The sequence below is a fragment of the Heteronotia binoei genome, chromosome 10 (assembly GCF_032191835.1).
Source record: "Heteronotia binoei isolate CCM8104 ecotype False Entrance Well chromosome 10, APGP_CSIRO_Hbin_v1, whole genome shotgun sequence".
NCBI lineage: Eukaryota > Metazoa > Chordata > Lepidosauria > Squamata > Gekkonidae > Heteronotia > Heteronotia binoei.
Genome location: NC_083232.1, coordinates 98,959,944 through 99,104,122, shown reverse-complemented (window position 1 = coordinate 99,104,122; position 144,179 = coordinate 98,959,944). Strand labels below are relative to the sequence as shown.

Genomic DNA, 144,179 nt, shown 5'->3' with positions numbered 1-144,179 from the left:
CACTCTGTCCTATGGCCCCATGAGATGCAATGGAGTCCCTTTCGCTTTCCCACTGCCTGCAAATGGAAGGGAGCAAAAGGAAGGCTTGCAATGGCTCCCTGCCTCTTACAGCCACCAGCAGAATGGGTCCTCCTGTCAGCTGCTCGAGGCTTCCTTTCACTCCCCCACCTGCAAGTGGGAGGGGGTGAAAGGGAGGCTTCTAACGGTTGCCTTCCTTCCTATCATTTTTCTGTCTTCCTTCTTCTCATTTTTCTTTCTCTCACTCCCTTCTCCTCCCCCCCCTTTTTAACCTCTCCCTTCTGTTCTTTCAATCTTTCTCTGTATCTCTGTCTTTATTTCATTGTCTACCTTCCTTCCTTTCATTTTTCTTTCTTGCACTCCTTTCTCCCCATCTTTTTCCTACTATTCTCGCTTGTTCTTTCTCTCTCTATTTCTTTCATTCTGATTGCCTTATCTTCCTTCCTTCCTGCCACCTACACATTCATCACCCTCCCCCCATATTTTTCTAGGGCTCATTGTATTTCTTTCTACAATTGGTTTTACTGCTAGTAGATATATGAATGCATTATTTCATGGAGAAAGGGATTAGAATTTTAGGAAGTTCGGGAGGAAAATTAAATCAATTTCAGTCAGATTAAAAGAAAATTCATCGGTATTTATATCAGTAACACTTCAGTATGAACACATTTTCTTCATGGTGTTAGCAATACCATGATGATACAGGTACACACTTCCATATTATGGTGGATTTAGAAAAAATAAATATTTTTTGAAGTTAACATACCAGATTAACAAATTTTGAAATTAAACTTAATACCTAATTGAAAACTCATGTTGTTAATAATGATTTATGCATCAACTTCTTACAACTTCTGTAATTTTTTTTTACTAGTAGTGAGACCCATCATATATTAACACTGGATATCCACAACAAAAATTACAGCTGATACATGGTGCAAGAGATTGTGGAACAGTGTTCCCTCTGAACCGAGTTAGTGTGAGATGGCTCACAGCTTTTTACCCTCCTGCTCACACATTTTTGTATCAGTTCAGGAAAAATGGCCCAGAGCAAACTAATTTATGCAGTAGCTGACAACTTCAATGCCAGTAGCTTACAAAGTAGAATTTTTGCTCACAGGACTCCACAGTTTAGAGGGAGTATTGTTGTGGAATACAATTTTGATGGAAAAAATTAAAATATCAGATTAGATTAGCAAAAAGAAATAAAAATAAAATCAAGTGCGAGTGAATATGTATTTATTTATTTATTTATTTATTTCCATTTATATCCCGCCCTCCCTGCCAAGGTGGGCTTAGAATATGTATTATGCTGTTTGGAATTCATTTGCCTCTTTTGCTAGCCTACATTCACCTCTTCATTCCATTTAAAACAAGGAATCTAGAGAAAGAAGTTGTTTAATAAATACTACAGGTATATACAATAAAGCTACAAAAACATCATATTAAAACTTAAAAACAAAATGTATAACAATAATTGTAAACACTCTTTTTCCCCCTTCTTATATTTGCATTTTGTTTTTTCCCATGATCATTATGGTTTAACAGATGGCTGTGGTATTATTGTGCAATAGTATTTTAATGCAAAAATAAACACATAGATACGTACTGCAAAAGTTGTTTTATGAGTCATTTACCTGTTAATCATCAAACTCCATATGGGCTCTAAAGGAATCATAAGATGCTAAATAATTTTTACAACTTTCCATTTACAACCCTGCATACAAACAAGAAGACTGCAGATTTATACCCCGCCCTTCTCTCTGAATCAGAGAATCAGAGCAGTTTACAATCTATATCTTCTCCCCCACAACAGACACCCTGTGAGGTGGGTGGGGCTGAGAGGACTCTCACAGCAGCTGCCCTTTCAAGGACAACTCCTGCGATAGCTATGGCTAACCCAAGGCCATTCCTGCAGCTGCATGTGGAGTAGTGGGGAATCAAACCCTGTTCTCCCAGATAAGAGTCCATGCACTTAACCACTACACCAAACTCATACTGGGTCATAGATCCAGGTGAGCCAATGTCTTAACACATAAAGAGAATGGGATACAGGAGTCTCAAGGTCTCAATATGCAGATGCTATTCTATTTCCACAAATATTCACTTGTTAAAATATTACAGAAATACTTAAATAAACTCTGCCTATAACTTCCATTGTAATGTATCTGAGGAAGTCTGTGAGCACACAAAAGCTTATACCTAGAGTAAAACTTTGTTGGTCTTAAAGGTTCCACTGGCTAAAACTTTGTTCTACTGCTTCAGATCAATATGGCTGCCCACCTGAAATACTTAAAATATTTTGTTATTAATATGTAGTTGTCAACTATTAGTTACTAACAAACAGAATAGTGGAAACCAAATTTCCCCTATCCCAAGAGCATATAACTACCCATTTTTCAATCAGATCATAAGCAGTTAATGTTCCATAGTAAGTATCCTACTCCAGGAAGAGTCTCACTGAACTTCAGGGTCACAAACAAAGGGAGTTTGTTTAGGTTCCAACTGCTAGTCTTAAAAGATCACCTAGTAACAGCTAGGTTCAGGTAGTCGGCTCAAGGATGACTCAGTCTTCCATCCTTCCAAGGTCGGTAATATGAGTACCCAGCCTGCTGGGGGTAAAGTGTGGATGACTGGGGAAGGCCATGGCAAACCGCCCCGTCAAAAGTCTGCCGTGAAAACGTTGTGATGCAATGTCACCCCAGAGTCAGAAATGACTGGTGCTTGCACAGGGGACTATCTCTACCTTTTTAGTAACAGCTAGTGATTGCTGCCATGAGGTTAAAAGGGCTCTTGCAATGAGCAGAGAAACATAATTGAGCAACTCCATGAAGACTGCTTTACTAATTGCTTGAATTACCCTGGGTTATGTCATCAAAAAGTCCAACCTGCAAAGACAAATCACTTCCTAATCAATTCTTATATGCTAGATTATAACTGGACAAAAAAATCATTATAAAGCTATCCAGTATTTTATAAGGCATATAATCCAATCTTTGAACTCCAATTTTTCTATCTTGCTGCTTTCAGACAAAAGTTAACTGATTTTCTCCCAGAAGATTCTTTAGTTAGCTCATTTAACAATGCAAACTGCAATAAAATTAGCTCTTAAATAATTTCCCTACCATCTACAAATCAGCAAACAACCCTGAAAAGGTAGAATAATCCACAATGTATTGCCAGGCAAAAGTTTTTTTTAATCACTTTACTACTTATAAATTTTCATTTATGTGCCACGTTTTTCCCAAATAGAGATCCAAAGCAGCACATAATTATTCTCCTCTCCATTTTATCCTAACAACTCTATGAGACAGGTTAGGCTGAGTGAGTGTGACTTGCCCAAGGTCATCCGAAAGTGCAAGATTCCATGGCAGAATGGCAGCTCAAACTGTGACCTCCCAGATCCTAGTCCAGTACTTGAACTCCACAGCAGCTCTACCACCATTCTTTGCCAACAGCACCTTAGTAAATATACACACAGAATTATGGTCATCCAAGAGGACCTATCACTAATACACTCAAGTTAGTTATACACAGCAGGAATTCATTCACATATTAGGCCACACCTCTGATGTCACCATTGTTTCCCACATGAACTCACTTGCATATTAGGCCACACTCCCATTTGGTGTAGTGGTTAAGTGTGCGGATTCTTATCTGGGAGAACTGGGTTTGATTCCCCACACCTCTACATGCACTTGCTGATGTGACCTTGGATCAACCACGAGTTCTCTCAAAACTGTTCTGTTCAAGAGCAGCTATGGGAGAGCTCTCAGTCCCATCAGGGTGTCTGTTGTGGGGAGGGGAAGGAAAAGGAGATTGTAAGCCGCTCTTCTGGTAGCGAAGGGTGGGGTATAAAACCAATCTCTTCTCTCTGACGCCAAGCCAGCTGGAACTGCATTCCTGTGCATTCCCACTAAAAAAAAAAAAGCCCTAGCTATGTACGTATTATAATTATGCATGTGCATGCCTTACAGACCTCAGCCACTTATAAATTATGCACAGCAGTGCTGAAAGCTATAAAAAATAACAGCAATGAATTTAAGACTTTATGGAGGGGCTGTGGCTCAGTGGTAGAGCATTTGCTTTGCATGCAGAAGGTCCCAGGTTCAACCACCAGCACCACCAGTTAAAAGGATCAAGTAGTAGGTGCAAACCTCTGCTTGAGAGCCACTGCCAGCCAGAGAAGGCAATACTGACCTTGATAGACCTACTGTGTCTGATTTGGTATAAAGCTGTTCTATGCGTTCTCCTTCATACTCCAGAAATTTCACAAAATTTTAGCACTGTTAGAATAAAAAACTATCTGAGGGTGGTGGCTATTTAGATAGGAAATGTGAAAGTCCAGGAAAAAGGATCCTCATAAAGAGCTTTTTCCAGTGGAAATCTGGACATTTCAGGGAACACAGAAAAGAAAATTCAAGAAGTCTCTTTTAGAATGGGTGCTTAACAGAAAACAAATGGCATTAGATAATGGTCATTTCCTGTATACAGATACACTTTCAACGATCTAAACATAACTAATTTTGTTGACAATCAATTAAAGTGTTAAATGTCTTCAACATTATAAATTTCAGCTTGATACCAAAACACACAGCCAGTCGTGTTGTGACTATGTAAAATGGTTTCTTTTTGGTTACAACAAGATTTGCGTCTTCTGTTTTCAACATATTGTTTCCTGCCTCTCAGATGGAAAAACTTAAGACATACTAAACTAGAACAAAGTGTAGTCGTTATCAGCATTCTATAATATTGGGTACAGTCACAGTTTTGCTTGCAGAAAACTAAGGCAACATCCAATGAACACTTCCCTAACTAAAACTGAACTTACGTTCGAGTAGGCCCTCTTAGAATCACACCCCAGCATAATTTTCCTAGGAGTAAGAAAACCCTACAGATAAAATGAGTAGCCTGCTCAGGATTGCTCCCCAGCAGTGCAGTTGTAAGGATACTTTCCTGCAAATATTCCCAAACTGAGTACCATGGGACTCTTGAGCAGACGTGCTTAGAAACACTTCCTAAGGCATTTATACTTTAAGACTGCCAAGTCCTATTACCAAAATTGCTGTATCCCAACATCTCCAGAATTGCTTTCTTCTGCCATGAGCAAAAGACATTATGTTGTGCTGCCACTGGAAAAACAATTACATGAAATGATATATATTTAACTAAATAACACAGTTTGCATAACTGTGCATTTAAAATTCGTACAGAGACCCAGCACACTTGAAAGGACAAGCTTTTCTGGGTCACCTTTTCACTGCCTCAAAAAATCATTCCGTACAGCAGTTGGTGTACAAGCAGCCTGCCTTTATCCAATGTTCTTGTGCCTTCTAGTTTCAAACACTGCCAAAAGTAATTAGACCCTACGAGCTGGAAAATTTGGCCACACTGAGACAACATCCTTTTTGAGAAAAGAAAAAATTCTGCATTCACAAAAAAACTCATGAACAACATCCGAAGAGGCTAGTGGAATTCATATGCAATTCAATGTGTGCAGGGACCTCTGTTAAAAGCAAAAACCTGTTCTTAAAGCCTTCTCCCAATTAACTTTATCCATATAAACAGACCTTATCAACTGCCCCAACACATGCATTCTCCACTATGGCTCCCACCTTGCGGAACAATTCTGCCTGAGGGGGTCAGGAAGCTTCCACACTTGCATCATTTGGCAAAATGTGCACAACAGAAATGCATTTTCATAAAGGGATCAGAATTGCAACACAACGGAAAAGCCCAGGAATGTGCTTTTACAAGGGTACAGCCTATCACAATGTTCACTGTTAAATTTCCTCTTGCTTCTACTGCACTGTCTTGCAACTTTGTACTCCACCTTCAACACTGTTTACTGTTGTAATACTTGACAGAGTTTTTGTTTGCACAGTTTCTTAAAATCTGTAATCCTAGTCCTATACTACGGTTGTCTTATGTTGTCTGATCAATGGCTATGTAATCAGTCAAAGCGATGGGTGTCACCCAGCACAATTATATGTTACATAAGAATAAAGTTAGATCAAGAGGTATCTATATATTACATGTTATTGTTGTTGCATATTAAACTGCCCAATGAAAACTTGAAACTTCCTTTCGAGAAAATACACACAGGATGCAACTTAGTTGGTCTATGTACTAGATACTTTCTTTATACCTGGCCTTTCTTCCCAAAGGCACACAACACAACTTCTCCTCTCTCTTACTCTCACCACAACAATCCTGTGAGGTAGGTTAGGCGGAGAGCAAGGGGAATGGCCTAAGGTCAACTAGCAACTTTCAATGGCTGGCTGGGGATTCAAACCGGTGTCTCCCAGTCTGACACTCTAAACACTACACTGCATTTTTCTGTCATCAACTTGCAGCCAACTTATGCAGAACACAGGGTTCCCACGGCAAGTGACATTCAGAGGTGGTTTGCCATGGCCAGCCTCTCAACTGCAACCTTCGTTTTCCTTGATGGTCTCCCATCCAAGTACTAACCAGGACCAACCCTGCTTAGCTCCTCAGGCCAGGCCAGCCTGGGCTATCCAGGTTATGTACCTACAGGAGCCAGTGTGGCTTAGCGGCTGCAATGCCTGAAACCCCTCTGGACCAGTCACACACTCTCAAGACATGCCTGCCTCCCAAAATCGCTGTTGTGAGGCTAAAATGGAGAAAAGGAAACCAACGTAAGCTGCCTTGGGTCCCCATTGAAGAGAAAGGCGGAATATAAAAGGAAGGGGGGGAAGGAAGGAAAAAGACCCATACAATAATCAAGAGAGAGAAAGAGCAAGAGAGCGAGTGAGAGCGAGAGAAGGAGAGAAAGAAAGGAAGAGAGAAAGGAAGAGAGAGAGAAAGAGAGAGAGAAAGAAGGGAAGGAAGGAGGGAGGGAGGGAGGGGAGAAAGAAAGGGAGAAAGAAAGGGAGAAAGAGAGAGAAAGAGAGAAAGAAAGAGAAAGACCCATGCAATAATCAAGAGAGAGAAAGAGCAAGAGAGCGAGAGAAGGAGAGAAAGAAAGGAAGAGAGGAAAAGAGAGAGAAAGAAAGGAAGGAAGGAGGGAGGGAAGGAGGGAGGGAGGGAAGGGAGAAAGAAAGGGAGAAAGAGAGAGAGAGAGAAAGAGAGAGAGAGAGAGAGAGAAAGAGAGAAAGAGAGAAAGAGAGAAAGAGAGGAAGAGAGAGAGAAAGAAGGAAAGAAGGAAAGAAAGAAGGAAAGAGAGAAAGAGAGAAAGGAGGAAAGAAAGGAGGAAAGAAAGAAAGAAAGAGAGAAAGGAGGAAAGAAAGGAGGAAAGAAAGGAGGAAAGAAAGGAGGAAAGAAAGAAAGAAAGAAAGAAAGAAAGGAGGAAAGAAAGAAAGAAAGAAAGAAAGAAAGAAAGAAAGAAAGAAAGAAAGAAAGAAAGAAAGAAAGAAAGAAAGAAAGAAAGAAAGAAAGCCCCATGCAATAATCCCTACCTTGGGTGGCCCAGGCCAGCCGGGTCTCATCAGCTTCTGCCAGCTAAGCAGGGTCAGCCCCGGTCAGCGCTCGGCGGGGAGAGCGGCAGGGAAGCCCAGGGCCGCTACTCGAAGGCGGGCGACCGCGAGCCTCCTCTGCGCAGCTTCTGCCTTGCCCCCCTCCCCCGGGGCACAGGGCGGTGCTCGGGGCCGGGCGAGCTGCGGGTTCCAATCCCGCCTGGCCCGCCGGGGAAGGACTCGCCGCTCCCCTCCGCGGGGCTCCTCCGGCTCCGGGTCCCCCTGGCGGCCGCCGAGGAGGAGGAGGAGGACGAGGCGGCGGGGCAGAGGAGGAAGCGCGGCCCAGGCAGGCGCCCGACAGCCAAGCCCGCTCCCTCCGGGGCCGCCCGTCACCGCCGCGGCCGAGCGGGGCTTCTTCGTCTCCCGCCCTGGCTGAGGCGCGCCCGAGCCGGACAACGGCGAGCGACGGACATGGGGAGGCCTCTCCCTCAGCCAGCAAGGCAGCCGTTAACGGTCCCCCAGCCCCTGCGCGCCCCCGCCAGCCCTCGCGCGCGCCGCCTGACTCCGCCCCCTCCCTCCCTCCCTCCCGCCCGCCGAGCCTGGCCCCGCCCACAGGTCCCCCGGATGTCGCAGTCACATGGGCGGGGCTCAGGTTGGCTGAAGCCGAGCCTGAGGGGAGGAAGGTGTGAAGGGGCGGGCCTGCCGCGACGTCACTCACGGGAGGCGTCCCGCGCCCGCTCCTCTCCCTTCGGCCTTCGCTTCTGCACAGAACAGCGCCGGGGTCGCCCCTGGGCTCCAGCTTCGCTCTGCTGCTTCGGACCAACATGGCCACCGGTCTTCCTTCTAAGCTGCAGAGCCTTGCGAGCAAAAACCCCACTTTGTGAGCTGCTGGCGTGAAAGTTGCGAGCTCCTGCACCAATGAGCTGGCTCTGCGGCCGTGCTGAGACGGAAAGGGCTGAGCTGGAGGCTAAAAATCTGAGCTAGCTGCCCCCTGAATCTGCCATTACAACATCGACCCTGCTGCAGGCTGCTGCTGCTTGTTCTTCAAACAGGAACATGTCCTCTGAACTCCCAACTGATTTTGTCATTCTTCAACGTTTACCGGCACATTGTCTTTCCATTTAGCATCCACAGATCAGAAGCCGTGAAGCAGAATGTATACATTAGTTCACAGGGTGAGAGAACCAGGAACAAAAAAATCTGTAGTAAGTGAATTGCCTGATGTCTGGCTGTTCCTGTTCTGCAGTGATAATGTCTGAGAGCCAGTCTGGTGAAGTGTGTGGACTCTTATCTGGGAGAACTGGGTTTGATTCCCCAACTCCGCCGCTTGCACCTGCTGGTGTGATCTTGGGTCAGTCACAAGTTCGGACAGTTGTTCCTCTCAAGAGCTCTCTCAGCCCCACCAGGGTGTCTGTTGTGGGAAGGGAAAGGAGATTGCAAGCTGCTCTGGCACTCCCTTCAGGTAGTGAAAGGCAAGGTGTAAATCCAGTCTGCTCTTCTCTTCTTCAGACGTTCAGCAGCACATTTTGTAAAACTCTGGTTTAGATCACTAAATGAGGCAAGACCTACGATCACAGACTTTTTGGGGGTCTCATTATAGCCTGTAAACTCCATTCAGGGTCTAACATGATTGAATTCATGGGGAGGGATGGTGGCTCAGTGGTAGAGCATCTGCTTGGGAAGCAGAAGGTCCCACATTCAATCCTTGGCATCTCCAAAAAAGGGTCTAGGCAAATAGGTGTGAAAAACCTCAGCTTGAGAACCTGGAGAGCCGCTGCCAGTCTAAGAAGACAATACTGACTTTGATGGACCAAAGGTCTGATTCAGTATAAGGCAGCTTCATATGTTCAATTCCCTGCAGGCTGCTGAGCATCCTTCAGTGTATCTTCATATCATGCCAGAGGGACGTTAGGCTGGATGATCAACCCCTTAAAAATTAAAATTTTTAAAATCTGTTTCATGTATTTTATGTACTTAATTTAAAAAAAAAAATTAACATGGTAAGCCACGGCAGGGAGGGAGGGAAAACAACATGATCTAGGCCAGGCTTCATCAGATTTCAGCAGCTGAGCAGGGCCAGTAGTTCCAGGGTTCCCTCTAAGCTGTGCACGTGAGCAGCTGCTCCTGAACACCAGAAGCCCTGCTTAGCAGCTGTCTGGAGCCACACAGGGTATTTCACTGCCTGTTGCCCATTTGAAGATGACAGTTCTGTTCTGCTCAGGATGTGATCTGCTCCTCTGGGGGGGGAATATTAGTTAGTACTTGGAAGGAAGACCCCCCCCCCCCAAGGAAGACTGCAGAGGAAGGCAGCAGCAAACCATCTCTGCTTCTCACTTGCCTGGAGACCCCCTTTGTAGGACCAGTTGCACAGGCTGCCTTGAGCTCTGCAAGAAGGAAAGGCAGCTAAGAAAGGTTTTTAATCAAATAGATAAACATGTTGCTGTCATAGCCGACTGGATTCTCTGTTGCGGCTGCCTGTAGCTGCATCCTGCAGGCCCCTTTCCTGTCCTGCTTTATCCAGCTGTTGGTGAAAAGAACAACCTCAAGCTCTGCCTGAGCCATGGGTCTAGGTGGGGCACTTCTTCAATCCCCCTGCCACCTACCTTCAAGTCCTTTTTTGCTTCCAGCACTCTGCAGGTTCCTTTCAGAGGCATCTCTCTGTATGCAGCTGGAGCCTCAGCTCTGACGTCTTCAGCTGTCATCCTCCTTCCAGCCTTCCCTCATTGTTCTTCAGCTACCAGCTTCTTAACTGTCTCTCCAGCTTCTCCTTCCTAAGACTCTTAAAAGGGTTTCCTCTGCCTGGACGCGGGGGGGGGGGGGGGGGGGAGAAGATCTGCTTAACTGACAGCCAAGCCCGCTCTTTTCTAACCAATGAACATCTGCTCTGCAGTTTCAAGTCACAGAACTGAGTGTGTAAACTCATACACACGCTGTGCAAAACACCTCCCCCAAAATTCATAGTATCTTCATCGCTATCAGATGGCCATCTAGCCTGTTTAAAAACCTCTAAGGAAAGAGAGCCCACCACTTCCTGAGGAAGCCTTTTCCACTGAGGAATAGCTCTAACGGTCAGGAAGTTCTTCCTAATGTTGAGCCAGAAACTCTTTTGATTTAATTTCAACCCATTGGTTCTGGTCCTACCTTCTGGGGCCCCGGAAAGAATTCCACACCATCCTCTAGATGACAGCCCTTCAAGTACTTGAAGATGGTGATCATATCACCTATCAGCTGCCTCCTCTCCAGGCTAAACATCCCCAGCTACTTCGACCTTTCCTCGTAGGACTTGGTCTCCAGACCCCTCACCATCTTCATTGCCCTCCTCTGGACTCGTTCCAGCTTATCTATATCCTTCTTAAAATGTGGTGCCCAAAACTGAACACAATACTCCAGGTGAGGTCTTACCAGAGCAAAGCGATACCATCACATCATGTGATCTGGACACTATACTTTTGTTGATACAGCCCAAAATTGCCTTTACCATTTTAGCCATCGCATCACACTGTTGACTCATGTTCAGCGTATGATCCACTAAGACCCCTAGATCCTTTTCGCACATACTACTGCTAAGACAAGTCTCCCCAGTCCTATAACCATGCATTGGATTTTTCCTACCAAAATACAGAACTTTACATTTATCCCTGTTAAAATTCATTTTATTGATTTTAGCCCAGTTTTCCAGCCTGTCAAGGTCATCCTGTATCCTGTTTCTGTCTTCATCTGTGTTTGCAACCCCTCCCAATTTAGTTTCATTGGCAAATTTAATAAGCATTCCCTCTATTTCTTCATTCAAATCATTGATAAAACAGGTCCCAGGACAGATCCTTGAAGCACTCCACTTGTCACTCCTCTCCAAGAGGATGAGGAACCATTCACAAGCACTCTTTGGGTGCGATCTGTCAACCAGTTACAGATCCACCTAACGTTAACAGAATTCAAACCACATTTTACCAACTTGTCAACAAGGATAGTATGTGGAACCTTATCAAAAGCCTTACTGAAATAAAGATAAACGATGTCTAGAGCATTCCTCTGATCCAGCAAGGTGGTCACTTGCTCAAAAAAAGAGATCAGGTTAGTCTGACATGACTTGTTCTTGAGAAAACCATGCTGGCTCTTAGTAATCACATCCATCCTTTCTAAATGTTCCAGGACCGACTGTTTGATGATTTGTTCTAAAACTTTTCCAGGTATAGACGTCAAGCTGACGGGTCGGTAGTAACCTGGGTCCTCTTTTTTCCCCTTCTTGAAGATGGGGACAACATTCGCCCACCTTCAATCTTCCGGCACCTCTCTTGTTCTCCAAGAATTCTCAAAAATAATAGCCAGAGGCTCTTTTAGAACCCTTGGATGCAATTCATCTGGCCCTGAGGACTTAGTTTCATTTAAAGAAACTAGGTGTTTATGTACTACCCCTATGCTGATCCTAGGTTGGAACTTCATACCCTCCTTATATGTTCTGTTTTTGCCATGCTGAACAACGTTTCCCTCAGAAGAGAAGACTGAGGAAAAGTAGGAATTGAGCAGTTCCGCCCCCTCTTCATTACCTGTTACAATTTCACTTTCTCGCGTTCACAATGGGCCTACCAGGTCGTTGCTCTTTTTCTTACTCTGAACATAATAAAAGAACCCTTTTTTGTTGTTTTTAGCATCTTTGGCCAGCCTAAGCTCATACTGAGCTTTAGCTTTCCTAACTTTTTCTCTACAAGCACTGGTGATTTGTTTATATTCATCCTTGGTTATAAGGCCAAGGAAGTTCCAATTCCTAAAGGAGTCTTTTTTATTTCTCAAGTCTTTAGAGAGCTGTTTATGGAGCCATTTCGGCTTCTTTAGGCTTTTTCCATTTTTTCTTCTCATAGGAATCGTCTGATTGCGCTTTCAGTATTTAGCTTTTTAGAAACTCCCTCCCCTCCTGAACCCCCTTTCTCCTAAGTATTTCTGACCATGGGATTTTACTCAGCATAGTTCTAAGTTTATCAAAGTTTGCCTTTCTGAAGTCCAACCTATAAGTTGGATGCACTCAGCCTAGGGGAAGTCGACAGAATTCTCTCTATTGTGCGCCCTACAACTTGTGATCTTGACCCATGCCCCTCCTGGTTAATTAAATCTTGCCAGAGGGAGCTTAGATATCCTGTATGGGATATCATAAATAGATCCCTCTTGGAAGGGCAATTTCCAACATCTCTGAAAGAGGCCATGGTCTGCCCTCTCTTGAAAAAAAGTACAGCAGGCCAGTCCGAACTGGCGAATTATCGACCGGTCTCGAACTTACCATTTTTAGGTAAAGTTATTGAGAGGGCAGTAGCGCTACAGTTACAGAGTTTTCTGGATGACACTTCCGCCTTAGATTCCCACCAGTCCGGCTTCCGTCCGGGCCATGGGATGGGGACAGTGCTGGTCGCCTTGGTGGATGACCTCCAGCGGCATCTGGATCGAGGCGGCATGGCGGTACTGATGCTGTTAGATCTGTCGGCTGCGTTCGACACAGTCGACCATCGGTTACTGGACCGCCGGCTCGCCGACACAGGGATTAGGGGGTCGGCCTTACAGCGGCTTTCCTCCTTCCTTGATGGACGGGGACAAAGGGTGGCAATTGGGGGAGAGCTGTCCCGGAGGCACCCGCTAGTGTGTGGTGTGCCACAAGTTGCAGTTCTCTCTCCGATGTTATTTAACATCTACAAGCACCCCCTTGCCCAGATTGCTTGGAGGTTTGGGCTTGGGTGCCATCAATATGCAGATGACACCCAGCTCTATCTACTAATGGACGGCCGACCTGACTGTGTCCCAGAAAACCTGGACCTAGCATTGCAGGCCGTGGCAGGTTGGCTCAGGCTGAGTGGGCTGAAGTTAAATCCAATGAAGACAGAGGTCCTTTGCTTGGGCCGCGGTGCCCTGGGAAGGGAAATCCCCCTTCCGGTTTTTGACGGTGTACTGCTGAAAGCGGCCCACAGGGTCAAGAGCTTGGGGGTTCTTCCGGAGCCTTCATTATCAATGGAGGCACAGATAGCGGCCACTGCCAAGTCTGCGTTCTTTCATCTTTGGCGGGCGAAGTAGTTGGCCCCCTTCCTGGAGCGCCGAGACCTAGCAACGGTGATCTATGCTACGGTCACCTCGAGTCTGGACTGCTGTAACGCCCTCTACATGGGGCTGCCCTTGTGCTGAACTCGGTGGCTGCAGCTGGTGCAGAACGCGGCGGCTACGCTGCTGTTGGGGCTCCCAAGATGGGAGCACATACGGCTGAGTCTACGCAGACTGCACTGGCTGCCAGTGGTGTACCGAGTCCATTACAAAGTGCTGGTTATTACCTTTAAAGCCCTATATGGCCGAGGACCTGCCTACTTGGGGGACCGTCTCTCCCCATATGAACCCCAGAGAGCGCTGAGGTCAGCTGGAAAGAACCAGCTGAATATCCCTGGGCCAAGGGAGGCCAGATTGAAGTCCACCCGGGATCGGGCCTTCTCCATTGCTGTGCCACTGCTGTGGAATCAACTCCCGGAGGAGGTATGGGCCCTGCAATGTTTAGACCAATTCCACAGGGCCTGTAAGACCTACCTCTTCAAAATAGCCTTCACCTAATGCTGAGTCAAGAAAGTTTCGCTGGACATGTTTTAATCACTGAATTTTACTAAAGACCTTATAGCACCACAATGTTAATTTTAATGTAAGTTGTTAATGATTTAATGTTGATTTTATAATTATAATTGTAATTACTATGTATGGTTTTATTGTATATTATATTTGTATGTTGTGAGCCGCCCTGAGCCTGCCTTGGTGAGGAGGGTGGGATACAAATAAAAAGTATTATTATTATTATTAGTCTGGCTACGTATAGCTTTTCCCTTCCCTAAGACTATAAATTCCAAAATCACATGGTCACTACTGCCCAGGGTGCCCCCTATTTCCACTTCAATCAATTCTTCCTTGTTGGTGAGAATCAAATCCATGATAGCAGATCCCCTTGTTTCCTTCCTCACTTTCTGGAAAAGGAAGTTGTTAGCAAGACAAGTCAGGATTCTATTTGACTTTTCATTTTTAGCAGAGTTGGACTTCCAACAGATGTCCAGGTAATTGAAATCTCCCATGATCACTGTATCCCTTCTCTTGGAGAACTTTGCAATCTGCTGTAGAAGTATCTCATCCAAGTCCTCTGCCTGACTTGGTGGTCTATAGCAGACCCCCACAATAATATCACTGTTATTTCTTACTCCTTTTACTTTTACCCAGAGACTCTCAACTGAACTGCCATGCTCAGATTCACATAGTTCCTCACAAGTATATAACTCCTTCACATATACTGCTATGCCTCCACCCTTTCTCATTTGCCTATCCCTTTTAAATAAGTTGTACCCCTGAATTCTAATATTCCAGTTGTGGGTGTCATCGCACCAAGTTTCAGTAAGGCCTATTATGTCATAGTCCCCTTCCTTTATTAGGATTTCCAGTTCCTCCAGTTTGTTTCCCATACTCTGTGCATTAGTGTAGAGACATCGGAATCCACGTTTTATGCATCCCAAGGGCTTAATTTCCGTACAAGCCTGCAAGTTAACATTACCTAGCGTATGCGCCACTCTTTGCAAATCTTTAATGTTCTTATCCCCAGTTTCTGGCATCATACAAGGCTTTGAATTATTGTCTCGCTGCCCCATACAATTTAGTTTAAAGCCCTCCTTATTAGGTTAGCAAACACCCCTTTTCCTACTGCCGTAAGGTGCAAACCATCTCCTGATAGAAGACCACCATCTCAAAAGTGTAAGCCATGGTCCAGAAATCTGAATCTTTCCTGACGACACCATTGATGTAGCCAGTCGTTTATTTGAAGTATTCTTCTTTCTCATCCTAAGCCACAGCCTTCAACAGGAAGCACTGACGAGAACACAACCTGTGCGCCCAGCTCCTTCATCTTCTGACATAGAGCCACATAGTCTTTTCTAATATGTTCACGACTATGACGGGCAGTATTATTCGTTCCCACGTGGTTCAGCAAGCAAGGATAGTAATCTATGGGCTTGATAAGTCTTCCAATCCTTTCTGTCACGTGCTGGATGTGTGCACCCAGCAGATAGTAGACCTCTCGGGGTGACAAGTCTGGTCGGCACACTTTGGGCTCCACCCCTCTGAGCAAGGAGTCTCCAGTCACCACCACCTTCCTCTTCCCATATTGGGGAGCAGAAGCTCCAGGCTTCTTATCCACAGGATCCTGAGAAACTTTCTTCAAGCTTCATGGAGGCTGGGGAAGTAGCCCTTGTTCCAGTGGTTCAGAATCAGTTAATGTTGGGAGATCCTGGAGCAGCTGGGGCTCAGAACATCTCCTGATTTTCTTTCTCCTTCGGGTTACACTTTTCCAGGAACCCTCCTCCTGTGTTGGGTTTTCTTCTAATTGCTGAGATACCATTTCCTCTCCCTCCTCTTGTCCTTTCAACAGTGCCTCATGCGTTTTATCAAGAAAATCCTCACCTTCCTTTATACCATGCAGTGTGGACAATTGTGCCTCCAGTCCCTGTATCTTCTCCTCCAGCAGGACCACTAACTTACACTTGCTGCAAGTGTAATTCGTGCTACTCTCAGGTAGAAATACAAACATCCCACAGTCTTTACACATCACTGCCTCTGCTCCCTCACCAGCCATACTACTGCAATCCAAATGGGTGACTCGTGTCCAGGAGAAAGCACCCTGTCCAAGTGCAAAGGTGCCTTTTCTTCATCGTCACTTCACAGTCTAGGGGGCTCACTTGTCATGCTAAAAATAGACTCTCTTGAAGCTCAATCTTAGCAGAAGGCTTTTCCCATTAAAGTTAAAATTATACACTCTGACATCCAAGAGATTTACCTCGACTTAGAAAGGACTCTTATGTTTCCCACTGGGATAAACTTGTTGAGCAATGACTACAGTTCCTCAGTCTTTCCTCAGACTCACTTTATTCAGTTACCAGACAGGAAGTCATAAGAATGATTAAGAAACATCTATTTAAGTATGGCTATAATAGTACACTCTGTAGAGCATGACGTGTTTGCTCTACTCCGTTTGTTGGTATTCTTCCACTTGGAGAGCCCGATTACTGCTCATATTTGATTGTTCCTTGCTATAGGCATGCCTTTATGTTGGCATGCCTTGATGCTCCACCATCTGGAGTTTTGCATAAAAGGTACTCTGACAGACTGAAGAAGTGTGCATGCACACAAAAGCTCATACCCAAGGGTCGTTTTGTAGAAAAATAGGTGGTGGAGTTCATCCAGGGATTGTTATGCAGCTATACCTACTATTCAGTGGACAAGGTGGGAAGGAGAAGGTGGAACTCTCAGAAAGGACGGTGGAACTCTCAGAAAGTGGAGGACGGTAAGCAGTGGGGTGCCGCAGGGCTCGGTACTGGGTCCCATGCTCTTTAACTTGTTCATAAATGATTTAGAGTTGGGAGTGAGCAGTGAAGTGGCCAAGTTTGCGGATGACACTAAATTGTTCAGGGTGGTGAGAACCAGAGAGGATTGTGAGGAACTCCAAAGGGATCTGTTGAGGCTGGGTGAGTGGGCGTCAACGTGGCAGATGCGGTTCAATGTGGCCAAGTGCAAAGTAATGCACATTGGGGCTAAGAATCCCAGCTACAAATACAAGTTGATGGGGTGTGAACTGGCAGAGACTGATCAAGAGAGAGATCTTGGGGTCATGATAGATAACTCACTGAAAGTGTCAAGACAGTGTGCGTTTGCAATAAAAAAGGCCAATGCCATGCTGGGAATTATTAGGAAGGGAATTGAAAACAAATCAGCCAGTATCATAATGCCCCTGTATAAATCGATGGTGCGGTCTCATTTGGAGTACTGTGTGCAGTTCTGGTCGCCGCACCTCAAAAAGGATATTATAGCTTTAGAGAAGGTGCAGAGAAGGGCAACTAGAATGATTAAAGGGCTGGAGCACTTTCCCTATGAAGAAAGGTTGAAACGCTTGGGAGTCTTTAGCTTGGAGAAACGTCGACTGCGGGGTGGCATGATAGAGGTTTACAAGATAATGCATGGAATGGAGAAAGTCGAGAAAGAAGTACTTTTCTCCCTTTCTCACAATACAAGAACTCGTGGGCATTCGATGAAATTGCTGAGCAGACAGGTTAAAACGGATAAAAGGAAGTACTTCTTCACCCAAAGGGTGATTAACATGTGGAATTCACTGCCACAGGAGGTGGTGGCGGCCACAAGTATAGCCACCTTCAAGAGGGGTTTAGATAAAAATATGGAGCAGAGGTCCATCAGTGGCTATTAGCCACAGTGTATGTGTGTATATAACATTTTTTGCTACTGTGTGACACAGAGTGTTGGACTTGATGGGCCGTTGGCCTGATCCAACATGGCTTCTCTTATGTTCTTATGTAAAGGTTCAGGAGCTGTGCTCCTGTGAGCTCCCACTGAATCCGAGGCCTGCTTATACCCAGTATTAAACTTGGTTGGTTTTAAAAGCACCACTGGACTCAAAGTTTTGTTCTATTGCTTCAGACCAACACGGCTGCCCACCTGAATCTAAACTCTGATAGAGCATGCAGTTGTGGGGCAGGGAGCGTAGACACCCGGTATCACATGACCTTTGAATGCAATCGGGTTTCTGAGTCTAGAAATCTTTTATTTCTTCCTTTGCTCCAAAATATGGATCACATGGAGACATTACCACTTTTATTCGAAGATAATAACCCATCACTCTTTTAGCTGTGAAATTTTATGCATCTGTGATGGATTTTCGCAGCCATTCAAATAGGATCTAGCTTTTCCTGTATTTTAGGAATTGCTGAAAATTAAAATAAAGAAGCAATGCATAGGCTGAGGCCTAGTCTTCAGACCTCTTTGCCCTTGCCAACAATATACTTTGGATGCTTTGGTGGGAGATAGTCAAGCAAGATGTCTCTTCAGTTGCTCGGGACCTAGCAAAATGCCCAACAAATGGCAGGAACAGACCTGGATGGGAGTCGGAGGAGAGCTGCATAGGGTTGAGCCAGTTTGGTGTAGTGGTTAAGTGTGCGGACTCTTATCTGGGAGAACCAGGTTTGATTCCCCACTCCTCCACTTGCACCTGCTAGCATGGCCTTGGGTCAGCCATAGCCCTGGCAGAGGTTGTCCTTGAAAGGGCAGCTGCTGTGAGAGCCCTCTCCAGCCACACCCACCTCACAGGGTGTCTGTTGTGTGCGAGGAAGGGAAAGGAGATTGTGAGCCGCTCTGAGACTCTTCGGAGTGGAGGGCGGGATATAAATCCAATATCTTCATCTACCTCACAGGGTGTCTGTTGTGGGGGAGGAAGGTCAAGGAGATTGTGAGCCGCTCTGAGACTCTCCGGAGTGGAAGGTGGGATATAAATCCAATATCTTCATCTACCTCACAGGGTGTCTGTTGTGGGGGAGGAAGGGAAAGGAGATTGTGAGCCGCTCTGAGACTCTCCGGAGTGGAGGGTGGGATATAAATCCAATATCTTCATCTACCTCACAGGGTGTCTGTTGTGGGGGAGGAAGGGAAAGGAGATTGTGAGCCGCTCTGAGACTCTTCGGAGTGGAGGGCGGGATAGAAATCCAATATCTTCATCTACCTCACAGGGTGTCTGTTGTGGGGGAGGAAGGTAAAGGAGATTGTGAGCCGCTCTGAGACTCTTCGGAGTGGAGGGCGGGATATAAATCCAATATCTTCATCTACCTCACAGGGTGTCTGTTGTGGGGGAGGAAGGTAAAGGAGATTGTGAGCCGCTCTGAGACTCTTCGGAGTGGAGGGCGGGATATAAATCCAATATCTTCATCTACCTCACAGGGTGTCTGTTGTGGGGGAGGAAGGTCAAGGAGATTGTGAGCCGCTCTGAGACTCTTCGGAGTGGAGGGCAGGATATAAATCCAATATCTTCTTCTTCTGTAAGCCCACTAAGATCAAATGTGCTCAGCCAGAGGAACTCAGTGTTGCATTGCTGTAGCACGACTGGAAGATCACCTTCAGATCCCTGCTTGTCATAAAACTGATTCGCTGGCTATAAGCCATGCAGTTCAACTGACTAATACATAACCTATGCTGTAGCAGGTTCCTTGGTGCATGTGCAGCTTTCCTTGCAGTGACGAGTGCAGAGAAGTCCTTAACCCCTACCCAACCTCCTATAGACTCAGTTTACTCTGAAAATTGAAGGCAAGGGAAAATTCCAACTGTTTAGATATTTATGGTCAATGGGCCTAAGCCATTACGCACCCAGGGAATGCTGTTCACCACTTTGGGGTCAGGCAATAATTTTTCTCCAGGCCATTTTGGCCAGGGATGCTGGAGGGTTCGTTTTGTTTTTGCCATCTTCTGGGTGTGGAGCAAGAGTCACTGGGTGTGTGGGGGGTGGAGGGGAGGTGTTTGTGAGTTTCCTGCATTGTACAGGGGGTTGGACTAGATGACCCTGGAAGTCTCTCCCAATTCTGTGATCCTTTCGAAGAGTGACAGGATTTAGCACATCCCAAGCAAAGCTTCCAACTCTGATGTCAGCGGCTACCAAGATCTAACAAGGTCAGGCTAGCCGGGCCTAGACAGACAGACAGAATGAATGAAACATAGAGTTGGAAGGGACCTTCAGGGTCATCTAGTCCAGCCTCCTGCACAATTCACTAATACCTCCCCCCCACACACACACACACACCCAGTGACCCCTGCTCCATGCCCAGAAGATGGCAAAAACCTCCAGGATCCCTGGCCAATCTGGCCTGGAAAAAAACCTGCTAGGTAGCTGGATGCAGGGCTTTTTTTAGTAGGAACACACAGGAACGCAGTTCCGGCTGGCTTGGCATCAGGGGGTGTGGCCTAATGTGCAAATGAATTCCTGCTAGTTTTTTTCTGCAAAAAGCCCTGCGTGAAACAAGGGTGACATCAGGGGGTGTGGCCTAATAGGCAAATTAGTTCCTGCTGGGCTTTTTCTACAAAAAAAGCCCTGGCTAGATGGATGGATGGATGGATGGATGGATGGATGGATGGATGGATGGATGGATACCCATCTTTTCCTCAAAATTCCTAACGTGCCTCCGTGAGGGTTGGGGGCCCTGCTTCAGATTATAGGACTCTTGTGGAATGTGAGCTCCGCTGTTTCAGAATTTCTTTTTCCTTCCCTAAATCACCGTGTTCTGAAACAACAGTTTTCCTCCTCCCAGCTAATGAAGAAAAGCCTTACTCTAATAAATAATTCAGCAAACATTATGAGATAAGCCAAAACAGAGGAAGGACAGCGTCTTTTTAGCGTCATTCCCATTGGATTCCATTTCCAAAGAAAGCAGGAAATGTCTATTTTTAAATGTGCTTCAGATTCACTACTATGGTTTTCTTGGCAAGGCCAGTGTTAAATAATCTATGACAAAGAAACCATCTCAACAGCTATGTTGGAAAAACATTAACCGTAAGAAATCCCTGTTTGTGACATCTGGTACAAGTCAATATAATTCCCTCTGTCATACAGCAAATTGGCAATTGTTTATCTCCAGTATGAATTCAATTGCCAGTTCCCCAGGTTAGGCAATGAGTAGCTTCAATAGCCAAGGCAATTAAACAATACGTTACCAACATCTATTTTGTCACTGTCAGCTCTTGAGGATAGCTTGAAAATTGCAGCTGCTGCAAAACAGGCTGCCTTGAGCCATTTTTTTTAATTGCTACCAGTCTCTGTGCCAGCCTCCTACAACACCAGATCTTCTTGGGAACAAAGGCTGCTGTATCAGACATTAGCGTGGCTTCCTAGTGCTTCTGGAAGCAATGGCATTTCAGCTGCTGCTTGATAGCTTGCATTTACACCTGCAGGAAGTTACTCATCGGCTGCTGGGGTGTGCTTATTGTATAAAAGTCGGAACGGAACAAAGTTTGAGTCCAGTAGTGCCTTGAAGACCAACAAAGTTTTATTCTGAATGTAAGCTCTTGCGTGCGTGCCCACTGCTTCAGATACACTGAAATGTCACCTGCCCTTAGGTTTCAGTGTATCAGAAGACGTGGACATGCACCCCAAAGCTTAGACCTAGAATTAAACTTCGTTGGTCTCCAGGGTCCCCCTGGACTTCAACTTCATTCTACAGCTTCAGACCAACACGATTACCCATCTGACTATCACAATGGAAGAGTCTGTTTCCCCCTTCTGATACTTGTGCGTATTGGTTTAGTCTCACAGGGTGGAGCCTCTGCTCAGTTGGTTCTGTTTCTTAGCTAGAAGTACAGACTGCACGGACGCCCTGGTTCTGGAACTGGTTGCTCCCTCCCTGTATCTCCTGGCTAATAAATGGATGCTGTTTGGAACCCAGCCATCTCTGCTGTGTGAACCGAAGAGCAGGAACCAGAGTGAGGACTCTGTAGCTGATCCGCAAGCAGAAGATCACAGCTGAAGTTCTGAAAACCTTCATATACCTGTAAACACCCATCTTTAGTAAGATGGTCAAAGTCCAAGTCAAAATGCAAACTTAAACAAAGCAACAACATTGGCGAGCACACAGTCACTATTCCTGTCTTTATTCCAGTTATTAGTGTGCCCGTCAGATGGTGTTCCCCGTGGACACCACAGCACCCACTGACACCTTTCCTGGTGGCCACCAAGTGGTTCTAGAAGGTGAACGAAGCCAGGTGGGGCACTTGCCTAGCAGGGCTTCTGCCTGGCCACTGAGATCTGATTGGCTGGGCAGTTATAAGACAGTTTTGTTTGTGTAGCAGCTGGCCCCGCAGTGTTTGTTTTATTCTCTCCCTCCTCTTTCCCCTCCTCTTCTCCCCAGCGCTCAGGCGTCCTCTGCGTGTGGCCTCCTGTGGCAGCCATTTTGTGGCTGCACCCACCAACCTGTGTCAGAATTTCCCAAGGTGCCGACAAGTTCAAAAAGTTGGAGACCCCAGCCTGTGATCCAGAACCGCACATCTGCTCTTAGGTCGACAAAGTGAAAAATCAAGCTTTCATTTCAGTGGAAGTATACCATGGGCCATCATGCACTGGCAGCTTACTCCAGAGAACCTGACAATTCAGGCCTTTGAGTTTGACTTTGGATTTGGCGTCCTTTTGTACACACCATTCTTCTTTCTCCAGTTACTTTCTGTGCATTTATTCTACACCAACAACCAAAACCAGCCATGATTCTTGATTGTGGTGGGAACATGACATGGAAGGGGTGGTGTCCAAAGGGGGTTTTGTTTAATTAAATCAAGGAGGAGCCATTTTTAATGCTAGGCTTCTGGAGACTGTCAAAATGCCCCCCCCCCCGCCAATTGAGCATTAACCAGAAAAATGGTATCAAAGCTTTCCCATCCCAGCATCTAGACTGTTTTTAGATTGTTTTTAGATTATGTAAAAATTTAATAGTAAATTGTAATTTTATTGAATTGTATAACTGTTTTATTGTTCAATGGCTTTGCCATGCCTGTAAGCCGCCCTGAGCCTGCCTTGGTGGGGAGGGCGGGGTATAAATAAAATATTATTATTATTATTATTATTATTATTATTATTATCTCTCTGCCTTGACGTGTAATGTCAATTTCATTCCGTGCTGACAATCCCCCACTTTATTTCCTTTGTTTGCCCACCCCCATTCTGCTACTCTCTCCTCTCGCCTCCCACCACCAACTTGAGAGGCTTCTTAGGCACCTGTGCCACATGCCCTGGCTAGCCAGCACCGCCATGCCCGGTGAGGCAGCAACGGGGGGGAGGAGCAGCAGGGCCTGTAATCCCAGGGCGAGGCTCAGCTGCCGCCCCCTTCCTCCCATATGAAGCCCTTTCTCAGCCAGGGGGAGTGAGGCCCCCTCAGGAGGCACCACTGCTGCTGGCCGTGGCACTGTAAGCTGGGAACAAAAGAAGCCACCGCAAAGCTCACTTTTCTTTTTCTCCACATGTGGTGGTGGATTCTCTCTTGTGTTGTTATTATTATTATTTGTTTATTTATATTCTCCCCATTCCCCCATAGAGCGGAGAAGATCATAAATAATAAAATCACAACAGCATAACAATAAAACCAATTACAGTATCAAGTGCATCGGGATGGTCCACCAGAATGATAAAATAAGATGGCTTAGCAGGACAGTACAGCTCAGTAGAATAGTACAGTAGGGGAGGCCAACCGATCTAATGGATAGATACCCACCGCCTCACCCGAAAACCTGGTGGAACAGCTCCATTTTACAGGCCCTACGAAAGGCTAGCAAGGCAGGTGTGGCCCGGATCTCCATAGGGAGCTGATTCCACCAGGTTGGGGGGGCTTTCCCTGGCATGAACTTAGTGGACACTGAAATGAAACTGAACTGCCGAGCTGCCAGGTATTTTAAATTAGTCATTTAAATTTTAACTGTTGGAATCAATGTTTTAATGATTCTAGGTTTTATGGAGTTGTTTAATTGTTGACATGATGTAAGCCACTCTGAGCCTGTTTGTGGGGTAAGCTGGGAGATAAATCTCGGTAAATAAAGAAATAACATTGCTCCCCGCAAACAGAGAAGCATGTCTCATCCCTGACTATTTTTTTTTACAAGCAGCATTAATCAAATGAAAGTCTCCTTTCGCTAGTTATGCCACATGTAACAAAAATGCAAAACTACAAGGCACCATTTTAATCTTGGGCTTGCTTCCAGAGACTGCCAAAATGCCACCCCCCCCAAAAAAAAATATTGTTCACTGAAGCATTAAAGGAAAAACTAATTTAGATGCTCTAGGCTTCCCATCCCAGTGCCTGTCTCTCTTTACAAGTCAATTTCATTCCATGCTAAAGATACCCACCACCACCACCCCCCGCCACACACACCCACACCTTTATTCGGTTTGCATGCTGAGCAATGGGGAAAGTAAGTGACAGTGGAACTTGTTCACCAATGAAGGGAAGAGAATAGCAGATGAGCGGCTGCCCAGTGGAGCACAACTCAAAGCAGTGGGCAGGCAGGCATGCGAAGGAAGGGAGGACAAGGTGAGCTGAGGCGGAGGAGCCAACACAGGGAGGAAAACTGCCACTGTCTTGGCCGAGTGTGTAAGGGAGGGGGCATTCTGCAGCCTCCCCTTTCTCTCCTCTCCTTTCCACTCCCCCACCCCCTTCATCTCACCACTGCTGGGCTTCCCTGGGCATGGGCAATCCATAAAGGGGCACAAGCTTGGTGGTTGGCTGGCTGGGCTATTGGCTGGTTTCTGCCTCGGCGGCATCTGCCATGCAGCTTGTACAGCGGTGAAGTGGGGAGAGCTGCTAACATTCTGCTCCGATGGCTACCCGAGAGTAAATGTAGATTGAAGAATCTCCTATTTTGAAAAAACATGCCCAGAATGAAACTAACCAATAAAGAGTGGGAAGAAGGAGCTTCATGTGGCCTCCAAGGAGCTGGGAAAGGGGCGACAGGAATCTGAAGGAATCTCTATTCTTTTGCGTTCCCTTCAGCTTGGAAGCAAAGCAAGGGTTAAAACTACCACAAAACCACTCTCCAAAAACCCAGGCAAACAGTGAACAGAATGAGAACTGAGTGCTGAAGGGAAGAAGAACAATGCAGCACACACACACAAAAACCCAACGAGCGCTGACCTGGATAGACCAAGGAAGCCCAATCTTATCAGATCTCAGAAACTAAGCAGGGTTGTTTCTGGCAACTACTTGGATGGGAGGCCTCCTTGGAATATCAGGAGCCGGGAGGACAGGCTTGATTTGGCCACCTCTCTGAATATCCTCCAGGCCCCCAGTAGGAGTCAGTCACCCCAGGTCACCGTGACTTCCAGGTGCATGCACACACACAAACATAAAAAAGAGAAGAGAATAAACCCCAATAGACAGTGAGGGAAAACACCAGTGCATAACAGGGCCATGAGAGGGTTACCAAATTTGGTCTAAAGTTTCAGGATTTTAGCAACCTTCTCAGGGCTTGAGGGGAAAGAAGTCTCAAGGATGCCTGAGGGCCCATCCAAAGCTTTCTTTCCATTCTCAAATTTCAGACTTGCTTATGTCCCCTCCTACAAGCTACTGGCTGTCACATGCAAAGCCTTTCATGGCCTTGGCCCCTCATACCTGCAGAACTGCCTCTCCCCCATGCACCACCATGACAGCTTCATCCGTCTTCAGGTGCCACCCTGGAAGTGGGAAAATCAGTAGCCGGCCACACCAGTGCCTTCTCTGTTGTGGCTCCCACCCTGTGGAATGGCCTGCCTGACGAGGTCAAGAAGTCTCCCAACCCTTCTGTCATTCTGCAGACTGTGTAAAAACAGAAGCGTTCAAGAGGGGATTTGATTTATTTTGCCATCAAGTTGCAGACAATTTTTGGAGACCCCATAGCATTTTCAAGGCAAGAGATGCACAGAGGTTGTTGGCCATTGCCCGCCCCTGTGTAGCAACCTGGGACTTCCTTGGTGGTCTCCCATCCAGATGTTAACCAGGGCTGACCCTGCTTCACTCCCAAGATCTGACAAGATAGGCAGAGCTGTCTAAGTCAGGAGAATGGTAATAGAACAATACAATAACGGCATAGTGCTTTCAGGAGAAAGGCATGCAGACTGTGTACAGGATGTATTATCTGTTTGCTGTATGTAGTATCCTGCTCACAGTGCAATATTTTTATATTGATGTAATACCATTTTCTGAATTGTTTAATGTGTCTAATCCTTATGCATTGTTTCAGACTTCTGTAATCCTATTTCTATTACTTTTTTTGTTAAATGTCTCATCCTATTGAAGGCATTGACCTACACCTTGTAATCCACCGTAAGTCTCAGTGAAAGTGACGCACTGTAAATATAGCAAATAAATGAAAATCCTTCCCAGTTCTGTAACTGTCCCTCACTTTTCTGCAGACAGAATGAATGAGAGGTGGATACCAATACCAACATAAACAATATATACTCTGAAAACACACTGGGAAAAGAGAACTTTAGTCCAAGATCACTTAAAAGCCTCTCTCTCTCAATCAAAAGGTGCCCCAACATCAGCTAGGAGTTTCCATATTCTCAGGCTCCATCCCTGAGTTGTTATTATGGGGATATTTGGTGAATAGAGTTTGAACAGTCATAGAAGTGACTTTGTCCATGGGGTCGCAAAGAATCAGACTCGACTGTATGACTGAACAACAACAACAAAAAGAAGTGTGATCCTGCATTTGGTTAATAGCGTTTGCATAGTCATAGAAGTGTGATCCTGAGTGCAGCAAATAACTCAAGAAGTATTTTGCAAAAATAAACTTAAATTTATTCAAGTTAGGGGTGGCCAAACTGTGACTCAGGAGCCACATGTGGCTCTTTCACACATATTGTGTGGCTCTTGAAGCCCCCACCACCACATTGGCCAGCTTGGAGAAGCCATCTGTCTCTTTAAATCACTTCCAATCCAAGCCAGCTGGCGGCTCAAAGGTATTTAAAGTTGCTTTCTTTCCCCTTCTCTCTCCTCTATTTATTTGCCTTCTCTTGTTCTTTCCTTCCTTCCTTCCTGCTTTCCTCCCTCCCTCCCTCCCTTGCTTTGTTGCAGCTCTCCAACATCTGATGTTCATGTCTTGTTGCTCTCAGACATCTGATGTTTATTCTCCGTGGCTCTTACATTAAGCAAGTTTGGAACCCCTGAGTCAAGTAGATCCGGTTCACATTCAAGTTACAGTTGAAAGAAGAGAAAGAAGCCTAAAGAGTCCTTTCCCTATCACAAATGGCCAGCTTGCCCAGCAGCATGTGTGGGAGTATGAGGGCTTTGTCTCTACAGGAGAAACCTGCAAGGACGCGTCTCCATGGAAGGCCATGTGTATTCTGAATAAAAATTTGTTGGTCTTAAAGGTGCTACTGAACTCCTACTTTGTTCATGTGCAGAGAATGAGATGACAAAGCAAGAGAGGAGGGGTCAGAGGGCAGGTCCCAAGTTGAGACAAAAAGAGGTCTCCTATACACACTTTGGGTGATGTAGTGCCCCCCCCCCCATGTCTGGGCACGCTGAATCGCTCACTCCAGTGGTTATCACATGACTTCCCAAACTGGATGACTTCTCAGGCACATCAAAGCCCCTAAACACAGTAGCGTCAGTGCAAGATTTTGCCAGTTATCGACTTAACAAACCCATGCTCAAGAAAACATGCTTAAGATTTATTGAAAGTCAAATACAAGTAATTACACTTCGCTCAGAGAGCCATTGCCAGGAATAACACAATTAGCATAAGTGATTATAATTATAGGAAGCAAAAGCACAGGGAAACTCAAATCCACACACACACACACACACTGATCAGTACCCAAAAGTGCAAGACACCACATCTCCAGGGCCCTGCACCGCCATGGTCAGTAGCCACACTCCCAGGGGAGACTGTGCCCGCTGCTATGGTAACAAGAGGAGCAATATAACAGTAACAACAAAAGGCGCAAAGTAACAAGCATCCATCACATCACATAACCACCTCCTGCACATTTTTAGGTCCTAAAATACATGGTTCATAGGTCAGCAGTGAAGAAACAAAACTTAACATAGTCAACAAGAAAAAAACCCATAATATGGCAGGCCCAACCTGACAATCAGAAAGGTACTAGAAAATAATCCCCAAATGTGTGTGTGTGTGTAAGTGCCCTCGGGTCACTTCCACTGATGGCAACCCTATGAATTAATAGCCTCCAAAGCCTTGCTTGGGTCTTGCCAGCGGAGGGCCCTTGCAGCTTCCTTGGCTGAGTCCATCCACCTCTTTCTCTGCTGCCTTCCACTTCTCCTAGTGTTCTGGCCTTTTCCAGGGACTCTCATAATGAGAGGTCTTCTCATAATGTGGCCAAAGGACGACAGCCTCAGTTGAGACATTTTAGCTCCTAAGGAGAGTTCAGGCTTGATATGATCTGCAGCCCACTTTGTTGTCTTTGGGGCAGTCCATGACTCCAACACAATATTTCAATGAATCCATTGTCTTCCTGTCATATTAATTCACTTTAAATGTGCAGTAAAGTCCTCAACCCTGACATGGAGGGATCTGACTAGCCAAATGTCATCAGTTCTTCACAGTTAAGCAGGGTCAGTCTTGGTTAGTCCTTGGAGGAGAGACCTCCAAGGAAGCCCAGGGTCCCTGCACAGAGGCAGGCCATCGATGCTACGTCACTTGCCTTGAAAGCCTTATGGGGCCACCATGGGTCAGCTGGGACTTGATGGCACTTTCAACCACCAAACTAATCAAGCGATGTGTCTTGATGACACCATTACAAGTTTAATAGAAAAACACCTTCCTGAAATGCCATATTTTCAAATCATTTGTGGGAACGGTAGACTAATGGTTGACACTCTGTTACTGCTCAGAGGCTGAGCAGGTTACAACATGGTTAAAACATACAGCATGATTAAAATACAATACACCCTTAAAATCAATAAATTTATTGAGGGAGGGGGAAAAGCCAGCACTTTTCTGGGCTGTTTTGGGTGACTGCATTGTGTGTCTTTATTTCTAGCAATCCCAGAGATTATGTACTTGTAGCCATTCAATAAATCTTTGCCAATATTCATATAGTGGAAGTATATCTGAGTGTTACTTGGCAAACCTCACAGTTGGTCCCTGTCCTCATAGGATTTTGAATGTTAGAATCAAGACCTTGAGCTTGATCTGGAATTCCACTGGAAACCGGTGCAGCTAATGCAGCACCAGAGGTATATGTGCACTTAAGGGCATCCCCGTAAGGACACATGCCACTGCATTCTGGAACAGCTGCAATTTCCAAGTCAGTCACAAGGGTAGTCCTGCACAAAGTGAGTTACAATATCCAGCCTGGAAGTGATCATTGCATTGTAGCTAAGTTGCTTGGAGAGTGCTAGGGGACCAGCTGCCAAAGATGGAAGAATGCAGATCTAGTAAATGCTGTAACCTGAGCCTCCACTGAGAGCAAGGTGTTCAAGATCATGCCGAAATTTCTCACCATTGGTGAAGGTAGCGGTGCTCCATCAAGAGTTGGGAGCTGGATTCCCAATACCATCACTCCATAACCCAGGTACAGGGCTTCCGTCTTCATTGGATTCAGTTTCAGTCAACTTTGCTTCAACCATGCAGCCAAGACTTCCAAACCCTTGGCAGTATGTCTGGAAATACTGAACAAATATATGGCAAAAAGACAAAACTGCAACGCTGCAAAGAAAATGTGGAGTGGATTTTCCACTAAGGTCTCTGTGCCCACATAGATAGGGCCCAGAGACCTTAATGGAAAATCCATTCCACATTTTTCTTGCAGTGCTTCAATGGAGTGGAGATCATTTTCACTTTCAGTGTTCCTATAACCAGCTGCAGCTCATGCTTCCTGGAGTTGTGTCCTTGCAAATACCGGGTTGATGCTTTGAGTCAGCTTGTCTCTGTTCAATGGACCTGAGAACTGGTTTCTAGTGAGTAGTCTAACCTGGGAACCCACAGCCAAAGGGGGATATTGCACTGGAGAGCCATTGCCAATCTGGCTAGACCCTGGAGCGGGGCAGGGGGGAGAGAAACTTGAAATCATAGAGTTAGAATCAAGCTGCATTTTGAAGACTGCCAATGAAAGGGAACTCACCACCTTCCTAGGCAGCTGGTTCCACCTCTGAACTACTCTATTTCTGCTGTGATTCTTGTCTTTTTCTTGATGTTTTATTTTAAAAACTAGGGCTAAGGCCCATTGGGAAGAAAAATACAACGGACGCCTTCTATTGGTTCTGGGCGACTGACCCTCCACCCTTGCTGTCTTCCCACCCACCCAAGTGAATGCATTCACTCCCCCCACACCTCAACGGGAGTTGATCTGCCATCTGAAGAGCAGTTATAATTCTGAATGATCTCCAGCTCTCACCAGGTGATTGGCAACAGTGGTTCCCCAAGAGGAAATGGCAGTATGCCTGTCTGAGGTCTCACCTCTCCTCAAACTCCACCCTCTCCAGGCCACACCCCTTAAATCTCCAGGAATTTCCTAACCTGGAGTTGACAACCCTGCAGCCTCTACATAGGAAAAGGATAGTACTCACAGTTGGGGTAGAGCATAGCAGCTTACATCATTCTCCTCATTCCTCTCCCCCCCTTTTGATCTGAACAACAACCCTGTGAGGCTTCCTTATCTCCTTCTGAGGCAGCCATCCTGGGGTGAGGCTGAGAGGAGGAGGGAGAAAAGGAATGAAGGAGCGAGGCAGAAAAGACAGCAAAGGTGGGACAGCCATGTCCACTGAGGAATCACTCCCGGGAGTGCCAGGCTCCCTGGCTATTTCAGCAGACTTGGGAGGCTGCGCGTGTGGGCTGCTGATGTGGCGGCAGAGGTCTGTTAGTGACAGTGGCCGTTGGTTGTTTGTTCAACATTCCTGGGCCTGCAATAGGTGGAGGCAGGGGAGGCAGCCAATGGGAGGCCAGAGATGGTGACAAATGGTTCATTAGCCAATAGTTGATACCCCACATCCAACCAATGAGGGATTTGGGTTTTTCCACCACACCATGGGTTTTATTACATCACTCTCCTCATTCCTCTCCCCTTCGATCTGAACAATAACCCTGTGAGGCTTCTGTCAGACACTGAACATTGAAATAAACTTGAATCATTCTGTTACAAAATTAATTCGTTTATTCAAGAACTAGTGGTCTGGGGTACAAGCAGATTGAGTTTGATACATTCCAAGGTTACTCTTGGATTTTTGTAGAGGCAGAACAAAGAATTCATTCTCACACCCTGAGAGACAGTTGTCTGTTCCCACATTCTGTTATCTCTTTCCCAGGAAGGCTCCCCGCTGGTTACCTTGAGGCTGGCTAGCTTCAAAGGCTTGGAGAGCCTATGGATGCCAAGTGAGAAATTCCTTCCATGGGATTTACAACCTTCCCTCCCCGTTTGAAATGCATAGTTACAGACTCAAGGTTAGTAATAGCAAACAAGATGGCGTTAGTCAGGTCAATAGGCTATAAGTGAGTTAAAGCAGGTACAATGTCTGACAGCTTCCCTATCTCTTTCTCAGGCAACCATCCCAGGGCAAGGCTGAGGGGAGGAGGGAGAAAGGGAATGACAGGAGAGAGGCAGGAAAGACCATAAAGTGGGACAGCCATGTCCACTGAGGAAACGCTCTAGTTTATCTCTATGCCATGGACAGTTTCAGCAGCCTGTTTCTACACATTCAGGACATTTTTCTCCAGGCAGCCCTGACATTCCAGAAGAGTAGCTATGCTAATTGGTTGCAACAAAAATAGTCTAAAGTCTTGTGGTACCTTAATGAGTGACCAAACTTTATTCCAGCATGAGCTTTCAAAGACTAGAGCCCACTTCTTCAAAGGCAATGAGTGGATCTCAGCAGTCTGTCGCTGAATGTAGGAGGTAAGAGAACAAGCAAACAGCAGGGTCAAAGGAACACAAACTGCAGGGAACCATGGCTCCTGCCAACAACCTCCCCTGGTGCTCTCCGAGTAATTTTTAGAAAGTGGGAGGGGCCAGGTGGGGCTTTTGCCCAGCAAGGCTTCTGATTGGCCACTGGAGATTTGATTGCCTATTCAGATGTTTTAAAAAACATTGCTTTGGCAGCAGCTGCCACCATAACACAAGGATCTACACTGTGCAACTGAAAGCAAGCTGTGGCAGTGGCCATTTTGTGGCTGGCTTAGGGTGGCCAGACCGTCCCGGTCTCCCGGGACATTCCCGGATCTGGCCACCCAATCCCGGATCCCGGGCTGCCTATACCGGGACCATTAAAGGTCCCGGTTTAGGCAGCCCCGGAGCCGGTGGGCCGCGGGCGCCGGCGAGGAAGGCGGCGAGGGAGGGAGGGAGGGAGCGTCCCTGCGCCTGCGCAGGGCCCCTGCGCAGGCGCAGGGACGCTCCCTCCCTCCCTCGCCGCCTTCCCCGCCCGCGCGCGGGGCCCGGCGGCAGTGGTGGAGGCGTCTCCGTGGCCTCCGCTGGTCGCTGGAAGCCCTCCAGAGACTCTGGAGGGCCTCCAGCGACCAGCGGAGGCCGCGGAGAGGCCACGGGGCACCCGGCGCTGGTCCCGGAAGGCCTTCCAGAGGCTCTGGAAGGCCTTCCGGGACCAGCGCCGGCCAGCGAAGGCTTCCCCGCGGCCTCCGCTGGTCCCTGGAGGCCCTCCAGAGTCTCTGGAGGGCCTCCAGGGACCAGCGGAGGCCGCGGGGCACCCGGCGCTGGTCCCGGAAGGCCTTCCAGAGGCTCTGGAAGGCCTTCCGGGACCAGCGCCGGCCAGCGAAGGCTTCCCCGCGGCCTCCGCTGGTCCCTGGAGGCCCTCCAGAGTCTCTGGAGGGCCTCCAGGGACCAGCGGAGGCCGCGGGGAAGCCGCGGAGCACCCGGCGCTGGTCCCGGAAGGCCTTCCAGAGCCTCTGGAAGGCCTTCGGGGACCAGCGCCGGCCAGCGAAGGCTTCCCCGCGGCCTCCGCTGGTCCCTGGAGGCCCTCCAGAGTCTCTGGAGGGCCTCCAGGGACCAGCGGAGGCCGCGGGGAGGCCGCGGGGCACCCGGCGCTGGTCCCGGAAGGCCTTCCAGAGGCTCTGGAAGGCCTTCCGGGACCAGCGCCGGCCAGCGAAGGCTTCCCCGCGGCCTCCGCTGGTCCCTGGAGGCCCTCCAGAGTCTCTGGAGGGCCTCCAGGGACCAGCGGAGGCCGCGGGGAAGCCACGGGGCACCCGGCGCTGGTCCCGGAAGGCCTTCCAAAGGCTCTGGAAGGCCTTCCGGGACCAGCGCCGGCCAGCGAAGGCTTCCCCGCGGCCTCCGCTGGTCCCTGGAGGCCCTCCAGAGTCTCTGGAGGGCCTCCAGGGACCAGCGGAGGCCGCGGGGAGGCCGCGGGGCACCCGGCGCTGGTCCCGGAAGGCCTTCCAGAGGCCAGCGCCGGTAGCGGAGAGGCCCGGCGCTGGTCCCTGGAGGCCTCCAGAGGCCAGCGCCGGCAGCTCCCTCCCTCCCTCGCCGCGAGGCCGCCGCCGGAGGACTCCCCGCCACCGCCGCTGGACTCCGCCACCCTGGAATAAGGTAAGGGGGCCGAAAGCGGGGGGGGGCGGGGGGCGGCCTTCCTTTCTTCCCTCCCTCCTCCCTCCCTCCCTTTCTTCCTTCCTTCCTTCCTTCCCTCACTCCCTTCCCTTCCTTCCCTCCCTCCTCCCTTCCTTCCTTCCCTCCCTCCCCCCTTCCTTCCCTCCCTCTCCCCTTCCTTCCTTCCTTCCCTCCCTCCTCCCTTCCCTCCCTCCCCCCTTCCTTCCTTCCTTCCCTCCCTCCCTCCCCCTTCCTTCCTTCCCTCCCCCTTCCTTCCTTCCCTCCTTCCTTCCTTCCCTTCCTTCCTCCCTTCCCTCCCTTCCTTCCTTCCCTCCCTCTCTTCTTCCTTTCTTCCCTTCTTCCCTCCCTCCCTTTCTCCCTTCCTTCCTTCCTTCCCTCCCTCCCTCCTTATGTTCTTATGTGACAGGGCTTCTCTTATGTTGTTATGTGACGCAGAGTGTTGGACTGGATGGGCCACTGGCCTGATCCAACAGGGCTTCTCTTATGTTGTTATGTGACGCAGAGTGTTGGACTGGATGGGCCACTGGCCTGATCCAACAGGGCTTCTCTTATGTTGTTATGTGACGCAGAGTGTTGGACTGGATGGGCCACTGGCCTGATCCAACAGGGCTTCTCTTATGTTGTTATGTGACGCAGAGTGTTGGACTGGATGGGCCACTGGCCTGATCCAACAGGGCTTCTCTCATGTTCTTATGTGACACAGAGTGTTGGACTGGATGGGCCACTGGCCTGATCCAACAGGGCTTCTCTTATGTTGTTATGTGACGCAGAGTGTTGGACTGGATGGGCCACTGGCCTGATCCAACAGGGCTTCTCTCATGTTCTTATGTGACACAGAGTGTTGGACTGGATGGGCCACTGGCCTGATCCAACAGGGCTTCTCTTATGTTCTTATGTGACACAGAGTGTTGGACTGGATGGGCCACTGGCCTGATCCAACAGGGCTTCTCTTATGTGACAATACTGACTTTGGTGGACCCAAGCACTGATTCAGTGTAAGGGAGCTTTGTGTTTGTGTCTTCTAGTGCAATTTTGTTCTCAGATCCTGTATTTACTTCATCAGTATATGGGATAAGGCACTTTCTCAACTGTGCTGCATAATGCAGCCTATTTATTTTGTCCTGTTGGCTCTGTTGGCTCTATCTGCGCCACCTTCATCACTTTCGGGGTGTGGATCCCCCAGTGGAGTGGTCTCCCGACTCCCTCCGCCGGCTGTTTCTGATAGCCCTGCGCCCCCTCTTTCATTTGATATGTGTCCCGTGCGGGTGCCACCCTCCCGCCGGGAGATGCCGCAAAATGAGCCCCCTTGAGGCTTATGGCGGCAGGGCTCGGGGGAAGCGAGCTAGACTGCTGTTCTTTTGAGGGGTTATAGAGTGTTTCGAGCCCGTCCCTGTGGCATCGGTCCCATCATTGTGGGGCCCAGGGGGCCGGCGCAGCGGCACGCTGAAGCAGCCTGTCGGTCACTTCCAGGTTCCTGTCCTGCACCTTGACCGGTGTTATTAGTGACAGGCTGCTTCGGCGTGCCGCTTCGCCGGCCCCCTGTGTCCCACAACGATGGGACCGATGCCACAGGGACGGGCTCGAAACACTCTATAACCCCTCAAAAGAACAGCAGTCTAGCTCGCTTCCCCCGAGCCCTGCCGCCATAAGCCTCAAGGGGGCTCATTTTGCGGCATCTCCCGGCGGGAGGGTGGCACCCGCACGGGACACATATCAAATGAAAGAGGGGGCGCAGGGCTATCAGAAACAGCCGGCGGAGGGAGTCGGGAGACCACCCCACTGGGGGATCCACACCCCGAAAGTGATGAAGGTGGCGCAGATAGAGCCAACAGAGCCAACAGGACAAAATAAATAGGCTGCATTATGCAGCACAGTTGAGAAAGTGCCTTATCCCATATACTGATGAAGTATATACAGGATTTGAGAACAAAATTGTTTCCGGCGGTGATATTTGGGGGATTTTTGGGGACGTCACAGGAAGTGCTGTGAAGTCACTTCCTGTTTCCGGCAGGTGACGCGGGGGAAATGATGTCACAGGAAGTGATGCCACTTCCTGTTTCCGGTGGTGGCATGACATCACCGGAAGTGACGTCACTTCCTGTTTCCGGCGGCACACGCGCAAAGCGCGCGCACACACCCCCCCCCCCCCACAGTGTCCCTGGCTGGCCTTCAGACATTATGGTCACCCTAGGCTGGCTCCACCTCCTGCAAGCAGCCATTTTGTGGCTGTGCCCACCATGCTATGTCAGAATTCCAAAGCTGAAAAGGGTTGAGTGAGTAGAAGGTCCACCTGCCGTGCTGCACCAGGAATCTCTAGAAGGGAAATGGTTCTGTGGCAGGCAAGGGACCCCAACCCAGGAGTCCCTTCACACAAACACTCTCAGAGCTGCCAGGGCCTGCGCTTCGAGAAAGAAGTTCCGCCGCAGCCCCAGCTGTGAACCAGCCCTCGGACTGCCCAAACACGGCAAGATTGGGGCTTATTTTTCAGAACAAGCATAAGTTAAAGCTTTCCTGCTCCAACCCTCTCTTTTTTTTAACTTTGATTTTTATTGTTTTCACAACAAAGAAAGAAAGAAAAAGAAAGTTAGAGTTTACAAGAAAGAAAAAATAAAGAAGGAAGAGAAATTTAGGATGAAGAGAGCGATTTTTACAAATAGTTAACCAATGACGTCTCCAACCCTCTTGATGCTTTCAAGATGAGAAAATATATGCTAGAAAGTCAAACTATGGAAAGAATCTTGATCATAGTCCTTTTGCTTCCACATTAAAGCAACAACTTTTAACACAACCAATTCAAAGTAGGGTCTGGGGGAGGGGGAGCTGGAAGCTGTTGTTAATTACAGGCATGTGACAAACTTGGATCAAAATTTATTAAATTTATCCCTGAGCTTATCTCAGGGATAAACAAGGTGAGCCCTGCAAAAAGCAAAGGCATATGGAAAAGGGCCGTAAAATTATAAACAGTGGGGTTTTTTTATTATATACAAAAAGCACTTTAGGCTATTTGTTGGTGTAGCTCATCTTCTAAGCTGACATTTATAGGGTGTATTATTCGAAAAGGAGATGAACACTTTTACAGCAGAACATTTTAAATAGGTACAGTTTATAAAACCCCACCCAAATGTTCTTAGATGATACATTAACCTCACACATAGCCATTCTCAAATATTTGCATAGCATAAAATGCTGGATTCTCTTGGAGAGATGGTGAGTAAAGTGTTGCAAATAAAGACAAAGCCCGGCGCAATGGACTTGGAGTCTTCATTTGGCATCCCCATTTATTTTTTCTTTTATGGTCTTCACAGCAATACTCTTGAGAGGGTGGTTTGAAAGCTTACAAGCACATTCAAAGGTAGATGTCTGACATCAGTTCTTTTAGTCAAACTAAAAAGCTTTTTTTCAGTTGGGTCTTCTGTCATTCCAGGTTCAAACTTTTCTTTTAAATGGTGGCTGCAGTGTTCCGACAAAGGTATTTCAGTTCCTTGTAGCACAGTGCAAGGAGTGAATGTAAACCGAGAGCCTTGGCCCTGTGGGCTTTCAAAGTAATCAAAGCAGCGGAGGATGTGAAAGAACAAGTACAAAATGTCACATGACTTCATAAGGCGCACGGTGGGAATACAGGGCATTTGGTTGGCAGCCTTAAAATCATTTCTCCTGCTGAAGAGCCCCTTTCAAACTTTCTTGCAGCCAGTGGATTTTTAAAGAATGGACAGAAGCGATGCCGTTGTGGCCCATTGTTAAAATTCACAAACCTCATTCCCACCCACCCCCCTCCCAGTTAATACTGAGATTCATTCAGAAGGTTGTCTCGATCTCAGAAACTAAGCAATCGGCCCTGGTTGGTCCTTGGGGGAGAGACCACCAGGGAAGTCCAGGGTTGCTGCACGGCGGTAGACGATGGCAAACCACCTCCAAGCATCTCCAGCCTTGATGACCCCATGAAGGGTTGCTATAAGTGGCTGCAACTTGACGGCGCTTTCTGTCACCTCAGGGAACTCACCAGAACCCCCTTTTCCTGTCCCGGATGGCTCAGCCCTGGTTCATCTTTGGCTGGGAGACCCCCAGGAAATGCAGGATCACCACACAGAGATAGGCATTGGCAAACCATCTCTGAATGTTTCTTGCATGGGAAATCTTATGGGGGTTCCCCATAAGTTGACTGGGACTTGACGGCACTTTCCACCACCAAGGAATGTGGGCACATTAGGGGTGCCGAGTTCACACTAGGGCTTTTTAATCTACTGCCCCCCAAAATAGGAACATATTTCTTCCTATCCCCAAGAGCTGCCTCAACTTCCAGAATTACAAAACAAGATGTTCCTATTTCACTAGGCATTTTTGAATTGTGTACGAACTGTGGTTTATCTGCGGATGCCTCGATTTTGCTCTTTTGAGAGACTTGTATGTGTTTGTAATGAGTTTTCTGTTTGTAAAACTTGAATATACAGAAAAGGCAGAATATAATTTGAAGGGGGAAAGTAAACAAAGCAATGTTCTGAGGAAAGTTGTGGTAAAGTGGTGTAGGAAAAGAGTCAAATGTCTTTTCCTTCAGTCAGTTGGGAAAGCTTTTACCCAGCTTTACTGAGATTCTTCTAGCCCAGGTTTGTGGGGCCTTTCTGTGCCTTGCACAAGGACAGGCCTGAGATTTATTTTGTTTACCTCATGTATACCTCACCTTTTCCCAGTGTGGGAACCCAAACTGGCTTATGACATTCTCGCCTGCTCCATTTATCTTCCCAACAACCTTGTGAAGTTGGGTAGGCTGAGAGGATGGAGCTGCCCCAAGGTCACCCAACAAATGTCCATGGCAGAGTGGGGATTCGAACCTGGGTCTCTGAAAGCTCAGCCTCTTCAGGATCTAAACTGATGTGGCACTGCCTCTGGAAATGGTGATTAGAGATCCTTACTTTCTGGGGAAGGGGGGGAGTTAGACTCAGTCGGTTCCCCAGGTGCAAATTGTGAAAGAAATGCTAGCTCGCTGAGGCCCAAGAGTGCCATCTAGAGTAGGGATGCCAAGCCCCCTGGTGAAGGTGGGTTCCCTCCCTGCCAGGCCCCACCTCTACTGCCACTAAGCAGTTGGCCAGTGGGGGGGGGGGATTTACCCCCCCCCCCCCCAGGGAGGAACACTCGACATTTCAGCCATGTGCCTTTGTGACCCAGATGTGATGCAGGCATGTCAGGGCAGTGCTCTAGTTTTGGAGCAAAAACTCTTTATGGCAGAAGCTAATTGTATCCTAGATGACCCCGGATAACCTGATTGCATGACCTTGGAGATTAAGCAGGTTTGGCCCCGGCTAGTACTTGGAAGGGGGACCGCCATGGAAGTCCAGGGTTGCCACGTAGAGGCAGGCAATAGCAAACCACCTGTTTGTCTGCCCTGACTTGGATGGCCCAGGCTATCTCGATTTTCATCAGATTTCCAAAGCTTAGCTTCTTCATTTCTGGATAGTGCTTGGATGGGAGACGACCGAGGAAAAAGCCCAGGGTTGCTATGTCGAGGCAGGAAGCAGCAAACCGCCTCTGCCCCTCTCGTGCCCTGGAAACTCTATGGAGCCACAATTTGAAGGCACTTTGCACCACCACCAAGTTACCAGGCAAATGCACTTTTAACTCCTGGCCTGGGGGGGGGGGGGCAGCGGGAATGAATCTTAAAGGTGTTGTGGGCCGGTGGCATGAAGCTAGAGGCAAGCTCCTCATTGAGGTCTAGAAGCTTGAGACTTCAGCCAGTTGAAGAAACTTCACACACACTCCATGAAAAAACAATGAGACTGCAAGGGGGGGCGGGGTTCACTACCAGTTTGTAGCCCTTACTGAGGAAAAATCTAAGGCAAATCCACAAGAAATACTATGACCTAATGGAGGCTGGATTTAAAATCACTAAATTATGACAAAATCCATCTCAGGGCAGGAATAATCAAAGACCTGCTTCACAAGATTGTTCTGTGGATAAATGACATACAGATTTCGGAGCTCTTTGAATGCTCGGCCTAATCCCTTCTCTTCCATTTCGCTCCTGTCGTCTGCCGAGTTTGATAAAGCTGACTTGCAAGCCACAGGTCAGGGACGGAGCACATGCTTTGAATTCAGAGAGCCTCCCATTCATTCCCAGGCATCTCTAGTCTGGAAATAATGGCTGGCAAGGCTGGGGAAGGCGTCAGAGGGCTGCCAGTCACAGGACACAGGAGACAAACAGATGGATTTTCTGACAACATCAGGCAGCTTCATCTGGATGTGGATGTCTCAAATTCCAGCAGAGAGCAGTTGCAGAAGAGAAACTAACGCTCTAAAGTCTAGATTCGGGAGTAATGAGTTGATCACAGTCTACAGCGATCACTAAACCACAACCCAACACGCACACACACAATTATTTAGATCAGGGATGTCAAATGTGTGGTCCGAGGGCTGAATAAAGCCCCCGGAAGGCTCCTCTCAGGACTGCAAGCAACTCACTGTCCTCTGCTTCCTTCTCTCTCTTGCTTCCTTCTGCATCACAGCTTGCTTTGCCAAGCTTGCTCAATTACACAGGAGCAAAGCCTCTATTTTCTCCATTGGCTGACCAGCACATGAAGCAACTTGTGTACAAAAGCTCACAATGCCCAGCCATATCATGTTTCCCCCTGGATCTTAGGCACAAAGCATTGACCATGAGATTTCTGTAATGAATGTCAATAAATCAAAAGTAGGTTTGCAACTTACACACACCTGAACAGCCTATTCAAGATTGCTACAGCACAGGCACTGTCTCCGGATTGTGATGCAATAATTCAGAGCAAGAGGTGTCAGTTATCAGAAACTGCTAAACAAAATATTGCAAGTGTGCTAATCTTTTAAGCATGTTTTAAGCTCTTTTAAAAAAATCTTTGTGTTTGTCTGTGTCTTTTATAAAGTTTATATCTCTGCTAGCTGGCATTACATTTTATGAGACACATGGCCCCGCCCAACAAGGTCTCATTTATGTCAGATCTGGCCTAGTTAGACACCCCTGGTTTAGATTACAAACCGGTTAATCCCAGTTTCCCATGCCTTGTGCCAAACCAATTATGAAGCAGTACATGACAAAGCACCATCCCAGGTGCTTTATTTATACCTTGTCTTTTTCCCCAAGGGGACCCAAAGCAGCTTACATTGCTCTCGCCTCTGTTTTATACTCACAGCACCCCTGTGAGGTGGGCTAGGTTCAGAGTGAGCGACTAGATCAAGGTCATGCAGCTCGCTTTCATGGCACAAGGGGACCGGGGGGAGGGGGGGGTTGAACCTGCATTTCCCAGATCCTAGTCTGACACTTTAACCACTACGCCACACTGCCTTTCTTCACCACTGCACTCTCACTGGCTTTTACATCACTCAGATCCAGATCAATCAGAAGAGGGAAAAAACCAAGTTTGTAAAGAAGAGAGCCAGTGTCATGTTCTGGTTAATAGTATCTGGGAGACCCGAGTTCAACCCACCCCTTGTGCCATGGAAGCTCACTGGGTGGCATTTGGCTGGTTGCACTCTCTCAGCCTCACCTACCTCACAGGGTTGTTGTGAGGATAAAATGGAGAGAGGGAAATTATGCATGCCACTTTGGGTCCCCATTGGGGAGAAAGGTGGGTACAAATGAATTAAAGAATAAGGATCTCCAGATGCTGTTCCCAGGATACCCAAGAGAACAAGGACAGCCAATAGGAAGGGTTGGCCCCTAAACCTCTTTTGGATCCTAACCCACAAACTGGGAAACATTGCTGTAGGCAAATTGGGCACACCAAGCCTGCTGAATGGAAGGAGGCAGGGGCTGCCATCTCTGGACTGGGAAATTCCTGGATATGAGGGGAGTAGTTTGGGGGTTCAGCTGGGTGCAATGCCCTAGACCCAGCCTCCAAAGCAGCCACTTCTCCAAGGCAACTCATCATATGAACATAGGAAGTCGCCTTCTACTGAATCAGACCCCCTCGGTCCATCAAAGTCAGTCTCGTCTACTCAGACTGGCAGCGGCTCTCCAGGGTCTCAAGCTGAGGTTTTTCACGCCTACTTGCCTGGAGATGCCCGGGATTGAACCTGGGACCTTCTGCTTACCAAGATGCTCTGCCACTGAGCCACCGTCCCTCCCGGTAGTCTGGAGATCAGTCGTGATCCCAGGAGATCTCGAGACCCACCAGGAGTTGGCAACACTAAGGCAAGCTCCCTGCAACCACGGCATGCAGGGCCCGCGTCTTCTACCGGGAAGGCGGCTCCAGGCGCCTCGCGATCTTGAGCGCTGCAGAGCAGGCGGAGGGGCGGGCCAGGCAGGTCACGTGCCACTAAGACCTCCAGAGCCCCGCCCCCTCTGGGGCAGCTCAGGTCCTCTCCGGCTGGCCCCGCCCTTTGTGGGCGGAGCTCCCGAGGCGAGCGAGGGTGCCTTAATGGCGGCCTCGAACGGTGCCGGCGTCTCCCCCTCGGCGCTTTCCCCAGCCACTGCCGGCCCTCCCGGGACAGGCGCCGCAGCCGCTTCGGCACGAAGCAAGAAGCGTCCCTCGAGCCCCGGCAACGGCAGCGCCGTTAAGAAAAGGCGGGTGGCCGCCCCGGGCGGAGCCGCTCCCGGACTCGGCTCTCAGGTAACCGCCGGGGAGAGTGTGCGCCTGCGCGTGGGAAAGGGGCGGGCCTCAAGACGAGCAGAGCCGCGCATGCGTGCTGAGGAAAGGGTGCCAGCCTTTCCTGGCCATGAAAAGGGGCTTTGGAGGCGGGGAGGAGCTCTGCCCCGAAGAACAGAGCAGCAGCCAAGTTCAGCTTTAAGACCAACTAAGTTTTATTCAGAATGTAAGCTTTCGTATGCTTACATTCTGAATAAAACTCAGTTGGTCTTAAAGCTGAACTTGGCTACTGCTTTGTTCTGTTGCTTCAGACCAACGCGGCTGCCTGCTGGGATCTGTCTGCCCCGAAGAGGCTGCAGTTCGCAGGTCTGGCTTTCTCTGCACGCATTTGTCGTGGGTTTTAGCTTTCCGAGCCACTCCACTGCTGCAGCTCCGTGGTGCTTAGTTGGGAGGAACCCCGCTGAGCTCAGTGGGCCTTCTCAGCATGAAAAGGTGTGCAAGGCGTTGGATCCTTGCGTGTCACCTTGCAATGTCTGAATCGGACATGGCGTGTGCAGTGCGAGGGAGCCCGGGGAACTCTTTTCTCAGCAGTACCGTGGAAAGTAAAGACTTGGACTCCCGCTTTCTGGTTCCAACGTTGTATCTGGGGTTTTGCCTTGGAGTAAGGCTTGAAAGGCCATGGGCTACTCACTGTGAATTAAGAGTGGCCGGGAATGGATGTTTTCGTTTATTTATTTGCTTTATTTACAGTCCAGCTTTCTCAATGTGAATGAAGGCAGATTTCATGGTGTAAATCGATACAGTCAATAGGATGGGACAGCCAGTAAGTGATGTAATGGGATTAGGAAGTGGAACTTAAAACCGGGTAAAAATCTGGAACAAAACAAACGTGGCATATTAAATGATGCAGAAATGACATAATAGAGTAATGTATACTGCAACAGATAGTAGGCATTGCATGAGGTGGCATCGCCCTTAGTGTTTGTCCCTTTATGAAAGCATTCTTCTGGAGCCATTCCGTTATAATAAAGCACTACTCAGTTTTGCATAAAGTTTAATCCTTGGTGTAAGCTGTTATATGCGGGCACATGAAAGTTTATGCCAAGAATTAAACTTTGTTGGTCTTTAAGGTGCCGCTGGACTCAAAAACTTTGCTCTGCTGCTTTAGATCAACAAGCCTACCTGCTTGAATCAGTTTTGCACAGTTTGCTAATGTGCATTTTGCAAGGCAGTGCAGGGAAACAAGAACATGCTTTAGACCGTCTTGAGTGTCATCTGTTGCTATTACAAGAGGCATGGGTAGGATCTGGCTCTGTATGCAGTTAAATGAAGTTATGAAGTAAATGCAGCTTACTCCACAGGGAAAAGCTGGAAAACAAATGTGGCTGTATTGTTTGCAGGTCCTTGAATGAAATATAACACATGTATGTTAGATATGTATTTATTCACTGTATTAATAGTCCACCCTTTTCACTGAGACTCTGAGCAAATTACACTGTTTACATTGATGTAGTCAATATGATGAGACATTGAACTTGGACTAGAAAGCTGGTTTTAGGTAACCGGCTCGACTTAGCCTTCCATTTTTCCGAGGTCAGTCAAATGAGTCCCCAGCTTGCTGGGGGGAAAGTGTAGATGGCTGTGGAAAGCAATGACAAACCACCCCATAACAAAAAGTCTGCCAAGAAAAAGTCCTCATGTGACATCACACCGTGGGTTGGTAACAACCCAGTACTTGCACAGGGGACTACTTTTAGGACTAGAATTACAAATATTTGAACGAGCAAAGAATATTAGACATGAAGCAGAATGCAGAAAAATGGTATTGCATCATAGAAAATGATACAGTGCCATCAGGATAATACATTAATTGAAGAGGTCAGTACAATGGATAACAGTCCTTTCCATGTATAAAGTGCCCTCCTGAACAATTTCTTTGTATTATAGTTCTATTACCTTTATAGCAATACCTTCTGTTTTAAGTAGACTGTGGAATTACAGAAAGGTGGGAGCCTTTCTGACCTCATCAGGCATAGGGGGGGGGGGGCGGGGGGAGATGGTTCAGAGTCAAAGATGTGCTAAATATTTGAAAAAATGTTTGTTATTAAAATGGTATTGTTGAGCATGAGATTAGGAGTGCCAGAGCAGGGCCAGGGAGGTGGGTTCAGATACCGGCTCTGTCATGTAGCTGTCCAGTGTCCTCCAGGCAGTTAATCTCCTTCACGAGGTCACTGTGAGGGTAAAATGGGGACGAGAGAAGTACCCTCACCTCCCTGGAGCAAGGGAGGAATAAGAAAAAAATCTAGACGGAACATTTTTGCTCAGTGCAATAACCACAAGAATGAGGAGTTAGTCCCATTTTTTGGTCTCCTCTTCCCTATTCCAGAAGCCTCCTTCTCTCCCAGTCCTCAACTTTCTGTTTCTGCGTCCAGTGCCACTATCTGCTCGCACTTTATTGTTCACTCTCATGGGATCTCTAGATCTGGGTTGGGAAATACCTGGGGGCTTTAGGGGTGGAGCTTGAGGTGAGTGGGATTTGGGGAGGTATAATGCTAGAGAGTCCACCTTCTGGAGGGGCTGTTTTCTCCAGGATAACTGATCTTTGTCACTTGGGGATTCGTTATAATCCCAGGAGATCGCCAGCTACCACCTAAAGGTTGGGAACCCTTTCTTCCTCAAAGGCCTAAGGCCTTGTGTAGATGTTGCGATAGACCTCTATTTCCCAGCCTCCTTCGGTGTCAGGATCAGACTAGGGAAAAACCTCTATTAAGGTGGCAGAGCTCTACCGGAGAGCCTGTAAGGCCCCCACACGAGGAGGGGAGATGGTTTTCTCCCTGGAAGCTGAGCGGCAGCAAGGTTTGGTCCCTTGGAGGGAGCTGATTCCTTGTCCCACAGTAGGATTGAAACAAAGTAGGAACTCTGCAAGGTAGATTTCTGGCCAGCTTCTCTCTTTTTGCCATGATGTTGCCCCGTTCTTACAGCTGTTACAGTATTTGCTTCATAAACCAGTTCTTGTTCACCCTGCCTGGGTTCTTCATGGCTGAAACTTGGCCATATGTCAGAGGGTGTTCCCTGGGGACAGTGAGGGGCCGGGGTCCCTCTCGAGCAAAGTCCAAGGCCCAGAATGGTGGAGCCGCTGAGTTCCTTGCCTGCTCCAGGCCTCAAGGTCTGTGAGGGGAGGGACGTCCTGTCTGTGGCAAACCCCACTCCCAATACCGTGACGCTGCCCCCAAAAGTTTCTGTAGGGCTTTTGATGCTTTAATCTCACCCAATAGCCTTTCAGTCACAGGAAACTGATCTTGCTCATTCTAATATGCAGTGTTGGAATTTTCCTATTCATTTTGCGCTCTCTCAGCCAATCAGTGTGAACAGGTTCACCACTTGCGTTGCCAACTGCCTGACCCAAAAAAGTCTGTTTAACAGAGGATTAACAGTAGGTTCTTTACCAGGTGAAATCGTTTACCTTCATGCTATCAATGGGGGGGGGGGGGGAGATTTTTCCCTGTTTACCACCCTAATTGCAATACAATATAGAATATTATTTCAACCAAGAGCCAAACGGTACTGAATATTCACCACCTTCACCTTGTCCCTGGAACACTCTGTTATAATTTCTGGACACTTTCTTGGTATTCTGGACTGTTTTTCAAAAGTGCTTCAGGTGTGTTACTCCTGCAGAAGCCTGGGTAACATGAACTTCTATCATTTTTCATTCTAGTTTTCTATTATACTTCTAAGATTGTCTGTGTAGAACTGTGAGCTATTATATGCACTTGCTGGGAGTAAGAACATAAGAGAAGCCATGTTGGATCAGGCCAACGGCCCATCCAGTCCAACACTCTGTGTCACACAGTGGCAAAAAAATTTATTTATACACACACACTGTGGCTAATAGCCACTGATGGACCTCTGCTCCATATTTTTATCTAAACCCCTCTTGAAGGTGGCTATACTTGTGGCCGCCACCACCTCCTGTGGCAGTGAATTCCACATGTTAATCACCCTTTGGGTGAAGAAGTACTTCCTTTTATCCGTTTTAACCTGTCTGCTCAGCAATTTCATCGAATGCCCACGAGTAAACCCTGTTGAACCCAATTGAACCAAAGTATTTAGAGTCCAGTCCCAAGGCACCTTAGAGACAAACAGGGGTTTCAGATATGAACTTTTGAGAGTCAAAGCTGGCTTCATCGGGCACAACTATAAATTATTATTATGGAAGTATTTATCCAAAATACACTCGTATCACACATTCATGGTTTTGGTTTATAATTTACTGTGACAGAAGTAGAAGTAATTATCATTTTGCTTTGTCAGTCCCACTCTCTAAATACTCTTTCTTATATCTGACAGTGTGTGATTAGTGCTCTGTACGGGAATTTGTTTCTATTAAAAATATTCAGCTAGAAAATAAATGTAACAACCAGGTGTGTGTTGAGGGAGAGGCCTTCACTGTTTGTATGAATAGCTGACTCACAGGTAGAGGCCCATGTTGATTTTGGAAGACGCGTTACTCTGATCTGTAGAAGGCTACATGGCTTTTTAAGGAAATAAATAATGTTAATGGCTTTACCAGGAAACATGAATTCTGATGAATTACATCTCTCTGTGCTCGAGTACAATAATTCTTCCTACAGCGTACCGACAGAGACATGTTTCTGCAAAGACAGGGATTTTGTATGCTGAAGGTTAATATTGGAAAGCAATGGAATAATATGGGCCTTACGGTTAGTTACATTAAAGGCTTTTAATTTGTTTTCCTAGCATTGTCAATAATTATTATCACAATTTAAAAGGCCATCAATGTTGTCTTTGATTTATGTACATCTGCTGCTCGTGTGTTTCAGTGACATAAAGAATCAGTATCTCATCTCTCTCAGTTTACCATACGAGCTTTTCATTTTATTACATCTAATTGGCAAGTCATCCAGGATTTGGTTGCCATTTATTTTACTTGGCTTTTACTGAGAATCTGGGGGGAGAGACAGTTTTTTTACTTAAGAGATTTTTCTTGCAGTCACCTCTTAGCATGATTACTTAGGAGTGAGCAGGGCTTTTTTTGCCCTGGGGGAATGTAGTGGAGTGGAGTTCTGGAACCTCTTAGTGGAAACTCTGTGCTGAAATCTCTGGAAGGAGGTCAGAGTTAATTTGCATAGACAGAGAAAACAAACATTCTTAGGTGCCCTCTAGGTATTATGTTTCAGCAAACCTGACTTGGTTGGGAGAGAGAACCGCTATCAGTCACCGCTGACGAATGAAGCGAGCTCTATAGGTAATCTCTCAGTGGGCCTAAATGGGTAAGACAGCATGTCGTCTCTTTGCAGAAATGGAGAGGAGAAGGGGTTGTTCTCTCTCCAGTACCCCAGATTGGTAGGTGTTGAGGGCTGAGCTGCCCTCCTGGCAGTCTAATTCTCCAAGTTTAGAAGAGGGGCCCTCAACCTTTTTGAGCCTGCGGCTGCCTTTGCCATTCTAACACAGCATGGAGGGTGCAGCTACAAAATGGCTGCAGCATATGGTGGAGCCAGTCACAAAATGGCTGCTCCAGCTCACCTTCAGTCACACAGCCAAGAGCCGTGTGCTGCGATGGCAGCTGCTGCCAAAGTCAACATTTTAAAATATCTGCACAGCCAGTCAAAACCCCAGTGGTCAAGTGCAGGCCTTCTGAGCAAAAGCCCCGCCTGGCCCTGCCCACTTTCTGAAAGCAGTTGGCAGAAAGGTGTTGGTGATGTCTTCAGCCTGGCTCCTTCTCTGCGATGGTGGGACAAGGAGGACTTGATTGAAAAGGTCTTTGCAATCATTTGTTGGAAAGAGTGTAGGTTAGAGCAGAGGTGTCGAACTCATTTGTTATGAGGGCCAGATCTTCACCTTGTTGCGACGAGCCATGTGTGTAATAAAATGTAATGCCAGGTAGGGGGGATATAAACTTTATAAAGGACACAAGCAAATACACACACTCCGCCTAATCTACCTCGCTGGCTTGTTGAGCCTCAGCCAACAGAAGGAAGAGAGGCTTGGCTCAGTAGCTCTGCTGTGCAACTGAGAGAGCCTGGCAAAGCTAGCTCTCCTTCCCCCACTTCCTCCTCAAGGGAGGAGCTTTGCTCCATTGCTCCTGTGTGATTGATTAAACTTGACAAAGCAAGCTGTGATGCAGAAGGAAGCAAGAGAGGGAGAAGGAAGCAGATGACAGTGAGTTGCTCGCGGGCCTGATAGGAGCCCTCTGGGGGCCTGATTCAGCCCCTGGGCCACATGTTTGACACCCCTGGCTTAGATAATCCTTTGTGGGAGAAGCCGCTCTAAATGAACTTTGTAGATCCATTAACATTACTAGAGCTGTGTCTTCCATTGTGTTAGGCCATTCTAAGTAGGACAGTTGCTTTGGGAACAATTGCCCTTGTTTTCTAACCTCAGAAGCAGGATGCGATAAGGCAGTTAGTAGTTTTCTCCTTTTAGAGCCCTACTCACTTCCAAGTTTACAGAAATGTAACCCCTTTTTCTACCATGAATTTATTTAACTTTATTTATCATTGGCCTTTCTCAATAAGACTCAAAGTGTATTAACACAATTAAAAACAACAGAGCAGGAACTGTATGATACATGCAACAAACCATGTAGTGAAAATTGGATTACAGAATGAAATTGTAGCTCATTTGTGGTTTCCTGTTCGTTTCCTGTGGTGGAGAAGGGAAGAGAGGAAAGTGTTATGGAACGTTGTTAGTTGCATTGAGGAATTCATTTCATTTATTTTGCTTGTTGCTTTTGCTTCCCACACTTATTGTGAAGATCCCAGGGTAGTGTACTTGGGCTTACTATGCTTCTTCCAGATAATAGTCCTGTGACAAGGATGGCCACTTGGTCAGGAAAAGGTTTCAACTTACTCTTGGGCTCTTAACAGCTACTTGCTCTGCATAAGTCAATAGCCGAATGCATAAAAATTAGCCTGTCAAGCATGCGGGTTCAATGACGAGTCGAAGTTGATATAAAAACTACATTTATTGATAGACCGATACTTTGGTAACAGGTTCTTGAGAGTAATGCCAAATACACATTGATACAATACTTTTAAGGCCTACTTCAAAGGGATTCCAAAGGGATGGGGTTGCAGGGTAGCAGTCACACATAAACCATCATAAATGTCTACGTTCCCATAGTGTTATCAGGACTGTGTCCTTGCTTTCTCCAGATGTCTCTTACTTTTAAGGCATGTATGGGAAGGTGCTGATTACTTGCTTTCAGTTCTCACTACTTCTAATACTTCTAATTAATACTTCGAATTAATACTTCTAATCACTACTTCTAATACTTCTAATACTTCTAATTAATAGCCATAAAGCAAGACAGGGGGAAGGGAAAGAATAACAAGCTAAGAAAGTTGGATCCTCCATGATGCTTCACAGACCAGGTTAGGCAGGACCCTTACACAATCAATTATCAATGGAATTTCACCATGCTGGACATAGCGCATGAATCTATGTAGATCAGCCTGCTTATCTGAAGGCACAGAAACAGGAGTCACAAGCACAGTGCAACAAAATTCCATAGAATTGTATTTTTTTCAAGTAGTCCATCAGAGGGACACATATACCTCCCTGAATGGAGGGACTGTGGCTCCGTGGAAGAGTCTCTGCTTTGCATGCGGAAGATGCCAGGATCGATCCCTGGCGTATCCAGTTAAAAGGATCGTGGTAGGAGGTGATGTGAAAGACTGAGACCCTGGAGAGTTGCTGCCAGTCTGAGTAGAGAGAACTGACTTTGATGGACCGATAGGCTGATTCAGTATATGGCAGCTTCGTGGAGGTTCATGTGGAAGTCAATGAGACACTCCAAAGACAAAGCTTGGAACAATTTAGCTAGAACTGTGCTTAAGGGGAAGGGACCGTGGTTTGGTGGTAAACATATGAACATATGAAGCTGCCTTCTACCGAATCAGACCCTCGGTCCATCAAAGTCAGTCTTGTCTTCTCAGACTGGCAGCGGCTCTCCAGGGTCTCAAGCTGAGGTTTTTCACACCTATTTGCCTGGACCCTTTTTTTGGAGATGCCGGGGATTGAACCTGGGACCTTCTGCTTCCCAAGCAGATGCTCTAGCATTGAGCCACCATCCCTCCCCTCTGCTTGGCATGCAGAAGTTCTCCGCCATCTTCAATTATAAGGATCAAGTAGAAGGTGATGTGTAAGACCTCAGCCTGAGACCCTGGAGAGCTCCTGGACCGATGGCAGCGTCACGTGTTCAGGTTCTTCATAAATGCACAAAATATGCTTCCTTTTCTACAGCAGAGCATCTCTTGTTGCCAGGGCAACCTTAGGCAAAGGGGAGAAGAAACTACAAACAAGGAGAAACTTTAGTGGATCTTGGCAAGCTGCACCTTCCAAAATTCCCTCCTTGCAGGGAAAGTTATATAGAGCCTTGTCTTCCTAGCCACTCCTGAGTTGCCCACTGCCTGCCGCAGCTTTCACAAGAAGACAGCCTGACCTTAGAAACAGGGATGAAATCCAAAAGCAAAGAGTCTTTCAGAGGGATTGCTAACTAACCCCAAGAGGATTTGTGGTACATTTAACCTGAAAAGAGGCTGTTGTAGCAAATGGCAGGGATGGAGAAAAAAGGGAATATACCTTGGTTACTTTATGGCAGGGGAGGCCAAACTTGCTTAATGCAAGAGCCACAAAGAATAAATGTCAGATGTTTGAGAGCTGCAAGACGGGAAGAAAGGAAGGAAGATGGGGAAAGAGAGGTGGAAAGAAAGCAACTTTAAATGCATTCACCAGTGCACTTGGAGAAGTGATTTAAAGAGAGAAATGTCTTCCACAATCTGGCCAATGGGATTGTGGGAACTTCAAGAGCCACACAACATGTGTGAAAGAGCCTCAGGTGGTTCCCGAGCCACCCCTGCTTGATGGTATAATTTACCTGTGCCTTGGAATTGCCATGAAAGTGTATTTTTATGTACTTTTTTTAACCCACTCACACCCTTTGTGTTGTATTGACTCTGTAATTCATTTTTTGTTGCGTTGCGTAATTTAAGCAGCCAGACCTCTGCTTCTGGATGTTCAGGGGATTTCCAGTTGGTGGCGATTTGCTATAATAAGCATATTCTTGAGTATGTCTTTAGTGTGACCTTAAAATCTAAAATCCTGAACTTTACTCTTTTGGGTTTTTTTTTATATAAAGTCCCATTTTTAAAGTTCAGCCAAGCATTGTGTTCCAAAGCGAAGGCCTTCCAAATACAGCTGTACTTAAAAGGAGAAGACGGGAGAGGGCTGGCAGTGGAGTGGAACATCTTATGCCAGGACTTGACAACATCTGTTTCCTCCGCGAACTTAATTAAAACATTCCCATCCTTCCGGCTGCATTTTAAACTTTCGGAAGCTTCTGCGCTTCCTTGAGGCGACTTCATCCCGCTGCCGAGGTGAGCAAAGCAATTAGTATTTCAAGCATTCCGTGTGAGTGTTTTGTCAAGCGATGCGGCAGGCAGGCCTGGTGAAGGAGAGCGGCTTGGAAGTGCGGCAAGTGATGAGACCCTGGAGGACATTGCCCGTTAATCAAGAGCACTAGAAGTTGTTCTGCACGATCAAAATGCCCTACAGAGAGCACAGAAAAGTGATCCATCACTCCGTGACAGTCCAATCAGACGGATGAAATTGTGCCTGTCCTTTCTTGGATCAGGTGGAATATAAAATAGTTTCATATTATCTGGAAACGTTACTCTTAAAAGGGTAATATACAAGTTAATATATTTTCAGGTGTCATTCTGTGTCTTTCAGACTGGAAGTGCACCTGTTTACAAAATAGACCCCCCCCCCCCAAGTAATCAGGCTTCAAAATAAAGTGGCACTCTATCTGTAGGGGACTGTCGGTTACAGAGCAAATGTGCTTGGTGGTGGAAAGTGCTTTCAAGTTACAGCTGACATATTACGAAGCAGAAAAAGACTGTAGATTTATACCCTGCCCTTATCTCTGAATCAGAGTCTCAGAGCGGCTCACAATCTCCTTTCCCTTCCTCCCCCACAACAGACGCCCTGTGAGGCGGGTGGGGGCTGAGAGAGCTCTCACAGCAGCTGCCCTTTCAAGGACAACCTCTGCCAGAGCTATGGCTGACCCAAGGCCATTCCAGCAGCTGCAAGTGGAGGAGTGGGGAATCAAACCCGGTTCTCCCAGGTAAGAGTCCACACACTTAACCAGTGTACACCAAGTTGGCTCTCATATGGCGACCCTGGAGGGTTTTCAAGGCTGGAGACATGCAGAGGCAGTTTGCCATTGCCCGCCTCTGCATAGCAACCCTGAACTTCCCTGGTGGTCTCTGAAAACTGATGAGACCCGGCTAGCTGGGGCCATCCAAGTCAAGGCCAAACATACTTACATTTTCATATGTGTATTGAAGTATGCTGTAGTAGTTGCTAAAGTGTTGGACTAAGTGTTGGGAAGGCCTGGGTTCAAATGCCTGGTTGCCATGAAACTTACTGGGTGAAGCTGGGCTGGTCGCTATCCCTCAGTGTAGCCTACCTCACAGGGTTGTTGTGAAGATAAGGTGGAGGAAACCACCCTTAAGCTCCTTGGACAAATGGCAAGATAATAATGCACTAAATAGATTTTATAAATTGAAAACCCTTTTTCTTCTGTCACGTGGGGAATATTTTTACCCTTCCATAATTGAAATTTGGTAAGATTGCTCCAAGTTACTGTCCCCAGGGATGGCTATAGCTGGTGGACCATCATGTGACCATTCCTAGTTAGTAGGAACCCTTCATTTAGTACAAATAGTTCTCAGTCTGCAAGGAAATAATTAGTCTAAATGACTTAGAATGGGTGGCTGAAGCTTACAAGTTGATTCATATCGCACTTTGTGGTCAGCCAAGTAGGCTTGCAACAAAAAAGGAAACAGGCATGCAACAAAACCGGGGGGGGGGGGGGGGGGGTTGAAAGCCTGAAATAAAGTCATCCGGCAGCATCAGCGATATCAAAACTTTTCTAGGCAGGCAAGGCTGTGATCCCGGCACAATTATTTCAGACTCTTGTTTAGATCAATGGGGCTTCGTGCCAAGGTAATTTTTTTTGAGGACCGGGGTATCAGTTGGCTCTTTGTCAACTAGACGTATCTGTGGATGCTGGTTCAGAAAACAGGGCTCGAGGGAGAAGACTCCTGAGCTCACCGTCTTACACGTTGGGACTTCTGATGAAACATTGCGGGGACTTGAGCTGTCAAGACCCTCACAATAAATGCCAGTTTTCTGTTTTGTGACACAGCATTGTATGTAGGGTGTGGGGTTTTTTTTGGGGGGGGGGGCATCTAGGTGTTAAGGAGAAGGGGGTCAATGTGTGTTTTAATGGCTGTATTGATGGAATGAATTTGGCCCCTTCTGCTTGTCATGAAGCAGAGAGAACCCCCCCCCCCCCCTTTCACGCATGCAGGGATTCTGTCCTTTTTTTCCTTCCCCCTTCTGCCTCCATTGCAGTCCATTTTTAATTGTATTTACTGGCCAAGGTTTGCACTTTGGCTTGTTCAAATAAAAAAGCAGCTGGTTCAGTCTTTTTATTAATAGTTGCCAACCTGCAGGCGGGGCCTGGAGATCTCCCAGAATGACAGCTGATCTCCAGACAAAGGGGAGTTGTTCACCTGGAGAAAACGTTTGCTTTGGAGAGAGGACTCATTCTACCCTGCAGAGATTCCTCTCCAAACCTCACCCTCGGCAGGCTCTGCTCCCAAAATCTCCAGGTATTTCCCAGCCAGGGTTTGGCAACCCTCTTTTCAAACTGTGTACGTTTAAGTTATTGCTATGCCAGTAAAAGTTTTTGGAATTGGAATTGAAACTTTGTACATAACGTGTAATTTAGTTTATAATGAAGTTATGATTTTATATGTTGCTGGCTGTTAATTGTGTTATTGCTGATCTGCAAGGGTCCTTTTGTAGAAAAATAGGTGGTGGAGCTCATCCAGGGATTGTTATGCAGCTGCACCTACTACTCAGTGGACAAGGTGGGAAGGAGGAGGTGGAACCCTCAGAAAGGTTCAGGAGCTGCGCTCCTGTGAGCTTCTGCTGAATCCGAGGCCTGCTGACCTGTGATTGTAATAAAGTTTGTAACATGTATTTACTCAGGAGTAAGTCTCCATGAATTAAATAAGGTAGCTTCTTGCTGGTTGCCATTTGGCTTAAAGCCCAACGGTGCTTAATCTTGCCTGCCCATGAGTAGCTCTGCCTTGGATTGTACTGAAGATTCCTCAGTGTTGCATTCCTAGGCACAATGATGCAGAAGCAATATCCACAGAACTTTATGGGGCTTGCTTCTGATGTGAATTGGCTCAGGGAGTTGACCAATTTCAGTTCATCAGTATTTTTATTTTAAAAAAACCCCTCTGGTTCAATTCTGGTTCTTTCATACACAGCATACTAACTCAAGTGTAATTTCATAAAGCGACTGCAATGGCAGCTGTTCAGCTTGAGCAGGCTATTATTTTTAACCTCTTTAGTGTGTTTTGAAAGGGTTTTGCAAACAAAATATATCAAATAGGAGAAAGAGTAACCATGCCAAGTGGAATTAAATGGGAATCATAAAAGGAAAATATGTTCTTAAATGTGTTTTATTGGCTCACACTTTTCTCTAATTCCGTCAGTCATACTTGATTGCTGAGCTGAGAGAATAATGTTGAGCCCATAATGCTTGTGTAGCAGGAGCTGAAAACCCTGGCTACATTCAGACATAACAGTAGGCCAAGGCTGATAAAACTCTGTCTTAGTGTGTTGTCTGAATACAGACTGCCCAGAGGGTGACAAAGGGGGATTCTGTCTTTTCTTTGTCTCTTTCACCTTAGCTGCATTATTAGTGACCATTCTGAATATCTACTTTCGAACAATTCTGTAACTATTTATGACCAAGCATCGTTGCCCAGAGGTATTGCCCGGAGTGCATCCTTCAGTAATCTGCTTCATAGTGTCAGCAAAGAGTTCATTGAAGTTCCAGAATGATCAGACTTATCTTTGTTCAAAAGCAAAGCTTCATTTATTGATTACAACAATGCTACTCTCTACATAGGTTCTTTGAAACTGATAACGAGAAAAGGCAGGTATTGGCATTTATGGAAGTACATCAAAGCATAGGGGGTTTAAATCACTTCTCATAATAAAGTAACAGTCTGTCTCCTGGAAGGACCCAGTTCACACACTCCTTATCTCCTACCTATGTAAACTGTGTCTTCCTCCCGGTGATGTCCTTGCTCGGCTCCAGCAGGCGCCTGGGAAGCGTCCGAGCATTTCTGCACTTCAAAGACCTCTCGGGCCTCTGGCACCTCAATCACTTCTTCCTCCCCCCTCCCTCACATTCTACAATGGCACTAGTGTTAGTAGGCAGAGATTTACAGGGTTAGTTAGCAGTAAATAAACATTTCAAACAGCAGAATTAGCTTCAATGGAACACTGGCTGACACATAGCAAGCTTGAGGAGTCTAGTTTTTCTACCTGATTTATTTATGCAGCTGAACTGTGGCAACCCTGTAGGGTTTTCAAGGCAAGAGACTTTCAGAGGTGGTTGGCCCTTGCCTGCCTCTGCGTAGCAACCCTGGCCTTCCTCCATGGTCTCCCCTCCAAGTACTAGCCAGGGCTAACCTGCTGAGCTTCTGAGATGGGGCTCGCCTGGGCCCCCCAGGTCAGGGTTCCAGCTGAATACCAGCTCCTGATGTGGGTCTTTCAAAATGATACCAGGCTGTTGTGGTAATGTTGTATGCTGTTAGTGCTGAGGTCAGTGACATGAGTTTCCAGGGGGATGGGGGGAGGAACTGTAAAATATTCCAGGAAAACTTTCAGTGCCTTAAATAGTTCCATGGTCTAAATTAGCAAGTTTATTTTGGCCTATATTTAATAAACCAAGACTTGCAGTCCTAAGAGCACTTTCCTGGGACTAAACCTCATCGAATAAAATGAGTCCTACTTCAAAGTAGACCAGTTCAGAAATGCTCCCAATTTAAAAAAAAATGCCTTCTTAATTTCTGCTTTAATTGAAATTATTGATTAGGAAAAATGATTGTGGTTTAAAAATTTGGTTCAGATAAATTCAAAGTTCTGTGTGGAAATTGCTCTTGTTGGAATTACAAGTAGGGTGCCTGTGAAACTTGTGGCAGGGGAATCCCCCCCCCCCCATCACCACTGGGCACGTCTCACTGAGAGCCCAGCCGCAGCAGTGGCAACGTCCAAGCCCAGAGCAGCTCCCAGGCTCCACCACAGCCAGGCCCGCTGCGTGGGTCCCTTGCCAAAGCCAGTGTGGCTGCCAGCGGCCTCCGTGGCTGGGTCCAACGTGGCTGCTGGCATCCTCCTCCACTGCCGGGCCTGGCTGCCCATGTCCTCCAGCTCCCCCTGTGGTTAAAGTGTTGTCTGTGCATGTGCAGACAATGCAGATTTTTTGGGGGGGGGGATTTAAAATCTTCCTTTATTTTATTTTTTTACATTTCAGATTTTTCTACATGCTTGGGGTGTTGTCCAAGTGTGCAGAAAGATCTCCTTCGCCTCCATGTGGCCACAATCCTCAGATTTAGCTATTCGCCAATCACAGCCACACATGGCTGGCAGTATATAGATACTTGTTGAAACATAAGGACAATATAGCATTTATTTCTCTTATGTCGTCTTAAAAGAGAGGCATGACAACTGTAGGCACACATTTTTCACACCACCCAAAGATCTGTGCATGACGTTTTCCTCAGCACTGACAACAAAACTGAACTCTCTTCCATGGGGATCGGTACTGGTTAGCTCCACATATCACCTTAGTGACGATAACTAAGCCCTTCCACTTTATGGGAGACATAAATATGAATTTTAGCTTCGGCTGTGCAGGTCAAATGAAAACCAATTGGGTGAATTCGTAACCTGGTTTTTATTTTTGATGATTGTTGTGAGTGTTTGTGTATAATTTTATTCTCCCTCTTCTGTTTTCTCTGCTTTCCCTGTGTTGTATTGACAATGGCATCCATTCACTATTCTTATTTTTATGAAAGATGAATCTTTAGAAATGGACATTTTTTCCTTGGAGAAATAAAGCACTTGGACAGCCAGTTTGGTGTAGGAGAGTCAGTTTGGTGTAGTGGTTAAGTGTGCGGACTCTTATCTGGGAGAACCGGGTTTGATTCCCCACTCCTCCACTGGCAGCTGCTAGCATGGCCTTGGGTCAGCCATAGCTCTGGCAGAGGTTGTCCTTGGAAGGGCAGCTGCTGTGAGAGCCCTCTCAGCCCCACCCACCTCACAGGGTGTCTGTTGTGGGGGAGGAAGGGAAAGGAGGTTGTGAGCCGCTCTGAGACTCTGTCCTTGAAAGGGCAGCTGCTGTGAGAGCCCTCTCAGCCCCACCCACCTCACAGGGTGTCTGTTGTGGGGGAGGAAGGTAAAGGAGATTGTGAGCCGCTCTGAGACTCTGTCCTTGAAAGGGCAGCTGCTGTGAGAGCCCTCTCAGCCCCACCCACCTCACAGGGTGTCTGTTGTGGGGGAGGAAGGGAAAGGAGGTTGTGAGCCGCTCTGAGACTCTGTCCTTGAAAGGGCAGCTGCTGTGAGAGCCCTCTCAGCCCCACCCACCTCACAGGGTGTCTGTTGTGGGGGAGGAAGGTAAAGGAGATTGTGAGCCGCTCTGAGACTCTGTCCTTGAAAGGGCAGCTGCTGTGAGAGCCCTCTCAGCCCCACCCACCTCACAGGGTGTCTGTTGTGGGGGAGGAAGGTAAAGGAGATTGTGAGCCGCTCTGAGACTCTGTCCTTGAAAGGGCAGCTGCTGTGAGAGCCCTCTCAGCCCCACCCACCTCACAGGGTGTCTGTTGTGGGGGAGGAAGGTAAAGGAGATTGTGAGCTGCTCTGAGACTCTTCGGAGCGGAGGGCGGGATATAAATCCAATATAATCCTCTTCATCTTCTTCTTCTGGGTTTACAAATCAATAAAAATATACATACTTTCCTAGGGATAATCCCCTGAAAACCACTTTGAAACATCTCTGCTTTCCCTGTGTTGTATTGACAATGGCATCCGTTCACTATTCTTATTTTTATGAAAGATGAATCTTTAGAAATGGACATGTTTTCCTTGGAGAAATAAAGCACTTGGACAGCATTTTTAAAAACACTTATTTGGACACAGCTGTGAGAAAAACCCAGAATGCTCCAGACAGCCATAAAAGACACAGGTTTGCAGGCATGTGAAGTGGCAAAGAAAATTGTGCTCCAAACACAGGTTGTGTCATTTGGTTTCAAGTGATATTTGGTCCTGTCTGGGAGTTGTGAGGGCAGGAACCCGTAGTCCCAGGGGTCCATGGCACTGCTTGGCACCCCTGATTATTTGTTTTATTTTAAACATTTATCAGGTGGCTTTCTTACGGATCTCAAGGCACCTTACAATATAAATAAAATGCATAAAAATAAATTATTTAAAATATTTAAGCCACAATTTAAAATCACCAAATTAGGACTTCTGTAATCAAATGCAGACCTAGATAAAACCATCTTCATTTGCCTCAGAGTTGCAAAGGGAGGAGGCCAGACGCACTCCCTGGGGAGAGGCAGTTCCAGAATCGTGGGACTGCCACTGGAAAAGCCCTCTCTTGTGAACCCACCCACTGAGCTTCTTTGATTGATGGACAGTCACAACAGCCTCTCCCTGGGGGGCCTTCAGATACCATGGACCCAAGCCATGGGTGTCAAAGGTCAAAACCAGTGTCTTGATTTGGACTCAGGAACAGATCAATCCATCATCTCTATATAAAGAATAAAATATTACTGCATATATGCTAGCTGTTCACCGACATCGAGGGAAAAAATTATTCCGCTGGCATTTTACATAAAGACAATACTTTTCGGAACTTCCGGTTTCGGTGACCTGAACTAAGGAGCAACTAGGACCGGCTCGTCCGAAGCCACTCCTTAATCGAGCAGTCGAGGGGTCTCTCCTACCGGGAGACCCAACTCTGGGACCCAGGAAGGGTCTTGGAAGGCAGACACCTTGAGCTGGAGGTCGGGATTGACGGCGGCTGTCTCCTGAGCCCAGCTCGCTGTGAGCTTTGCTGCTCCAATCACCATTTTTAAATGGCATCAGCGTTGACTGCCAGACCTCTTCTTCTCTTTTCATCAAGGGCTTCTGCATGATTTGAGCAAGCTGTATTACCTGTATGAAGGAGATTGTAAGTCTCTTTTTTCTTCTAATATTGAATCCTGAAACAACATTCGTGCCTGAAACAACACCAGGGGGACTGGAGAGTTGGGAGTAAAGCGAAGCACGGACAGAGGCAAAAGCGGTGAGAAATGGGAGGGGGGATAAAACTCTCTCCTTTTCTCTTCTCTTAGGCCTCCAAAAGTTCCTGCCTCAATGTTATCATGGGGAAATATGAATAACACCAATCTCTAAAGACAGAAAAGACTTGATGGCTGAACTGAATTGATCTGTCTTAAACTTTTGTTGGGGAGGAAGATCTTGCTGCTGGAAAGCTCTTTGTAAGCATATGTGGATGAGGACAGGTGGTGTAAGAAGGCTCAGTTGTCAATGAATATTATAAAGAACTGAACTTTATAGGACAGATGCAGTGTTATATAAATCTCTGAGACTTTGAAAGATATAAGAAAAGGAAGGAGTTTGAAGTTTATGTTGAAGTATTCGGAGTAAGTCTTTGTGGGTCCAAAATATATACTTAAGGTCACATTGATTTTGTACAGTGGATTATAAAATGCAGCTGTTGGAAGAATAGCTGTGAAAGCTTCTAAGTGGATTATAAACCCCTGATGGTGGCTATTATGGATATGGTTTTTTAAATTTTGGCATTATTTATTTTTCCTCTCCTTTTCTTCTTGTGTGTTTATTGCAAGTGGTTTTTTCCTGGAGGACTCCTTTTCAAAAATGGTCTGAACACTTTTTCTTTTTACCTTTTTTCCATTTATTTTTCTCAATTTTTTTCTCTTCCCTGTGGAGTTTTCACTTCTTTATTTTCATTTTGGGATCCTCTGGATTGTTTTTTTTTGGGGGGGAGGGGTTAATTTCTGATCTTACCCGTGGATTATACAAATGGGGCATTTAGCCCTGGATTACAATTTATAACTTGGAGCACTTGGACGAACTTATTGGGACCTAGACTCCGTTGAACTACTTGTTCTGAAAAAGACACGACAGTGAACTGTTTCTGTGAGTTGAGCTGTTTTGGCTAGGTGATATTAAAGATGGTTGTAGTAAAAAGGCTCTGTTGAATATAAGACGTATCGCTAATTGGGGTTTGTTAAATTGTTGTTAGAAACAAGAAGGTTGTAAACTACTGTCTTTGCATAATATTGACACAGTCTGATAGATACCAGCTCAACTAACATAAATAAGAACTCCGTGTTCCAAAACAGACTACTGAAAGAGTAGTACACAAAATTTGTGGATGTGAGTGCAAATATACTAATAAAGATGGAAAATAAAGCTGCTTTAAAGAATTAATTAAAAAAAAGACAATCGAGAAGGAAAACCACCAATCCCCTCACCCAGTTCTTCGTCTGGTTTAGGGAAGTTCACAACCATGTAGGGGGACATGAAAGAGATGCAAAATACTCTAACTGCCATAGCACTGCTGACTGGTAAAGTAGACAATATAAGAGAGCAGATGGCAGAAATTAAACAAGAGCTTCAAGAGAACAGAAAGCAGAGACCAATAAAGCTTTAAAAGTTTTAGATGCACAGGTGACTGATAACACACAAAAGGTGGAACAGCTAGAAAAAGAACAGATAGCATGTGATAGTAGACTTCTACAGTTAGAAATAGATAGAGCAGCTTACATGCTGAAGTTCCAAAATGTACCAGAAGAAAAAACTGAAGATTTACAGAACATACTAAGTGAAGACCTAGCAGAAATTTTACAGGTGACACCTGAAAAGATGGAAGAAGAGTTTGATCAAGTTAAGCAAGTACCATCAAGCTTCACGAGACAGAATAAACTGCCCAGCGAAATCCATTTGAAGCTCACAAGGAAGAAGACCAGAGATAATATTTTGAAGCAAGTGAGAGACAGACCAGTGATGATAGCAGGAAATACGGTGAAAATTTTGAGAGAGGTGCCATGGCCAGTCAGACAAAGGAGAAGAGAATATCAAACTTTGACAAACTTTTTGAGAGAAAGTGAAATAATTTATACATGGCTAATGCCGGAAGGCTTACTCTTTATCTAAGAAGAGAACAGATATAGGATAAACTCTGTCTTCAAAGCTCAAAACTTTCTGGAGAAAGCAGAGAAAAAAGAGGGGACGAAGAAGAAGGAGGACGAAGAGGAGGAGGAAGTTCCAGATGAAGAGGATCCAAATGAAGTAAGGAAATATCCAACAAGATTGCAGACTAAAAGACTTCCGGGATCGGAAAATGACAAGCTGAGCTGCTTTCCTTAACGGGAGCAGGCTGGCACTTCTGTTCGGGGTAGTAAAAGGCAAACTAATGCCTTCTGCCTACTTTTCTCAGCTAGAGAATTGTCCAAGATATGCACAGATACTTTGAGGAGACTTACCTTGACTGAAAGGGAGTCCCAGAGGGGGCTCCTTTGAGGCTTTGAGGGATCTCTAGAGAGAAGTTGCATATTCATCATCTACAGAAGTTTCCAGAGTCATTTATTTGACTTAAGCTCGACAGGATCCGAGTCTTCTTTTACAACTTTAAACATCTAATCTGCAAAAGACTGGTGTCTATTTGGATAAACTACAAAAAGAAGGTATTGATTGCTATCTTTTCATTCCGGGACTAACTAAAGCTAAACAAAACAAAATTAAAAGGTGGGAATTGGATATACTGGAAGCTTGAAAGGAGGAGAAGAAAAGGGGCTACATTTGAACTTTGTAAATCTAAAAGACAGTGCTAAAAGGAGAAAGGAATTTATTGTTTAGTCTATCTGCGGTTGAGGAAGTAGCCCCTTCGTCATAGATCTGCAGCACTCACAGTCAACACAGGAAGTACGTCAGACATCCCGAGCTTTCTCTACCAGTGAAACGGGACTTGGTGGCAGGAAAAGCAGGATGTACCAGAGGAAAAAGAAGGAAGTAAGAGAAGTGAACAGCCTACTCTAGGATTAGAATACCAGAGAGAAACATTGGCGGCCATTGTTAGGAGGACAAAGTTTTAACAACGTTTTTAAAGTGACTGGGACAATAAACATTGGTGGAGTTAATTGAGTTGGTAATTTTAAAATAAGGAATCTTGGACAGTGGTGAAGAAGATTTGAATTGGATAATGGGAAAAGAAGGAAATTTTTTAAAGTGAAGCAAGAGTCGCGATCGCCAATTTGGGGAAAATAAAAACTTTAAACATTAATATCTGAGCCTGGGAGGGTCAGAGGACAGCGAAATTGGGTTCATTGGAAAGGGCAAGCTTCACTTTATTAAACCTGATGGTCCAAATTTAATTTGGTTAGATAAAATTTTTCGATTTTTTTTTACATGTCAGACCCGAAGCAAATTTGTACTAGGTCTGCTTCAATGGAGAAAATGCAAGCCCAATTTGATGCAATGGAAGCCAGGATAATGAAGGGGGTGAAAGAAATGATAACTGCCTCTAAAAAAGAAATAAGAAAGGATATTGAGGACTCAAAAAAAGAATTAAAGAAAGAGATAGAGAATCTCAGAAATGAGACTGTAGTAATAACAAAAAAAGTACAAGAGGTGGAAGAGAGAGTGAAAACACATGATTCCACCTTGTTAAAATTACAAGAAAAGGTGATAATACATGACTGCAAGTTGATGGAAACACAGATTCGTCTGAGAGGTGTGCCAGAAGATGAAGAATCTGATTTGAAAGAATACATAATAAAAATAATTGCAGAATTTGGAGGAAGATCCTGAAGGGAATAGAAATATGTATGATTATATGTATAGAGTGAATTCACTCTATGCAAAAAAGAACAATCTGCCAAGAGAGGTGGTCATAAGATTTATGACAAAAGAAATGGTGGGAAAAATCATGAACAAAAATTTTGAAAAGACTTTGATAGTGGGAGGTAGCAGAATAAGAGTTATGAAAGAGTTGCCAAGACAAGTGTTAACTGACAGGAATGCATATAAAAAACTGACAGAAAAATTACGTGACAATGGAATGAGATACAGATGGATAATACCTGAAGGTTTGAGCTTTGAACTTCAAAACACACATTTACAAACACACAGGAACTGCGTAGATTTTATGGAGAAAATAAAGAATTTGCACCATGATGGATTACAAATTGATGTCTTGGAATGTAAATGGACTAAACTCACCACAAAAAAGAAGGGCAACATTTCACTGGATAAAAAAACAAAATTGTAATATAGTTTGTCTACAAGAAGTGCATATTAGACAAAAGGATTATAAATTTTTATGGAATAAGCAATTGGGACTAGAATTCTATACATTGGCTGAACAGAAGAAGAGAGGAGTAATTTTTTATATTAAAAAAGAATTAGACCCAAAATTGGTTTTTAAAGATAAACATGGAAGATATATAGCAGTGGAAATTTTATTGAATGCTAAAAAAACTTTATTGTTGGGACTTTATGCTCCAAATGGTGCAAAGGATATTTTCTTTAAAAATGTTACGCAACATCTTGATGAAGTGACTTATGAGGAAATTTTGTTGATGGGGGACTTTAATGGAACAATTCAGAACACAATAGATCTGGGAAGAAAAAAATTGATAAGGGAAATTGCCAAAATCTTTTTTTGAGCTGGTTAAACAAGAGAATTTGGAGGATATATTGAGGAAGTTCAATCCTGAAGTATGGGACTATACCTTTTTTTCAGCCAGACATAATTCTTTTTCTAGAATTGACATGTGGGGTACCAAAGATTTGGGACATAACAAAGAAGATAGAGATTTTACCCAAAATAGCTGACCATAACCCAATAATGTGGATTACAAAATTGTCTAAAAAGTCGAGAAGATGGAGAATAAATGAAGATTTACTACAAAATAAAGAAATAGTGACATCTTTAGAAAATGAAACTAAAGCTTATTTTCAAGTTAATGATAGAGAAGATATAGAATTTCAGATGGTATGGGATGCCTATAAGGCAGAAATGTGAGGAATATTGATAATACTGAATAATAAAGATAAGAGAGCAAAAAATAAACAGATCTTGGACATTCAAAATGAAATTAAGAAAAAAGAAGGTGAATTAAGAAAAAGGCCAGGGAAAAAGAAAATTATAAGGGAGATTACAATATTGCAAACACAAATGACATATTTGTTAAATAAGGAAATGGAATGAAATTTTAAAAAAATTACAACAGAAATCTTTTGAGGGTGCAAATAAACCTGGAAAGTACTTGGCTTGGCAACTGAAGAAAAAAAGAGAAAGTAAAATTATTAACAAAATTGTGGATGATGAAAAAGATAAGGTGGATCAAGAGGGAATAAAGAGATAATTTTTAAAGTATTATGCTAATTTATTTAAGGGTGTTAAAGAAAGAAAGGATCGAAACGTATTTGCAAAAAATCAAAATAGCACCCTTAACTGAATATATGGAAAAAATTTCGAACGATCCAATTGAAAAAATAGAAATTGAAGCAGCGATTCATGAAAGTAATGAAAGTTGGAAAGGCACCTGGACCAGATGGATATACGGCAAAAAAAATTAAAATGCTTAAAGAAGAATTAGTACCAAAACTTCAAAAATTGATGAATGCGATAAGATCAGATGGGAAAATACCCAATACATGGAAAGAAGCTGTAATTTCGCTGATTCCAAAGGAAGATAGAGATGTCACAAATGTAAAGAATTATAAACCAATTTAATTATTAAATAATGATTATAAGATATACACAAGAATCCTCGCAGAACGGCTTAAACGATATTTAATAAATTTTATAAAGGAAGATCAAGCGGGTTTTCTTCCCAAAAGGCAAATAAGAGACAGTATTAGAACTGTTGTAAATATTGTAGAATATTATGAAAGACATCCAGAGAAGGAAGTTGCATTATTTTTTGTGGATGCAGAGAAAGCTTTTGATAATCTGAACTGGGACTTTATGTTTGCAGTAATGGAAAAAATAAAGTTGGGGGAAAACTTTATAAGAATGGTAAAGGCAATATATACTGAACAATGTGCAAGGTTATGTATAAACGCAGATCTCACAGATGAAATGAAAATTAGCAAAGGTACAAGACAAGGTTGTCCGCTTTCGCCATTGTTGTTTATAATGACTCTTGAAATCTTACTGATGCAAATACAAGATGATGAAGAAATAGAAGGAATGGGAATTAAAGGTTTTACCTATAAATATAGAGCATTTGCAGATGATATAATGTTTATAAATGAAAATCCTATACAAGTAACACCTCTGCTGTTAGCTAAAATACAAAATTTTGGAGAATTGGCGGGACTTTATGTTAATAAAGAAAAATCAAAACTTTTATGTAAAAATATGCAAGTAAATAAACAAAAGGAACTGCAGAGCTTAACAGGATGTGAGGTTATCTCTAAAGTAAAATATTTGGGTGTGGAAATAACAATGAAGAACATTGATTTGTTCAAAATAATTATGAAAAGATATGGCGTAAAATGGATGAAGATATGATAAAGTGGAACAAGCTTAATTTGTCATTGCTTGGGAGAATAGCTGCAATTAAGATGAACATTTTGCCAAGAATAATGTATCTAATCCAAACAATCCCAATTGTGAAAGTCAGCAAACAATTTAATAAATGGCAAAGAAAGATTTCAGAATTTATATGGGCTGGGAAGAAACCAAGGATTAAAATGAAAGTTTTAACAGATACTAAAGAAAGAGGAGGATTCCAGTTACCAGATTTAAGACTATATCATGAAGCAGTTTGTTTGGTGTGGATAAAAGATTGGGTGACGTTATTGAATAAAAAACTTTTAACGTTGGAAGGTCACAGAAATAAATTTGGCTGGCATGCTTATATGTACTATGGGGAAAAAGGATGGTTTTTTCTCTCACCATTATATAAGAAACAACTTGCTAAATATTTGGATGAAGTATAAGAAATACGGCGATGAGAGACAACCACTATGGATAGTGCCTGCAGAAGTAATAAAAATAACAGCTGAGTTAGGAGAGGGAAAATGGATGTCATGCAATCAATTATTAAAAATACAAAGTGGTAAAGTAGAGTTGAAAACTGCTGAGGAGCTGAATTATAAGTATGATTTGGTTTCAAATGCAACAAATAAAGAGTTTGGTGGAAAGTGATCTTAAAACTGAAGGAATAAGACAAGAACAAATGGAAATGGAAAAAGTTCTGCTTGGAGACAATGAAAAATTAATTTCGAAAATTTATAAGTTACTTCTAAAATGGTCTACAGAAGATGAAGTAGTGAAATCTGAAATGATTAAATGGGTGATCAATGTAAATAAAGAAATACAGATGGATACATGGGAATATTTGTGGAAGAACTCTATGAAACTCTCAACATGTCAGAGTATCAAAGAAAATTGTTTAAAGATGATGTGCAGATGGTATATGATTCCTAAAAAATTGGCAAAGATGAACAATAAGATGCCAGACAGGCAGGACCAGAACCAGTGGGTTGAAATTAAATCAAAAGAGTTTCCAGCTCAACATTAGGAAGAACTTCCTGACATTTAGAGCAGTTCCTCACTGAAACAGGCTTCCTCGGGAGGTGGTGGGCTCTCCTTCCTTGGAGGTTTTTGAACAGAGGCTGCATGGCCATCTGACAGCAATGTAGATCCTGTGAATTTAGGGGGAGGTATTTGAGAGTTTCCTGCATTGTGCAGGGGGTTGGACTAGATGACCTTGGAGGTTCCTTCCAACTCTAGGATTCTATTTCATTTCCTTCCAATGGGGACCAAAAGCAGCTTATTTCGTTCTTCTCACCTGCGTTTTATCTTCAGGACAACCCTGCAAAGTTGGTTAAGCAGAGAGAGTGACTGGCCAAGGTCACCAAGCTAGATTTCATGGCCGGGTGGGGATTCAGAGTTGTTTCCCAAATTATAGTCCAAAACTCGAACCCTTGGGCAACCGGCAATTTTTCTGATTCCCTCCCCCCCCCCCCCCCATCCTGCTGAGGCAACTGAGCCTTGCTGGCACAGGGAATGCAGAAGTAACCCACCAGAAATAGACTTCATTCTCTAAATGAAAGAGGCCATCCTGTTCAGCTACTTCAATATTGCAAATCTGAGATAGACTCCGTGTACTTGGTGCATGTGGAGGCATTTATCCCTCTGCAGGGGAAGATGGGTATTACTCCTTCTCAGATAACCTTCTCATGCATAGTTTATATTTCTTCTTCACCCCATTTCATAAATGATATGGTTGGAGCTGATATCCTCCCAGGCTGATCATAATATGATCTGTATGCTCTTGGCCAGCTGACCTGTGAGCTCCCCCTTCCACAAAGTCACCTCCCCCCACCCCACATTGTTCCTCCCACTCAGGAGCTCCGTAGGCCTCAGAATTGGGGAGGGGAGGGCTCTTGCTAAGCTCCACAGGGGCTTCCTTTCTCCCTCTGGAATAGCCGTCTACCTCCCTGTCCCTCCCTCTCTGGCCTGTCTGTGAAGCCTGCTTTTTATTTCCCTCTCTGGTCTTACTCCCACCTCCTTTGTCTTGAGGAGCCAATCATCCACTGCTTCTCATTTGCCCAGTAGCTTCCAGAACCTGGATCTGGCCAGCCTGGCCTGTCTCCCTGGCTCTTCAATCATTTTCTGGCTGGCTCATGTAGATTCTCTTGTTTGGCCTTAGCCTGTTCCCTGGCACCCTTCTTTCCATCCAGTGGCCACGAACCAGGAAAGTATCCTGGTTCTGGGGCCTGGGTGGGGGGAGGTTGAGCCCGTACACGAGCCTATGCCCAGACAGGACCAAACCCTCTGATCCTGCCTGTTTCTTGAGGAAGGATGATCTTTCTTTCCAGAGCTCTATCGCTAATGAACTAGTCAGACAGATGCACCTACTATTTCACACATGATTTGAATGGTTCCACTTCATTACTCCTCATTTGAGAAGGCACTTGAAGCCACAGCACGGGGTCGGTTTCATAGCGAAGTCTTTCGCTTCAGGAAAGGCAGGCAGGAGTAATAGCACATTTCATAAAGCAAACAAAAACCCTGACGGGCCCATTTTAAAAAGTCAGATTCTGGTAGGAAACTGAAAAAGTTTACAACTTGTAAGCAGTTGGAGTTTTTGAAAGTTAGCAAAGCACCAAAAACCTTCGCTTGTATATTATGCATCCTTTAATCTGGGAGATCTTGTGTATTATTTTGAATACAGAAACAATGGTAGGCTACCGGTGAGAACTCTAATGAAATAACTAGTGCAAAGGAAATGTTGCATCCCTTAATCTTGGGGATTATGTGCAGAATATCACTAACTCAAGGTCAATTTACAGAGTTCTGACCTTCACATCAACTAATGTCTCTCTAAATTCTTCTGTCGGTCCCAATTTAAACTTGAATGTCTTGCAAGAGGTTTTTTCTGTGGGTAAAGGTAAAGGTAGTCCCCTTTGCAAGCACTAGTCGTTTCCAACTCTGGGGTGACGTTGCATCACGACATTTTCTCGGCAGACTTTTTATGGAGTGGTTTGCCATTTTCTTCCCCAGTCATCTACGCTCCCCCCCCCCTCAGCAAGCTGGGTACTCATTTTACCGACCTTAGAAGGATGGAAGACTGAGTCAACCTTGAGCTAGCTACCTGAACCCAGCTTCCACCGGGATCAAACTCATGTTGTGGGCAGAGGGCTTGGACTGCAGTACTGCAGCTTTACCACTCTGCGCCACGGGTACCAATTAAGGATACATTCTGGTTTTGTTAATCTGTTTCTTGACCATCAGGTGGCCAGCTTAGTTCAAACAAGGTTTGCTGGAACATAAGTACCCACCTGATGAAGCGAAGAAACAGATTAACAAAGCCCAAATGGCACCTAGAGAAAACCTGTTGCAAGACCGATCCAGAAGAGACAATAACAGAACACCTCCAGTGGTCAGATACAGCTCTCAACTCAAACCAGTTCAATGCATCATCATCGATTTACAACTAGATAATTAGTTTTCTTTCACAAGTACTGGGGGGCAAGCACAGATAGCCCCCAATTGCAAACAACTCCTTACCACAATAATTCATCTAATTTGAACAAGGATCATGGTACCAGAGTTTGCAGTAAACTCAGATGCCACCTTTGCTGCCATATAAACCCAGACAACACAATCACTGGACCTAGCAACATCTGCTATAGCAGATCAGCCTTATCCACATGTTCATCTTCTAATATTGTATATGCCATTAAATGCCAACAATGCCCTTCAGTTCTCTGCATAGGCAAACCAGTCAAACCCTACACCAAAGTGGCTGTTTTATTTCAAAGGCACTTCAAAAACAAACTAAAAAGGGAAATTATTGAGTTGCAAGTAGGGTGGCCAGACCGTCCCGGTCTCCCGGGACATTCCCGGTTCTGGCCACCTAATCCCGGCTCCCGGGCTGCCTATACCGGGACCATTAAAGGTCCCGGTTTAGGCAGCCCCGGAGCCGGTGGGCCGCGGGCGCCGGCGGGGAGTGAGGGAGGGAGCGTCCCTGCGCCTGCGCAGGGCCCCTGCGCACGCGCAGGGACACTCCCTCCCTCACTCGCCGCCTTCCCCGCCCGCGCGCGGGGCCCGGCGGCAGTGGTGGAGGCCTCTCCGTGGCCTCTGCTGGTCGCTGGAAGCCCTCCAGAGACTCTGGAGGGCCTCCAGCGACCAGCGGAGGCCGCGGAGAGGCCGCGGGGCACCCGGCGCTGGTCCCGGAAGGCCTTCCAGAGGCTCTGGAAGGCCTTCCGGGACCAGCGCCAGCCAGCGAAGGCTTCCCCGCGGCCTCCGCTGGTCCCTGGAGGCCCTCCAGAGTCTCTGGAGGGCCTCCAGGGACCAGCGGAGGCCGCGGGGCACCCGGCGCTGGTCCCGGAAGGCCTTCCAGAGGCTCTGGAAGGCCTTCCGGGACCAGCGCCGGCCAGCGAAGGCTTCCCCGCGGCCTCCGCTGGTCCCTGGAGGGCCTCCAGGGACCAGCGGAGGCCGCGGGGCACCCGGCGCTGGTCCCGGAAGGCCTTCCAGAGCCTCTGGAAGGCCTTCCGGGACCAGCGCCGGCCAGCGAAGGCTTCCCCGCGGCCTCCGCTGGTCCCTGGAGGCCCTCCAGAGTCTCTGGAGGGCCTCCAGGGACCAGCGGAGGCCGCGGGGAGGCCGCGGGGCACCCGGCGCTGGTCCCGGAAGGCCTTCCAGAGGCTCTGGAAGGCCTTCCGGGACCAGCGCCGGCCAGCGAAGGCTTCCCCGCGGCCTCCGCTGGTCCCTGGAGGCCCTCCAGAGTCTCTGGAGGGCCTCCAGGGACCAGCGGAGGCCGCGGGGAGGCCGCGGGGCACCCGGCGCTGGTCCCGGAAGGCCTTCCAGAGCCTCTGGAAGGCCTTCCGGGACCAGCGCCGGCCAGCGAAGGCTTCCCCGCGGCCTCCGCTGGTCCCTGGAGGCCCTCCAGAGTCTCTGGAGGGCCTCCAGGGACCAGCGGAGGCCGCGGGGAAGCCGCGGAGCACCCGGCGCTGGTCCCGGAAGGCCTTCCAGAGCCTCTGGAAGGCCTTCCGGGACCAGCGCCGGCCAGCGAAGGCTTCCCCGCGGCCTCCGCTGGTCCCTGGAAGCCCTCCAGAGTCTCTGGAGGGCCTCCAGGGACCAGCGGAGGCCGCGGGGAAGCCGCGGAGCACCCGGCGCTGGTCCCGGAAGGCCTTCCAGAGCCTCTGGAAGGCCTTCCGGGACCAGCGCCGGCCAGCGAAGGCCTCCCCGCGGCCTCCGCTGGTCCCTGGAGGGCCTCCAGGGACCAGCGGAGGCCGCGGGGAAGCCGCGGAGCAGCCGGCGCTGGTCCCTGGTGGCCTCCAGAGGCCAGCGCCGGCAGCTCCCTCCCTCCCTCGCCGCGAGGCCGCCGCCGCAGGACTCCCCGCCGCCGCCGCTGGATGCCGCCCTGGAATCAGGTAAGGGGGCCGAAAGCGGGGGGGGGCGGGGGGCGGCCTTCCTTTCTTCCCTTCCTCCTCCCTCCCTCCCTTCCTTCCTTCCCTCCCTCCTCCCTCCCTCCCTTCCTTCCTTCCTTCCTTCCCTCCCTCCCTCCCTCCCTCCTCCCTTCCTTCCTTTCTTCCTTCCCTCCCTTCCTTCCCTCACTCCCTTCCCTTCCTTCCTTCCCTCCCTCCTCCCTTCCTTCCTTTCTTCCTTCCTTCCCTCCCTCCCTCCCCCCTTCCTTCCTTCCTTCCCTCCCTCCCTCCCCCTTCCTTCCTTCCTTCCTTCCTTCCTTCCTTCCTTCCTTCCTTCCTTCCTTCCTTCCTTCCCTCCCTCCCTTCCCTTCCTTCCTTCCCTCCCTCCTCCCTTCCTTCCTTCCTTCCTTCCTTCCTTCCCTCCCTCCCTCCCCCCTCCCTTCCTTCCTTCCCTCCCTCCCTCCCCCTTCCTTCCTTCCTTCCTTCCTTCCTTCCTTCCTTCCTTCCTTCCTTTCTTCCTTCCTTCCTTCCTTCCTTCCTTCCTTCCTTCCTTCCTTCCTTCCTTCCTTCCTTCCTTCCTTCCTTCCTTCCCTCCCTCCCTTCCCTTCCTTCCTTCCCTCCCTCCTCCCTTCCTTCCTTTCTTCCTTCCTTCCTTCCTTCCCTCCCTTCCTTCCCTCACTCCCTTCCCTTCCTTCCTTCCCTCCCTCCTCCCTTCCTTCCCTCCCTCCCTCCCCCCTTCCTTCCCTCCCTCCCTCCCTCCCCCTTCCTTCCTTCCTTCCTTCCTTCCTTCCTTCCTTCCTTCCTTCCTTCCTTCCTTCCTTCCTTCCTCCCTTCCTCCCTTCCTCCCTTCCCTTCCCTTCCCTTCCCCCTTATGTTCTTATGTGACACAGAGTGTTGGACTGGAGGGGCCACTGGCCTGATCCAACAGGGCTTCTCTTATGTTCTTATGTGACACAGAGTGTTGGACTGGAGGGGCCACTGGCCTGATGCAACAGGGCTTCTCTTATATTTTTATGTGACACAGAGTGTTGGACTGGAGGGGCCACTGGCCTGATCCAACAGGGCTTCTCTTATGTTCTTATGTGACGCAGAGTGTTGGACTGGATGGGCCACTGGCCTGATCCAACAGGGCTTCTCTTATGTTCTTATGTGACGCAGAGTGTTGGACTGGATGGGCCACTGGCCTGATCCAACAGGGCTTCTCTTATGTTCTTATGTGACGCAGAGTGTTGGACTGGATGGGCCACTGGCCTGATCCAACAGGGCTTCTCTTATGTTCTTATGTGACGCAGAGTGTTGGACTGGATGGGCCACTGGCCTGATCCAACAGGGCTTCTCTTATGTTCTTATGTGACGCAGAGTGTTGGACTGGATGGGCCACTGGCCTGATCCAACAGGGCTTCTGTTATGTTCTTATGTGACGCAGAGTGTTGGACTGGATGGGCCATTGGCCTGATCCAACATGGCTTCTCTTATGTTCTTATGTGACAATACTGACTTTGGTGGACCCAAGCATTGATTCAGTGTAAGGGAGCTTTGTGTTTGTGACTGGAGTGGACAATACTGACTTTGGTGGACCCAAGCACTGATTCAGTGTAAGGGAGCTTTGTGTTTGTGTCTTCTGGTGCAATTTTGTTCTCAGATCCTGTATTTACTTCATCAGTATATGGGATAAGGCACTTTCTCAACTGTGCTGCATAATGCAGCCTATTTATTTTGTCCTGTTTGCTCTGTTGGCTCTATCTGCGCCACCTTCATCACTTTCGGGGTGCGGATCCCCCAGTGTGGTGGTCTCCCGACTCCCTCCGCCGGCTGTTTCTGATAGCCCTGCGCCCCCTCTTTCATTTGATATGTGTCCCGTGCGGGTGCCACCCTCCCGCCGGGAGATGCCGCAAAATGAGCCCCCTTGAGGCTTATGGCGGCAGGGCTCGGGGGAAGCGAGCTAGACTGCTGTTCTTTTGAGGGGTTATAGAGTGTTTCGAGCCCGTCCCTGTGGCATCGGTCCCATCATTGTAGGGCCCAGGGGGCCGGCGCAGCGGCCTGCTGAAGCAGCCTGTCGGTCACTTCCGGGTTCCTGTCCTGCATCTCGACCTGTGTTATTAGTGACAGGCTGCTTCGGCGGGCCGCTGCGCCGGCCCCCTGGGTCCCCCTGGGACAGCCCTTCAAGAGTTGGAAGGGACCTCTAGGGTCATCTAGTCCAACCCCCTGAACAATGCAGGAAACTCACAAATGCCTCCCCCTAAATTCACAGGATCTGCATTGCTGTCAGATGGCCATCTAGCCTCTGTTTAAAAACCTCCAAGGAAGGAGCCCACCACCTCCCGAGGAAGCCTGTTCCACTGAGGAATCGCTCTAACGGTCAGGAAGTTCTTCCTAATGTTGAGCCAGAAACTCTTTTGATTTAATTTCAATCCATTGGTTCTGGTCCTACCTTCCGGGGCCACAGAAAACAATTCCACCCCATCCTCTATAGGACAGCCCTTCAAGTACTTGAAGATGGTGATCAGATCACCTCTCAGCCGCTTCCTCTCCAGGCTAAACATCCCCAGCTGCTTCAACCTTTCTTCATAGGACTTGGTCTCCAGACCCCTCACCATCTTCGTCGCCCTCCTCTGGACCCATTCCAGCTTGTCTATATCCTTCTTAAAATGTGGTGACCAAAACTGAACACAATATTCCAGGTGAAGTCTTACCATAGCAGAGTAAAGCGATACATCACGTGATCTGGACACTATACTTCTGTTGATGCAGCCCAAAATTGCATTTGCCTTTTTAGCCACCACATCACATTGTTGACACATGTTCAGCGTATGATCCACTAAGACCCCTAGATCTTTTTCGCACATATTACTGCTAAGACAAGTCTCCCCCATTCTATAACCATGCATTGGATTTTTCCTACCTAAATGCAGAACTTTACATTTATCCCTGTTAAAATTCATTTTATTGATTTTAGTCCAGTTTTCCAGCCTGTCAAGGTCATCCTGTATCCTGTTTCTGTCTTCTTCTGTGTTTGCAACCCCTCCCAATTTAGTATCATCTGCAAATTTAATAAGCATTCCCTCTATTCCTTCATCCAAATCATTTATGAAGATGTTGAACAAAACAGGTCGCAGGACAGATCCTTGAGGCACTCCACTTGTCACTCCTCTCCAAGAGGATGAGGAACCATTCACAAGCACTCTTTGGGTGCAATCTGTCAACCATTAACAGATCTACCTAACGGCAACAGGATCCAAACCACATTTTACCAACTTGTCAACAAGGAGAGTATGTGGAATTTTGTCAAAAGCGTTACTGAAATCAAGATAAACTATATCTGCAGCATTCTCCCAATCCAGCAAGGGAGTCACTTTCTCAGAAAAAAGAGATCAGGTTAGTCTGACATGACTTGTTCTCGAGAAAACCATGCTGGCTCTTAGTAATCACATCCATTCTTTCTAAATGTTCCAGGACCAACTGTTTGATGATTTGTTCTAAAACTTTTCCAGGTATAGACGTCAAGCCGACGGGTCAATAGTTACCTGGATCCTGTTTTTCTCCCCTACCTCCAATCTTCCGGCACCTCTCCTGTTCTCCAAGAATTCTCAAAAATAATAGCCAGAGGCTCAGAAATTACATCCGCAAGCTCTTTTAGAAATCTGGCGCTGAGGACTTAGTTTCATTTAAAGAAACTAGGTGTTTATGTACTACCCCTACGCTGATCCTAGGTTGGAACTTCATACCCTCCTTATATGTTCTGTTTTTGCCATGTTGAGCACCGTTTCCCTCAGAAGAGAAGACTGAGGAAAAGTAGGAATTGAGCAGTTCCGCCCTCTCTTCATTACCTGTTACAATTTCACTTTCTTGCCCTCGCCATGGGCCTTGCTCTTTTTCTTACTCTGAACATAAGAAAAGAACCCTTTTTTGTTGTTTTTAGCATCTTTGGCCAGCCTAAGCTCATACTGAGCTTTAGCTTTCCTGACTTTTTCCCTACAAGCATTGGTGATTTGTTGATATTCATCCTTGGTTATAAGGCCCTCCTTCCAATTCCTAAAAGAGTCTTTTATTTCTGAAGTCTTTAGAGAGCTGTTTATGGAGCCACTTCGGCTTCTTTAGGCTTTTTCCATTTTTTATTCTCATAGGAATCGTCTGTGATTGCTCTTTCAGTGTTTCGCTTTTAAGAAACTCCCACCCCTCCTGAACCCCCTTCCTTTTAAGTATTTCTGACCATGGGATTTTACCCAGCATAGTTCTAAGTGTATGGAAGTTTGCCTTTCTGAAGTCCAACCTATAAGTCTGGCGACGTATAGCTTTTCGCTTCCCTAAATTCCAAAATCACACGGTCACTACTGCCCTGGGTGCCCACTATTTCCACTTCTTCAATCAATTCTTCCTTGTTGGCGAGAATCAAATCCAAGATAGCAGATCCCCTTGTTTCCTTCTTCACTTTCTGGAAAAGGAAGTTGTCAGCAAGACAAGTCAGGATTCTATTTGACTTTTCATTTTTAGCAGAGTTGGACTTCCAACAAATGTCCGGGTAATTGAAATCTCCCATGATCACTGTATCCCTTCTCTTGGAGAACTTTGCAGTCTGCTGTAGAAGTATCTCATCCAAGTCCTCTGCCTGACTTGGTGGTCTATAGCAGACCCCCACAATTATGTGTGGGGAACTTCCTTCCCTCCACCAGGGCCAGATCTACATATTTTTTGAGTGGGGGCAAAACCAAAAAATGGCGCCCCCATTCAAAAAATGGGAGGCAGGCGATCTGCCTCCCCCTCCCCATTTAAAAACCTCAGTGGGGTATTTAAAATGGGGAGGGAAGCCGCGGACCTGCCTTTGCCGCCTCCCCACCTTGCAGGGAGATGGCAAACGCAGGCAGTCTGACTCCCTGAAAGAGCTCTCACAGAAGCTGCCCTTTGAGGGACACCTCTGTGAGAGCTATGGCTGACCCAAGGCTATTTCAGCAGCTGCAAGTGGAGGAGTGAAGAATCAAACCCAGTTCTCCCAGATAAGAGCCCATGCACTTAACCACTACACCAAAGTGGCTCTCAGATATACAGAGGTGGTTTGCCATTGCCTGCCTGTGTCTAGCAGCCCTGGACTTCCTTGGTGGTCTCCCACCCAAGCACCAACCAGGACCAACTCCGCATAGCTTCTGCGATCTCACAAGATAGGGTTAGCCCGGGCCGTCTTGTAGGTCACACATCTGAGTGAGCATGGTTCAGAGCCTGCTGCTGCCTTCGGCCTTCTGTAATGCCTCTGGTGATTTTTTTTTTCTTTTCTCCAATTTTATTACCATTAGAACATGACTGCCGATATTATGTCTGTCTTGACCTGGATGGCCCAGGCTGGTCTGATCTTTTCAGCTGTCAGAAGCTCAGCAGGGTCAACCCTGGCTAGTACTCGGATGGGAGACCTCCAAGAAATAACAAGGTTTTGATGTGGAAGCAGAACATCTGATTGTCTCTTGCCTTGAAAACCCCGCAGGGTCACCATAAGTCAGCTGTGACTTGATGGATTAAAATATTTAACCAATCCTGATAGCTTCCATCTTTTTCAGTAACTCCAAAACCCAGAATGTTCAAGTTGCTGCATCTTACTGGTGCTCCCCTTTTTGACTTGGAGCACATCCATACATTTTATGGTCTACAAAGTATTTAAACCTGTATAACAACTGGGTTTAGGGCAAATAAATCAGCGTGAGAAGTTTATGGATAATAACAGTATGTGACTTTTGAGTGAATCTTCAGAGGGGTTTTTTTTGGGGGGGGGGGTGGACTGTAAAACTGCTTGTTTTGTTGGCAGCCCTCAAACAAAATGAGTCTCTTTTTCTAGAGTGCTGGTACAGAGACGGGGAGTGAGAATAAAATGGTGCCCACAGATTCCAACATGGGGCCAACAGAGACTTCTGTCAAACCATTACCTTTCAAGGCACCTAGCTTCACCGTAAGTATCCATGTGTTCAGATAATACTAAGACTTTGTTTATTGCATTGTGAGTCTTTGGCCTTTTCAGGCCTGAGGCCTACCTTTTAGCCCCTCAACAAGAGACCCACTATAAACTGAAGACTACAGAATAGTGAGAGAAAGAAGAGGCAGTAAGACCCACCCACCCATACCGGTCTTACTCTCTTTCTTGCTCTCACTCTTCTGTAGTCTTCAGTTTACACTGTTTCAGCCAAGAGGTTCTTAAGCTCTGTGGCCACCATTCTCTTTGTCTCCTCATTAAGACATGGCACAATTCTGGTTTATAATTTTTCAGATCACCCAGAAACAACTTCATAAAGTGGAATCTGACAACTGCTTCTTTTAAAGGTCAGGGCCATGAAAGCTCGTACCCCCCCCCCCCCCAAAAAAAACCCTTGTTGGTCTCTAAGGTGCTCCTGGACTCCAGTCTAGCTCTTCTACTGCAGACTAGGAACGTGCACAAACCGAACCACGAATCATGATTTGTGCTAAAAATGGCCGATTCGTGGTTCATTCTGAACTGGATCATCTGATCCTGCTGAACACAAAACAAATGGCTCTTTTTTCTTGGCATGTTGTTTGATTCATGTTGTTTCATTTTTCCAGACAGCCTGGTGCCAATGTGCACTTCTGGTCATTTTGCAGCCTGCACTTACGGCCAGTTTCCATGGAAACTGACTAGACGCTGCAGCTCCACTTTCCCCCACTCCTGCATTTCTCATCAGTTTCCACTGAAACTGACTAGATGCTGCAGCTCCACTCTCCCTGGCCCCCTGTGGCTTCTGGTCAGTTTCACAGGAAACGGAACACAAGTGCAGGGGCTGGGAGAGCGGAGCTGCAGTGTCTAGTCAATTTCCAAGTTTCCTGGGGGTGAAGCCGACCAGAAGTTGCAGAGTGGCTTCCCTTTCTTTCCCAGCTCCCAGGAGAGCAATTTACTGAGGGCACCTGCTTTGAGGGGGTGCAGCTCAGCTCCCTGAAATCCAATTTGCACCAAACTTGGAAGCAGGTAGAGGAGAGTCTGCTGAAGCGTTTGCTGCAAGTTCGGCACCTCTAGCCCACTTGGGGGCTGTTCGATGCCTTCCCAAATGGAATGAAAAAATGCAAAATGAACCACTGATTCAGGCAACCCAGTGAACCACGGAACAAATTGAACCACCATTTTCGTGTTCTGTGCCCATCTCTACTGCAGACCAACATGGCTGGCTTTTGAAACTGAGCTCCCAGAAGGCACTCTGGAGCTTTCGGATGCTCTCACTCTGCTAATGTTCTGCAAGGAGATAAAACTATATCTGTTTTAGGGTCAAGAGCTGAATCCCATAGGAAAACTTTTGCTAATGGAAGGGGGGATGATTTTTTGCTATAGATCACTGGTCCCCCCCCCTCACCCACATCAAGCCTGCTTGTCCTGGGGGTTCCGTGTCCCCTGGGAACAACAGTGTCAAAAATACATTGTCTTTAGAAGTTAGCTGAGTTGGTCTGCAGCAGAACTGTCCAGTAGGACCTTTGAGACCAACAAGATTTTGGGGATTATGAGCTTGCAAATCAAAGCTCCCTTTGTCAGACTCCCTAAAATCTGTTCATAAACACCCCCACTAAATCTTGTTGGTCTCTGGGGTGTTGCTGGGCTCAGATCTAGTTGTCTGTTTTCATCTTTGAGGGAGAAGAAAAATACGCTTACAAGAAAAGTTATGCTGGCTGAAATAATCCCCCCCACCCCAATATGTTTGCCCCAATCCAGCTAGCAAGAATACGCATGCAGATACAAGTTTTTCATGGGCATTCTGAGCTTGATGGAGAATCATGTGTATAAATGGGTATTTTCTTCTACCCATTGGGGCTCATGTGCCTGGACAGAAAATTGACCCCCCCCCCCCCAAAAAAAGACCATCCGCTGCTAAGGAAGGGAAGCGAGCTGGATTGAGTTCCTACTTCTCCCCCTAGCGCTATATATGTGTGCTGCCCCTTTCATCCTTAATATGCTAGTAAAAAGAGAATGAGTAAAAGGGGGGCTTTTCAGCTGCTGTAAGTTGGGCAAACTGCACAGATGGGCTGGCCTTGCAGTCACTGAATGGAATGTTGACTTCATGGTGCTGGTGATAACCATTAAAGACCGCCTCCTTCCAGATGTCCCTGTGCTTGACCCACATTCATTAGGAGATCTCCAGGAGCCCCTGCAAGACCTGCCTGTTTGCCAGGGCTTTTGAGGCATCTTTTAAGGGAGGCTGAGATTTGAGGTTTGTTATTTTTGTTTTTAAACTGAAAATGGTTTTTAGAAGAAGATGATATTGGATTTATATCCCGCCCTCCACTCCGAAGAGTCTCAGAGCGGCTCACAATCTCCTATACCTTCCTCCCCCACAACAGACACCCTGTGAGGTAGATGAAGATATTGGATTTATATCCCGCCCTCCACTCCGAAGAGTCTCAGAGCGGCTCACAATCTCCTTTACCTTCCTCCCCCACAACAGACACACTGTGAGGTAGATGAAGATATTGGATTTATATCCTGCCCTCCACTCCAAAGAGACTCAGAGCGGCTCACAATCTCCTTTCCCTTCCTCCCCCACAACAGACACCCTGTGAGGTAGATGAAGATATTGGATTTATATCCCGCCCTTCACTCCAAAGAGTCTCAGAGCGGCTCACAATCTCCTTTACCTTCCTCCCCCACAACAGACACACTGTGAGGTAGATGAAGATATTGGATTTATATCCTGCCCTCCACTCCAAAGAGACTCAGAGCGGCTCACAATCTCCTTTCCCTTCCTCCCCCACAACAGACACCCTGTGAGGTAGATGAAGATATTGGATTTATATCCCGCCCTCCACTCCAAAGAGTCTCAGAGCGGCTCACAATCTCCTTTCCCTTCCTCCCCCACAACAGACACTCTGTGAGGTAGATGAAGATATTGGATTTATATCCCGCCCTTCACTCCAAAGAGTCTCAGAGCGGCTCACAATCTCCTTTACCTTCCTCCCCCACAACAGACACCTTGTGAGGTGGGTGGGGCTGAGAGGGCTCTCACAGCAGCTGCCCTTTCAAGGACAACCTCTTCCAGAGCTATGGCTGACCCAAGGCCATTCCAGCAGCTGCAAGGGGAGGAGTGGGGAATCAAACCCGGTTCTCTTAGATAAGAGTCCGCATACTTAACCACTACACCAAACTGGCTCTGCACAGTCTATTTGTCTGTTATTGTACTCCACCTTGAACCAAGAAGAAAGGTGGGATATAAATGTTCTAATAAATACTAAAACGAAAGATTAATGTCTCAGTGGTCGCTGGAGTCCAGATGCACTGCCCTGACAGCCCACAGTGGCCAGGTAGGGACACAGGGACAGGGTTATTGTCAGACTGATGTGGCTGAAGTCTTGTTTGTGTCCCACATCTGTTGGGCAGAGGAGCAGGGCTCATGGGGGTGAGCCACACCAGAGGCTGCCTGGCTGTGTGGTGGTTTGGAAGTTTGCCCAGCATGGGATCAGGGCCGAGATGAGAAGCTAATCTGCCACAAACAGATTTATTGCGGTAAGGGAAGGCACAAGCCCCACACCTGGGTGGGCGGAGATCCCTCTCTCTTGTGGTCCTAGCAACCCTGGCCATTATGGACTGCATTTTCCACATTAAAACTACACGTCTGCCATTCATTCCTCTCAAACTGAGTCATGACACAGATAAAAAAAATTCCTCCTCTGTTGCATCTAAGAAAGAAAGGGCCAGCAGTCATTGAAGTAAATGCGTGGAATGGATTTTGCTATTGGTGCTGTGCACTGATTTTTTAAAATGCCCGATTCAATGCGCTTGTTTGCAAACACTCTCTCTCTCTCTCTCTTAAACAATTTTAGCACTCTGGTATTGGAGGAGCTGCTGCTGGAAAGAAGAACAGAACCTGGAAGAACCTGAAACAAATCCTTGTATCAGAAAGGGCATTGCCATGGCAACTCAATGATCCTAGTTGTAAGCTGCTTAGATGCTTTTCATGTCTTTATAAATAACAACTTTCTCAAAAAAAAAAAAAATCCAACAAACCAAGCAGTTTTCTTGTGCGAGAGAGATTGAGGCCACACAAGTTGGTCACTTTGGGATCAGGCAGATGCTCTTTGCCATCGAAAGATCCAGGGTCGGACTGGATTATTCATGCTGCTGCACAAGGCAGGAAATGGGGAAGCAAGTCAGAACCAGCCCTGTGTTATTTGGGACTTCTTTGCAGTGGCCTTTGTCTGGGCACCGTTCGTCATGATTGTATGTGAATTCGGTGTTCGTCTTGTCTCCTAAAGGCAGAACTGCTTTTTAAAAAGATGAGAGACAAATGCAGTGATGATAACAGTATCAGCAGGTGGTGTTTGTGACAGTAGAATAGAATCTCCAAGTGGTGAAGAAATCTGTATACTTTAGTACCAGGTGTTAGGGACCAGTAATCAGTTCCCAGAAACATCTGGTTAGATGCTGTTGGAAACTGTGTGAGAACACAGTTTGTCTGGCATTCTGGCAATACACATTGTTATACTATCGTATTAACCTGGAGGACATGCCGCTAATCTAGCGTCTGAACAGAGTCTTCAAATTAACGCATTTTGTCCGTCTCAGCGGTTGCATTTCAGCAGTCTGTCATGTCCTTGCGACCACATGTGTCAGTGGAAGTGATCTGCTGCCCCATGGCAGCACAGGTGTAGAATCTTTGCAAGACAATTTTGTTATCAATCTATGCCAGTTGTCATGGCTTCTTCTTAAGGAACTTTCCCCCTATTGATTTATCGTATTTGCTCAAAAGGATGATGACCCTGAATGTAACACAACACAAAAACCCCTAGAGAAGTTACACTTTGTTTTTGGTATCCGCTGAAGGAAGCTTTGATTCTCAGAAGCTCATACCCCCAAAGTCTTATTGGCCTGGAATTAAATGGAACAATTTTTGTTGTTGCTGGATGTAACTGTAACTTCTATGCAACTCTTAAGTTGACCCCTCTGTTTTTGGTGGCATAACTGAAAAAAAAATCCATTTGAATAACTACCAAAAAACTGTGCTGGATTGCCGAGAACTATGGAGCATTTTCTTTGGGAGACCCAGGGTGGAAACTTCACTGTGCTATGGAAGCTCACTAGGTAGTATCCCTGTCTGGATCTACGGTGCGGCCTTATTTGGAATACTGGGTATTGTTTTGTTCACCATATCTCAAAAAGGACATTGCAGGGCTGGAAAAAGTACAGAAAAGGACAACCAAGATGATTAGAGGGTTGGAGCATCTTCCCTATGAGGAAAGGCTGAAGCATATGGGATTTTTCATTTTAGAAAAGAAACAGCTAAGGGGAAACATGTTAGAGGTTTATAACATTGTGCATGCATGGAGTGGAGAGCCTTGACAAAGATAACTTTTTCTCCCATTCCCAAAATACTAGAACTTGAGGGCATCCAATAAAGCTGATGAGCAGTAGATTCAAGATGGACAAAACAAAATACTACTTTACACAGAGAGGGATTAAAATGTGGGATTTGCTGCCAGAGGATATAGTGATGGCTACAGCAATAAATAGCTTTAATGGGAAATTAGATAGATTCTTGGAGGATATCAGTGGCCACCAGCCATGGTGACTGAGGGGAACCTTCGTATTCTCAGAGTGAGGAGGCAACTTCAGGGGAAGGCCTCAGTCTCTATGCCCTTTTGTTGGGTATCCAGGGGAACTGGTTGGCCACTGTGTGAGACAGAATGCTGGATTAGGTGGACTTTTGGTCTGTTCTAATGAGCAACTGAGCCTAATGTACCTCACAAGGTGACTGTATGGGCAATATAAGCGGCTTTGGATCCCCACTGTGGAGGAAGGCGGGATGGTCCTTCAAATGTTCATTTGAACCATCTGAACTGAGCCACTGTATAACCAAAAAGCTCTGCCATTTTCATACAACTTTATACAGAATTTTTGAGTAGCTGATTAGCATCTTCTTCATTATGTGATCCTGCACCTTTGGATCATTCCAGCTGGTTTCAGTGTGACGGTTGTCATGGAGATTGCCCAAAGGGTCCATTTATGAGAAGCAGAACATGGAATGTGATGACCTTCCGCCTCCTCTCACACAGCAAGTTGTCCTTCATGCTGGGTTTAAAAAAAAAAGAATTGCCACAAGCATAGTGATTCTCCCACACCTTGTAGTGTACAATGTAGTGTCTTTAATTTTTAGACTTGCAATTTGGTTGGGACAACAAGGGATGGCAGAGGAAGGTGGATGATTTATTAGACTTTAGATCCTTTGTCCAGAAATAAATATGCCGCTAAGTGTTCTCAGGCTCTGAAGTTACTTTGCCAGCAACGTATTCCTAGTGTATTGCAACTGACAACTTGCTGATGAGGCTATTTGCACTGCATCTTCTCTCTTCAAAAATAAACCTTCACGTGCAAGGGAGGGGGTGAGACCCGCAGTTAAAAGAAAGCAGTTGAAATATGTAAAAATGGCTGTCCAAGACCATCACCAAGGAGATATGAATGATGATTAAAAGGAGCTGATCTGCTAAACTGGAAATTCTTCAGCCCATAAAATCCATCCCAAAGCCTATGAGGGGAAGGGGAGCTTCATACACACAAAATGCATATACAAATGTGTGGTGAGAATCAGGACAGTTTCAAGCGCCTGAAGACAGGTATGCCTGGGGGCGAGAGCGTGCTTGCCTCCTCCAGCAGCTCCATAGCACAGCGGTTTCCACTCCCTCGTTTAAGCTTTGGTGCAATTTCCTGGGTCATTGCCCAGGTTTAAAAGTGGGACACGCTTAAAGATGTATCAGATTTAAAAGATTACTGTGTACATTTCTTTTTCCTAAACGACTGCAAATTCGTCCTGAGCAGCAGTTTGTAGCTAACCTGTAAGAGGCGTGTGCTGGAAACTTGTTTGCACATTTTAAGCTGCTGGTTATGGGGAAAGGGTTAACATAAGAACAGAAGAGAAGCCATGTTGGATCAGGCCAGTGGCCCATCCAGTCCAACACACTTTATCGCCTAGTGGCCAAATCCCACAAGCCATCAGAAAGTCCACCAGTGGGGCAGAACTCCAAAAGCCCTCCCATTGTTGCCCCCCAAAGCACCAAGAATACAGAGCATCACTGCCCCAGAGTGTTTCATCTATATGTTGCTGGTTTGATTGCTGCCACTCACAGATCTCTGCTCCATACCTTTATCCAGTCCCCTCTTGAAACTGTTTATGCCTGTAGCTGCCGCCACTTCTTGTAGTGCCAAAGTCCACAGGTTAATTACTCTTTGGGTGAAGAAATACTTCTTTTTATTTCTTCTTAGCCTATTGTTCATTAATTTCATTGAGTGCCCACAAGTTCTTGTATTGTGAGAAAGGGAGAAAGGTACTTCTTTCTCTGCCTTCTGAATCCCATGCATAAGTTTGTAAACCTTGATTATGTCACCCCTCAGTCATCATTTCTCCAAGCTAAAGAACCCTAACCTCTTTAACATTTCTTCATAGGAAAGGTGTTTCATCCCCTCAATCATTTTAGTTGCCCTTTTCCAATGCTATAATATCTTTTTTGAGGTACAGTTACCAGAACTGTATACAGTATTCCAAATGAGGCCACACCAAAAATGTATACAAGGACATCATGATACTGGCTGATTTTTTTTTTCAGTTCCCTTCCTAAGAACCCCCCAGCTTAGCTTTTGTCCTTTTTTCAATTGCAGTTGCACACCGAGGTAACATCTTCAGTAAGCTATCTACCCTGACTCCAGCATCACTCTCCTGGAATTTACTGCCAGTTCGGGCCCCATCAATGTGCATTACTTTATACTTATCCATGTTGAATCTCATTTGCCTCATTGACGCCAACTTGCACGGCCTTGATCGATCCCCCTGGAGTGCCTCACAGTCCTCCCTGGGTCTCACTACCCTGAACAACTTAGTGTCATCCACAGACTTAGCCGCTTGCTGCTTACTTCCAACTCCAAATCATTTATGAACAAGTCAGAAAGCACCAGACCTAGTATTGAATCCTGTGGTATCTCACTGCTTACGACCTTCCACTGTGAAAACTGCCCATTTACACTCTGTTTCCTGTTAATTAATCAGTTTTTAATCCACAAGAGGTCGTTTTATCCCATGACTGCTGAGTTTGATGAGGCATGTTATCAGAAACTTTCTGGAAGTCTAGGTAAACAACATCTACTGGGTGACCATTGTCCACGTGTTTGTTCACCTCCTCAAAGCTCTTTAAAAGTTTAGTGAGAAGATCTTCCCTTACAGAATCCATGCTATTTCTTCCTCAACAGCTTTTCTTCAACAGTGTGCCTACTAATTGTATCCTCAATAATGGATTCCACCAACTTATCTGATATCAATGTTCAACTGACTGGCCTGTAATTTCCCCTGTCTTTTCTGGACCCTTTAAAAAAAAGATAGGGGTTACATTTGCAACCTTCCAGTCCTCGGGAATGGAGGCAGATTTTAGTGATAGATTGCATTTTTTTTTCAAGAGATCCACAAGTTCACACTTGAGTTCTTTCAGAACTGTTGGATGTATGCCGTCTGAGCCTGGTGATTTGTCAGTTTTTAATTTGTCCATTAGTTGTAACGTCTCTCATCACCTCAATCCAAGTCAGGTCTTTTCAACACCCCTCCCAAAATTGGCAATTCTGCAGTGGGCAAGCACCTCCTATCTTCCACAGTGAAGACAGAGAAAAGAAGATAAGAAGAAGAAGATATTGGATTTATATCCCGCCCTCCACTCCGAAGAGTCTCAGAGCGGCTCACAATCTCCTTTCCCTTCCTCCCCCACAACAGACACCCTGTGAGGTAGAAGAAGATATTGGATTTATATCCCGCCCTCCACTCCGAAGAGTCTCAGAGCGGCTCACAATCTCCTTTCCCTTCCTCCCCCACAACAGACACCCTGTGAGGTAGATGAAGATATTGGATTTATATCCCACCCTCCACTCCGAAGAGTCTCAGAGCGGCTCACAATCTCCTTTCCCTTCCTCCCCCACAACAGACACCCTGTGAGGTAGAAGAAGATATTGGATTTATATCCCGCCCTCCACTCCGAAGAGTCTCAGAGCGGCTCACAATCTCCTTTCCCTTCCTCCCCCACAACAGACACCCTGTGAGGTAGAAGAAGATATTGGATTTATATCCCGCCCTCCACTCCAAAGAGTCTCAGAGCGGCTCACAATCTCCTTTTCCTTCCTCCCCCACAACAGACACCCTGTGAGGTAGATGAAGATATTGGATTTATATCCCGCCCTCCACTCCAAAGAGTCTCCGAGCAGCTCACAATCTCTTTTACCTTCCTCCCCCACACCCTGTGAGGTGGGTGGGGCTGGAGAGGGCTCTCACAGCAGCTGCCCTTTCAAGGACAACCTCTGCCAGAGCTATGGCTGACCCAAGGCCATTCCAGCAGGTGCAAGTGGAGGAGTGGGGAATCAAACCCGATTCTCCCAGATAAGAGTCCGCACACTTAACCACTACACCAAACTTAACCACTACACCAATAGCTTCTCTGCTATTTCTCTTTAATCCTTTTAGTAATCTTTTCACCCCTTGATCATCCAAGGGCACCACTGCCTTCCTGGCTGGTTTTCTGCTTCTAATATATTTGAAGACATTTTTATTGTTGGTCTTTATGTTTTCTGCAAAATGTTCCGTAGGCTGCAGTCACACATCCTAAATAATGCACTTTCAACCCACTTTCAGTGCACCTTCCAACTGGATTTTGCCAGTTCACACAGTAAAATCCAGCTGGAAAGTGCACTGAAAGTGGATTGAAAGTGCATTATTTAGTCTGTGTGATTGCAGCCATAGTCCCTTTTTGCCTGTCTGATCACTGACTTGCATCTTATTTGCACTCCTTTTGATTTAACTCACTTGAAGTAGCCTTCCACCGCTTAAAGGGAATCCTTCTTACCTTTTACTGCTTCCAGTACTTTAGCTTCTTACTTCTTTTACTGTTTTTAAATCCTCTTCTACCCTCTGATCTGGTGGGCAATAACAAACTTCCTTTGGGCTCCACTATTTTCACCCATAGCATTTCTGTAAGTGAATCTGTTTCTTTTACATACCAAGTTTTACTGGGCTGTATACCCTGTCTGACATACAGAGCCACTCAATTGCCAATCCTTCTCTCCCTATTCTTCTGATATAATTTATATCTAGAAATCATTGTATCACGCTGATTATCCTCTTCCCACCAATCTTCTGGAAGGCCCACAGTGTCTGTGTTTTCCTCTGACATGAAGCATTCCGGCTCCCTCATTTTACCTTAAGCACTTCTAGCATTTGCATATAAACTTCTGTAATTCCTCAGGCACTAGACCTCCGTCCTTCTTCCTGTGGCCTCTAAACCTTACCAGGAAGTCAGTATTGGTCACCCTCCCAGGGGCCAGTCCGAATCCACTTCCCTCTAGAACAGTAACAGCTACGCCTTCATCTTTTTGAGATGAGCCATCCCAAACAATCTCAAAGCATCGCTTCTGTACGCCCGCTTTCTATACGCCCGCTTTGGTTGAAGAAATGTTTTGAGAAGTGGGCGTATAGAAGTGATGCTTTGAGAGCAATTTGTAAACATTGTTATTCGGCTTGCGAAAAAGCTTTGCATAGCGGAACGTGGATCTTCTAGCTGGCCACCACGTGAAGGAAACGTATCCTTTGGAGCCGAATCCTGCACATTGACTCCTCCTGGTGCCTTGAATTTTGGAGCCTTCGGGACTTTGGGAAAAGAGAAGTAATTTTCATGAGGAGTCGCACGGGAAGAACGTATTCATTGTTGCGTTAAGAGACACTGGACTTTGCGAATTTGCTATGAAACTATAGGAATGTTTTTTTAAATGCTGTTATGCTTATTTAATAGAAATATTTTCCTCGTCAATGACAAGGTCTGTGTTGTGGGCACAGTTGTCTTTCTTTCCTATGTGTGTGGAAGAGGCAGCACTTCCGAAAAGGCCACCTTGCACATCCTGGCCTTGAGTCTCCTTTGAGTTTCCTTTGGGACTACAGAACTACATTTCCTCACATTGCTGTTGCTAACGTGTACCACTGGCTTCTCTTGAGCGTGGCCTACCAACCTCTCTAAGCCACTTGTAAAGTCCTCTACCTTCACACCAAGGAAGTAGGGTCACCATGCTACTGAAACAGAGACATTTTTCAAATTAAGGTTGCCCAAGATCCTAGGTTGCCATTATCCCCTGTGCCACATTGATGGGGTGGCAGTCAGCACGTTTGATGAGGATGTGGGGGGCCCCGGCCTTCAGCCCTTGCTTCATGGAAAGCTTTGACCTTGGACCAGTCCTACCATCTCCACAGAGCCTACCCCCCAGAGTTGTCGTGAAGGGAAAATGAAGAAAGAGACCACTACGCATGCTGCCTCGAATTCCCTAGAGGAAAGGCAGGATAAAAATTGTGGGAGATTGTCCTTTCCTTTTGTATTTCTCTCTGTTAAGAACTGCTTGGAAGGGGGTGGGGGAGGGGGGGCTAAAGAAATAGCTCCGTAGACTTAATTGGTCCTGCCATTAAATGCCCTTTCTTCTGTTCTCTTTCTGGCACACCTCCAGACTTCAGTATTGATGCTCCTCCTTCCTTTAAACCAGCCAAGAAATACTCTGATATTTCAGGACTTCCTGTAAGTATATTTTCCCCCCTTGTCTTGCTTTATTTTTCACAGCTTAGAATTTTGGTTATACTCTTTCCGTGTGTGTGTGTGTGTGTCTTTGTGGAGGAGTTTGGCTTCCATAAAAGTATCCCTTGGTTCCATAAAAGTATCCCTTGGTTATCCAAACCCTTCCCATACTTTGTGGTGTGTTTCAAACTGCTCTTGAAGACCTTCCAGTTCTCTGGGGAGGAGGCAGTGGTGGTGGAGAACTGCCCCAAAAGATGGTTGTGTCCTTCCTTCCTTCCTTCCTTCCTTCCTTCCTTCCTTCCTTCCTTCCTTCCTTCCTTCCTTCCTTCCTTCCTTCCTTCCTTCCTTCCTTCCTTCCTTCCTTCCTTCCTTCCTTCCTTCCTTCCTTCCTTCCTTCCTTCCCTTCCTTCCTTCCCTCCCTCCCTCCCTCCCTCCCTCCCTCCCTCCCTCCCTCTTTTTCTCTCTCTCTTTCTTTCTCTCTCTCTCTCTCTAAGTTATAGTCCACACTTAAGGTGGAACACACAGCAGAAGTCAGTGCAATCAACAGGATGGCACATTCATTAAGCAATGTAACCAGGAGGAAAGGTGGGGTATAACAGTTTTAATAAATAAAATAATAGGATTACAATGCGGGAATTAAAACCAAGTGAAAATCTGGAACAGAGCTGAAACAAATAATAGGTATTAATGTAGCATATTAAATGCTACAGAAATTACATAATAGGATAATGCCTATAGAAACAGTACTTACTCTACACAGTATGGTGCACGGGAGTGTTCCCTCTAAGCTGTTCATGTGAGCAGCTGCTCCTGAAAACAGGAATCCCCGCTCAGGAGATGTCTGGAGCCTCGCTGGGGCTTGCACTTCCCATTGCCCATTTGACGATGACAGCAGTTCTGTTCTGCTCAGGATGTGAGCTGCTCCGCTGTGTTTGTGTGTGTGCGAATCTCTCCTCTTCAAGTATATCTCTATTAGCTTTGTAAGAACACCCTCCTGGATAGTGTTCCATCGTTTGCGGAATGCTGGAACGTTTGCATTCCACGAAGTGGGGGCCACAACCGAGAAGGCTCATTTCTAAGGGCAGTTGTTGATTTTGCCCATTTGTAGGGTGTCGCCGGCAGATGGTCCTGCTCTGATGAACAAAGCTTTTGTGACACAAAATAAGGGGACAGTCAACCCTGCAGATGTGAGGGTCTGAGGCCATGAAGGGCTTTGTATGGGGTAGCCAGTAGCTCAGATTGACCCAGTACTGAGGATAGAGTGCTGTTGCTACTCTTAGGCTGGCGTACACAGTTATTGCAGGGTGCATGCTCTAGTTACATAGGAGCAGCCCTGAGGCCCAACAGACCTGGTCTGTGCCCACCTGAACACCTCAGGTACCCTTCAACACATTCCAGAATCCCCTGCGGTGTATGAGCTGTGCAGCAAAAGCCATTTCAGATGAGCCTCAGGATGACTCCTGGTTTTGGGCTGAGATTCCTAGCTGCAAGAGAAGCACAACAGCCAGTTCATGGGGGCCAGGGACACAGAATTCGCAGGCGGTGCTCAGAAAGCCTTTCTTTGGTGAGCAGCACTCAGGTTTTAGAATTGGCTCCTCTCTGCCATCCATCTATCCAGCTGTATTTCTGTTCCGCTGCCATCTGCTTGGCAAGGAGCATGCTAGCTGTAAGGGGATGCTGGGCTCCCCCACCGGACCAGCTCCTTTCCCATTGCGCAGTCCCAAAGGGTCAAGGTGGAAGGAGATGCTGGACCAAGATGCAGGTCTGGCAGGAGAGAGTCCAGCTGGAAGGGAGGAGGCCTCTGATGGTGGAAGGGGGCTGACCTTTCCTGCCTGCCACTACCCTCTGTCACATTGCCCCAACCAGGCAATGGAAGGGAGGGGAGGGAGGATTGATACACTTGGTTATACTGAATCAGACCGTCAGTCTATCCGGCTTACTGCCTGCTTAGACTGGCTTTGGCTCTCCAGGATCTCAGGCGGTGGCCTTTAACTCACCAACCGCCTGGTCCTTTCAACTGGAGATGTCGGGGATTGACCCGGGGACCTTCTGCGTGCCAAGCAGAGGCTCTCCCATTGAGCTGTGGCCTCTCCCCTCTTGTTTGAGGTATTCAGTGTTCCCTCTAAGCTGAGTTAGTGTGAGCTAGCTCACAGTTTTTTAGCCTCCAGCTCACACTTGTTTGTCTCAGCTCAGGAAAAATGGCCCCAGAGCAAACCAATTTATGCAGCAGCTCACAACTCTAATGCCAGGAGCTCACAAAGTGGAATTTTTGCTCACCAGACTCCCGCAGCTTGGAGGGACTATTGCTCAGGAATTCTTTCTCAAGGTATATTTTAGACATGCGGCAGAATTCGCTCCCCGTCAGATTCAGTTGTTGCTAATATTTTGAAAGATAGTGGATGTTCAAGCTGGCATTTGCTGCTGCTCAAGTGTGGGGCTGGAGAAGAGCTATAGAGGGTGTCGTGGATTGCTTTGCTTTTTCAGTTGATTAGTGTCTGTTGCGATGTGGTTATGGATTTCAGTTTGTCTGAGCATCCTTGGAGCCCAGTTGGAATATGGGGCATGATTTGGTGGCGGAGAGCCCTATCAAGCCTCTGTAGGGTTTTCAAGGCAAGGGATGAACAGATGTGGTTTCCCATTGCCGGCCTCTGCTTGGGACCCTGGTCTCCCTTGGGCTGACCCTGCTTAGCTGCCAAGACTGGGCTCGCCTGGGCCCTTCAGGTCAAGACCTTTTATTGGTGTAAACTGCTGTCAAATTGTAGCTGACTTCTGACAACCTGTAAGGTTTTCAAGGTGGAGGAGAAGGAGGAGGAGAAGAATGCTTTGCCATTGCCTGTCTCAGTGTAGGAATCCGGGGCTTCCGTGGCGGTCTCCCATCCAAAGACTAACCTGCTTAGCTTCTGAGATATGGCAGGACCTGGGCCATCCAGGACAGGACCTTTCAAATAAATGCAGCTGTTAATGGGCACCAGGGGGCAGACGGACTTCTGACTGTCTTCAACGGACTCTTGAGCTGGACCCACCCAGGGATCCCTTCTGCTCACAGTGGCATCTTCCTCAGTGCAGGGTGCCACCTACTGGTGGGCAAGGCTCTTGCATCAGGGCAGCACCCTCAGCAGTGCCAACCCACCCGACTCTCCGTCCTCTGCCTTTTTTTTCCACCCCAGGAAATCCCAAAAGCTTACCCTATTATAGAACACAATGGTGCCCTTTATTGTAAGCTGCCTTGAGCAGTGGTTCTTGTGTTCTGTTTTGAATTCCTGGAAGGTTGTTTGTTGTTGTTGTTGGCTTTTGGGCTGCTCCTCGGAGCACTTCCTACAGGGGACTGTGGGTGGAAGACACCTCTTGCCCTTTCAGAGGTGCTGGCAGGTCTGCAGAAAAATGCTTTGTTCCTTTAGCTTAATGTTTTAAAAGGAGCGGCTGAAAGTTTTCATGGCACCTTCATCACTTGGCAAATAACATCTCATTGTGCCCTCTATTAAGGGGGCAGGATGTTTTTTTTCTCACCAGGTTGTCAGTGGCCCATCTTTCCATTGATAAGGATTCTCAACACCAGCTGTTCTGTTAAGATAACTGGAGTGGCCTTTAATAGAGGCCAGCAAAAATTCTTACAGAAAGAAGCTCTACATTTAATCTCGCAGCCTCTTCCTAATGGGAAGAGGCAAGAAGGCTATTGTAGAGGTCTTTGTGTTTTTCGCTGTCACCCTGACCTGTATAGCCCAGGCTGGCCTGATTCCGTCAGAGCTCAGAGGCTAGGCATGGTGAGCCCTGGTCAGTCTTGGGATAGGCGACTGCCAAGGCATACCAGGGTCATGACACAGGGGCAGGCAAATGTAAACCACCCCTGAACACCTCTTGCCTTGAAAACCCCACCAGGGATCACCGTAAGTCTGCTGTGACTTGACGGCAAAAAGCAACAATTTTTGTAAAGTGTTTTACTCCGCTTTCCTCTCCAGTGGAAACGAAAGATATACAAGAAAAAATATTTGGGATTCCCAAATACCCTCGAATACCAACAAAATCCAATGCATGGTTATAGGATGGGAGAGAGTTGTCTTAGCAGTAGTATGTGCGAAAAAGATCTTGGGGTCTTCGTGGAGCATACGCTGAACATGAGTCAACAGTGTGATGTGGTGGCTAAACAAGCAAATGCAATTTTGGGCTGTATCAACAGAAGTACAGTGTCCAGATCACGTGATGTGATGGTATTGCTTTACTCTGCTCTGGTAACACCTCACCTGGAGTATTGTGTTTAGTTTTGGGCACCACATTTTAAGAAGGATCTAGACAAGCTGGAATGGGTCCAGAGGAGGGCAATGAAGATGGTGAGGGGTCTGGAGACCAAGTCCTCTGAGGAAAGGTTGCAGGAGCTGGGCATGTTTAGCCTGGAGAGGAGACAGCCAAGAGGTGATCACCATCTTCAAGTACTTGAAGGGCTGTCATCTAGAGGATGGTGTGGAATTGTTTTCTGTGGCCCCAGAAGGTAGGACCAGAACCAATGGGTTGAAATGAAATCAGACGTTTCCGGCTCAACATTAGGAAGAACATCCTGACCGTTAGAGCGATTCCTCAGTGGAACAGGCTTCCTCGGGAGGTGGTGGGCTCTCCTTCCTTGGAGGTTTTTCAACAGAGGCTAGATGGCCATCTGACATCAGTGAGGATCCTGTGAATTTAGGGGGTGGTATTTATGAGATTCCTGCATTGTGCAGAGGGGTTGGGCTAGATGACCCTGGAGGTACCTTCCAACTCTATGATTCTACCAGTATCAGTATTGTACTGCTATTTAGGTTAGTATTCAGGAAACCCAAATATATTTGCCTCTATTATACCCTGGGGGGACTATCCCCATAGGGTATAATGTAGAATTTCCTTTGCCGAGTTCGGCAGAACTGACTCAGTGAGTGAAGTGATTGAAACTTTAAATCCCTCCTCTCCTAGAGTCCAGCCACAGCTATGGCCTGATTCAAGGGAAGGAGTTTAAAGTTTGTAAGTCGCTGCTCACTTCTTTAGATACTTTCTGAAGGAGTGAGCAGTGACTCCTGGAAGTTCCTCCCATGTGCAAATGTTGTTAGTCCTCCAGGTATGATTGGACTCTCACTCTTTTCTACTGCAACAGAGTAACATGGCAACCCGTCTTGATGTGTCTCTAAGGCATGAGTTGAGCAGCACAAGACGTACTCACCAGAGCTTGATAATATCTCCCTAGGACAGGGGTCCCCAATCCCCAAGCCCTGGACCGGTACCGGTCCGTGGCCCATTAGCAACCAGGCCACCAGCCTCACTGCCCCCTCACTGCAGCACCCCGCAGCCTCCCCGCTCCCCCCCACGGCACCTCCTCCTCCCTCTGTTTTTATGATGTTAAGCTGGGGAGAGCGCCTTCCGGGCTCTTTAAAAACTCACCCCCCCACCCCGTGGCAGCAGTGGCAAGTGACCGCTGAACAAGCAGCGCTACCCTTGCCTCCAGAGGCAAGGGCAGCGCCGCATGTTCAGTGGGTCGCTTGCTGCCGCCATTTCCCCAGCTGGTCGGTGGCGGGGGGGGGGGGCTTTTAAAGAGTCCGGAAGGCACTTTCTCTGGCTTAGCATCATAAAAACGGAGGGAGAAGGAGGCACCGCGGCGGGTGGGCAAGGCTGTGCAGCAGGGGGCAGGGGAGGCCAAATTCAGTTCCCCCACCCTGCTGGCCCTGGGGCCACAGGGGGCAGGCCGGCTGGTTTATGGTGCCAAAAGGGTTGGGGACTACTGCCCTAGGGGTACTCTTTCTGCAAGCAGGAGGGAATGGATTGTGCCCCTGAATCTTCTTGTCTTGATTTGTGGTACATTATTTTCTAATAATGCAGCTGTCGTGGAGACAGTAGAAAGTGCCTTCAGGTTACAGCCACCTTATGGTGACTCTGTGGGGTCTTCAAGGCAAGTGACGTTTGGAGGTGCTTTGCCTTGGCTTGCCTCTGTGACCCAGCCTTGGTATTCCTTGCAGGCTGCCCATCCAAGTTCTAAGCAGTGCTGGCCCTCGTTAGGTTCTGAGATCTGATGAAATCAGGCCAGCCTGGGCCGTCCAGTTCAAGGCTACAATCATCATACTAAAATAAAATTCCAATGGGAGGGCCACCCGTCTAGACACGCAGCAATTATTTTATTCAACAAAAGAGTCAAATGCTGAAACCTCAGCCTCTGCATGGATGTGAATCAGCCTGGTTGCTGTAGCAACGGATAATGATAATTACATATACTTTGGATAATACAGTCTGTAGCCTTTAACCTTTAAGTTTACAGAAGAGTGGAACTTTCCCCCTGATTGTAGGACAGTGCGATTTCATTTAGCTTATTGGATAATTGGGAGAGAAAATCTCCAGTGTAATTTATATAACAACTTCTGTATGGTAATTACTGTTGCTGTCAGCATGTAGCGGTGCTTCATCCCCTTGAATGAAGCCATGTGAGTTCTGGAGAACTTGCTGAGGCCAGCTGGCTTTGAAAGAACGTGAGACAAAACCGCGGAAGAGGAGGATGGGTCTATCGATGGCTTATTAGCCGTGACAGCTGAACAGGAGCGCCGGGTTCATCTGCAGCAGGCTCTTTGGCTCCAGATGGAGATGGAGGAGTCATCATCATGCATAGCAAATGTGGACAACATTAGCCGATGGGTCATTTAAACAATAAAAAGATCCTACAAAATACGACTATTTTAAATCCAGGTGGGCAGCCATGTTGGTCTGAAGTAGCAGAACAAAGGTTGAGTCCAGTCAAATACCTTTTTTTTATCCCCAAAATTTCTTTATTAAAAATTCAAACAGCTTACATAAAATCATAAAGCTTCAAAATATGATACAACTCAAATTCCACACATAAATAATAACACACACACAAAAATAAATCTAAGTTAAATAATTAGCAAAATGAATTCTTAAAAAAAGGCGACCCCTTTTCCATTACAGACTTACATTGAGGTGTTCTAGCCCGTGACTGCACCTCATCCAATAATTCCAAACTTTGAGATACCAAGCCTGAATATTGGGAGGCTGCACATCTTTCCATTTACAAGCCAAGCGATGACCACTTTAGCTGCTGTAAGTAAATTCATTATAAGCTCTCTATCTTGTTTTGAGGCAGAACCAGATTCCCATAGATTTAGAAGAATCAAACTTGGAGAAAATGGAATCGTAACACCTGTGATCTTGAAAATTTCCTTAATCACCTGTTTCCAAAAAATGGTAATCACAGGGCAAGACCACCAAGCATGAAAAAAGGTTGCCCTAGAACCACAACTTTTCCAGCAATGTAGTCAGACACCTTGCAGTCAGACACCTTGAAGACCAACGAACTTTTATTCAAGATACAAGATTTTGTGTTCATGCAGCTGTGTATGAAAACAAAAACTTATACCTCAAATAAAACTTTGTTAGTCTTCGATCCAAGCGGGCAGCCGTGTTGGTCTGAAGCAGTTGAACAAAGCAGGAGTCAAGCTGCACCTTTAAGACCAACCAATTTTTATTTAGAACGTAAGCTTTCGTGTGCTCTTAAGCACACTTCATCAGACGAGAAATCAGGTACAGTGAGCAAAGCCATACGTAGCTCGGCTCTGTATGGCTTTGCTCACTGTGCCGGATTCCTCGTCTGATGAAGTGTGCTTAAGAGCACACGAAAGCTTACGTTCTAAATAAAAATTGGTTGGTCTTAAAGGCGAAACTTGACTCCTGCTTTGTTAGTCTTAGTAACACTGGACTCCAACTTTGTTCTACCATTTTAAGTTTCTTCCCCCACCCCATTAGATGAGTTTCTAAAAGATGGCTAGCCTCTGATTCTCAACTTTGATTTCTGTCTCCAAAATTGAAGGTTGAAACCAGCTTCTCTGCTCTCCCCCCACCATTTGTTTGTATTTCGAAAATATTGACTGTTTTCTCTCATACACTACAAGACTTAAAAGAATTCGAACCCAGTGAAACTTCTTCCCAAGAGCTCAGGAGGGCATGCTTGGCTCTGCCTAGTGTTCCGTCTCTTGATAGTGTCCAGTCATTGGCTCCCGCAAAACAGACCAATAGGAGGGCATCCTGACAGTGTTTGTGGCCAAAACTCTGACGTTCCGAGATAGACAGCTCCCTTTTTTAGATATTGACAGCCCATGAATAGTATATTTGAAGTCATTACTGCAACTCTTGTACAACCTTTGGAATTGGAAATTATTTTTTTTTTACATTTTCGTTTTTTAATTAAACTTTTAAAAATGATATACCCCAAGTGCGGTCAAAAAATCACAAAATACTTAACCCTTTAACTCCCTCCTCCCCCCCAGACAAAAACCTATCATAACGCATCTATACCATTCAGACAGGCAAAGTTCAAGAGGTAGATACAACAAGCTAATGTGATCAAAATAAAAAGCTGCATAATAAATTCTCTACACAGAAAATCCACACTGACAGACTTCAAAAGAATGCAGTTTTATAGAATGCATGGAACGCACAGGATGAGCTAACTTCCCAGAAAAGGAAGGGGAAGGGGGGGACATATACACAATAAAGCCAAAATGCAATAGTAAAGGAGTGTCACTGTTTCATTGTCATGAATCATGATGAAAAGAGCAAATAAAAGAAAGAGAATGGGCACTGGAGAATTCCTTGCCCATGTTTCTAGCCATGGAATAGTCTTTTTGTGTGTGGTATTAATTTTTATGGGCTTTAAAAGTCATCTGTTTGCTGACTGCTCTGCTCAGACGTTTCTCTGCTCCTTTTCTAGGCAAACTACACAGACCCGCAAAGCAAGCTGAGATTCAGCACCATTGAGGAGTTTGCCTACGTTCGGATGCTCCCGTCGGACGTTGTTGCCGGCTACCTAACTCTCAGGAAAGCCACAGCTGCGGTGCCTTGAGAAAGACGAGGGAAGCTGATGCTTGTTTGGAAGAACGGGTCGAAAGAACGAGACTTTTGACAGTCGAGGGCAACAGGGGGGCCCGTGGAAGAGATTAAAGATGGTAGAGTTAACATAGGAATGCCAATGATTGATTTAACTTTGTTGTAAATATTTACTGGCTTCTGTGAAGCTTAACTTATTGAACAAAAAGCCCTGGGCATTCGGCATTGCTGTATTTGAGTAATAGGGCTCAGAGGGAAGTCAAGAGGAGCCTGCATGCAAAGGTTCTCAGACTTATGTAAAGAATTCTGCTCTGGAGTTAGCAGAGCTGTGTGCTTTAAAGTTTTCGTGTTTGTAATGTAACAAAGTGTTTGACAAAAACGAGCGCTCTCCCTCTCAGATTCCAGATCTAGGTAACAAAACAAAGTGGAGCAACCTGAACTATTAACAATCAGACAAAGCCATCCTTAGATATTACCTTCTGTCATGATCCTGGGCCAAGCGAGGCCTGCAGGCCCCAGGGAAGCCTGCTTAGGAGTTACTGGGAAAAGCCTACATCTCCCAGGATCCCCTCTGTCCCTCTGATTGGGTAGCAAGCGGTTTGGAGGGAAACAGGCTCAGAGAAGGGTGGGGCCTGAGAAGAGAATATATAGGCCCAGCCCTGGAAGGGGGTGTTCTTTCCCTGGAAGGCTGAGCTAGTGGTAGGCTGTGCCTGAAGAGCTTGAGCAGGGGAAAGCTCCCTCCCCTAAGGAAAGGGGTGAGTTCTGGTTAGGTGTTTAGGGACTGTAAGTTAAGACGCGTTAGGACTTATGTTTATTTTCCCTTCACCCTTTTATTGTTTTCCGCACCTTGGTTGTTTATATTGCCCTGACTTTAAAATAAATCTTTTTGTTGTTGTTCCATCTGCCTATTATTTAAAATAAATTTAAAATTAATCTTTAAAATGACTTTAAAATAAATCTTTTTGTTGTTGTTCCCTCTGCCTATTATTTGGCCTAAGCTACAAGAGGCCTGAAAGGCTTGGGAAGGAACTCTGGGCCTTCTCCAGGGGAACCCTTAACCCAGAGTGGTGGCAGCAATTGGTAAGACCCCCTGAGTCGTGACACCTTCATTGGGTACTGATCTCTATTTCACTATGTAAACAAGTAAACTTAAAAATTCATTTTTGTTGTGCAAATGGACTGTAACTGGTCAAACCCAGTACTGTTTAGTTGACTTAAAACCAGACTATAAGGTCTTTTATCCCAGGTGTTTTGCTTGGTTTATTGCACTTTTCATTTAGGGTTGGTGTCTGTTATGGTCCCGTGTTGTTGGTCCCTCAGTAACTGTTCATAATGTAACACTTTCCCCCCAGAGAGCCAGTTTGGTGTGGAGAGCCAGTTTGGTGTAGTGGTTAAGTGTGCGGACTCTTATCTGGGAGAACCGGGTTTGATTCCCCACTCCTCCACTTGCACCTGCTAGCATGGCCTTGGGTCAGCCATAGCTGTGGCAGAAGTTGTCCTTGAAAAGGCAGCTGCTGTGAAAGCCCTCTCCAGCCCCACCCACCTCACAGGGTGTCTGTTGTGGGGGAGGAAGGTAAAGGAGATTGTGAGCCGCTCTGAGACTCTTTGGAGTGGAGGGCGGGATATAAATCAATATCTTCTTCTTCTTCAGACAGAGGAGGGCAGGGGTCCTCAATATGGTGTCTGTGGGCTCCATGGTGCCCACTAGGGATGGGCATGGAATGCAAAAATAGTAGTTTGTGTGGGTTCATGGTTTGTGTGATTGCCTGAACCTGTTTGTGGTTCATTGTTTCATTTTGTTCAGGAGGTGTAAAATTCACTGGGAGTCATCAGCAATCTCTTAGTGAAGATTGCTTTTGGAATGTCCAAGTTATAGCCCCCCAAAGCAGGTGCCCCCAGGAAAGCTCAGCTTCAGCTCTCAAAACAACTGGCTCTTCTCTCTTCGTGCTGCAAAGTGAAAGCAGCAGTCAGGATGTCTCCTCCTGTAGAGGAGAATGGGACACCGTGATTGGCTCCCAGAGCTGCCAGTCAAGCTATGAACAACTGCTGTGGGCTCCCAGAAGTCCACCCTCAGCTTTGCCTAGGAATTCATTGAATCAGCACCAGACTTTCTGGAAAATGAACTAACAAAGCACCATGAAAGCAAGGGGGTTGTTTTCCAGTTCCGGCTTGGCATGAGCAAACAAGCCAGTTTGGAACAAAACACAAATTGGCCTGATTCATGAGATTTGATTGGTTGTGCAGATTTTTTTAAAAGTTGCTTTGGCAGCAGCTGCCACCACTGCCCAAGGATCTTCACCATGTGACTGAAGGTAAGCTACAGCGGCCATTTTGTGGCTGGTTCCACCTCCTGCAGCAGCCATTTTGTGGCAGTGGTTTTGGCTGAGCCCTCTACTCTGTGTCAGAATTCCAAAGGTACCTGCAGGCTCAAAAAGGTGGGTGACCCCTGGAGGAGGGATGTGTTCTTTTTCTCTCTCCTTCCTCTAAATCAGAAAGTTAAAAGGTCCTGCTGAAACGCCATGTGATTTTTGCCATCCTTGGGGCTGGGAAGAAAAGTCCAGATAAAAGATTGATGTAGCCATTCTTGACAGCTGGCATGGGCCTGAGAGCACCTAAGGACAAGAATGGAAGCAGATCCTGCAATTTCTGGATTCCTTGCCTGTCCAAAAACACTATCTGCTGTAGCCATGGGACAGAGGAGCTCATAGCAGTCAAGGAATTATGAAAATTAGCCATTATTGAATAGTGTTGTCAAGAATTGAGACAAAAAGACTACTAAGAAGGGACGATGGAGGTTTATAAAATTCTGCATGGGGTTGGAGAGAGTTCAGAAAATGAACTTTTTTCTTCCACTCCCAAAATAGTAGAACTGGAAGGCATCCAAGTGAAGCTGATTGGCAGGAGATTGAAGACTGGCAAAAAGAAATACTTCTTTATACAGCAAGTGATTAAAATGTGGAATTCACTGCCGGAGGAGGAGTGATGGCACCAGGTACAGACAGCATCAAAAGGGAACGAGACAGATTCATGGAGGGCTAGGTCTCTCAGTGACCACTAGCCATGTTGACTAAAGGGAACCTCCACATTCAGAGTCACTAAGCCACTGAATCCCAGAGACAGGAGGCAATAGCAGGGGAAGACCTCGGCCTCTCTGCCCTGTTGTTGGCCCTCCAGAGGAACTGGCTGGCCAGTTTGTGAGACGAGATGCTGGGCTAGATGGACCCTCCCTGGTCTGATCCAGCAGGGCTCTTCTGATGTTCTTCTCAGGGGAAGGCCTTGGCCTCTCTGCCCTGTTGCTGGCCCTCCAGAGGAACTGGCTGGTCACTGTGTGAGGCAGGAGGCTGGACTAGATGGACCCTCCCTGGTCTGATGCAGCAGGGCTCTTCTGGTGTTCTTCTTAGGGGAAGACCTCGGCCTCTCTGCCCTGTTGTTGGCCCTCCAGAGGAACTGGCTGGCCAGTTTGTGAGACGAGATGCTGTGCTAGATGGACCCTCACTGGTCTGATCCAGCAGGGCTCTTCTGGTGTTCTTCTCAGAGGAAGGCCTTGGCCTCTCTGCCCTGTTGTTGCCTCGCCTGAAGAACTGGTTAGCCACTGTGTGAGACAGGAGGCTGGACTAGATGGACCCTCGCTGGTCTCATCCAGCAGGCTTCTTCTGATGTTCTTAATCAACTGGAATGCCCTATGCAACCCCAAAAGACACCCTACATCTTTTATGGGAGGCCATTGACCTTGTAAACCCCAGCAGTCAAGAGTGACCACCTTCCCCAATTTTTCCCCTGAGTTACTGTCTGTTTCTGAGGCCAGCAGATCTGTGACGGGACAGGGTTGATCTCTGGACTGGGATCCACTGCCCAGTTTGCTGTCATCTTTTTCCTGGGGACGCAAGAAATAACTTTCAGGTGGAGTAGAACTGATGCCTTTGAGAATTGCCTATTTCCCAGGTGCCAGGCTGACAAAATCAGAGAAGCTATTTATGCAGGACAAATGTCAAAGCCTATTACATGGACCACTGTGTCATTTCCCACCCCACCTTACCCAGGAAATATACTAGACCAGTAGCCCCCAACCTTTGTGGCACTAGAGACTGGTTTTGTGGAAGACAGTTTTTCCACGGACCTGTGGTGTGAGTGCTAGGGTTTTTGCTGCCCCCATGCCCACACCCCATCCCTGCCCCCCATGGGGGTCTTTAAATGAAGAGTGGGCAAAGGTCTCTACCTCACTCCGTGGCTCTTTAAAGGCTACCACCCTCAGGTGACCAGCGGGAAAAACCGTGCCGAAGACTGGGCTCCTATGCCCCTCTGGTGCGCTCACGATCAGCGCTCGGGGCAGCAGCGGCGAGCGGCCCGCTGAAAAAGCGGCAGCATCCTTGCCTCCTCCCCACTTTCTTCCTGGGCAGTGGACCAGGGATTGGGGACCCCTGTACTAGACAAAGCATGTTTTGTGAGAGATAATGATTAAAGACTGGCACAGAGAAATAACAATGAAGGTAGGATGATAGTAGCCCTGTTGTTCTCAGTGCGGAGAGGTCTTTGATTTCTAGAGTGAGTGTTGAAAACAAAACTGGCTCTGCAGGTTTTGATGTGAATGGCTTGACTTGGGGAAAACCCATCTGTGAGGAGCACTTATTGCCTAACGCTACACCTCTCTCCAGGAGGCTTCCTTCCTTAATTGCTGGGAGCACTTAGGTAGCCATTGTAAAATGCTTGCGGTTTTATCTTGTAAGGTGACATGTGTCTGCATCTGCTGGCAACGTGTGAAATCCATCTGTTTATCTCTGTTCAGATTACTGCTTTCAAACCCTCCCTAAACCTCTACTCAGAGTCTGTTAGAGAAAGGGAAAATTATCAGGACAACAAGGTGTAAGAAAGCGGATTATTGGACAAGGCAGGAAATTTTGTTTGCCAGGTGAGCTGAAAAGTTGATAGTGACTGGACTGCTTTCAGGGATTTCTGCAGCTTGGAAGCAGCAGCTCCCCTGCACAGGTTTCACCTCTCTGTGACTTTCATTCTAAGTCCAGGAAAATACCTGATCATACCTTTCAGAATTGAAATACCCAAAATATTAATGTGTAATTAATATTTGCAAGAACTTTAGAATGACACCCAAGTTGGATCCCTGGTTCCCAGCCTTGTGGGACCTAGTGGGAGGTTCCGGCACGAAGGGTAACTTTCTCAGATGATTCACTGGGGATGAGTTTTTTCAGGCCACTTGTCAAGCATGTGGGTTTAATGACGAGTCGAGGTTGAAACAAAGACTACGTTTATTGATAGACCGATACTTTGGCCGAAGCCATTTCTTGAGAAGAATGAAATGGTTACATAGATACAATACTTTTAAGGACTATTTCAAAGGAATTCCTAGGGAGGGGGGATAGGATGAGAGCGTTCACACATACAGTGTCAAAACTATTCACATTCCCAAGGCATTATCTGGGCTTCGACCTTGTCCAGCGCAGATGGCCAGTACTCCCTTTAGAAGTTCCCTGAGAAGGCAGTGATTACTTGGTTCCCTTCTCCCGACATCAAACTAACAGCTATACATCAAGGTAATAAACAAGAAAGAATAACAAACTCTCAGACCTGAGTCTCCTCTGACATTTTCCAGACCCAGCCTTTGATAGGACCCTAAATGCTTCGATTGTAGATCAGAATTAGACATGCTTGACATTCTGCCCTCCTTAAACTCAATTCTGGGGCTTGTGAGGAAACTTTTTATGAAATTTGTTAACCAGATCAGGAGCTAATACATCTTTTTGGGCCACCCACTCGTTCTCACTGGAAGGAAAGTGCTTCCACTTAATCAAATAATATAAAGTCCCATATCTCATTTTGGAGTCCAGGGTCTCCTGTACCTCATGGTGACTTTGGTTCCCAATCTGAATAGGATGCAGTGCAGACGATCGAGGGTGCCATGGGGACGCACCGGGGTCTCTTCGCAGCAGACTGCAATGAAAGACAGGATGTACTTTACTAAACATTTTGGGGAGCTCCAACTCCACAGTCACCTTATTTATTATTCTTTTGATTTTGAAAAGGACCCAGGAGTTGATATGCCAATTTCTTGGAAGGTTGGTTTAGTGGAAGGTTTTTGGTTGATACGAAAACAGAGTCCCCCACTTTGAAGTCCCAGACCGGGACATGTGCTTTGTCATATTGCTTCTTATACGCCTCCTTGGCGGCTTCCAGATTCTTTTGGATTCCCCTCCAGCTATCCCCTAACCTTCCCCACCATTGTTCGAATGAGGTGGGTTCCCAGGCTTTATCCCCTCCCGGTAGCAGAGGGACGGGCTTCCCCTCATACCCGTTGACAATCTGAAAAGGGGAACCCTTAGTTGAACTCTGCACACTGTTGTTATAGCCATACTCTGCGAAGGGCAGTAAGTCTACCCAATTCGACTGCTGGTGATTTACGTAGCATCGCAGGTATTGCTCCAACAAGGCATTCACGCGTTCCGTCTGTCTGGGGGTGGTAGGCAGAACTTAACCCCTGTTCGATTCCTGCCAATTTGCAAAACTCCCACCAGAAGTTGGCAACGAACTGTGGGCCCCTGTCACTAATTACCTTGTCGGGGAACTAGTGTAGTTTAACCACGTGGTGGAAAAAAAGATAGGCAAGCCGTTTGGCCATGGGTAATTGTGAACAGGGGATGAAGTGGGCTTGTTTTGAGAAAGTGTCTACGACCACCAAGATTATGGTTTTTCCCTGCGAAGGTGGAAGTTTGACTATGAAATCCATTGAAACCACCGACCAGGGCCGGTAGCCGTTTCTAAAGGTTTTAGCAGTCCCGGTGGCTTTCCGCCCCTCCTCTTTGCCATTAGGCAGATTGGACAAGACGCCACGAACTCTGACACATCTTTTTTTCAAGGAGGGCCACCAGAACTGTCTACTAATTAGATGGAGAGTTTTTACGTACCCAAAATGCCCCACCAGTTTGTTAGAATTACAGCATTGCAAGACTTCCTGTCTCATACTTTTAGGGACATATAATTTTTCACCTTTGTACCACAGTCCGTTTTCTTTTTTCTGAACTTCCCCTGGTCGGTCCTCTCCCTCCAGCTCGGTTTCGATGGCCATTCGCTCCCCCATCCACTCACTCTGTTGGAGTTTTGCCTTTGACCGAGTGGTCACCATTGCCACTACTGACGAGGGGGGTACCAAAGAATCTACCACTTCCTCCCTTTGACTATTATGCTGGGGCAAGCGGGAGAGAGCGTCCGCCAAGAAATTCCTGGTGCCAGGGATGTGTCGCAGCACAAAGTCAAATTTGGAAAAGAAGCCTGCCCATCAAATCTGTTTTTCGCTCAGTTTCCTCCTTCCCATGAGCACTTCCAAATTTTTATGATCTGTCCAAATTTCGAATGAGACTTTTGCCCCCTCTAACCAGGATTGCCAGGTCTTTAGTACATAAGTCACGGCAAAGGCTTCTTTATCCCACACCGACCAATTTCTCTGCTCTTGTGAGAACTTCTTTGAGATGTAAGCGCAAGGTCGTAACCCCCCTTCCACAGCTTTTTGCATGAGGATGGCTCCGACGGCGACATCGGAGGCGTCACATTGCACAATGAAGGGCCTCAACTCATTTGGGTGGCTCAGGACAGGCTCACTAGTAAACAGTTGTTTGAGTTTATCAAAGGCCTCCTGGCACTTTAGTGTCCAATTTAGCCGGGGCCCCGGTTTCTTAGCCTCCGGTCCTTTTTTCCTTGTCATTAGTAACTTGGTTAGGGGAAGCATGATTTGAGCAAAGCTGGCTATAAAGTTTCTATAAAAATTTGCGAATCCAAGGAAACTCTGAAGCTGTCTACATGTCCTCGGGGGAAGCCCAATCCAATATTGCTTGTACCTTAGCCGGGTCCATTGCCAATCCCTGAGTGGAGACCCTAAACCCCAGATAATCTAGTTCGGTTTTGTGGAACTCACATTTGGATAGTTTAGCATATAACTTATGCTGTATCAGGGTATTTAGCACCTCCCTGACTAATTTGACATGGGATTTCTCATTTTGGGAATAAATAATAATGTCATCCAGGTACACCACCACCCCCTTGAATAAAAACTTTCGCAACACATCATTGATAAAATTCATAAACACCCCCGGTGCTCCCTGCAACCCAAATGGCATGACCAAGTACTTGAACTGTCCCATAGGGGTGTTGAAGGCGGTTTTCTGCTCATCCCCCTTTTTGATGCGCACTCTGAAATACGCATCCCTCAAATCCAGTTTGGTAAATATTTTCCCCTCGGAAACCATGCTAAGCAAGTCTTTGATGAGGGGGATACCGTTGGCCACCCCTGTCCTACAGGGTTACTATAAGTCAACTGTGACTTGACGGCACTTTCCAGCACCACCAGAAATCTTTTGCCATCACCTGGATGGCCCAGGCTAGACCGATCTTGTCAGATCTCGGAAACAAAGCAGCATCAGCCTTGGTTAATATTTGAATGGGAGACCACCAAGGAAGTGCAGAGTTGCTCCATAGAGGCAGGCAATGGCAGAGCACCTCTCAACATCTCATGCAGGGTGGATAGATGTAAGTCATGATTTTCTGCATTAAAATATAATAATCTTAATCTATATATCTTGCCAATATAATCTTAATATTTACAATCAGACCAAGGTTTCATTTTTAGAATGACAACTATTCAGTTTAAAAGTTATATAAAAAAAATTACTGATTTGGTTATAGGCTGTAGAGCTGATTCAACAAAGCTCAATGAAACGTTGAGATCTTTTTATAATGCAGGCAGAGCTTAGACCTCATTATAAATGACTAGGAATAAGGCCCGTTGTGGAGAAAAATACAACAGGCTCTAGAAAGAGGCTCTGGGCGAGTGCCCGCCTCATCCTTGCTGTCTCGCCACCCACCCAAGTGAAGGCATTCACTCCTCACCTCAAGGCGGGGCTGATCTCTGCCATCTGGAGCGCAGTTGTAATTCTGAGTGATCTGCAGCCTTCACCTGGAGATTGGCAACAGTGGTTTTCCAAAAGGAAATGGCATTGTATCTATCTGAGGTCCCACCCCTCCTCAAACCACACTCTCTCCAGGCTTCGCCCCTTAAATCGCCATTTAAAGGAGGATTCAGAAGCACAAGAGATGAAGCATGCAGTATTTTCCATGGAGACTTACAGATTCCAGCAGACCCTGATGTGTGTAACAAACGTCCTGGCCCAGGGGCTGACAGAGCTTTTGGGCCTGGTGAGACTCTCGAACACATGAAGCTGCCTTATACTGAATCAGACCACTGGTGCATCTGGGTTAGTACTCTCTCCTGGTAGCAGCTCTCCATCTGTCTTTCACATCACCTCTTGCCTGGTCCTTTTGTGACTGGTGACAACCGGGATTGAACTTGGGACCTTCTGCATTCCAAGCAGAAGCTCTGCCAACTGAGCCACAGCCCAGACCCCAATAGCAATAAGACCTTCTGCAATAAGAATAGTAATAGACCTTCTGCAATAAGAAGCTGAAATGAAGGAATGGACTCAGTTGCCTTAAAATCTCCGTTCTATAGCTGAAATAAAGTAGTTAAATGTTATTTCGGATTGTGCCCAGTACCTTTCACATTGGATCCCTCTTCTTTTATGCTAAGGATAAAAGATCCCTTGTAATACAGAGTTATCCTGGGCGGTGCCAGCAGGTTAACAAGCTTGCCCAACAAATGCTAGAAGATTGATTCAGACTCAAATAGATGACAGCCACCTATTTCGCATGGCCTGTTCCATTATCTCATGCCATCATCCTAACATTTTTTTCTCAATTTACATTTTAGGCTTACCTACTTATATTTTATATTCATATTACCTACTTATATTAAGAGTCCCCAGCTTGCTGGGGGGAAAGTGTAGATGACTGGGGAAGGCAATGGCAAACCACCCCGTAAAAAGTCTTCCGTGAAAATGTGAAAGCAACGGCACCCCAGAAGATGACTGCTGCTTGCACAGGGGACTACCTTGACCATTTTACTTATATTTTAGCCTTACTAAGCTATCATTTAAAACCTTAAAAAAACAGTCTACTTTGCACAGTGCTCATTTCCTAAGCGTTCCACCCTTGGACAGCTGATAGGTTTGCTGGAAGAACGGGGCGGTGGTAGAAGCTTGCCTTCAGCTGTCTCTCTGCAGATGTTTGATTGCCCTTGAGCAGAGAGTGGGAAAAACTCACACAGCGCCTGCCGCACAGGAAAGAACAGCGCACTGTTATTTGTGCTCTCGGAAAAGCAGCTCAGCGGCAGAGTCATGCAGACAAGCTTGCCATGTCCTCTCTTCTGTCCTGTCTGATTTCCCCTCCAAGCTTTGAGTCACCTTTTTCAGCTCTTCCCACACGGAGGACTCCAGGAAGTGGGCTGTTTGGCTTGGAATTAGTCAGAAACAGGTGGTTCCACCTATTGCGCGTCGGCCACAAACAGGCCTTTGTTTTGGAAGGTTCTCCTTGGTGGAGGAAGCGGTGGGGTGGGGGGAGCAGGGCCGCTCCTGGGGTCCAGCAATTTCCACCCTGTTTTGATTGCCTGACAGAAACAAGGACTTTTCTGAAAATCTTCACGCACTGATCACAACCTCAGGATCCAATCTGGGGTTGCCCCTCTGGACACCTGCTGGGAGCTGAATTCGCACGGGACACTTAAATATTGAACTTCTTCTTTCCCCCAAGTAGTCTAATGTGTTTGCATTGCTGTAATTATAAGATAAACTGAAAGCTGTCATCATGTGATTGACCTGTAAGATGAATATTGCTGGCCCTTGGATTGGGGGCTCCCAATGGGATGCCTGCTGACCCCTTTCCTGGTTCCTTCTCTCTTTCCCTTGCCCAGGTCTCAGTCGTGCACACCAGGCTCACTTCTTGTCCTGTGGTCATTATTAATGGACCTGGCATCACACAACACCAGTGTCAGAGAAAGGTCTGTATTCCTAGCCCCACAACCAGCATATCTCGGGATGAGATGAAGGTCAGAAAGACAGCACGCTTCTCTATATCTCTGCTTCCTTCTGTTCCAATACCTTGTCCCTCCGCCATACCTCCTGCACCTCCCACTCACATATCTGGCTAAAGCAATTGTTCTGGACTGCTAGAACAGCTGGGGCACACACTACCTGTCTTCGCATCTTCAAGGGCAGCCGCATGTGGTGAGCACTGCAGTAGTCTAGCCTTACCAGTACACAGAGCGCTAGGGCAAAACCGCCAGCCCTTGAGGTAGGCATACACCCACTTCATAAGAACATAAGAGAAGCCATGCTGGATCAGGCCAGTGGCCCATCCAGTCCAACACTCTGTCACACAGTGGCCAAAAAACCCAGGTACCATCAGGAGGTCCACCAGTGGGACCAGGACACTAGAAGTGCTCAGACTGTTGCCCCTCCCAATGTTTATTTGCAAAGACACTTCTGAACCGCTCTGCCACCGGAGCATCCAGGAATATTCTCTTCAGGGAGACTCTGCGCTTTCTTGGAAATGGTGTAAACGTATCCCACCCCCAATAGATCTTTAATGGCCGTTTCCTTCACACTGGCAGCATGATGAGACTGAGAAGCTTAGTGGCTTTACAGACACCATATAAAACACGGAGTGGTATTCTAATCTGAATTAACTTCAATGTAATCAAATTTTAATGAAACATTGATTTACATAGAATGGCTCAAAATAGGTTTTTGAAAAGCAGAACCGAGTCTCCCGGAATGTGCTTTAACTGCTGATGATGAGGAAAGGGAGTGATAAGACAACGTTGCTGTCAGTTCCCAGTTATTTACTCTGACTGGGATGGCCCCGGCTAGCCTGATCTCAGCAGATCTCAGAAACGAAGCAAGGGCAGCCCTGGCTGGTGAGGACTTGGATGGGAGGCCACGAAGGGAGGCCAGGCACAAAAACTGTTTAACATACTGCCTTGTCATCTCCACAGCCGATCAGAAGCCCCACCCACTTTCTAAAAGAACTTGGTGGGTGCCAGGAAAGGTGTTGGGGGTGTCATGGTGCCCACGGGCATCAAGTCGTGTGTGACTTGATGGCATTTTCAACACCAAAAAGATGCCGATAGTTAAAACTTACTTCAGCCCCACCGGATTCTGCATCAGATGTGGAGTCCAGGAGCTTCAAGGACCTCATGAACGTAGAAGACCTCCTTCCTGGTTTTCTCAGAAAACAGGAGTTTCTAGAAATGACAAAAATTATTTATTTATACCCACCTTTTCCCCCAATGAAGTTTCAAAATAGCTTACATCCCCTCCCCTCCATTTTAACCTCCTAGGGAGCTCCGTGGCGCAGAGTGGTAAAGCTGTAGTTCTGCAGTCCAAGCTCTGATCATGACCTGAGCTCGATCCCAGCAGAAGCTGGTTCAGGTAGCCGGCTCAAGGTCGACTCAGCCTTCCATCCTTCCGAGGTCGGTCAAATGAGGACCCAGCTTGCTGTGGGGGAGGGGAGTGTAGATGACTGGGGAAGGCAATGGCAAACCACCCCGTAAAAGTCTGCCATGAAAATGTTGTGAAAGCTACGTCACCTCAGAGTCGGAAACGACTGGTGTTTGCCATTTTATTTTTACCATTTTATCCTCACCACCCTGAGAGTAGGTTCGACTGAGAGAGTGTGACTGGCCCAAGGTCACCCAGCGAGCTTCCATGAAGTGAGTGAGGATTCAAACCTCTCAGATCCCAATCCGGCACTCTTAACCACTACCCCACAGAACCATGCTGTCTCGGTCCCTAGATCATGCTTCTTCTTCAAAATCCTGATATGGCTGACTTCTTCCCGGAAAGCTCTGAAAAACTTGCTGTCAGAACTGGAAGAACTTCAAATGAGGCCCAAGGCTTTGTTGCAAAAGTATAGGCGTTTATTGAGAACTACAGAGCTGACGGTACAGGATAACACTGATATCGAAAGTTAGCATTGGTTACACTATATGCGGTTGTAGAGACAACAATAAAACGATCTTTCACACGGCCAGAGACAACTGTCTGTTTCCCAGGGTCTGTTATCAGTAAGGGAGGATGGAGTCCTGCTGAGAGAGCCTGACCGGCCCAGCTTCAAAGAGCCACCTGCAGATGTTGACCAGAGGCTGTCACCCTTCAGTGATCACAGTTTGTTTGAAATGCACAGAAATGTTTGTTAGTTGCTGAAGCAAGGTTGTAAGGGTTAGTGCCTGGTTACAATATGGAGTCACATAGGCTAACAGCATATAGGAAAGTTACAAGTTCTGACACTTGCCACCTGGCAGCAAGAAACTGCTCTCGTCTGTAAGCCTTCAGAGAAGGGTTGCCAACTCCAGGAAGAGAAGATCAAGATTCTAAAAATATGTTTTCAGGACATTTTCCAGGAAGTTGGTTGGTTCTGAGAAGGGATGTAGTTGTTACAATTGCTATCTCAAGGTTAAGAAATCCTGGGTGTTTTATGGGTGGAGCCGGGTTTGGGGAGGCGAGGGACTTCCGCAGTGCATAATGCCATAAAGTTCACCCACCAATGCTGCTTTTTCTTCAGAGAAAATTATTTCTATAGTCTGCAGATCAGTTGTAATTCTGGGAGATCTCCAGGCAGCATCTGGAGGTTGGCATTGCTAATTATTGGCCACTGCTGGGGATATTAGAATTTGACAGGCGTCCTTACAGTCTTTACAGGGCTGAGGCAGTTGGGAACAAAGGGCCATCTTGGTGTGACGTCATAGGACAGGAATCCCCAACCTTTTTGAGCCTGCCAGCACCTTCGGAATTCTGACATGGGGCTGTCGACACAATCACAACATGGCTGCCAAAAGAGGTGGAGCCAATCCAAATGACTACCACAGGAGGCAGAACAAACCATAAAATATAGCTCTAATAGAACCTCTTCACCATTTCAGGCAGAAGATCTGTTTAACGGGATGCCCTTTATCTGCACAGCCAATCAGAAAGCCCAGGGCTTTTTTTGTAGCAGGAGCTCCTTTGCATATTAGGCCACACACCCCTGGTGTAGCCAATCCTCCTAGAATTTACAGTAGGCCTCGTAAGAAGAGCCCAGTAAGCTTTTGGAGGATTGGCTGCATCAGGGGGTGTGGCCTAATATGCAAAGGAGCTCCTGCTACAAAAAAAGAGCCCTGAGAAAGCCCACCTGGCAAAAGCCCCACCCACTTTCTAAAAGCACTTGGTGGGCACCATGGCACCCACTGGTACCATGCTGGGACCCAGTTATAGGACCACACAATATGATAGATGGCAAATAGGGTGTGGCTAGATTAGATTTTAATACATAACACTTGACAAGTTATTTTTTATCTCTTTTAATGAAACGGGTTCTTTTTATCTTGAGAGCATGCAAGTCTTGAGCACGTCTGATCAGAGTTTTGCCTTGGTTTTTCTGATACCATTCATGGCAGTCCAAATGCAGTGGGTGAACTGCCAGTTGTCATCAATCAAATGGGAAAATATGAAGTGGGATGAGCCTAGGATTACGACCCAAAATTCTGCCAATCCAATTCACACAGTGAATTTTTTTGTGGGGGAGGGGATTTCAAAAAGGGGGTAGTTAAGGCTGCACGATGGACTTTGGGGAATATCAGCTTTGATTAATATTATGCACAGAATATCCAAAGTGACACCTTTAACTAGCCAGGGTTCTGTAGACAAGTTTATGCAGGCTCCTTACCTACGGCTGCCAAATACCTGGAGCTCACAGAGGTGGAGCCAAGGGAGGGTGGGGTTTGGGGAGGGGAAGAAGCTCAGCAGGGCAGAATGCCGGGCAGCCCAGTCCACCCTCCAGAACTTCCGTTTCCTCCAGGAGGTCTGATCTTGGTAGACTTAAGATCAGTTTCTATTCCCAGAGATCTCCAAGCACCACATGGGAGCTTCCAACCTACTTCTTGATGACTGAGAAAACTTCTGCATCATGAAATGTGGGCTGTATTCCAAGCCAGGTAATTTGGAGGTATTATTTAGTGCCTTCAAGGATCACTCACCACACTTCACAGAATTGCATGAGCCAAAGGTGAGGACTCCAAGCGCTTGAAGATTTCATTTGGACTCATCAGGGAGGGGTGCAGAGAAAACAAAAATGAAGAATGAAGAAGATATTGGATTTATATCCCGCCCTCCACTCCGAAGAGTCTCAGAGCGGCTCACAATCTCCTTTACCTTCCTCCCCCACAACAGACACCCTGTGAGGCAGATGAAGATATTGGATTTATATCCCGCCCTCCACTCCAAAGAGTCTCAGAGCGGCTCGCAATCTCCTTTACCTTCCTCCCCGACAACAGACACCCTGTGAGGTGGGTGGGGCTGGAGAGGGCTCTCCCAGCAGCTGCCCTTTCAAGGACAACCTCTGCCAGAGCTATGGCCAACCCAAGGCCATTCCAGCAGCTGCAAGTGGAGGAGTGGGGAATCAAATCCGGTTCTCCCAGATTAGAGTCCGCACACTTAACCACTACACCAAACTGGCTCATGAAGGACAAGTAAAAAAAACAGAGAAGAGAAGTAATGGGCTCCTCGGTAGTGGTTGCAGAACGATGCTGCTGCTAGTCTTACTTTGTAAAAGTTAAATAAATGTAGCAAAATGTTAGTTTTCTGTTGACAATTTTTGTGGCTTTTTTGTCTGCTGCTTTGACATGGATCTTTAGCTGGTTGTCTTGTTGATTTTTGAAAACCGCGATGAGTGAAAGAGCCTGGGTCCTAAATGCCTTAGATAAAATGAACAAAATAAATAAAGCAATATCTTTTTCTTATCTTTGTGACTGTTATCACCGGAGAAGGTCTTATTCAAAATCGTCCGGAAGTAATATATTTTGAATCATTCAAATGTAAGTTAGACACTGATAAGCAACTCTTAAACCAGGGATGCTGGAAAGAGCATACCTTCTGGCTATGAGGCAACAGAATATACAACGATGCTCTAAAAAGTGTGGATGAAGCAGGGAATTCAGAAACTCTGCGGTATCTGTTCAACAAATCCAAGAGTCATTCAGACTGGAAAATGCATCAAGCTATTTTGTGGAATATATTTTACAAGGTAGCAAACCAGAAATTGCCACCATCTGCTAGAACGTTCTTAAATAAATAACTCTGGAAGAGTCCAGTCCCTCCCCAGGCGTTCCCCCCTCCTCCCGGTATGCAAAGTGGGTCAGGCTTCTGCCTGTAAAGATGACATTTTATGCTCTATTAATAGAATCTCCTAATGTCGGCCTTGTCGTGTTTCAATTAATTTTGACTTTGAAATGAGATGGAAGGATAAAAGAGGAACAGGGTCTTAATGGGCTATTAGCAAATATTGTTACACTAGGCATGGAAGGCAAAACTGGGCTGCAACAACAGCGGTGAGAAGAACTGAGCATCAGCTCCACAAAATGCTTCCCTTTCAACCCTTGTCCCTTCTCTGAAGCCTTTGACTTAACCTCATCGACCTCTTCTCTAACTAAAATTAAAGGCGATTATGTGTCAGTATTGTTTGTATTGCTCAGTTTGGTGTATCCAATTTGGTGTACTGGTTAAGTGTGCGGACTCATCTGGGAGAACCAGGTTTGATTCCCCACTCCTCCACTTGCACCTGCTGGCATGGCCTTGGGTCAGCCATAGCTCTGGCAGAGGTTGTCCTTGAAAGGGCAGCTGCCGTGAGAGCCCTCTCCAGCCCCACCCACCTCACAGGGTGTCTGTTGTGAGGGGAGAAGACATAGGAGATTGTAAGCCGCTCTGAGTCTCTGATTCAGGGAGAAGGGCGGGATATAAATCTGCAATTCTTCTTCTCATATTGTTATAGAGCAGGGGTGTCGAACTCATTTGGGGCCGAATCTGACATAAATGAGACCTTGTTGGACCAAGCCATGTCAGGGTGGGCCGTGTGTGTACCTATTTAAGATTAGGTAGCAGAGATATAAACTTTATAAAGGACATAAACACAAAGATTTTTTAAAAAAATAATAATGATAATACCCTTTTATTTATATCCCGCCCTCCCCGCCGAGGCAGGCTCAGGGTGGCTCACAGACATGGAATGTGCCATGATTATGATAAATACATTATACAATAAAATACAATAAAATACATTTAAATAAATTAATTAAAACCACAACAGTTAAAGGTGCTATAGTACAACACGGTATATATCGGATGGCTAGGTGTCACTTCAGGATTTCATCTTGTAGGCCATTTGAAAAAGGACAGTTTTACAGGCCCTGCGGAACTGATTATAGTCCTGCAGGGCTCGAACTTCCGCTGGTAGTTGATTCCACCGATGGGGAGCCATTATTGAGAAGGCCTGCTCTCGCGTTGTTTTCAGTTTGGCCTCCTTTGGTCCAGGGATTTTTAGAAGATTTTGGGAACTAGACCTCAGTGCTCTCCGGGGGATATATGGAAAGAGGCGGTCCCTAAGGTAGGCAGGTCCTTGGCCATATAGGGCTTTAAAGGTAATAACCAGCACCTTGTAACGAACCCGGAACACAAAAAAACCCTTAAAACATGCTTAAAACATTAGCACTTATTAGTATGTAACATGATGAAGATATTTTAAGTTGTGCAGAGACAAAACAGGAATAACAAGTTCATAGGGTCAACAGTTGTATGATTTAATTAAGGGGGAACAACAATGAAGCAATAAATATGTTAAAATAGGATATAAATGTTCACAGATGAAGACACGACCATACTGATTGTACTGGCTTGCATTCTGCAGTCCACCTGGATTCTCAGTGAGAAAGGCAGACTATAACTTACACACGCACACACACACATATTTAAAACTACAGTGTGATATCATACAATGTATTATCATTTCAGTAAGGCTTTTGATAAGGTTCCACATACTATCCTTGTTGACAAGTTGGTAAAATGTGGTTTGGATCCTGTTACCGTTAGGTGGATCTGTAACTGGTTGACAGATCGCACCCAAAGAGTGCTTGTGAATGGTTCCTCATCCTCTTGGAGAGAAGTGACAAGTGGAGTGCCTCAAGGATATGGGACCTGTTTTGTTCAACATCTTTGTCAATGATTTGGATGAAGGAATAGAGGGAATGCTTACTAAATTTGCAGATGATACTAAATTGGGAGGGGTTGCAAACACAGAAGAAGACAGGATACAGGATGACCTTGACAGGCTGGAAAACTGGACTAAAACCAATAAAATGAATTTTAACAGGGAGAAATGTAAAGTTCTGCATTTAGGTAGGAAAAATCCAATGCATGGTTATAGAATGGGGGAGACTTGTCTTAGCAGTAGTTTGTGTGAAAAGGATCTAGGGGTCTTAGTGGATCATACGCTGAACATAAGTGAATAGTGTGATGCGTTGGCTAAAAAGGCAAATGCAATTTTGGGCTGTATCAACAGAAGTATAGCGTCCAGATCACGTGATGTGATGGTATCACTTTACTCTGCTCTGGTAAGACCTCACCTGGAGTATTGTGTTCAGTTTTGGGCACCACATTTTAAGAAGGATATAGACAAGCTGAAACAGGTCCAGAGGAGAGCGATGAAGATGGTGAGGGGTCTGGAGACCAAGTCCTATGAGGAAAGGTTGAAGGAGCTGGGGATGTTTAGCCTGGAGAGGAGGAGGCTGAGAGGTGATCTGATCACCATCTTCAAGTACTTGAAGGGATGTCCTATAGAGGATGGTGTGGAATTGTTTTCTGTAGCCCCAGAAGGTAGGACCAGAACCAATGGGTTGAAATTAAATCAAAAGAGTTTCCGGCTCAACATTAGGAAGAACTTCCTGACCGTTAGAGTGATTCCTCAGTGGAACAGGCTTCCTCGGGAGGTGGTGGGCTCCTTCCTTGGAGGTTTTTAAGCAGAGGCTAGATGGCCATCTGACAGCAATGAAGATCCTGTGAATTTAGGGGGAGGCACTTGTGAGTTTCCTGCATTGTGCAGGGGGTTGGACTAGATGACCCTAGAGATCCCTTCCGACTCTATGATTCTATGATTCTATAAGTAGGGTATATCACTTATCTCATGCTATGGAAGAACACTGTAAGGATGGGTGATGCTTTTGACTCTATTCAGGGCTTTTTTTTGTAGCAGGAACTCATTTGCTTTTACAGGGCTCTTAGTACAGGGTCTACTGTAAGCTCTTGGAGGATTGGCTGCATAAGGGTGTGTGGACTAATATGCAAAGGAGTTCCTGCTACAAAAAAAAGCCCTGGCTCTATTTCTGACCGATTTCACACTAGGGCTTGTTCTGGGTGGAGAGCCCTTTTGCCCCTGGTGCTTCTCTCTGTTTTGACGCGGCACTTTTCCATGGAAAGCAGAAACCGCTTATAAGAGGATCTGGCTTGCTGCAGAAAAGCGGTGCACCAACTCACATCTCCAGGGCAGCTTGTGCGAAACAGAGAGAAGCGCCAGGGGCAAAAGGGCTCTCCACCCGAAACAAGCTTAGTGCAAAATCCTTAAGCTCTCCACCACAGACTCATCGGTTCCCGACCTGGAGGCTGAACCCAGTGCTTTCCACCCTAACAGGTCCACCCTTCGAGCCGCTCATGCACGTGCCCTTAAAGATGCTCCGTGCAGCGTCTGCGTGGATTTTGCCCCAACTGCTCCGCAGAACCCGGAAGAGCCGCAAAGTCCCGCGGCTTTTGCATCACAAATGTAAACTGGTTTTTGGCGGTTTACATTTGTGACGCAAAAGCCGCGGGACTTTGCAGCTCTTCCGGGTTCTGCGGAGCAGTTGGTGTGAAATCCGCGCAGACGCTGCGCGGTGAAGAGGGACGTCGCTCCGGGGTAAGCCCTGTGCGAAAACGCCCCGTCTTTCATAATACACAGTTGAAAATGGCTGATTTGCAATAGCATGAGCCATTTGCCCAAATGTGATTCAAGAGACACTTCTGCATGGTTAAGAACATAAGAAAAGCTATTGGATCAGACCAGTGAGGGTCCCTCTAGGTCAGCATCAGCCTGCCTCACACAATGGCCAGCCAGTTCCTCCTGAGGGCCAACAACAATAGGCTCACTTAGGTTTACATCAAACGCCATGGCTCAGTGGTAGAGCAACTGCTTGGCATGCAGGAGGTCCCAGGTTCAATCCCCAGCATCTTCAGCTAACTGGTGAAGGTGCTGGAAAAGCAGAGATTCTCTGGACTACAATCATTTTGTTCTCATAGGAGAGACCGTGACAGAGCACTAGTCTGCAGCCGTCACGTGACAGGGTCAACAGGAGAGCTTCCCCCACACAAGAGTTTTTGGAATGTTCTGGCTCTGGGCATAAGAGGATATCTAAAATGCTAGGCTGCCTTAAGTAGATAAACGGTAACGTCATGAACAGAGATTCCGACACAATGGCCTGCTGCTGTTGACTGATTTAAAGCACAGGAAGGAAGAAGCCCAGGCCTAGAACTTCACACGACAGCTGCCATTTGGAAATGCTGCTCTGCCCAAACAGGGAAAGAGCCCTGCAGAGTGAGGGGGAGAGGCCAGGTGCAGCACTGCGGCCCATGTGCCTGGAAAGCGCAGGATCTAGAGGGAAACCCAAGAAGGAAACTTGGTTCCGGATCTTGTGTCTGCCAACTGATAAGTGCCAGGGAAAACTCACAGCTTGAACAAAGAGACTCCCCTTGGCCTAGTGGGCAGAGCACCGAAGTTGGGAGACCAGCAGCTTCAGGATCCTGGGGAGGGGCAGAGACTTAGGTGGGGGAAGGCCTGTGCCACGGCTGGGCCCCTGCATCTCATGGCGTGAGGAGGGGAGAAAGACTGAAGAGACGAGGCAAGCACTTCTCCTGATTATCTGTTGCTCTGCTTTCAGAGGGTCGCCATGTTGGGCTGCAATAGAACCACTAGATATGAGTCCAGTAAAACCTTTGGAACCCGAACGATTTCTGGGTATAAGATTTGTACCTGATGAAGGGAGCTTTGACTCTTGAAAGCTTAAAACCCTGGAAATCTACTGGGCATGATGTGGCCCATAGAAATGAGTCCCATTTTCTGCCACCATGATCCCTGCAGTTGTTTCCTTATGAGAGAGAGAGAGAGAGAAGGGCTGCAAGTAGGGATGCTGCTCTGTGTTGGGAAATCCCTGGAGATTTGGGGTTTGGAGCCTGGGGAAGGAGGGGTTTGGGGAGGGGAAGGGACCTCAGCAGGAAAGTGCTGCCAGAGAGTCCACCCTCCAAAATGGCCATCTTCTATAGGAGAACTCATCTCGGTAGTCTCTGGATAGCAATTGTACTAGTGGGAGATCTTCAGGTGCCACCTGGAGGTTGGCAACCATGGTTGGGAGAGGGGCTGTGGGAATGGGACGCTCCCTCCCTGCAAGTGTCTTGCAAGTCCCTGCTTGTTAAATCTCTTGTTAAGGTTTACAAGATAATGCATGGGATGGAGAAAGTAGAGAAAGAAGTCCTTTTCTCCCTTTCTCACAATACAAGAACTCGTGGGCATTCGATGAAATTGCTGAGCAGTCAGGTTAGAACGGATAAAAGGAAGTACTTCTTCACCCAAAGGGTGATTAATGTGTGGAATTCACTGCCACAGGAGGTGGTGGCGGCCACAAGCATAGCCACCTTCAACAGGGGGTTAGATAAAAATATGGAGCAGAGGTCCATCAGTGGCTATTGGCCACAGCTTATTGTTGGAACTTTCTGTCTGGGACAGTGATGCTCTGTATTCTTGTGCTTGGGGGGGAGCACAATGGAAGGGCTTCTAGCCCCACTGATGGACCTCTTGACAGCACTTGGGGGTTTTTTGGCTATTGTGTGACACAGAGTGTTGGACTGGATGGGCCACTGGCCTGATCCAACATGGCTTCTCTTATGTTCTTATGTGACACAGAGTGTTGGACTGGATGGGCCATTGGCCTGATCCAACATGGCTTCTCTTATGTTGGACTGGATGGGCCATTGGCCTGATCCAACATGGCTTCTCTTGTGTTCTTATGTTCTCTGTTAGAGGGACAGAACACTTCTTCAACCCTGCTGGCTATCCTTGAGAACACAGCGACCAGAACAGTCCTTGAGTCTTGCTTCTTCAAGCATATCATGCCCACATTCTGCCATCCTCAGATGTTTTCTGGTTTGTCTTCAAACCCAAGTAATAACATTCCTCTTGCCCTTCAGAGTTTTAACGGTTTGGGGTCTGGATGTCTGACTCTCACCCATGACCCACCAGTGTGCTTCAGACTTCAGTGGAACACCAGCACTGAGTCCTGTTGACATCCAAGGCAGGAAGACCTGAGAAAGCATATGGTTAGGCCCTGTGGACTTTTCTAGTATTCTTGTTATTTTATTTTTATTTTTTTAGTATTGTAGTCAGCTGTTCTGTTTTGATTGGGTAGGCAACACTCATGAACACACACATACACACACACACAAAGCCACCTTATCCTGAATTGGCCTGCTGGTCCATCAAGGTCAGTATTGTCTACTTTGACTGGCAGCAGCTCTCCAGGGTCTCCGGCAGAGAGAGGTCTTTCGCATCATCTCCTACCTGACCTTTTTCACTGGAGGTGCTGGGAATTGAACCTGGGACCTTCTGCACGCCAAGCAGGTGCTCTCCCACTGAGCCACAGCCCTTGGGCTATTTTAATGTTTTATTAGCTAGTTCAGGATAGTTAGCTGCCTTGAGTGCCCTTGTAGAAAAGCTAAAAATACTTAAGGAGGTACAACTCTCATTCTCAAAATCCCCCATTTGCAAAATGCGCTTAACAGCAGTTAGTAAAAAAAAAGAAGTGAAGAACCAGTAGATGAGGGGTCCTCAAATTTTTTGAGTCTGGGGGCCCCTTTGGAACCCTGACACAGCATGGTGGGCCCAGCCGCAAAACAGCAGCCGCAGCTTTTCTTCAGTCACACAGGGGAGATCCTTGTGCTGTGGGGGCAGCTGCTGCCAAAACAAGGGTTTGTAATAGCCCGCACAGGCAATCAAATCTCCAGTGGCCAATCTGAAGCTTTGCAGGGAAAAAGCCCCACCCACTCCCTAAAAACACTTGCTGAGCACCAGGAAAGGTGTCGGTGGGCACCCAGAGGCACCACACTGGCAGTGCCTGTTATAGAACATACATCATATGATTAATAATCATGTTTGGGGTTTGTAGAATCTTTCGGGCTCAAGTGCCGTGTTCTACTGGAGAAAGTTTTTCTTCCAGATGTTTCGTTCTCGGCTGCGGAGAACATCCTCAGTGGCATTGCAACCAGAGCAGGCGCTCTGACCTTGGCTGCTGTGCATTGAGTGAGGCCAGGGCTGCTGGAGAGCTGCTATTTCTAGGCTGGAGGGGGTGTGGTGAAAGGGCAATATGTTTGTGGATGTGCCCATTGTTTGGTGGGGCTTCCTGGAAGTTGCTTTATCACTACCCTTCCAGGAAGCCCCATCAAACAATGGGCGCATCCACAAACCTATTGCCCTTTCACCACACCCCATCCAGCCTAGAAACAGCAGCTCTCCAGCAGCCCTGGCCTCACTCAATGCACAGCAGCCAAGAAGGTCAGAGCGCCTGCTCCGGTTGCAACGCCACTGAGGATGTTCTCCGCAGCCGAGAACGAAACGTCTGGAAGGAAAACTTTCTCCAGTAGAACACGGCACTTGAGCCCGAAAGATTCTACAAACCCCAGTGATGTTACCAGCCGTGAAGACCTGAAATCTTTGATAATAATCATGTTGTTTGGGTAAATATTAGCAGAGGTAACAGCAAAAAATGAAGTAAATGCCAAGGCGTATGCATTCAGTTCTAAGAAAACTTTACTAGATAAAAACCAGGGAAGGGTTACATGGGAAATAAAATAAAGAACAGTTTATCTAACCATCTAATCTACATATACCATCTTGTCTACATCCTGGTGTCTTTTCTAAACAACAACTAGAACCAAAAAAGGAAGATCCCTCCCCCCCAACCCCCCCCCCCTGCTCCTCCTTTGTAGGAACCAGATTGCAGGTAGGACCACCAAGATACTGACCAGCCAATAGTCAGGCTGAAGGTCACCTCATTATGAATGGTCCTTCCTCTTCTGCAGTGGGAAGATCCTCTCAGCATCTCATTGGTGATAAGCTGGGCATGTTTAGCTTGGAGAGGAGGCAATTGAGAGGTGATAGGATCACCATCTTTAAGTACTTGAAGGACTGTCATAGAGAGGATGCTGTGGAATTGTTTTGTGCGGCTGCAGAAGGTAGGACCAGAACCAACGGGTTAAAATTAAATCAAAAGAGTTTCTGGCTCAACATTAGGAATAACTTCCTGACCATTAGAGTGGCTCCTCAGTGGAACAAGCTTCCTCGGGAGGTGGTGGGCTCTCCTTCCTTTCAACAGAAGCTAGATGGCAATCTGACAGCAATGAAGATCCTGTGACTTTAGGGGGAGATGTTTGTGAGTTTCCTGCATTGTGCAGGGAGTTCGACTAGATGACTCTGGAGGTCCCTTCCAACTCTATGATTCTATGATTCTAAGCTAAGCTTGCTCCCATTAGCACATATAAACAGCATCTTAACTCCTTCATGACAGAAAGGTCGACAATTGCACAAAACCCCCCAACACTTGCAGAAGCTGCTCATGTGCACATTTTTCTTGTCAGTAAGATTTCCATTTGTAACATCTTGGCATTTCATTAATTCTTGTTTTGTAGCACACACCTCCCCCAGCAATAGAAGTCTCTGGATTTTCCGTTATTTAAACTTCTGTTTCTCCAGAATACTCATAACTCTTCCCCTGCGATTGCTCAGCCCCAGGCCCCCTTCAGATGGGCCAGCTACTCCACACTCCAGATTCATACCATGAAGAGAAGACGACAGCTAGAGGAGGATTTAGTCCAGCTTCCCAATTAAGTCAAGGGGTGCAAAACATCATACGCAAATATAATTGATTTCAGTTCTCTTGCCACTTCTGGCAGTTGGCAGGGGGGGGCCAGGGAACCCACAAATTGAATTCTCTCCTTTCTTATTCATTTGTTCCTGCTTGATAGGATTTCAGACTTGGGTTTTGAGTTGTAGAGATTTTTTAAATTTTTGAATAAAGGTTTGATTGAAGGTCGTCAGCCAGCGAATGTTTGTGAAATGCGTCATTTGGAAGATGTTGGCAGCTTAACTTTGCTGCACAAACACTAAGCTTTTCAATCATCTGGGCTGCCATTGTCACACCAGTGGCTCTGGAGTAATCCTACAGGCCTCACTAGGTCTACCTGTTTCAGTTGCAAATCTTGCCTCTTAGCGTACCCTTTCCCCCAATAAACATCTCCCAAGCATTCCCAGATCCAGTGACCCAAGAATTCCAGTCCTGCTCAGAATGCTCACTGGCATATTTACTCAGAAGAAAGTCCCACCGAATTCTGAGAGCCTTCTGCAATTCATAGAATCATAGAGTTGGAAGGGACCTCCAGGGTCATCTAGTCCAACCCCCTGCAGGAAACTCATAAATACCTCCCCCTAAATTCACAGGATCCTCATTGCTGTCTATTGGCCATCTAGCCTCTGTTTAGAAACCTCCAAGGAAGGAGAGCCCACCATCTCCCGAGGAAGCCTGTTTTACTGAGGAACCGCTCTAACAGTCAGAAAGTTCTTCCTCATGTTGAGCCGGAAACTCTTTTGATTTAATTTCAACCCATTGGTTCTGGTCCTCCCTTCTGGGGCCACAGAAAACAATTCCACACCATCCTCTATAGGACAGCCCTTCAAGTACTTGAAGATGGTGATCATGTCACCTCTCAGCCGCCTTCTCTCCAAGCTAAACAGGCCCAGCTCCTTTAACCTTTCCTCATAGGACTTGGTCTCCAGACCAGTGTTCCCTTTAAGCTGAGTCGTGTGAGCTAGTTCACAATTTTTAAGCCTCGGGCTCACACATTGTTATCTTAGCTCAGGAAAAATGGCCCCAGAACAAACTAATTTATGCAGGAGCTCACAACTTTCATGCCAGTAGCTTACAAAGTAGAATTTTTGCTCACAAGACTCCACATCTTAGAGTGAATTTTGCTCCAGATCCCTCACCATCTTCGTTGCCCTCCTCTGGACCCGTTCCAGCTTGTCTATATCCTTCTTAAAATTCCTGGAGACTGAGCAGTGAGAAATTCCTGGAGACTGAGCAGTGGAGTAAAGGGAGGTCAGGATGTGGAGAGGGAAGGGACCTCCGTGGGGTATAACATATTGTCCACCCTCCAAGGTAGCAATTTTCTTCATGGGAACTCATCTCTGCTGTCTGGAGGTCAGTTTTAATTCCAGATCTCCAGGTCTCACCTGGAGGTTGGCAACCAAGATGAATGACCCCATACATAATCAGTCCAGAGTCACCCAAGGAAGTTCCATGGCAGAGGAGGGAATAGAACCCGTGTCTTCCAGATCCTAACTGCACACTCTAGCCACCAAACGGCACTGCAAGATGGCTGCAAGTCCTATAACGAGGCAGAAAGGCAGGATACAAATGCTTTAAATAAAGAAGTAAATATGGATTCAGGTGTCTGGCATGGATACAAGAGGGCCATTATTTGACAAACTCCCTCAAAGCAAGAAATGAGACAGCAGGATGGGAAAGCCAAGGATATCTGAAGCAGGTGACAAGGGAGATCAGGCAAAAAGAAAATCATGCAAGAGGGGTGTGGCCCCATAAGAAGGGGTTTCCAAAAGCTTGGTGGCACCTGGAGTTTTCCAGGTATTACAATTGGACTCCAGATGATCAAGATCAGTTCCCCTGAGGAAAATGGCTGCTTTGGAAGGTGGGCTGCAGCACTATAACTTGTTGCTCCCCAAATCCCATCCTTCCCAGGCTCCACCCCTGAATCTCTAGGAATTTCTCAACCTAGAGTTGGCAGCAGTGACACATGAGGAGAGGGGGCTAAAGTTAGGTTGTGCTCACAAGGTTGTGCTGGAACTAGTGGGAGACCCACCCAATCCACTTGTTGGTGATATAGAATGCTAGAGTGCCTCCAGTACTGCAATTACTTCCTGTTGCCCCAGAAGTGACTTCATGATGGCCACATCCCCTTTTTTCCCTGTAGCCCAGGTTAGTGATGGCAGAAAGAGGCAGCAGGGGTGGGGAGATTGTGACAGGGGCAACCGTTTTACTAAGCACTCCACTAAAATGATCACCCTGTCATTGCTTCAGTTTCAGAAAATGGCACAGTAGGCATAGGGAAGGATTTAAACAAATTTTGGATTATTTAAACAAACTGACAGGGAAGGGAATCAATATAGACAGGTTTTTGGGATTCAGATGTAGGCAGACAGTTAAAACTGAACTCAGAACTACTTCTGAGATAACTGACTTCACAAGATACAGTGTTTCCTTTAAAGTGGTTTAACTTTCCCTAAAGGTATAATCCATGTTAAAGGTTTATCTTCCCTCCTTTATAATCACACAGTCTTGAGGGTACTCTACATTGTCCCTTTGGGTTTAAGACTTTCTCTGGCAAGATCGTTACTATCTTCTTTTGAAGATAAATAACCTGCACCTTTGGCACCTTTTGAGAGCTTTTCGCTGCCACCTCAAAGCCCTTTGCCAAAGCCTGATCTTCCAGTCCCGCCCTCCCCCCTCCCCCCCCGGACACTAAATTTAATACAGGAAACTTTTCCTTCTCAAGATGTGATTCTTTGTTTTACAAATACAGAGACTGTTCTTAACTCCTGGGAACAGCCTTCTACCAGAGCTTCCACTATTCAAAGCCATCCCACACGGGCTTGAATCAGACTTTGCTTTGTGTCTCTTGCCACATACTAGAGAGCATCACAAAGACCACCGCTTTCTTTTCCAGTCACTCTTCAACTTCTTCAGCTCTGTAACTGCTTTCTCCAACTGTGTAACTGCCACCCTCTTATGACAGTTAGAAGCAGTTCACCAATCAGTTCCATTAGCTGTCACTCACTTACGGTTCCATTAGCTTTCACTCATATGCACTGCTTCTCAGCATGCATATGCCTGCTGTCTGTCACAGAGGTCTCCTGCGAAAGTGGGCATAACCTGGGCTTAAGCCTCCCTCTGTGCTGCTTCCCAGCCTAAAACAGTTCCAGAGAACCACTATCTGTCCCATTCAGGAAAAATATATGTAGCCCATCAGACTGAATCACCTTAGCAACCATCTTAGTATCACCTTGGGGGCAGGATGACCAACCTCCAGGTGGGGCCTGGAGATCTCCTGCTATTACAATTGATCTCCAGATGACAGAGATCAGTTCTGCTGGGGAAAATGGCTGCCTTGGAGGCTGAATTCTATGGCATTGTATCCCATGGAGTTCCTTCCCCTCCCCAAACCCTCCCCTCCCCAGTCTCCATCCCTAAAATCTCCAGGTATTTCCCAACGAGGAGTTGGCAACCGTACTTACAGGGTCAGTCATCTGCTCATTCTCTAGTGTAGTACATGGAACTATCTGTCAAAAAACTGTTCAGAGCTGGGCTTGCCAACTCTGGGTTGGAGCCTAGAGATTATAGGGTCTAGGGGAGGGAGGGAACTCAGTGGGATATAATGCCATAGATTCCCCACTCCAAAGCAGCCATTTTCTCCAGTGGAACTAATCTCTGTAGACTGGAGATCAGTTGTAATTCCAGGAGAATTCCAGGCCCTACCAGGAGGTTGGCAATAGGGGTGTGCATTCGGTTTGGCTGAACCGAATCAACCGCCGAATCACCCCTGATTCGGCTGTATACGGAATCGCATATAGCCGAATCCAATTGGGGCCCATTATGCGGGAGCCGAGTATGGCTCCCCGTATACTTCCATATAGATATTCGGAAGTATACGGAAATCCATGGAAAAGGCGGGAAAGGGGCTTCTGCAGCCTCAGGGGAGCTGCTTGCCTCCTTTCCCGCCTTTGGTAGCCTTTTCCCACCTCTCCCATAGCCTCCCTGGGATCAGGGAGGGGGGAGGGGGAAGAGGAGCCCCAGCAGCCAATTCAAAGCATGCATTTGCAAAATGCATTGCAAATGCATGCTTTGCCAGGCTTTTGTGTAGCTGATCCTCCAGCCATCAGCAACATTGTTGTTCTTTTGATCTTTTGCTTACTTGGGTATCTAAGTAAGCATTGTTGTCTGGCCAATCACAGAGCAGTGCTATTTTTTGAAACTGCTCTCTGTAGGGTCAGAGAACCTTTTTAAGGAGTCTGCCTGGCTGGACTCCTCCATTACTGCTGTGTTGGTGTGAGAGAGAGATTGTGCTGTGCTGGCCCTTGGCCTCAGCTGCTGCTGCTCTCTCTCAGCCTTACCAGACTTGCCTGGAGTAGAGAAGATGTCTAAAGGTAAGACAGTCTTGGGGTTTTTGTTTTTATTTTAGTTGGTAAAAGGACTTTTTAAGACTCAGAGTCCCCTTCCTTATCCAGATTTGGGTGGTGGGTAGCTTATTTGGGGTTAGGATTAGGGGGTTCTGCTGTGGGAGGGTGCCTGGGGTGGGGGGTTTTGCCAATTTGCCCATATCTTACTTTAGTGAGAGGACTTTTAAAAGTGCAGTGTCCTTTTACTTTTCCTGATTTGGGTGGCTTGGATTTCTTGGGGTTAGGGTGAAGGGTTTTTTTGGGGGGAGGGGTTGGTAAAGTTCCTGTATTGTTAAAAGTTTTTTACTGTTTTAAAAAGATTCTGTGTTTGATTTGTTGCTGCTGTGTTGTGCTGCTGCTGTTCCTTTTCTCTTCTGGTTCTGGTTCTGGGGGGGGGGGAGGGGTGCTGTTTGGCCTAATTTTCATTGTTTAAAAGGCCACTTTTTTAACAGTTGAGTTTGTGTTGGCCTTCTGTTTGGATCTATTCTCTATTGCTGCAGGTTTTGCATCCTCCTGTCCTGTTGTCCCCCTTTTCCTGGTTCTGGTTTTAGGGGGGGGGGGTGTTGTTGACTGATTTGGCCTGAAGTTTCTTATTGGTGAAAATGCCACTTTTTTAACAGTTGAGTTTCTTGGCCTTCTCCTGTTGTTCCTTTTCCTGGTTCTGGTTTTTTTTGGGGGGGGGAGCTGGTGAGAGACCCAGAACCAGCGGGCTTGTTGTGCTTGGCCAGCTCTCCCTGTGTTGTTTGGGGCAGGGCTGGAGAGCTGGCATCTGTAGATTTTGTGTTCTGTGGCAGGGAAGCTGGCACCTGGGTGAGAGACCCAGAGCCAACAGGCTTGTTGTGCTTGGCCAGCTCTCCCTGTGTTGTTTGGGGCAGGGCTGGAGAGCTGGCATCTGTAGATTTTGTGTTCTATGGCAGGGAAGCTGGCACCTGGGTGAGAGACCCAGAACCAGCGGGCTTGTTGTGCTTGGCCAGCTCTCCCTGTGTTGTTTGGGGCAGGGCTGGAGAGCTGGCAACTGTAGATTTTGTGTTCTGTGGCAGGGAAGCTGGCACCTGGGTGAGAGACCCAGAACCAGCAGGCTTGTTGTGCTTGGCCAGCTCTCCCTGTGTTGTTTGGGGCAGGGCTGGAGAGCTGGCATCTGTAGATTTTGTGTTCTATGGCAGGGAAGCTGGCACCTGGGTGAGAGACCCAGAACCAGCGGGCTTGTTGTGCTTGGCCAGCTCTCCCTGTGTTGTTTGGGGCAGGGCTGGAGAGCTGGCAACTGTAGATTTTGTGTTCTGTGGCAGGGAAGCTGGCACCTGGGTGAGAGACCCAGAACCAGCGGGCTTGTTGTGCTTGGCCAGATCTCCCCGTGTTGTTTGGGGCAGGGCTGGAGAGCTGGCATCTGGGTTTGCTGCAGCCAGGTCTGCAGAGCAGACCTTGAGCAGATTGTGTTTTGTGTGGCAGGGTTCGTAGTGTAGATAGATGTATATAGTGCATTTGGGTCCTATAGAGATTCTCTGGTGTGAAGTTAGGTTTGGCTTTGGGTGCCCCAGGAATTGGACCCCCTGGCCCAATCTTTTTGGGACTTGGGGGGTTTGTAGGGGAGAGTCCCCTACAGGTCTCCTGCAAATTTTGGGGGCTCTCCCTCAAACCCCCTCCCCTCCATACGGCTTCAAATATACCCTATTTGTCATTGATTTCAATGGCCCATAGGATATAATGGGGCCGTATATTCGGAAATAGCCGCGCATCTACTGTATATGCAGCTATTCCGACTATGGAATTCAGAAATATACGGGATTCTGTATCCCCCCCCCCCCCCCCCGTATATTCCTGAATCTATGTCCTGCCAAAAAAAATTTTCCCCACATCCCTAGTTGGCAACTTTATGCCCCATTGCAAAAGAAGATGGGGACACAAATCTAATATAAAAATAGGGACACTGAGCAACCACCTGGAGAAAATCAATCTACTGGGACACTTCGCAACTGATCTAAAGGTCATCATTATTCTAACAAATAACTTCAGAGGGAGACTCCATCGTGAAATTGCAGAATTAGAATTTATTATGAAGTTCAGACTATTAAATTAGGCCTAAGTTGTGGTTGTAGTTTCATCACACACAATAGGGGTTAAATTAGCTTTGCAAATAATAGAAAAATGGTGTGTTCGTATGTCACTGGACTGCGGTGCATAGGAATGGCCTTTTTTTCTTTTTATTATGGATTTCAAAAGCAGTTGTTTCTGTGGAAGAAATACTTTTGGGGCCTTGTCTGTCCGGTGCCCCACCCCACCCTCTTCCTGGTCACTTTCCAATTTCCACTTACATCTGTGGTTTAGTGTTCTAAGTAAGTTTAGAGTACATTATTCTATTGTAATCTTGCAACAACATATTGAAAGGTTGTGGAAAAGAAAGAGACTAAGACCAACTAGCAAATGAATGGTACCTTTCTGACTGATAAGAGCATAAGAGAAGCCATGTTGGATCAGGCCAATGGCCCATCCGGTCCAATACTCTGTGTCACACTGTGGCCAAAAATACCCAAGTGCCATCAGGAGGTCCACCAGTGGGGCTAGACTGATAGCTAGCTCTTTTGCCTCCTATATTATAGGTGAGCAGCGTTCCCTCTTAGCTGAATTAGTGTGATCTACTCACAGTTTTTTAGCCTTGGGCTCACACAGGAAGGATGGCCCCAGAGTAAAACTATTTTATCTAGTAGCCAAATCACTTGCTCACAACTTTAATGCCAGTAGCCAACAAAGTAGAATTTTGGCTCCCAAGACTCCACAGCTTAGAGGGACTATTGTAGGTGAGTGATAATGTGTGTTGGGAGATAGGTTTGCCAAGCCCCCACTGGGACCAGGGGTTCTCCCGCTCTGATGACCCCTCCTCCGCTTTTTAAAGTATTGGCAGCGGGAGACAAAATGACGCCCATCTTCCCCCTTCGGGCTGCCAAGCCCCCGGTCTAGGCAGAGATTCCCCCACCAGGGAGGTTCCCAACCCGCCGATCCACATTGGGCCTGGGGGGAGGGTAACTTCCCCCTGCGTCACTGGCACAATGACATCACCCGGAAGTGACATCATCAAAATGGTGGTGTGCACACAAGCCGCTCTAGGCATTTCTGGGGAAACTCTATGGTTTTCCCAGATGCTCTAGCCATTTGGGAGGTAAAACTCTATTGTACAATAGGTACCAGTGGGTTCAATTCTATGAGCCCCCAAAGAAGGTGCCCTTTTCTTTCATTATTTCCAATGGAGGGAAGGCATTTAAATGATGTCAAGATGTCAAGATCGACTAATAACGACTTAAGACTGGGGGATCATGGCCTAAGCAATAGGCCCTGTTAAAATCATAATGGATCCACTGCTGCTAATGTTCTACCTTAGTTGCTCCCCTTCCCCCCTTTTCTTATTTTGATTTGTAACTGGGGTGAAGGAACTAGCCGGCGCCTTCTCAGGGCCTGAGGTGGGAGGAGGCCTTGCATAACAATTCAAGAGCATTTGCTAGCTATCGTCTGAGCAAGTATCTAGTAGTTGTATGTGAATGTTTCCTCCTATAAACCCCCCCCGTAGGAATGTTTTTGAAGTGTACCTTAAAACCCATGTATCACTGTATTGGTTTCATTCTTAGCAAGCCAGAGGCTTGCGCCAGAGTACCGGTTATCAATAAATGAAGACTTAGTATCAACTTTGACTCATTCTTGAATCCGTCAACTTGACACTTTAAATATAATGGCCAGAACTCCCTTTGGAGCTCAGTTATGCTTGTCACACCCTTGCTCCTGGCTCCACCCCAATGTCTCCAGGCTCCACCCCCAAAGTCCCCAGATATTTCTTGAATTGGACTTGGCAACCCTATGGCGAGAGCATCTCAGTGGTCCAGTAGAACAAAGCTTGAGTCCAGTGGCGTCTTGAAACCCACTGAGCCACAGCCCCTTCCCATTTATTAGCACTGTGGATTTAAAATTGTCAAGAGAGAAAATAATTATCGTACGGCATTGTGTGTGGTATAGCCAGATGATCCAAAGATTGTCTGGCATCCATAAGTTCTAACACTTTTAATGTTATATATGATTAGGTGGTGAGCTAGACTTGTTTTGGGGCCTCCTCTCTCACACCCGTTCCATGCCCAGAAGATGTGAAGAAGTGTGGAATCATGTCGAGGAGTGTGGAATCAAACCCAGTTCTCCAGATTAAAGCCTGCTGTTCTTAGCCACTAAACCACGTTGGCTCTCATTTAAAGTCAGATTCATTATCATAAAGTATTGCGATGGCCAGCAGGTTTGACAGCTTCAAAACAAAAGATTAGATACATACCTGGAAGATAAGTCTTGATCTTTCTTGTCTATGATGGCTGAATGGAACCTTCATGTTGAGAGGTGTTCTACTTCTAATTAACAGGGGAAGGGCACAGACTATGACCGTTTTCACACACAGCTAACCTCGCAGTCACAATCCTGTTCCCTCCGCAGTGTCCGGTCGGATTTCGCACCATCTGCGCCGGAGTTACAGGAAGTGCCGCGGCTTTTGCGTAGCAAACGTAAACCGCTAAAACCCAGTTTACGTTTGCTACGCAGAAGCTGCAGCACTTCCTGTAACTCCGGTGTAGATGGTGGGAAATCCTACCGGACGCTGCGGAGGGAACAGGATTGTGACTGCGAGGTAAGCTGTGTACGAAAACGGTAATTGTCAATATCATGTCCCGCTCACAATCTTCTAGAGGTATCTTCTTGGCTACTTTTGGAAAGAGGATAATAATCTATAGAGATTTCGGCCTGAACTTAGCAGTTTGATTTAGGGATGGGCACAAATTGAAAAATGAGCTGTGGTTGAAGCATGAACCAGCCTGGTTCATTTGGTCAGATCATACCCAAACAGGAAAATGAGCTGCCCTTTTTCCTTGGTGGTTCATTTTTGTGGTTTGTTTTTCCAGACAGCCTAGCACTGATTCGATTAATTCCTTGGCAACTCTGGGGGAGGACTTCTGGGAGCCCTGGAAACACCCATAGCAGTGGTCCATAGCTTGATTGGCAGCTCTGTGAGCCAATCACAGAGCTCCCATTCAGTTCTATGGGAGAATACAGACTGACTGCTGGTTTCACTTTACAGCACAAAGAGAGAAGAGTTAGTTGTCATGAGAGCTGAAGCTGAACTTTCCTGGGGGCACCTGCTATGGGGGGGCTATAATGCAGACATTTCAAATCCGGTCTTTTCCAAACTTGGAGGGTGGATGGAGGAGAGTCTGCTGAAGACTCCCATTGAGTTTGGTGTCTCTAACACATGAGGGGGCTGTTCTACACCTCCTGAACCAAATGAACCATGAACTGGTTTGGGACATCAAATAAACCATGAACCAAAATGAACCACCATTTTTCCAGTTCATGCCCATCTCTAGTTTGAGTTCATTTGCAATATTTCTCCACAACTTGTGATGAGTCTTGAAAACTTAATTCCCAATTACTTGTATGAAACATGGAACTGAGTAGGCAAGCCGAAATCCCAAGAAGTCCTATTGGGGCCTCAAGATATAATTCATCGTTGTTGGAACTCTGGCATTCTTTGCAGTGCAGCCATAATGGCCTAGGGAGTTCTTGCAGATTAATGGTCGATTTCTCCTTGCAATTAATGGCTCTTTAGTTCAGCAGCTGGGAGCTGGATCTCTCTTCTCTAACTAATTAACCAAGGTGTGAATCAGAGCTGGAGAATGCAGGTGTACAGACAAGAGTTATTTGACTTAAGAAAGTCCGCTCTTCATTTTCTGGCTTTAAAGCAAAGGAGTTGGAAAATCAATCTTTTAAGAGCCCAATTAAAGACTCAGGCTTTCTAGATGAGCTTGTACGCAGCATGCATTGGTTCAATCCACTTTTCTTGGTTGTTCTTTTCTTGGTCAGAGCTAAAAGCCAATGCAGCGATTTCCTATAGGAACTGTGAAACAACTCACACTTATTTATTTGCTGTTATTTACAAAATGGATACCTTGCCTTTCTACCTACACTGGGGGCCACCAAGGCGGCCAACAGCTTAAAAGCAGATGTGAAGATCAACTAGGTATCAATCACATAGACTTTATCTTATGAAAGCATAGGTAGAGTTTATTGAGAATCAATAACAGAAGTCAGCCCTCTAGCTAGAGAGTTGTCAGAAATGAAGCCTAGCACCTATAACCAGAGTTAAAAATAATCAAATCATGCAGCAAAAGTAACTCTTCCAGAGGAGGGTGATGAAGATGGTGAGAGGTCTGGAGAGCAAGTCTTATGAAGAAAGGTTGAAGGAGCTGGGGATGTTTAGCCTGGAGAGGAGGTGGCTGAGAGGTGATAGGATCACCATCTTCATGTACTTGAAGGGCTGTCGTATAGAGGATGGTGTGGAATTGTTTTCTGTGGCCCCAGAAGGTAGGACCAGAACCAATGGGTTGAAATTAAATCAAAACAGTTTCTAACTAGACATTAAGAACTTCCTGACTGTTAAAGCGGTTGGAGGTTTTTAAACAGCGGTTAGATGGCCATCGGACAGCAATGAAGATCCTGTGAATTTAGGGCGAGGTGTTTGTGAGTTTCCTGCCTTGTGCAGAGGGTTGGACTAGATGACCCTGGAGGTCCCTTCCAACTCTATGATTCTATGATTCTTCCCCCCTGTGTATCACTTGAAGACAACACAGTTCAGTTGGTTCACACTCTTCAAGGCCATTCGCACATAAGGAGGGTTGGGTAGCTCAGGCACCAGCTCTTCCTTACTATAACAAGATAAGCCAGGAATTGCAGACACCAGATGTCAAGTCGGCAGATTCAATAATGAGTCGTTGTTGAAACAAAATAACTAGTTTATTGATACTGTTGTTCTCGACTAGGCTAGTATTGAAAGACTAAAGATCATACAGTAGAATGCAATCATATAAGGTACACTTCAAAGGGATTCTTGAGGGAGGGGGACTATGCAGGGCACATTCACACATTGATGTTACCATTTTGTTTTCAGGCCTACTTTGGCCTTGAGCGTTGTCGGCTCCAGCCTCCCCCTGAGCTAGGCCTGAGAAGGCTCAGATAAAACGTTCACATATTCCCATTTCAAAGCACAACTACATAACAAAGGAAAGGAGGGGGGAGAGGAGAGTTCAAGCTAGCAGCAATGGAATACAGTTTGGCTTTACGCAGGGTGCCTTTCCCTGAACCAAAGTTAGACACAGACTTGACCAGAGTTTTACACAGACTTGACAACAGATCTATGTTATAAAGTGCAAAGGTCTAATCTACAAACAACAAAGCAATGAGCCCCCCCCCCCACACACACACGATGCAAATGTCACTGGAATATATCAGAGGTCCAGCAAAGAAAACAACCTTTTGGCAGGATGCAGTCCTGACAGCAGACATAATAAAAACACATCTTAAAAGTAATTAAATCCAAAGGAAAACTTAACACAATTTAATAACCAACCTAAAATATACATACAAAAACATAAACACAACCAGCTAAACAGAAGGCAGGAAGGGGAGATCACTGAGGGGAAAGCCAGATGGAACAAAGAGTCTTCTTCACCCACTGGAAGAAAACAGCAACAGGAGGGGACAGACAAAGCTCTCTGGGGCAGAGTTGTGGTGCCATGACCAAGGTCCTTTCCCAAGTGGCCACCTGTCTAATCTCAGAAGATGGGGGCACCCAAAGCAGGACCTCTGAAGATGTCTGTGCGGACAGGCAGGTTGTCTGCAGTTGGCTGCTCCCACTCACAAAGGATAGGGTGGCTCTGGAAAAGAAACAGGAAAGAGCCACAAAAATGATTAAAAGGTACGATCACCTTCCCTGCTAGGAAAGACTAAAGCAGTGATGCTTTCTAATCCACTAGCAGGCTGTAGCAACGCACAACGAGCAGCAGCCCTCAAGTGCACAACGGTGTCACCCAGTGCCCCCAGTGGGTTTCCTTGTTTGTTGAAGGATTTCTCTGCCACCTTGTGCAAGGAGCTCAGTGCCTCAAGGTCGCTTACAAAATAAACACCTGACTTGAATTTAATTTTAAAAGGAACACAGAAAACACCCTCCTTATCAACTCCATTCCCAAATGCCCAACTTCTTCTGGAAGACAGGTGGCTAGGGTTGCCACCTGTGACTTGGAAAATTCCTGGAGATTTTGGGTTAGACTTTGCAGAAGGTGGAGTTTGGGCAAGAGAGGGAGAAAAGCAGGGGATCATGGGATGCAAAAGATTTCTCCAGGGGAGCTGATCTCTGTAATTAGAGATTGGTAATTCCAGGAGAACTCTAGAGCCTGCCTGGCAATTGGCAACCCAACTGAGGTGACTCGGGGCTTTTTGTGGGAAGGTGTCTGGCCCCACTGCTGAAGCCAAGCCAGCCTGTGCTGCGTTGGAGCCAGGAAGAGATGCCTGTTGGCAGCAGAAGGCAACCTCCACCCTGCGAGCTTCAAATGCATCTCCCAGGAGTGCTTGCCAACTCTGCATTGGGGAATTCCTGGAGATTTTGGGGTAGTGTCAAGCATGGTGAAATTCCATTGATAATTGATTGTTTAGGGGTCCTGCCTAACCTGGTCTGTGAAGTATCATGGAGGATCTGACTTTGCTAGCTTGTTATTCTTTCCCTTCCCCCCGCCTTGGTTTATGGCTTATAATTAGAAGTAGTGAGAACTGAAACCAAGTAATCAGCACCTTCCCATACATTCCTGTAAGGGAGTAAGAGACACGGTCCTGATAACACTATGGGAATGTAGACATTTATGATAGTTTATGTGTGAATGCTACCCCGCAACCCCATCCCTTGGAATCCCTTTGAAGTAGGCCTTAAAAGTATTGTATCAATGTGTATTCAGCATTACTCTCAAGAACCTATTACCAAAGTATCGGTCTATCAATAAATGTAGTCTTTGTATCAACTTCGACTCGTCATTAAACCCGCATGCTTGACATATTGAGAGTAAACTTCAAGAAGTTTAACCACCCTGGCAACTTTATAGCCTAATGGCTGAAAGGATTCCCGTAAGCAGTGAGCTTTCTGAACCTGAAGAAGGGGCGAGAGCACCAACCCCACCGTGGCACATGCTGGACGCCCGGAGAGTGGCTGGACCGAGTTCTCTGCTCCACATCCAACAACTACTGGTCACCCCATGGCAGTGGCAACCACGTACTTCCACCACCACGATGGACAAGGCCCCGGTACGCCGAGAAGCCATCCTAACCAGGCACATGAGCAAGGTGAAGATGGCCAACGAAGTGGGTGAGAACCCCGGACCCGGAGAAGAAGAGGGCACCGTGGCGGTGATCGGTGTGGAGGCCGACCCCACTCTGGGTGCGGGACTTGGGAACCCCGAAGCACCGGTCCTGCGAGAGGAGGAAGACGAGATGGCTCATGAGTTCTGAGCGATGATCCGCAAGGAGGTCAAGGAGGTCACCAAGGGGTTGCGGGACAAGATGCAGGCGATGACCACCATGATGGCCGGGGAGTTCAACAGGCAAATCAACCGAGTCCTGGGAACGACCGGCCCAAGGAGAGCCCCGCAACCACCCGCGGCAAGACCTCCGACCGCGCCACCGCAACCACAACTGGCGGCACCTCCAGCTCCGCCAGAAGGGGGACGTGGGAGAGAGGGATCCCGACGGGGATCCCGAGGAGGTGGAGTATTTCACGATCCAGGCAAATAGCTACATGCACTACTGGGGGAACACCTTCCCTGATGAATTCAGTTGTGTGGACTATCTGGGGTCGACATTGAAGGGGGCTGTGAAGAGGTAGTACGTAAGCCTGTATGAAGCCATGAACCTGGAGCTGGACTTTGTAGCCACCTTCCTACAAGCTCTGCTGGCCCAGTACAAAGACCCGCTGCAGGAGACCCGTGCCCTGGCTGCTGAGGGACATGCAGCAGGGCTCCAAGACAATTTGGGAGTATGCGGCCGAGTTCCGTACCAATGCGGCTAAGGTGAGGGGGTGGAGTGAGTTGATGAAGATTGAGCACTTCACCCACAGGCTGAACACGAGCATCTTGGATCGAGCCCTGCAGCAGGCCAGACCAACCACCCTGGTGGGATGGATCCAGCTGGTGGGGGAGGTGGAGACGAACATAAAGAGAGTGGCCATGCAATGCCAACATCAGAGCAGTAAGTTGAGTCGCGACCCGAAATCCGGAGGGAAGGCGGAGGCGAAGAAACTCCAAGGGGGGGAGCCAGCGGGAAGGCCACGGGGACCCCCCTCAGCCACCTTCGAGCGCTTCCAAGATGAGAACCTCGGCTCTGAAGAAACAGACCGGCTGCCCTAAGGAAGCGGCGAAGAGCAGCGTGGCCGCGAGCTCAATGCCTGACAAGGACACCATCGTCATCGATGAGCTGAGTGAGATGTCCTGGGAGGATGAGCTGGCGGGAAATGAGAACGACCTGCTCTAAGCGGTGCAAGTCAGCAGGTCACCGAGGAACTGGCACCACTCAGGGTGAGAGTAACGGGGTCGCTGTATTTTGTACCAGTAATTTTGCTAAACAGCAAACTCAAGAGGTTTGTGCAAGTGAAAGCCCTGATTGACTTGGGTTGCACCAGAGACATACACCCCTAAACTGGTGGATGCATTGGGGCTCTCCACGATGGCTTTGCCGCACCCCATCCAGTTTGAACAGATGGATGGGTCAGTGATGATGGGGGAACCCTGTGTGTTAGAGACTCAGTTAGTGCCAGTGGGCATTAAAGACCACTGGGACCAGGAGGCCTTCGTAATTGCTCCCTCCTCCTCCTACGATGTGGTTTTGGGAGTAGGTTGGTTGGCCAAGCATGAACCAGACATTCGGTGGCGGGACCAGACAATAGAATTCAATGACCCGAGATGCAAAGCCCACCACTGGACTAAAGAGTGGGGCCCCAGTCCACCGCCCCGAAATGAGAAGGTCTGCTTGACAATGGAGGAGGTCCAAGCGATCCCCAAAGCTTATAGAGACTTGAGGGGGGTGTTCAGTGAACAGGGAGCCGATGAGCTACCACCCCATAGGGACACAGACTGTGCCATCAAACTGATCCCGGAGCAGACCTTACCTAAGGCCAAACTATATTCAATGGGGTGGGTGAAAAAGGTGGAACTGCGGAAGTTCCTTGATAAGAACTTGAAGCGAGGTTTCATCTGACCCGCCACAGCCCCCCATTCAGCCCCAGTCCTTTTTAGGAAAAAGGACGGCTTGCTCAGACTTTGTACTGATTTTCGGGGGATTAATAGGATCTCCACCTCCAATGCCTACCCAATTCCCCTCATCAAGGACTTGCTCAGTACGGTGTCAGAGGGGAAGGTGTTTACCAAGTTGGACTTGAGGGATGCGTATTTTAGAGTGCGCATCAAAGAGAGGGTGAATGGAAAACGGCGTTCAACACACCCATGGGACAATTTGAGTACCTAGTGATGCCATTTGGGTTGCAAGGGGCGCTGGGAGTGTTCATGAACTTTATCAATGAGGTGTTGAGAGAATATTTGTTCAAGGGGGTGGTGGTGTACCTGGATGACATAATTATCTATTCACAAAATCTCAAATCGCATGTGAAATTAGTGAGGGAGGTTCTTAGCACCCTATTGAAGCACAAGCTATATGCTAAATTGTCAAAATGTGAGTTCCATAAGACTGAACTAGACTATTTGGGCTTCCGCGCAAGGGCTAGCCATGGACCCAAGTAAGGTTAAAGCGGTACTGGATTGGGCTCCCCCGAGGACACGTAGACAGCTCCAATCGTTCCTCGGGTTCGCCAATTTTTACTGAACCTTCATACCGGGGTTTGCCCAAATTATGTTACCCCTCACGGAGTTATTGAAAACCAGGGGGAAGGGTCCTGACGCCAAAAAATCAGGGGCGAAATTGAATTGGACACAGAGGTGCCAAGAGGCATTCACCAAGTTCAAACGATTGTTCACTAGTGAACCTGTTTTAACTCACCCTAATGAACTGAAGCCCTTCATTGTGCAATGTGACGTCTCCGATGTCACTGTCGGAGCCATCCTCATGCAAAAAGATGATGAGGGGAGGCTAAAGCCCTGTGCCTATATTTCTAAAAAGTTCTCCCAAGAGCAGAGGAATTGGTCGGTCTGGGATAAGGAGGCTTTTGCTGTAACTTATGCTCTAAAGACCTGGAGGTCATGGCTAGAAGGCTCTAAGGTTCCATTTGAGATCTGGACCGACTACAAAAATTTAGAGGCGCTCACCGGCCAGCGCAAACTCAGTGAAAAACAGATCCGGTAGGCGGGGTTTTTCTTTAAATTCGACTTTGTGCTGAGGCACATCCCTGGGACGAAAAACTTTTTGGCGGATGCCCTTTTGTGCCTTCCTCAGCATAACAGTCAAAAAGAGGAGGTTGTAGACTCTCTGATCCCTCCTTCTCAAGTAGCTGCCATGGTAACCACCCGGTCCAAAACATGGCGGACACTGCAACCCAATAAGTGGGGGGGGGGAGAGTGTCTGGCCACAGAAAATGAAAAGGAGGGGGAAGACAGACCGGGGGAAGTACAGAAAGGGGAGGATGGGTTTTTGTATAAAGGTGACAAACTGTACGTCCCTAAGAGCCTACGGTCCGAAGTCTTGCAATTCTGCCACTCTAACAAATTAGCTGGCCACTTTGGGTATGTGAAGACATTGCATTTAATTAACAGACAGTTTTGGTGGCCTTCCATGAAAAAGGAATGTCTATTTATGTATTTAATTATTGTATATTAGGTATTTTGTTATTATATGTGTTGTCACATTTGGTTTTAGAGTTGGCTTATGAAGAAGCTGTAAAGGCAGCAGAACGCAATTCAAACCGGTGGTTGCGTGAAGGAAAAATTTTCTCCTTTGAAGCCGACGCCATGGAAGGACTCCATTTGAACTTTACTCTTGAGTCTTAGTACTCCTTACAGACTGTATGAAGATTGTTTCGGAGTCATCCTTTGATAATGTTTATATGGGATTGTTCTTTGTTCTTTAATGTCTGAATATTGGTATTTGGTCTGGATATTTTCTATAATACAATGTATTAATTTTTGGAAGTTGTCAATTGTTTCTTGACACAATAGGTTTTGTTTTTTGCATCTTTGCTTATATTGTGTTGCCATTGTTTAATTACTCTAACAAATTAGCTGGCCACTTTGGGTATGTGAAGACATTGCATTTAATTAACAGACAGTTTGGTGGCCTTCCATGAAAAAGGACATTTCTGAGTCCGTTGCTTCCTGCCCAATTTGCTTAATGGCAAAAGGAAGGGGAAGGAAGCCCCCCGGGCTGTTAAAACCTTTAGAGACAGCTACACGTCCTTGGTCTGTGGTGTCAATGGATTTCATAGCCGAACTACCAGTCTCACAAGGCAAAACTGTAATTCTGGTAGTAGTGGACACCTCCTCCAAACAAGCACATTTCATTTCCTGTGCGCAGCTGCCAACAGCTAAGAAAGTAGCCTATCTGTTTTTCCATAACATTGTGAAACTACACTCATTCCCTGATAAGATCATTAGTGACAGGGGCCCACAGTTCGTTGCCAACTTTTGGTGGGAGTTTTGCAAATTATCAGGCATAGAACAAGGGTTGAGCTCAGCCTATCACCCCCGGACAGATGGAACGCGTGAACGCGCTGCTAGAACAATATTTACGGTGCTATGTGAATCACCAACAGTCTAACTGGGTGGATCTCTTGCCGTTTGCTGAGTATGGTTACAATAACATTGTGCACAGTTCAACCAAGGCTTCCCCGTTTCAGATTGTAAATGGGTCTGAGGGGAAGCCTGTTCCGTTGTTGCCGGGGGAGAGCGAACCCATGACCCCACCTCATTCGAACAATGGTGGGGAAAGTTAGGGAACAGCTGGAAGGGAATTCAAGAGAATTTGGAAGCCGCTAAGGAGGCATACAAGAAGCAGTATGACAAATCCCATGTACCCGCTTGGGATTTTAAAGTGGGAGATTCGATATTTGTGTCAACAAAGAACCTCCCACTAAATCAACCCTAAGAAGCTGGTGTATAGATTTTTGGGCCCGTTTAAGATCAAGAGGGTGATTAACAAAGTGACCGTAGAATTGGAGTTGCCCAAAATGTTTAGTAAAATACACCCTGTCTTTCATTGCAGTCTTTTGCAAAGAGATCCGGGTGGTTCTTCTTGGCACCCTTGACCACCAGCTCCACAACCTATCCAGATTGGGAATCAGAGTCATCATGAAGTACAAGACATATTAGATTCAAAGATGAAACGTGGATTTTGTATTATTTAATTAAGTGGAAACATTTCCCAGCCAGTGAAAATGAATGGGTAGCAGAAAAAGATGTGTTAGCCCCTGATTTGGTAAACAAGTTTCACAGAGCGTTTCCTCAGAAACCCCGAGGTTGATTTTAGGGGAGGGCAGTATGTCAAGCATGGTGAAATTCCATTGATTGATTGTTTAGGGGTCCTGCCTAACCTGGTCTGTGAAGTATCATGGAGGATCCAACTTTGCTAGCTTGTTTTTCTTTCCCTTTCCCCCGCCTTGCTTAATGGCTCATAATTAGAAGTAGTGAGAACTGAAACCAAGTAATCAGCACCTTCCCATACATTCCTGTAAGGGAGTAAGAGACATCTGGGGAAAGCAAGGACACAGTCCTGATAACACTATGGGAATGTAGACATTTATGATAGTTTATGTGTGAATGCTACCCCACAACCCCATCCCTTGGAATCCCTTTGAAGTAGGCCTTAAAAGTATTGTATCAATGTGTATTCAGCATTACTTTCAAGAACCTGTTACCAAAGTATCGGTCTATCAATAAACGTAGTCTTTGTATCAACTTCGACTCGTCATTGAACCCGCATGCTTGACAGGTAGAGCCTGCAGTGGGTGGGGTTTGGGGAAGGGGGGGACCTCAGCAGGCTCTATAATGCCATGGAGACCACCCTCCAGTACAGCCATTTTCTCTGGGAGATCTCTGGTCATCCAGGGGTGAATAATAATCAAGAACTTCTTGACCGTTAGAGCGCTTCCTCAGTGGAACAGGCTTCCTCGGGAGGTGGTGGGCTCTCCTTCCTTGGAGGTTTTTAAACAGTTTCTAACTATAGAGGATGGTGTGGAATTGTTTTCTGTGGCCCCAGAAGTTAGGACCAGAACGAATGGGTTGGAATTAAATCAAAAGTTTCTAACTAGACATTAAGAAGAACTTCCTGACTGTTAAAGTGGTTGGAGGTTTTTAAACAGCGGTTAGATGGCCATCTGACAGCAATGAATATCCTGTGAATTTAGGGGGAGGTGTTTGTGGGTTTCCTGCATTGTGCAGGGGGTTGGACTAGATGACCCTGGAGGTCCCTTCCATCTCTATGATTCTATGGAGGTTAGCAACCCTGTTTGAGTGTGGTCTCATTCTCACCACCCCACCCAGGGCCTATTCTTTGCAAGCCACCCAACAAAAACTGCTTGGGAAGACAAGATTAGGATGGCAAACCCCCTACTCTTGAGTAACTGTGTCCCACCCCCTACACACCCCTTACTCCAGTTTCCTTTTAGGGAGTGAAGGCCTGTGGATCCAGCATTTCTAAGAGGTCAGCCTCGAGGAGAAAAATTCCCAGGGCAAGGAAATGGAGCACTGGATTTCTTCCAAGATCTGCAAAAGAAGAGCAAAATACATTTGGTGTCCAGTCTTGGGCTGTTGCCACCAACATGGAAAGAGTTTATTTTCCTTTCAGCCTTCAATATATGTCTAGTCTCCTTTCCTCAGCCCCCTAACCACTCCAAAAAGTGCCCAGCCATGCATGCCTGGTTGTGAAGCATCATATCCCCCACATGGACGACAACATTTCCAGTGGAAAGGTCAAGATGTTTCATTTCTGGACAACAGCACGGCCTGCTCAGGAGCGAGAAATGTCTGTGGACGAGTCAGTCAATGCAGCCACTGTTCTAAAATAGACTTTTGGCACCAGATAGAGGAGCTTTTCCGAAGGGTTGTTGGGGAGATAAGCTGTGGAAACTCCTGAATTTTTTGGAGGAAGGGGAGGATCATAAAAGGATGGGCAGAAGCGGATGCCAACAGGAGGAGAGGTGAAGTCTGCTATTGGGGGGGGGGGCAGTATTTGTGAATTTCTACATTGTGCAGGGGATTGGACTGGATGACCCTGGAGGTCCCTTCCAAATCTATGATTCTAAGTAACACCAAGGATGTTTTCTTTCTACCCTTGCGATGCTCTTTCTGGAGGCATCTTGGCCGGGCTGCAAGCAAGTGAGAAAACCCCATAAGTAGGTCATCTTGAGGAAGGCTGAAAGGACGCGCCCCATCTCCCCACAAGCCCTGCTGGAGAGCCCCAAGAGGGCAGCTGCTCACCTTCCTGCATCTTTTGGCCTTTGTCCTCTTGGCTCTGGTGTTACAAGCTGGTTGCAAACAAAGGAAGAGAGAGGGAAAAGACACTTGCACTGAATCGCTAGACCTCTTGGTCTTACAGGGGGAACTCATCCCAGCCGTCCACATCATCAGTTTCCCTGCCTGCAGAAAAGCAGCATGCCAGCAAAGAGGCTATGTTTCGTGCCGTCGGGTGTGGAGGAATGTTTTGTATGGTGGAGGAGTGTGGTGGTTTGGGGTGGCCGCACTGGGCACGCAAAACATTTTCACAGGTCAAACCCTGGTCAGCCCAGCCCCTTCCTAAGGATGGTAGCCGAGGATGAACAGAGGACTGTCTGCTGTGCAACCTTTCCCTCCACCCAGCACTGCTGCAAAGGAGGACAAAGCAGTTCTTCTTCCCTGGACCACCAGGGCTTTGCATTACTGCCTGCCAGACCCCCCCCCCCCCTTGCCTCAGGAAAGCCCCGTTATGACCATTCCCACCCTTAAAGCCAAAGAGGGGAGCAGAGACTGAACATAGCTTGGGAAAGGTTCCTTCACAGGGTGTGCAGGGGGGAGGGAGGGGGGACGGGGGGCATTTAGAAGCAGCCATATACCACTGAAAATGTGTGGGTGTGTGAACACACACACACAAATCACAAAACCTCCCTCCACAAATTCCCACCTCCCGATTTTCTCAGGATCCTGATAGGTCAGTTTGGGCTTTTCCTCTTTCTAAATCAACAGGGTACAACGGCGGATTGGCAGAGTCTTGGCTGTGTCCATCACAAGCAGCACTGGATATGGCGAGTCCCCCCCTTGCCACCTGAAGTGGTACAGCCCAGAGACTGGTTGCCTGAGTCTTTGAGAACGCAGTCTGAGGTTGATCTTTATGATGCCAAAATGGTCTCCATGCCAACGGTGTTTTGTTGGCCCTTTTTATTCCACCCCTGGCTGGGAAGGAGCAGGTGTCCTGGGCCCTAGGAGTCACACAGCCACACCTGGGAGGATTTCCTCAGACACTCAAAGGGCCAAGGCCCCAGTGGAGGCCTGGAACTGCCCCTGAAGGCTGGGCACACACTTGTCCCACATGGCATCCAGGAAGTGCTGGACCTCCAGATCAGAGGACCAGCCAGCTGACTGGCAAGCTGGAGTCTGTCCTTAGGTGGGCCCAGGCCTGGCTTTTCTTCTGAAGCCCCTCCTGCATCACAAAGGGCCTTTGCAGCTGCCCAGGCTGGGGCTTTTATGAACTCAGGACAGACCTCACAACCAGGCAGGACCAGCCCAGGCCTGTAGCCAGAACATTCTTGGAGGGAGGAGCTGGGGGAACGGAGAGGGCCTGACATCACAAAATGAAAAATCAATAAAATGTAATTTTTTTAAAAAATGAACACATCAAATTTCCACTCACTCATGCTGCATCCTTCTTCCTGAATCCCCAACTGCAGCCAGCCAGCCAGCCCATGCTTCCTCCTGCACCACTTTGCAGACAGACAGTCAAGTGGGAGTGGTTTGGGATTGCCTTCCCCCACCCTTGGCTAACCCCCACCCCCTCCTGCCTTCCCCTCAGCTCGCTCCCTTTTGCAAAAGGCTCCCGGTGTCAGTCAGTGCATGCCTGTAGGCTGTTGTTTTGAGGTCTACTGTTTAAAGAACATTTAAATAATTATTGTATATCCTGTATATATAAAAGTACTACCGTATTGGCACCTTCCAGCTCTCCCATTGGCTGCAGTGTGCACTCCATCAGCCATTGGCCAATCAAATATCGCTCAACTGCACTTGTGTGGCATTGGCTGACTCC

General features: G+C 46.8%; 1 protein-coding gene across 1 annotated transcript; it reads left to right on the top strand.

The window, feature by feature from the left end:
- The first annotated feature begins 41,626 nt into the window (after positions 1-41,626).
- INO80C (INO80 complex subunit C) lies at positions 41,627-97,981 on the top strand. Its single transcript, XM_060248345.1, has 5 exons — positions 41,627-41,849; positions 76,519-76,629; positions 80,490-80,601; positions 88,174-88,241; positions 96,967-97,981. The coding sequence occupies exons 1-5, from the start codon at positions 41,658-41,660 to the stop codon at positions 97,096-97,098; spliced, it is 615 nt and encodes a 204-aa protein (XP_060104328.1). The 5' UTR covers positions 41,627-41,657; the 3' UTR covers positions 97,099-97,981.
- The last annotated feature ends 46,198 nt before the right edge of the window (positions 97,982-144,179 follow it).

What these genes read in the sequence shown, in the direction of transcription:
- INO80C (XM_060248345.1), top strand. Translation starts at nt 41,658, where the DNA reads ATGGCGGCCTCGAACGGTGCCGGCGTCTCCCCCTCGGCGCTTTCCCCA. An exon ending in CTCCCGGACTCGGCTCTCAG is followed by an intron (nt 41,850 to 76,518) that starts GTAACCGCCGGG and finishes CTCTTTTTCTAG; the next exon opens with AGTGCTGGTACAGAGACGGG. An exon ending in GCAACTCAATGATCCTAGTT is followed by an intron (nt 80,602 to 88,173) that starts GTAAGCTGCTTA and finishes GCACACCTCCAG; the next exon opens with ACTTCAGTATTGATGCTCCT.